Source organism: Henckelia pumila, chromosome 3 (genome assembly GCF_033568475.1).
Source record: "Henckelia pumila isolate YLH828 chromosome 3, ASM3356847v2, whole genome shotgun sequence".
Taxonomy (NCBI): domain Eukaryota; kingdom Viridiplantae; phylum Streptophyta; class Magnoliopsida; order Lamiales; family Gesneriaceae; genus Henckelia; species Henckelia pumila.
The window spans coordinates 196,508,603-196,615,431 of NC_133122.1; the positions used below are offsets into that span (position 1 = coordinate 196,508,603).

The following is a 106,829-nucleotide window of genomic DNA, read 5'->3' on the forward strand; positions in this document are numbered from 1 at the left end:
TTAAGTACTGTGGGGGAGAAATGGGGGTTCACGGGATTTAGACACCTTTGTCTTTCGTGGTGGAAAAAGAAGAGGTTGGTTTTTGCACCCACAGTCTGGGGCCTGGAATGGAAGCCGCTGAGAACCTTGGAGATGAAGGAGAGCACGACACTTGGCAGTACCAAATGCTGGCATCCAGTCTGGAGTGAATATTTGGGGTTTGCTATGGAAGATGAATTAACACAATACATGGCAGTAAATATCTATGAAGATGATGGAATTCGGTTCTCTCCACTTCAGACAAGCGAAGGGGAGGGGGAACTTAACAAGGCTTTTATCCTTTCTGGGAATTCTAAACCAGAGGCTAAAGAGTATCCTATGAATGTTCTATATTTTGGTCATTATATACAGTGACCTTGGTTTCGAGATAATTGTTTTTGATGTTGGGTGGAAGGACGAAGATCAAGTTTCAAGTCTTAGCCTTGAGGACAAGATTAATTTTCAAGAGGGTGGTATTGTTACGGGACAAATACTTATAGGCTCAAGTACTGATGAGAGAAGCCCAACAATACAATTACGTGACTCTAGCATTGCTAGGGCAAGAGGGATCCTCCCTGCTTGAGTGGAGTAGCAGGAGAGTCATTTCTATTATGTTCCTTTCATATTCTGCAAGTTTACTGGATTTAATATCATTGTATTTTAGTTATTGGCGAGATTCATTTGTTATCGTCATTATACTGTATGTTTTTGAGATAGAACTCTTGGAGTTCTATCATATTCTCGTGTCTCAATTACCTTCGGGTTAAATAAAATCGACGGATAGAGCAAATGTTGTAATAAAATCCGTTCTATGTTTATGGAAAAGAACTTAAATGGAACAATTGCGATAAAAAAACTAAGACAAAGTCCCCAATGTACAGACATCGAAACTTAAACTTTTCTAACCTTTTTGCGCAGCTCGATGCGCTTTCGGCGTGCTGCCTCTTCCTGCTTAAGGATAGCTTCTTTTCTTCTCTTCTTCTTCCTCTTATGGAAGCCAGTGACAAAATTTCTGCAGACACCACACAACATGAGTTAAGATACCTAACACATCACAAATTCAGGTCATACTAGTTATAGAAAAAATTGGGGAGGGGGAGGGGAAAAAACGCACTTGAGATCCTTTTCATTGAAAGATACTGAGAGAGATTTGTTTTTGAGGGCTCTCTTTTTGATGTGGCGGGATCTCACAAGCGGAGGGCCGGAAACCCCATCTTCAGCCTCCGCCTCATTCGTGGCCATCGGCATCAGCGTCCTACAAATTAGGGTTTTAGGAACACGGAGAATATTTATACGGAGAAAGGGTAAATTGTCAGAGCGATTGAAAGGATCTGTGTCCTGATTAATATTTAGTGATTTAACAACCAGGATTAATCAGTGTAAACAGCGAAAACGAGTTAAAAATTTTCGCTTTGGTCCTACAAAAATTTCGACATGACCTATTCATAAGTAGGACATCCCAAAAACCTGTACAACACAACTAACATTATATACTCCAAAATAGAGTCACATTACCAATTTACAAATGTGGCTAATCTATAGCCACACTCTGGCCAGGACTAAACGCATGCAGAGCCGGCAAGGCTCGATCACACCAACATTAAATTCAAAACAATGTCATACTATAAATATAGATACACGGGACAGTTCCCCAGGAAATATAAAATTCAGTAATATAATATATACATATATCTGGGAACGCAACTCCACACTCGACTCATTGGGTGCCACTAGATGACACTCCACCAGACGCGTCAAATCTCTTGGATGACTTGCTATGGAATCACAAACAACCACAACATAAAAAAAAAAACAGGAGTTGGACCCCAGTACGACGAACTAGTAAAATCACGACTGATTTAACTGACATGAAATAAAATCAAGTAAGATGCAATGAAATGCAATGCAATGTGTGACAGGTATACCAAATGGAGTCCAAACGAAATGTATCACAATAATATCGAGGGCGACGGGAGTGACCCGACCCCTCATGCTGTCATCAAGAGCCCGAGGGCGGCGGGAGCGACACAGCCTGCCTCGTGCCCACATATGAAATGTGCTAAATCCTATATCACTCGCTCAAGAGATGACTCAATATATCTCAAGAGATCAACATAAATAACAATCCAAGGAGTCAAGACTCAACGTGCTATGAAAAACGTGTTTATTTGACGAATATCCCTTAACATTTTTTAATAAAAATGTGTTTGAAATAAACTGAGAATTTATTTTATTTTATAAAAAGAAAATAGGGATTATTCTCAATTATGCACATTAACAATCGTAATTGGTTGGGCCAAACTATATTTTCCGAGCCCAATGACGAAGGCTTTTCGAGAGGGATGATTGCAAAGTTAAGGAGAGAAAGCTTAGACCCCGAAAGCGTTGACTGGTAAATGTCAATGTAAAGTCGTGAACATAATCATATAATTCACATAAACACATAAAGCATATTACCATTCATTACAAGATACTTAACGTCATCACATGACATTATAGGCGTCGTAAAACAGTTCATACGTACCTCAACCAACACTTAATTTACCACAGAAAATATCTCATCTATTTCTCGGATAATCCAATACTGTGAAAAACCATTTATTTCATATTAATTTCTATCCCCTTCAACAAAATCTGAGAATAATCGAAACTAAGTCTAAAATTTAAACTAACATTTCCAAAAATTCATATTTCATATTACAACATCCTAACAATATCCAATTATCGAATATTCAACTCTAAAAGTCGAAATACCCAACTTTTAAGAATCTGAAATTTCCGAAAATTGCTAAGAAATCCTGAAATTCATATATAACAATTCTAACACATTTAAACATCCAAATAATGATTCAAATAACTCTAAAATTCGAAAATCCCAAATTTAATAAATCTGAAATTTCGAAATAATTTCCAGAAAATTCAGAAATTCGACCGGTACCACCGATTGACTCAAATATAACACCTACAACCAACAATAAATCAAATATCGATAGTTAGAAGTCAATTGAATCGAAATCCCCAAAATTCGAAACCCTAGCTAGGTTCGAAATTATACCTTCAAACTTCAAAACAAAAACAAATTCCAAACGACCTAAACAACCTTGTCCTATACTAGTAGGCGGTCGGCGACGGCGAATGGCGGCGACTTGGCGGCGGATGCCGAAAATCAGTCCGAGAGGATGCGCGTAAAAATTAGGAAGTGAATATCAATAGATAGCTCTCGTCGATAGAAGTTACTACCATTTCAAGCGACGGGAAAAACTTGAAAAAGAAAGAAAAGAAAACGCAGAATGAGAGTGGCGGTGGAAGATGGTGATGTGTTGGGGGCGAGGGAAGATTATATGTATTATTATATTATATAATCTATTTTGTATATCTTATTCTATAGAATTAGAATATGGTTTATTGAAAGTCTTATGTTTATTCAATCGTTGTTAAAACTTGATTCGGTTTGAGTTATTTAAAATTTTCAAATTATATGTGTTGTAAAAATCAAATATATTTTAATATTGGGTACAAACCGATATTTACTCACACATACTTTTATAACATAATAAATTATTAACAATTAGCATTAGATCTTGTCAAATTAATTAAGAGATTAATATCAGGTCCTTACAGCGATTGTACGTAGAACTGCTCGTGTTGTATTTCTTATTTCAATTATTTTATCATTGTTCCATTTTTATAATTACATGATCAAATTTTTCAATAGTCACCAGAACCGATCGGATCCAACGGTCTAACCTATTTAAAAGTGATAACTATCTAATCTAAACATAAAAACAAAAATATATCATCAAAACAAAAAAACAAAAATATTGAAATGTCATTTTGATAAATAAGATAAAATATAATGACTAAAAAAAAGAAGACCATATAAAATAAGTAATTTTTTAACAATTTTGGTTTTGTTTGAAATTAAATTAAAATATAATCTTAATTTCATCCTAAGCTTAGTAATTAATTGAATCTAGTTAATTAAAAGATATCTACTATAATAATATATTAAGATTATTAAAATTGTTTTACATTTCGCAATTTTTGTTTGTATGTTTAAACTTTAAAAAATCTGTTTAAAAAATTTAAATCTATATAAATTATGGCAGATTGGACCCGCCGAATTCTCGGGACGGGTTTCGAGTTTGGTCAAACCTGCCCCAGATCCGCTCCGTTGTCATCCTCACGCACCGCTTGACCTTATATAGTTGCTTTAAATAATGTTATTATCGACATCTTAATATATTATATATGTTTTATTTCTAACTTGCACCCCCACTTTCTCTCGCAACATTCTTACAATATTTTTTCTTCTTTATTTCGTAGCACAACAAATATTATTCAAAGTTATTTTATAATCATGACTAAAAATGAAACTTAAAGCATCATATTTATCTATTTTAACTTTATTTTGATGTTTTATTTTTTTATGTTATCTATTTTATCTAATTATGTTTTGTATTATTTGTGATTATATTATCTTTACGTACACTATTTATTATTTTTTTTATGATTGTTTTAAATAATTTGAGAATTTTTTTACATTTTATTTATTATTAAAAAAATCGTAAACCGACCACAATCGTTTAAAACCGTTCAAAATCGCGAAACCAATTTTATATGTAAAACAACAAGTAAAAAATTAAAATATAACCGAAGCGCAGAGAGCAATTCGATTTGAATTTTTTTATAAACCCGTAAAATCGCATCGCATCGCATCGTGTTGACCTTAAGTGGAAGTAGTCACTGCTTGGACAGCCTCCATTGTGTCAGAGAAGATCCCTAAATTGGGAATGGCACATCGTTTGCTGAATTTTAAACCATATAAAAGGATAGTAATCTCGCCCATGAAAGCCGATTCTGGGTTACGATAGACTTCCTCGTTTTCATGAGAATTTTGGCCGGTGATTGTGAGAACGAAGGAGTAATTGTCGTGGATGACGATTATTTATCTGAGTTATGAGGGGAAAGAAGAGGAACAACACATCACTTTTGAATTGTGGAGCACAACGAGGGTCAAGTTTCCCTTATCCCCGTTTGAAAAGTGTTGTGTGAGTCTTGTTAGTTCTTGCTAGAAATATATAATATCACTAATGATAACAGTCTATTTGAAGGGATCCAATTTTTTAGAGTTGTGAGGACATTGATGGATGCAAGTCATTTTATTGCAAAACTCGATAATATTCCAAAATTATTTTTTTGGGTGGTTGATGCTGTGATGTTTTAGGTTTGGAACAAAAAAGAACACTCGTGTGGTGCACTGTGATCATGGTCATAGCCAAAAAAATTTATCTGTCAGGGCAATATTTTGTTTTTTGAGCAGGACAAAATTTTATTTTTATCGAATATAATAATTCGTAATAATATGATACTGATCATATTAACTTATTCAGGGATGTAAATAAATCGAGCCGAACAATATTAGGCTCGGGCCCAGCTCAATAAATATATGTCGAGGATCGGGCTCTGTCCAAGTTTTTGTTTTGAATTCGGAATCGGCTCGTTAGTGAATTACTAAGCTCGCGAGAAGCTCGAGCTCGAGCTCGGCTCGTGAATAGCTCATTTATCTTATTTGACGAGCTTGCCTTGAATTCGGCTCGCTTACAAGCTCGTTTTGGGCTCGTTAAGTGAGCTCATTTTCTGGCTCATTAAGTGGGTTTGTTTTAAAGCTCATCAAGTGTAAATGCAATAAAATATATCTCTATAATTAATTATAAACTAAAATTAATGACAAAAATAATATCCCAAATTACTATATCAAACTTTCATATACCATAAAATATCATCAACAAAAAATCAATTATTCAAAATCTCACTAGTTGCAACACGATGAAAATAAAACCATAAAATAGATCATCAAATATCCATCATATGCCAACAGTCCAATATGAAGATACCTAATAAATCACATCACGACAATAATTTCACTCTCGAAATCAATCCTATTACTTCAACTTCATATTAGAAACCTCTTTAGATATGGACTCCACCATATTTGTCTCAGAACCTTTGTTGACTTATTCAATGTGAAGTCTAACAACAAGTTCCTCCACATTCATTTCCTTTCGTTTGTGTAATAATTTTTAAAAAAATTTCAACCTGGAGGCAGTTTTTCAATAATAGCTGCAACTTGGAAAGATCACTTAGCAACATACCTTCGGCATGAATCTCGTGCAAGATGACTTGGAGCTCTTGAACTTGACTAATCACAGTCTTTTGGGTCTACCATATTATAATCTAAGAACCGGCCAACAATAAATTTCTTGGCTCTGACATCCTCAGATTTATATTTTCGGTCCAAAGACTCTCATACTCCTTAGCTATCTTTTTATCAATATAGATATTATACAGCGAGTCAGCCAAGCCATTCATTAGTAATTTCTACACAAGAAATCAGAATGGTTTCATGCATCAACTGCACTAACGGTCTACGTATCTTCCTTACCCTCAGCTGATTTGGGAGCATCCTCAGTCAAAAACCTTGACAAACTCAAGGTGGTAAGATTAAAAAAAAAAAAAAACATCTTTTGTTGTCACCTCTTAAAATTCGATCCATTTTTTCCGGTTTATCAGCATGGTTAACCGGAACTGTAGCAGTATGAACATTAACTTGTGGTGCTGATACCATGGTAACATGGGAGTCGCCTTTGGTAATGAAACAATTGAATCGGTGTCCATGCCTGAATACACAACACAAATGATCAAATTTTTGGGAAAAAATCTGTTTTAAGATTGTTATTCAAATATGAAAGGAGGAACAAATTTATTAGAAATAATATATTTAATTTAAACAATTAAATGTAAATATATGTTTAACTACATAAATATAACATAATCAGAAGAGCAAAAAAAAAATTGTTAGGTTCCAGTGAAATGAACAAGTAGGTGACCGAGACCTGTGAAGAATACAGTTTCCCTAAAACGGATTCGTCACCTCACCGATGGTGTTTCGAAGTTCGTATATTGTCTGTCTCCCAGGATACAACGGCAGTACCAGTAGCAAATAAACACAAACTTGTTACTTCGACAAACAGAAATTATACCTGATCGTAATCACCCATAAAATAAACAAGAAGAACCCAAAACACGAGACCAAAAGCTTTTAGATGATATCTTGAATAGTTTTTTAGTTGAGATAATTAGATGAATATAAATAGACTCGAGACCATTCAAGTTTACTACGTTTCATCTAAGTCACGATTTCAATGCAACTAAATAAATTTGGTTTAACTCGTGAAGTATGTGTTACATGAATTAACACCATTAATTCACTTACAATTAAGCAAGCATCAATTTCAATTCAAAAGTGTAAATATATTCTAACAAGACCTACAATATTAAACCCATAATATATAAATAACGGTGCAAGATGATCGACGAAATCGAATCTAAATTTAAAGATTAAAATATCACTTCCAGACAACCTGCTCAAATCAAGAACTAAGCCAAAAAAACGAGTTGTTCCAGATTCAATACTCGAACCTAAGATGATAAACGAGTTGTTCCAGATTCATTACTTTGTTCGTGAGAAGATCGCCACCAAAAATTTAGCCCACGGTTGTTCCATATCCTTAAAAAATGAAAGAATTTTAAAATAAGACATGACATAGGACGAGATTGCCTGAAGAACCGCTTCCATACTTTCTTCCCTAATGCTGAGAACAATTTTGAGACCAACCAGAAATACGAGAGCATATGTGGTTCCTAAGAGAGGTAAATTGGATTATCTTACTTCAAAGTGAAAAAGTAGGGAGGCCTAGATAGAATTAATGTCCCTTCACGGCCGGAATGCCTAGAGAATTCTTAATATTATTGATGTCAATTACTGATGGATTGGGACAAACAAGTGAAATTTTCTGAGTTACCATGAGGGGCCTTCAATGAAAATTACTTTCAATTTAATTTTATGATTCAACTACTTTTTAATCCAAATAAATTCATATTGACGTTTCCTTCAAGAAAAAAAATTAAGACGAAAATATAATAAACAACAACAAAAACAACAATAACAACATTAATAATAATAATAATAATAAAAGTTAATAAATTCATATTAATGTTTCCTTCAAGAAAAAAAAAATTAAGACGAAAATATACGTTTTCTTCACCCAATAAACAACAACAACAACGAAAATTATTTTAATTTGAATCATACACAAATTATATATATAAAAAAGCCCCCCACCCCCATCACATCGACATCACCTGTAACGATATATAGTTATTGTGACATGAGGGGAACCAAAGAGAATCCGCCCCAGGCTCAAGTGGGAAAAATTAGCATTTTAGTTATGTATGTTGGCTTTATTTTGGTTTTGGTCCTGTATGTTGGCTTATTTTGGAAAAGATCCTGTAACTTTGTTTTTATTTTGGATTTAGTCCTACATGTTAATTGTTTTGGTTTTGGTCCTATAAGTTGACTTACTTTTTGATTTTGGTCCCATACAAAGTTATGTTTTGAAAAAAAGTACAGGAATTTGGATTTTTTTTGGATTTGGTCCTATTAGTTGACTTGTTTTTTTTATTTTGGTCATGAAAAAGATACGGTTTTGACCAAATTAAGCTCGGTTAAGTTAGAATAAGCGCCTATGTTTTTTATTTTAAAATAATAAATTAAATTTAGAATTTAGAAGTTGACTTTCCAACTTCACCGCTTAAGCTTTTATAATAAATATTTTTTATGATTTTATAATTAAATAAATTAGGTTTAAAATTTAGATGTTGACCTTCTAATTATTTTTTAAAATAATAATTATGTTCTAAAAGGTACAATAACTTGGTTTTTTTTGTATTTTTTCTCCGTCGCCGAAACTGGAGGGAGCAGCAAAATTTTGCTTATTTGCAGTGTTCTAAAAATCACGCTTAAGCGACGATTAAGGGTGATAAAAGTGAAATATACCTAAAAAGCTCTGCTTTCGAGAAAAGCGGAGCAAAAAAAGTCAACCATAGTTGAGAACAATAAAAAAATATATTAGAGTGTTACTTTTTAAAAGAACGAAAGTATGTTTTAAATATATTTTTAGTTTTTTAGCTAATTTTGTTAATTTAGGTTGAAACTTATTTATATGATCATTAATAGGTGCTAAGTGGGCGAACACTTAGTGCCAAATAAATAAAAAAATCGAAGTTACTGTAACGACCCACTGTATCAAGACGAGTCTTTTCAGCGTGCTTATGTCCTCACTCACACGCACCCTGGAAAACTTCCCAGGGGGTCACCCATCCTATAATTTCCCCAAGTCAAGCACGCTTAACTTTGGAGTTCTTATGTGATGAGCTCCCGAAAAGAAGATGCACCTTCTTGATATGAGCAGTACATATGAAATCTTTTAAACCCTTCTCAACTATGTAGTCTCATACCTACACAGTCTCAGAATCCCCTCTCATTCCGGCACGGGATCGGTTCATTCATGTCTCCCTCCGCCTAGAAGCCTACCAGGAGCCGCTCATTGTCCGTGCAACCTCTTGGCACCGGCGATCACTCCCTGCCTCCTCAGCCCCGGGCGTCACATGCCCACCAGCTTCCGCTTGGTTCGTCCCCGAACCATACCGTACTAAGAGAGGTCGGCTTTGATACCATTTGTAACGACCCACTGTATCAAGACGAGTCTTTTCAGCGTGCTTATGTCCTCACTCACACGCACCCTGGAAAACTTCCCAGGGGGTCACCCATCCTATAATTTCCCCAAGTCAAGCACGCTTAACTTTGGAGTTCTTATGTGATGAGCTCCCGAAAAGAAGATGCACCTTCTTGATATGAGCAGTACATATGAAATCTTTTAAACCCTTCTCAACTATGTAGTCCCATACCTACACAGTCTCAGAATCCCCTCTCATTCCGGCACGGGATCGGTTCATTCATGTCTCCCTCCGCCTAGAAGCCTACCAGGAGCCGCTCATTGTCCGTGCAACCTCTTGGCACCGGCGATCACTCCCTGCCTCCTCAGCCCCGGGCGTCACAGTTACAGTTGAGAACGATATAAATGAATGTTTGTTTATTACTTTTTAAAAGAACAAAAGTATGTTACATTTAATACATTAAATTAACATATTTTAGATTTTATTAAAGTATTTAGATTAAAAAAAGTTTAAGCGTAAAAAAATATTTTTTTATTAGTTAGTTGTAATTTTTTCAAACCAATAAGCAGATAGAACATGAAAGAATAAAAAATATTTATTACAAAAATAATTAAAGATCAACTTCTAAATTCAAAAAATGATAACATATAGGACGAAATCAAAAAACAAACCAACTTACATGACCAAAACCAAAATAAGCCAACATATAGGACTAAATCCAAAAAAAAAATCGAGTTACATGATCTTTTCCAAAACAAGCCAACATACATGACCAAAACAAAAAAAAAAATCAACATAAAGGACCAAAATGTTAATTTTCCCGGCCCAAGTGGTTAGAACGACCAACAACAATAATAATAATAATAAAATTTAATTATCATATATTTTAATTTGATCATACACAAATTATATATATAAAACCCCACCCCCATCACATCCACATCACCTCTAACGATATATATAGTTATTGTGACATGTTAGAAGGCCCAAGTGGTTAGAAGGACCCAAACAAAAAAATCAATATTACTTGTAGACCAAAAAAATTGATTTGGATGTTTTATTTAACTCAGGATAACATAATTATGTAAAAGCTTATAAAAAGACAAAAAGAATTTGGTCAAATTTTATTTAAACAATCATGAGTGTATTTGTTTGGACTAAATCGAAGTCAGTGAAGAATACGGCACTATCCAAGTCCAGCATTATTTTCAGCACTGCTAGCTGGTAATAATTGACTTCGATATAATTATGATGTTGTTATCATTTATCAAGTCAAATATATCACTTACATGGAATATTCATCATTTAATTCGTTAACAAAAAGAGTTCACGATAATTATTCAACCAAACCATGCCTACTATTATAAATTGTTATATCATATTCACTTATTTATTTATTTAATTTATTTTTAAAAATATATTTATGAACGTCACATGTTTAATTTTTGAAAATGTGGGTTTTGTTGCTTTGCTCTATTGGATCCCGGTCACATGTTCAATTCAGAAAAACCGGCAAGATGCTGAGGGAAATTCAATCCTACATATGGGGACAGATGCTGAGGGAAATTCGAAGCTAAGGATTGGTCAATTTCTTATGGAGCCTACATGAAATGCATGTGTGGCCAAATGATGGCCACACAACTACAGTGGGAGCTGACCGCTTTTAATTCATGTTTATAAAAATATTATGATAACAGATTTGAATGCGTCCACTCTTATTTATCTAGATTTCGAATTTGAATTTGAATTTGAATTCGAATATTATATTATAATTTTATGAAATATATATCACGTTGATCATAAAAAGTAAATATAAAAATTTTATAAGACCGTTATACGAAGCAATTTTTTTTAAAAGAATCTTCAATATAATTCGATTCATAAGAAATATTAATTTTTATATTAAAAATATTATTTTTCACAAAAGACTTATTCGATTTCACGAAAATTCTTGTGAGACCGTCTCATTGGTTAATTACATGAAACGGATCTTTGAACCGATCATACTCATGAAAAAATATTGTTCTTTATATCATAAATATTAATTTTCATTACAAATATAGATTGAATCAACACCTCTCATGAGATTGTCTCACAAGAGATATCTGATTTTTTGGATAATTTCTTTTAAAACCATATCTTTATTTGTTTTACAAATTTAAACTATTCTTAATAACCATATTAGAATAAGGTCAAATATAATAATAAAAACTAAATATTTGTGTGTCCATATCAATTACTAGGTTTTGTTGTAAAACTAAAAATTTTATGGTAAAAAAAATCTCAAAATCTTAAAAATATATCAAACTCCACACTTTATAAAATTTTCTTCACTCAATTGTGTTTTTATACATAAATGGAGAGGCCTATTTATAGACCCTCATTTGAGAAGAGTCCACAATACAAATTTAAAAATTTTACTATTTGCACATCATCACATACTTATTTTCAACATTTTCAACTCTTATTTTCAACATTCCCCCTTGTGATGATGATTGTGATACAATGATTGTCTTCATTAAGTATTTTTATACTGTCTCATAAAAAACTTTACTAGGAAAAACTCATTGGAATAAAAATCATAGTAAGAAAAAAAGAGTGCAGCCATGCAAACTCCCCCTCGTGTTAACACGTGCGATTCTTCACACATTTCGTAGATTGCGCATCCCATGCTTTCTGAATATTGTCGTAAGAAGTGTCTTTGTGAAGAGATCTGATGAGTTTTCACTTTATTGAATGTAATGAATATCAATATTCTTATTCTTCTCAAAATCTTGGGTGAATGCGAAGAACTTCGGGGCAATATGTTTAGTTCTGTCGCTTTTGATGTATCCTTCTTTCATTTGAATAACACATGTAGTATTATCTTCGTATAGTGTCACAGGCTTCTTCTCTAATGATAATCCGCAAGAAGTTTGGATATGTTGGATCATTGATTTTAGCCACACACATTCACGGCTTGTTTCATGTAGTGCAGTAATCTCGACGTGATTTGATGAAGTTGTTACGATTGTTTGTTTCTGTGAACCCAAGAAATTGCAGTGCCTCCTCGAGTATATACATATCTGATTTGGAAACGTGTCTTATGTAGATCAGATAAGTATCCAGCATCAGCATAACCAATTATACTTTGATCGAGTATATACATATCTGATTTGAAAACGTGCCTTATGTAGATCAGATAAGTATCCAGCATCAGCATAACCAATTATACTTTGATTGGTATCTTTTGAATACAAAATTCCCAAATATTTTGTTTCTCGTAGATAACGGAATATATGTTTAATTTCGTTCTAGTGTTTCTTTGTTGGATATAAGCTAAATCTTGCCAATAAATTTACAGCAAAAGATATATTAGATATTGTACAATTGTGAGATACACAAGGGCACCAATAGCACTTAGATACGGTACTTCTGGACCTAGAATAACTTTATCATCTTCACATGGTCGAAATGGATCATTTCTATGTTCAATGAACTAACAACCATTGGAGTACTTAAAGGATTTGATTTATCCATATTAAAACATTGAAGGACCTTTTCTGTATAATAATTTGACTGGTGAACAAATATTCCACATTCTTTTTGTTCAATTTGCAAAACCATACGATACTTGGTTTTTTCAAGGTTTTTCATTTCAAATTCTTCCTATATATATATTACTATCTAGTGATCCGTATAAGTAAGTTGTATCCATAAAACGCATTTCTAAATTTCAGACACCGCCAAACTAATCAAACACCGAAATGTAATTGCATCCATAACAGGAGAGTATGATTCTTCATAATCGATTCCAGGCTTTTGAAAAAAACCTTGTACAACAAGTCGAGTTTTATAACTTACTATTTCATTTTTATCATTTATATTCAAATAAAAACTCATTTGCATCCAACAGGTTTTACACCTTCAGGTGTAAGGACTATAGGTCCAAAAATATTACGTTTATTTAGCGAATCCAACTTGATGTGCTATATTACTTGTAATTCAATCTTATAATCCTTTATCATTATTTAGTAAATGGGTATAAACGAAATAAATGACACAAGACACAAGAATTTTTACGTAGTTCGGTCAAAAGACCTATGTCTACGGGGCCACGCCCAGATATCAAGTGAAATCACTAAACAATAAGAATGTTACAATCGATAAGGACTTATTCAAATACAGAAGAAACTCTCTCTTTGCCGACGCCCTAGATAACAAACTTATAGAGTAGGAATCACTTGGCGAGCACCACTCGTATTCAAATCTTCTATTAATAAAACTCCCTTCGACACGCAGATTGTTCTCTCTCGGGAACTCCACTTCCCTCTCCCGAGGGATGTATTTATCAAAAACTTAAAGTAAGCAGTCACACACTGTGGATCAATACTTAGAATAATAACAATGGCGTTTAACACCTCTTGTCTCAACCAATGTCAGAACATCAACTAGGCAGTAAGTATTTTCTCGCTAAATATTCTGCACCACACCGTATGATCTTCTCATATCTTATAAGCACAAAGTTCCCTGAAAAATCTCAAATTTGAATTTCCAAATCTAGAAACATCACATCTCAATTATCTCTACTCCACACAGAACATATCAAGAAAAATGATATTATGAAATTTGAAACTAATCATATATCTCATATCCAGTCATATTTAAGTTTCAAAGATTTCCATATCAATAAAACCAAGTATCCAATTTGCCACATGATTTAATTAAGAGTAAAAATTCAAAACAAGCCAAAATTACAAAATCAGAAAATAACGTTCAACACAACTATACCTGGATGTCATCTTTCCATTTTATCCAGTCCTGTCGATTTTTAAATTCACCAAAATATTTATGCATGATATTCATTTTCATTTATGATGTCAACCAACACATTGTATGAAAATATCTCATCAATTTTTTTTTACATCTTTTCGGTTCCATATTTTTTCAGTATTAATATAATTGATAGAGATTTCATGATTCTCGTTAGTTTGTAGTTCTAACAGAGCATTTTCATCATATATCATGTGTTTCTATTGAAACATCATTCTCTATTTTGTGATCAATGTGTTTCTGTATGCATTTTCTTTTCCGATGATTTTAATCCTTGGAACCGATTGGTCTTCCATGCTTCATGTGTTTTGTGACATCATGAGTTTCTTTGTTTTAAATTGTTTCTTTGGAATTTCAATTTGATCAGGAGCATTTGCAGCTAGGGGTGGGATTGGTTCGAGACCCGTCCCATAACCCCCTCACCCGATTCCCGTCCCAAAACGTTTCGGGACCCGAATGTTCGGGATTCCGTCGGGTCGGTATAGGGTAATCCTGAACAATATTTTTTTAAAAAAAATCCTATGAAAAAATATTTTTTTAAAAAAAATTATGAAGAAACTTAAACAATTTTTTAGTATATTACAAATAAATTAAAATTTCTTTGTATATAACCATTAAAAAACTAAAACATCCCCTTAGTACATTATAAATAAACTAAAACAACTACTTGATTAATAAAATAAAAACATATAATTATTCATAGTAATAAAAAATATAAAAATTTATAACTCAATGTTAATATTTAAAAATATAAATATAAAAAAATAATTATATGGTAGATAATTATAAAACAAAAAATTATTTAAAAAAATAATTTTTAATTAAAAATATTATTTATAAATTTGGGTCGGGTCGGGTCGGGTCGGGTCGAAAATCCAGTCGGGTAGAGTTGCCTATCCCGATCCCGATCCCGAAATTGATCGGGTCGAGAAAAATCCCGACCACTCGGGTCGAAAAAAGTTTGGGACGGAAAAAATTTGGGACGAGAACGGGTTGGGAATCGAGAAGGGTCGTGATTTTTTTGAAATTTGCCAGCCCTATGTACATCATATATATATGATTTAGTTGCCCTTTTTGTGTCTGTAAATGATCTGACATTTGATTTGCTATTCTTTGCAAGTGCACAATTTGTTTTTCATCTTTTCACATTGTTTACTTCTTGGATCCAGATGTAACAACGTTGGTACATACCATGTAAATTTTTTTTCGATATGCTTCTTTTCTCCCCCAAACATTAGAAAAATTTCCTCATTAAAATGAAAATTAGCAAAACGTGCTATAAACATGTCGACTGTCTGAGGCTCAAGATATCGAATAATTGATGTGCTATCATAACCGATATAATTTTCGATCTTTCTTTAAGGACTCATTTTTGTTTGTTGAGGCAGTGCAATAGACGCTTATACCATACATCCAAAAAAATTTAGATGAGAAATGCCTGGTTCTATACCAAATGCAAGCTGCAATGAGGAGTATTTATGATTTGCACTTGGTTTTATGTTAATTAATGCAGCAACATGTAAAATTGCATGTCCCCATATAGAAATAGGGAGTTTTGTTTTCATAATCATTGGTCTAGTAATCAATTGTAGACGTTTAATCAATGATTCAGCTAATCTATTTTGTGTATGTACATGAGCAACATGATGCTCAACTGTGATTTCTATTGACATACAATAATCATTGAAAGTCTAGGAAGTAAATTCACAGACATTATCGAGTCTAATTTTCTTGATTGTATAGTCGAGAAATTGATTTCGCAATTTTATTATTTGAGCAAATAATCTTGCAAATGCCACATTTCGAGTTTATAATAAACATACATGTGACAATCTGCTGGAGGCATCGATCAATACAATAAAATATCAAAATAGTCCACATGGTGGATGAATTGGCCCACAAATATCAACATGAATACGTTCATGAAACATGAGTGATTCAGTTTTGATTGTAGCTGGTGATGGTCTTATAATAAGTTTTTCAAGAGAACATGCAGCATGCTTTACATTTAACTTATTATTCTGAAAGATCTTCTGGTCTTTCAGCGGATGACCATGTGTATTTTCTATAATTCTTCACATCATTATTGAAACATGGTGTCCCAATCGATCATATCAATTAGTTAATATTGAAGAATTTTCAACTACCATGTTTGATTCAATTGGACTTATATGCGTATAATGCAACCCAATAAGGATCATTGATAGTTTTTCAACTACATATTTCTTTCTCGATTTATATGTGGTAAGTCACACATATTTCTTATTTCCTTCATTTATTGTCTGAGTATCATACTCATTGGAATATATATCATTAAAACTCAACAAATTCATTTTCTATTGTGGTAAATACAAAGCATAATTTATCAGAATTTTGTACCGTTAGATAACAAAAAATTTGTTTTACCACAACCTTCAATAAAGTCTATAGGACCTGATATTATATTCACCATTGTTTTTATTGGCTTTAATTCCAAGAAATATATTTATCTCGAAGAATAGTGTGCGTTGTACCACGGACTATCGGGTATGCAAACTTCTATGAGATTAGTTCCTTGTTTAGATTTGCTCATAGCATCTTCCATATTGAACTTCATAAAAAATATGCAATGAAGAAAAATTACTGACAATACATATGCAAATTATTGAAAAATATAACACATACCATAATTATACAACAAAACATTACCATATGAGTACATAAAAAATATTTATTTGACATTTCTATTCCATCAGTATATTGATCATTTTCAGAGAAATAATTCAGAAAATATGCAGCATCAAAATGAGTTGAATCACTCAAACGGTAACTGTGTTCAGTGAATTTGGTCTCCTTTTCTTTTTCTTTTATTGATTCCTTATAGAGATTACAAAGGTGCTCAGGGACTCGGCAAATACGAGACAAATATCTTTCAGTGCCGCATCTAAACAAAAACTTTCAAATCGTTTTGATTGATTTTCATTAATACTCATGTTCTCATTATGCTTCTTTAGTAGGTGGTTCGTGACATCTTTTTGAGATGAGTTGTGGAAGTAACTACCTCGATTGTTTTCAAAACCACGACCACAACCACGCCCACTTCTACGTCAACAACCACGTCCACGTCCGCGTACATGACCTCGACCTCGGCCACGACCAAAATCTTGTCTAAAACTTTGATTTTGGTTTCCAAGTTTAAATTCATTTTTAATTACGACATTTACTTCTGGAAATGCCGTTGATCCAGTGGGTCGGGATTGATGATTTCTCATTAGCAGCTCGTTGTTCTTTTCCGCCACAAGAAGATATGCGATAAGTTCAAAATATCTCGCAAATCCACGCACTCTATATTGTTATTGTATAGTTATATTTGATGCGTGAAAAGTGGAAAATGTTTTCTCAAGAATTTCTGATTTCGTAACCTCATGTCCACAAAATTTCAATTGCGATATTATTCGATACATTGCTGAGTTATAATCACTGACTTTCTTAAAAAATTTTAATCTTAACGTATTTCATTCTTCACGGGCGGTCGGAAGTATAACTTCTTATATATGTTCAAATCTTTCCTTTAATCCTTTCCATAAAATCTCGAGATCTTTTTCAATAAGATATTCACATTTTAACCATTCATCAAGATGTCGATGTAAAAATATCATAGTTTTTGCTTTATCTTGTGATGAATATGAGATATTATTTTCTTTAATGATCTCATTTAGATCCAATGATTCAAGATGCATTTCTATATCGAGAGTCCATGACATATAATATTTCCTCATAATGTCAAGTGCAACAAATTCGAGCTTTGCCAAATTTGACATGGTGGTACTAGAAAAAATAACAATGCATTTTATTAGTTAAGTTCAAAATCTATTACTATGACAATATAAAATAACAGATAAACAATAAGTACAAGTATACTTAAAACTAAAGAAAAAACGTGAGGAGAATATTATCCGATAAATACAAGACTAGTAGTGAGTATAATAACCAAAATAATTATAAAAAATAACCTTGAATGAATCATCATATTCTTTTTCTTTATTTTTAAGTAGAGAGAGAAAAATTGATGAAGAATAATTTTTAGGATGAAGAATAATTTTATGGAAGGAAGAGTAAGTTTGGAGTGATTGAATGTGTTTGAGAAATCATATGTATAGGAAAAAACTAGCTGTTTATGACCTTTTATAATAGATACAAATACAAAAATTTATTATAGTTAAAAATTTAATTTGTTTATATTAAGTAAAAAATTACGATAAATGTGGATTTCCAACGCTTTTTGCAACGGTTTTATAAAGCGTCACACAATGGTTCATCGGAAACAAATTGGTTTTTAAAAAAGCATTGCATTTTGTACGTATCGGAGGTTTTACCGTTGCAAAGTTTGCTATAGTTTTAATAAAAGAGTAGAAAATATTTGCTACGCTTTATAAAACACCGTAGAAATTTTTTGCTACGCTTTTATCAAAACAAAACCGTAGCAAATGATCAATTATTTTGTTTAGAATTTATATTTGTGATTTTTATTTATTTTAATTTTTTATATAAAAATCAAATTTTTAATTAACAAAAAATACTAATACACACAAATATGCATGCACACACACTAATACACACAAATATGCATGCACACATACTAATACACACAAATATGCACGCACACACACTGAAATACACACCTACGCACGCACTAATACACACAAATATGTATGCACACACACTAAATATGCACGCACACATACACTGAAATACACAGAAATATGCACGCATGCACACACACTGTAACACACAAATATGCATGCACACACATTGAAATACACAGAAATACGCACGCAAACACACTAAATACACATGCATACAAATAAAGTACATACAAATACACACGCGCACACACCTATGACTCACGCACGTAAACAAAATCCCAAATTTCTAAACCCTAGAATGCGAAATATACCTCAAGGATTCGAATTAAAACTCCAAACAATCTAAACGACCTTCCTTCTAGTTCAGGCGGCAGTCAGCGAGGTGAAAGGGTGGCAAACGACGGCGGCGTGGAAAATAGATTCGAAATTGCGAGCTCAAAAATTAAGAAAATAGGTACTGAAAGAAAGCCCTCGACGAGAGGATTCCAAATCTACAAACGTTTTCAAAAATGGTTGCCCAATGGCGGAGCTAGACGCGGCGGTGAGGTGAAGGGCGACTGTAGTAACCCGTATCCAAAAGTAATGATTAATAGGTAATTAATCAAGTGATCATGTTTAAATTTAATAAAACATTATTAAAAAAATTCCAAATGGATTAACGGAGCCCGAAAATAGATCCAGGATACTAAAAAATGTGGGCATGGCTCGGGAAGTTCGGACGCTCCGAACTGGAGTTCGGAGGATCCGAAGAGGATCGGAGGCTCCGTCGGTGGGATCGGAGGATCCGAACAGGGTTAGGTCTTACGTCATCAACTACGTCAGCAAGGTGACGTCATGGATGACATCACTGATGGGACTTCGGAAGACCCGAAGTAAGGATCGGACGGTCTGATCGTGTTCGGACGATCCGAAGTCATGATCGGAGGATCCGAACCTGTTCGGAGGGCCCGAAGCCGAGTTCGAACGGCCCGAACGTTGTCTATAAATAGATGAGCCGAGGTTCATTTGTGACTCGCTCATCTCCTCTCTTCTCTCTCAATTCCTAAGCCTTCTAACTCAGATCTAGGGAGATCTAGGCGTCCTACGGGAAATCCGGAAGTGGCTTAGTGATCTAGACGTCGTCGCGGAGCTATGGCCTAGTTTTGAGGCTATCTACAGCAAAGGGCTAACGACGGACGCAGGTATAGTTTTGACATCCTAAAAATATTTAGGAGTATTCATTAGCTTAGTTAAGGCTTTTAGAGCTTTATTGTTAATGCATGAATATTTGCATTCTAGTAGCAAGTAGACTGGACTAGTAGGCTTGAAGTCTAGACCAGCGGAGCTAGGTTTGACCAGCAGTGTTAGAGGTACATAAGTACTGACCGAGATAGACGGCATGATATATTTGCATGTATGTTGCATGAGTATGTGTTATATGTTTTATCATGTTTTAGCATGTTTTACTGTCTTAGCACATATATGATTTTACGTGTGACTGCATCCGGAGAGATGTAAGTCATTGACAGTCTCCATAGGAAACTATGATCTCATTTTGGACTCGAGTCAGGTATGACAGTTTCCATATGGGGCTTGTATCCTGTTTTGGATTCGGGTCAGGATGGGGTTGGCTCAGCCCTGATATGGAGTATACGAGTACCCCGCAGAGTCGCTCTCTAGTCGGTACTGTATATTCTCGGCGCCATGAGCAAGTGTTTTTACTTGAGTTTTAAATCATCTGTGTGCGCATATTTGTATTTATATCATTGCTTCGTATTGAGCGTTCTAGCTCACGCCTCTGTGTTTGGGTATTCGTTGTGTACCTTGCGGCGGGGCAAGTTTGAGGCTGGACGGTCCAGGTGGCTCTCAGCAGGATTGAGCTTTGGAGAGTGCGAGGTTGTAGAGGGTAGGGATTTGTTTACCCTAAACCTTCGATTTGGTTGTATAACAGTACTTATACACTTGTGATATCGTCGATTGTATTCTGTCGATTGGATTTGTTGTATTTTAATTATCCGCTCTTTACGCTTTAAGTTTTAATTGCATGCATTTTTATCGTAACTCTGATTAGTTAGTGGATCCGGGTTGGGTCACTACAGCGACGAAGGGGAGGAAAGAAGGAATATGAGAAAAGAATAGAAAAGGAAGAAAAGGATGTGGGAAAGAAAAGCCACTTTTTGCAACGGTTTTATGAAGCCATCGTAAATTACGACGGTTTCTTAAAAACTATTGCAAAATTGGATCCCACAGCCTACTGAGAGGCATATAATTATTGGGATGCGAGTATTCTTTTTTGGCGACGGTTTTTAAAAAATCATCGCGAAAAACTGTAGCAAATGTTTGCAACGGTTTTATAAAAGAACATCGCATTTGCAACGATTTTCAAAAATCGTTGCAAATTGCGACGTTTAATTGTAAATCGTGGCATATTTTTGCCACGGTTTTTAATGGCATATTTTTGCTACGATTTTCAACTTAATTTCTTTTACAACCCAATTGGACTCAAGTATAATACCTAAAAGCAATTCGTATATATATGGACAAAATATAATAGAAGAACTTCACATTCAAGGACAAAATATGATAAAAGAAGGAACATCATATTTGGTGTCTCTTGTCCAAAGTACAAATTTAGTATATGTATTCCATTCATACCTAATATCGAAACTTTGGAAAAAAAATAAACTATGAAGATTTACGGGAAAATAAAATAAAATCCTAAATCTAAGATCTTAATATGGGATGTAAATAATCGAAATTAATATTCTTCGAACTAATTAATCAATTAACCAAAATTAGATATTAATAATAATAATATACTAAAATTCATAGCCCACGCTGCAACCTAATTGAACTCATGTATAACTAGGGGTGGGAAAAAATACCGAATTTTTGATATATTGAGGTTATCGTGTCGAAAAAATATCGAATTCTCGGTATACCGATTTTTTTGGTACGGTATCGCAACTATACCAACTTTTTCGGTACGATAACGGTATGAAATTTGAAAAATTTTGTATATACCAATATACCGAAATATTATATAAAAATTTAAAAATATATAATATTTTTAAACAATAAATTATAAATTATAAAAAATATAAGGTTTTTTTCGGTATAAAACGGTATATACCGATACCGTACCAAAATCTCGGTATACCGTAAAATTTCGGTATAATCGGTATGCTAGTTATATATACCGTAATTTTCGGTACGATATACGATATGTATTTTTCGATATGGTACAGTACGGTATGCCACCCTATGTATAATAACACCTAAAATTATTTCGTATAGGGACAAAATATAATAGAAGAACTTCACGTTCATGGACAAAATATGATAAAAGAGCATTATATTTGGTGTCGCTTGCCCAAAGTACAAATTTAGTATATGCATTCCATTCATACCTAATATTGAAGCTTTAAAAAGAATAACAATTGAACTATGAAGATTTACGGGAAAATAAAATAAAATCCTAAATCTAAGATCTTAATATGGGATGTAAATAATCGAAATTAATATTTTCTTCGAACTAATAAATCAATAAACCAAATATATATAATAATAATATAATAATAATAATTTACTAAAAATTCATCGCCCACGCTGCATCATTTCTTTGTACTGGTTCAATGATTCTTGCCTCTGCATCCTCATGTCTTCATTGAATTTCTTGATGAAAGCTTCTACTCGGCGATTCAACTCGTCCTGGCCCAGAGACGCTTCTTTGCGGATCCTCGCCGCCGCCGGTTCCTGGAAGTTCTCAGCTGGTGCGGCCGCCACGTGGTCGTCGGATTTCTTGGCGTGCCGCGTGAGAGGCACGTGACGGCCCTCCGTTATCATCTTCCAAGTGCTCTCCAGTGTTTCCTGCCTCTTCGGTTTAGCCACCTTCAAAGCTCGGATTCCTCCTGCAGATTTAATTTTCCCCATTCATCATTTTCAGTTTCGAAATTCAAAATATATATATAATTAATTACCAAGTTTAGAAATTAAATTAATTAATTACCTTCATGAGGAGTGTTGGTTCTGATGGGTTTTCTATGGCCGAATCTGGAAGACACCAGAGGTTTCTCCCTCACCGGCAACAGAAATTCCAGCTGCGGCGGAGGATCGTACGTCACAATCGAATCAACCACCACATCCTCAGCTTCTAATTCGGCTTCGTAACCGTTAACCACCACAGGTTTCACTTCAACCGCCCCCGCCCTATCTTCACCATCGTAAACCACCGCCGCCATGGATTCCTGAACTACATACGCGATCTCCGGCTGAGCCGACGGTGAGTCATAATACGCCGGCGGAGGAGTCTTGACTGAAATCAAGTGCTCGGATCGAACCGACGAAGGGTCAGATGGAGTACCCCAGTGGAAGCGCGACGAAACGATGATGACGACGATGATAGCGTTGATGATGACGTACAAATACGGCGGCTTCAGCCAAGACATGACGACGGAGCATATCACCGGAATCTCGTGGACGGTGAACGGAACATAGAACTTGAATCCCACCGCCAAAGAAACAACCCCAGCTGAGATCAAGAACAATCTCGATGATAAAATCGACATGCTAATCGAACAAACTTGAATACTCGGCCACAGTTCTTGACTGTATTTTCGTTTCTTTTCCCGATTTCTTTTGTGGTGCGGAATTTACCCGAAGAAAGGAAATGAAGTTTTGAGCATGCAAATGCAAATGGAATGTATATAGTTCGAAGGCCGCGGTTTGTGGGCCAGTGTCAAATCTCGGCCGTTGGATCGGAGGATGGGAAATATTGCCCCACTGTTCTTCTCTGTAGAAATATATATGGGTAGCAAGTACAAGTTGTGGTGTATATATATCGGTGGACTTCAACTCTATATTCACATTTTTTTTAATTATATAAAAATTAAGGTTTTATTTTAAAATTTATATATTGATTTCATACTCAAGCTACTTCCACTGTTTAAGATGAAGCCAAGTCTCTTGGTACGTGCACCTAGCTAAGCATACACAAGTAATAATCCATAATGTTTCGTTATTGAGACCCACGTGGAGTACTAATCATTTTATCTGAGAAAACGTTTGAGCATAATTCACATTAAGTCAATACAATATCATATGTGTCCCTTAAATAAATTAAGAGCGATCATCATTCCTTGATGACATTATTGCGTACCAATTAATGATATTGTATAATTAAAGTTTAGCAGGAATATATCGTGGTTATCACTTGGTTCCCGTGGACGAGACGATAAAATATTATGAGAATGATAAATTAATATAATTGGATAGGATAATGGATTATACTTAACTCAACTCCAAAAACTAACTTAAGGGGAGAAGAGGATTGTATTTGTTTATATATTACACTTTCAGGATTTTTACTTTAACGATATGAGACTCACTAACACACCTACAATTTGTAGAATTTGAAATTGATCCAAACAGGTATACTAATCAATAAATATTTTATATATCTTAAATACCAAATAACCAAATAATGCCTATATATACCAATGATATATCAACACATGTTGCGTGTGTTGTGTAATTTTTGGTTATTTAAAAAGAGCTTTTCGACGCATTTTCAAACTATACAATTTTCTTGCTAGTCTAGTGGGAGAAGAATTTTTTTTTCTCTTCTTTATGGTTTTTATTTTTCTCATATTTTTGTTGATATTCGTATTATTTTAATTAAAATAAAATGTTTACAAATATAAATTTAGTTTGATGTCATATTGAAAGACTAGGTACCGTTTGGTAGGTATGATAGGATAAACAATACATAGATAAATAATATAATGTAATACAATATAAATAAAAAATGATAGTGAATATAGTATTTGATTTGATCGATGGATTATATTTTATTTGATTTGATTGACTAAATTTTATATAAAAATGATAAATTATCATTTTATCTTTTTTAAAAATAAATAAAATATGAATAATATTATTTATAAGGGGTAATATGGTAATTTAAATTCAATGATTTGATTGATTTAAGATAAATATTTAATAATTTGATTGATGTAAAATAAATAATTAATAAATGGATAAATAATATGACGAGAAGAATGTGAGATTGGATAAGATGAGTTATAAATATATTAATAATATAGGCTACCAAACGGAGCTTTAAGTTGATTAGTATTCGTGACTCAAATTTAATTAATACTAGCCATCATGGCACACGCGTTGCGTATGTAAAACATGAAAATAATGAAAATTAAATATTTAAAAGTATCTATGTTTATGATTATGTATGTATGTGATAAAATATAATTAAGTGAATAACAGATGTATTGCTACTTAAAAAAATGAATGTATCAAGAGGTTGAAACTTATAGCTACACAAAACAGAAATAAAAATAAATTCAGAAAAATATAGAGTAAAAAAATATATGGAGTGTCCTAAGTAGTGGAGATGAAGTTTGGAGAGAGATGGAGATTGTTGGAAGACGTAAAAAGTGGGGATGAAGTTTGGAGAGAGATAGTGTATGTAAGGGTATAAAAAAAAATAAATAGTTAAAAATTCACCATGACACCACAAACGGTTTGTATAAAGTGCTTAAACATAATAATATAGTAAAAGATAAATGAATTATGCACACACCTTCATTGTGTATGTAAAATAATTATCAGCACAATAATTTATTTATCTTTACTATATTATAATAAATATAATATACTTCTCTACTTTTTAAAAATTGTTTTGATATGCAAATGATGACAACATTTTAATATTACATTTATACCCTAAAAATGTCTTTGTTTTTCATTGTTCTTGGGTAAAATGGACAAAAACGATTCAACCTCACTATCTTCATCTCCCACCATCTTCTCTCATCTTCTTTGCTTTTTCAAAACAAACGATTCAACCCCACTATATTCATCTCTCAACATCTTCTCCCACTATCTTTGTTTTTTCAAATCAAATATTTAGAATAAAATAAATACATAAGATTTATATATTGTATCACACACACAAAGCGTATGTTTGGATGCTAGTATATATAAGTTATCGGGTGTAATAATTATTCCTGTTTTGTAGAACAAATATTGAAACATATGTGACGCTCAAGCTGCTGTGTAATTCAAAACATTTGAGGTGCATTGTTCCCAGAACCTTCAATTTAAGTTGGATCTGTCGGGTCATAAGCCCGCCCCACCACACAATTTAAGTTTTTTGGGATAAAAAAGGCGGGCAAGCTAGGGTTGGATGGCGGGTTTGGAAAAATATTTTTTTTAGCTTTATGTTATATATATATATATATGTAATTTTTTAATGGAGGGCCGGCTCGCCCACCAAACAAAGGGTTTTTGGTGGGCCGGTCAGTCCCATCGTGAGTTGACCTGGCTGAAAACTCTAATTATTATCATCAGCTATAATTTTTGATAAAACTACAAGTCCTACATAATATACTATCATTTTTCTTATTTCATTAAATGCTTATTTTAAATATCTACTCTCCAATTATGAATTCACGTAAGGAGGATAGAGAATTCCTATATATATATATATAAAGGGATAATCTAATCTAATCTAATCTAATCTAACTAAGAAAATATACGAGTTAATACAAAGATAAAAAAAAAATTGGTGTGATTTTGACACAAAACTATTATTATGAAGTCTATGCGACTATCATATATATGGTATTTCGATGTTGCGATACTATGCTTCCAAACTAACAAGACTCTCTCTATAATTTTTTTTTCAATTAAAAAAGGGGAAAAAGAAGGAGAGCATTACTGCATTAGATGGAGCATTAAGTATATAGTATATACATCCCGGCCCTACGGGTGCGGGGGAACATCGAGCCCCATGCAGCAGTGGCGCCCCCTCCACTCCACCGACCAATCCATATCCTCTTCTTTTATAACCCAACCAGTTAAAAAAAGGCGTCACTTTTTTTCTACAAAAGTATTTCTTTATTGGGGCAATTAGATATTTTTTAAAATAATAATCATAAATGGTGGCAGATTTAAGGATCCAGGAAAAGGTTGGTCCTTTTTGTTTAAATAATATATCAACTCCACATGACTGCGTACTATTATTCTTGTTTCCTTTATTTTTTTCCCTTTTTTTTTTGGCCTTGGTTTACGCTCCAAATAAGTAACCTTGTAAACATTGGCGGAACTACATATTGGCACAAAATTTTTTTTTGAAATTTTTTATATATTAATTTTGAATAATTTTGGATTAATTTAATATTAGCTCGGGTAGGTCAATTTAAAAAATTAAAGCATTTGAGGACTTAAAATTCTAACTTTGGTAGATAGATATTTCTGGTTCCGTCATTGCTTAATTATTGTAAGACAATGTCACATGTTTATATCTGTAAAATGGGGGAATTTGATCTATAATTGCAGTAAAAAGTAAATTTTTATTATAAAAAATAATACTTTTTTTTTATAATTAGTCGAGTTAAAAATCCATCTTAAAAATTTCTACTAGAATATATATTCTCAAATTTTTTTTTGACAATTACTGACATTATGTCAATCTTGTATCGAATATATACAGGCTACTTGGGATTCAGTCCCTAAGTTTAATAATAACTTAAGATTCAGTTCCTATGTCATAAATTTTTGTTTTGACTCCCTGGTCCCACATTTCTTTTCATATATAAAAATTGGTAAATATATGGTACTAATATATGATGTTTGGGTACTATCACTTTTAGATCTGATACAAAAATTAAGATTTTGAGTATAACATACAAACAAATTTATTAACATCAAAAGCATATTGTACATACATGTTTATGTACAAAATATTTATATTAAAGCACTTGTTCATTATTATTCATTACATACATTAGTATTTCAAGAATCACGAAAATCAACAATTTTATGTGTACTAATTTAAAATATTTGAGTACAAACATATTTAATTTGAGTATGGATCTATATATTTATGACATCAACTGCCTCAAATTGAGTATCAAATCATGATTTATATTTTCGATTTTAGAGAGATGAAACATAACACAAAAAACTTTATACCAAGAACACTTGTTTTTTTACCAGATTTGAAATACTTGTTACTTAAATTTCATATATTTGTACCTGATTTTTAAATTTTTATACCTATTTTTTACTTCGAAAATGCTTTGTGGGCCCAGAGAGTTAGGACAAACTTTTTGCTGAATTAGGGAGTGCGGAAAAATAAAATTTCTGACAGGGATTGAACGGTAATGAAACATATGAAATGGGTACTGAATCCTAATTAACTCAATATATATATATATATAGTATGGCTCACAAGAAATTATTATATGGGAAAAATATATAACTGACTTTAATTTGTTGTAAGCCATATAGTTTTCTTGTTATTGGGTGAAAATTATGTTTTCTCCTTTATCATTGTTGAGTTATAATTAAACCAGACATGCATATGATTTATAAAATAAAACAATAAGCCAAGTTATTCTTATAATGAGTACCACGTAAAATAAATTTTACCCAAAATTGTCCATGCCTAGTAAAGTAGTAATTATATATTATATTATATATAATATTATATTATATTATATGTATGGAGAAATGGATATATAACAAATTAATAGTGACCAGAAACTTGATAGAAGCCACATGACAACGAAAACAAAGTGTGACGTTCAAAATTTGACGGGAGATTGGCAGCTTCCGAAGCTTATCACAATATTCTTCTGTTCATAAGTGACCGCATGCATGTGCCTCCAAAAGGACCGACGGAATGGAGCGTAGACGAGACAAATAATATTTTCTTATATGATTTATTTTATTTTATTTTTTGAAAAAAATAAATAATAAATATTATACACTATATAATCTATAAATACTCTGTCGATGAGGTAAATGGACGGTTTGAAAGTCAACAAATTGGTCGAAACAACGTTTGCGTGTTTGACGACTTCATTGGAAGATAATTAAGTTGATAATAATAAATTACTAATATTGTACGGGTTCCTCGTCTATAAATCGTACACGTTTTTCCGTCGCGTGTTTGTACAGTTTTTTTTATGTATATATATTTATAAATTTTTTTGTTTATTTTGTTATATTTTAATTATCATTTAGATTAATTAATCATGCAATTATATTAAAATTTTAATTTTTTTCCGACAATGGAAAATCAGACGTCTAATGCATAATGTGATAATGAAAAATAAGAGAAGGTAAATTTGTCACACAAAATATATATAGATGTAAATATTTGTTTTGAAAAGGAGAAGGCAGTTGATGCTACGGAAACATCAAACATGGCGGTGGAAGACGTGCAATTGCGCTAGCTAGCTAGCTTGGGAGCAAAACGTGCCTAATTAATTAATTAGTCGACCCCAACACCATATGATTATCCACAACGAATTCAAGTTCTATACAAATTGGTAAGGGAAATTGCTATTCCGTTGAATAACTTAAATTTTTAAAAAATGCTTTATAATAAGTGAAAAAATTAAAACATATATTTGGGTAAGATTTTTGTAACACGTACGTTTTTTAAAAATATTATTAAAAAAGTGTTTTTTTAAGAATAAAAAGGGGGTTTACGTGAGAATTAAAAGATTTTTTTTTATAAAACAACTATTCAAAACCATTCTTAATTATTTTTAACTATAAAATTATTTTCTTCAAATAGTTGATCAAACTAGGACTAACAAAAAATACTGAAATGCTGTCATACCGCATTTACTGTACCGAAAAAAACTGAATATATCGAAAATTTCGGTATACAATTTTCGGTACGATATCATTTCGGTATCGGTATCGGTATAAGATTTTCGGTATTTCGGTATATCGAAAAAAAATCGGTATACACGGTATCGGTATGATACCGTGTATACCGATATTTTTTTTAAAAAAACAGTATAAAAAAATCGGTATACACGGTATCATATCGATACCGTACCGAATTTCGGTATTCGGTACGATATCGGTATGAATTTATACCATACCGAAATTTTGGTAAACCGACATGTCGGTATACCGAAATTTTCGATACGGTATCAGTATCGAATCGAAATTTTCGGTACGGTATGCGGTATTCGATATGATATGCGGTATACCGTACCGAACCACCACAAGATCAAACACCTTTTCAACTTTAAAAATCTTTTTATAAAATAATTATCCAAATACATGTTTATTCTTTAAAAAATATTTTATTTTTTCAAATAAGAAAACACTTTTATAAAAGCAACTACTTATTAGGTTTTGTTGTCATTTAACTTAGTTTTTTTTAATGCTAGCGTGACATTACACACATAAAAAATTTGTAGCATCGAATCATCATTTCTTGGTGTCATATCACCAATAGTACTTTAAAATTGAAAAAAAAGTTCATATTTTAGTGATTAATACCGTTGATAAGATCAAAAATAAAACTTTGCAAAAATGTAATTTTCCCAAAATTTTATCTTCATGACTTCATCTAACTATTTATAGCAACTCGATTGAAATTTATTGTAATTTGTATCATTTATCCCCTTAAACCAGGTTTAATTACATGCATATATGTAATGTCTTACCTTAAACCGCAAATTTGATGGGAGAATATTGTCCAAAGCTATCCACACTAGGGCTGACAAAAAATACCGAAATGCCGTCATATCGCCTTTACCGTACCGAAAAAAACCGAAAATATCGAAAATTTCGGTATACCTTAAATTTCGGTAAGGTATGATACCGTACCGAAATTTTCGATATCGGTAATGGTATAAGATTTTCGAATTTTCGGTATTTCGGTATACCGAAAAAAAATCGGTATACACGGTATCGGTATGATACCGTGTATACCGATATTTTTTTTAAAAAAATAGTATAAAAAATCGGTATACACGGTATCATATCGATACCGTACCGAATTTCGATATGCGGTACGGATCGGTATGGATTTATGTCATACCGAAATTTCGGTATACCGACATGTCAGTATACTATCGAAAATTTCGGTATCGAAATTTTTGGTACGGTATGCGGTATTCGGTACGGTATGCGGTATACCGTACCGAACCACCCCTAATCCACACACGCCTCATCCATTAATTTCATGTAGATCTCATATATAGGGTTTTGATCATATGTGCAACTACTATGGGTAACTACGTGAGCAATGTACAACTGACGTGACAAACACTCATTGGATGTACAAGGTGTCATGTCAGCTATTGCTCACATACGTAGTTGTCTTTTCCATGGTGGTTGTTCATGTTATCAAAATTTCATATATATATATACACGTTGAGAATTGAGAATTGAGAATTTTCTAGGACAAAAATGGATGATGCGTGAATCGTGATTGGATAGAATTAGATGAAATCAAGCATCGATCGAGGGACCCATATCAAATTTAAGCATTGTGAAATAGTTTGTTTTCTTGAAGTGTGTAAATGAAAGAACTTGTAGATAAACAATTATCTCGGAAAAAAAAAACACGAGGATTCGCTTCGAACGGACTCGGGATCGCATATATAGATTTATATATGAAGTTGGAAGGTTTGTTCTATAGGTTTTAGTTATGTGTTGGTAGGTTCATTTAGAAGAATATATCATATCATTTAAAGTTCGTTGAACAATTTTCATCTACTTTTCATTTTAAGACGAGTCTTTAGTGAAATTATAATTTATGACCAAATGATCAAGATCACTAGCCACCATAAATTTCGACTTGCCTCGACTCGTGAAGTTTTCTTTCTGTGAGTTTTTAGCTATTTCGTCACCAATAAAATTTTGATTTAGCCTTTTAGGACATTGACGCCATAATTTGTGAACAAACTATGAATAGCATGTAATGGTGATGACATTTTTAGAGATCTCAAACTACCATGAAGATACTCCATCAACCCCAAAATATGTGTGTGTTTGTATAAATTGTATTAAAAAAATCAAAATATGTGTGTGTTTGTATAAATTGTATTAAATATTTTTTTACCTTTTGATCTCCAGTAAAATAGTCAATGGCATTACATTATTTTTTATTATATCAAATCCAATTTAAATTAAGAAAAATGTGATATTCAACAAACTAAAAATAAATTAATAAAAAGAACTATTGAAGGACATTCTGCAATGTTTAATTGGTTGATAAATCATGTAACCTACATGTATTAGTGTACACTACTGCGCAAAAAATGTCCCTGATACCAGTATTGAGCTTAAGTACTCCCCCGATATATTTCCACAAATATAAATATATCTCTAAAAAAAGAATTAAAACATTTGCCACGGAGATCCAAATTAGTCCCAGACAACCACAATTCATTTCTTAACCTCCAAATTCGTGTCAATTCCACAAGCTCACGAAAAAACTTCTACAATTTTTTTTTTTTCATAATCGACTAATATTTATTTAAACAACATATTAAGCACACTAATGTGCTTCTGTTATTCATGGATCCGTGTAAAAAATTGTACACGTGAATTATTAATAATAAAATACCGTTCAAACTCCTCTACCAAGAACCAACAATCCATGTTCGAAAAATAATGAGAAATTATTTTTCTTCCTCATTATTTTATTCATCTTTATTGCTTTTTATCGATATTTCAAGTAAAGTTTTCGTCAATTAATCAAATAAAAGATGGATATCTGAATGATAGTTTAATTTCTTAAATTAAAAAAGATTTATATTTTGTATCTTGCTGAATATTTATATTATTAATTATTTTTAGAAATTTTTTCAAGTTTTTAGGAACACTGTAAGTTAGATCAATAATTTTTATTTCTTTATTATATTTTTATATTTTTGATTAGGAACATGGTAAGTTAGATCAATAATTTTTATTTCATTATTATATTTTAATTTTTTTTGATTGATTTCATGTGTATATATATTCTTTGACTTTTGCCCCTTCTCGATAAAATTCATTTGTCCCACCTGTTATTAGTAATTAGTATACATTATGGGCGAGAGCGACAAATATTGGGGACCAAGTGGAGTGATAATAATTAGCGTTTCGGAGCACGCGTTTCGTTCTCGTATAATCATAATTTTATTTTTGTTTTATAAATATTTGTAATTAAATAATAAAATAAAAAAATTGTAAAAAAAGGTAAATAAAAATTTAGAAAACAAAAAAAAACTAATTAAGGGTATTATTGGTATATTAAAAAATGCCTCACCAAAAATTAGTTACATTTATCTCTCTCCCTTAATTAATGCATAGTTTGGTACACTTGATAAGTGAGTGATTAATAAATTATCCTCTCTCATCACATATATTTTTTAAAAGCTCATGATAAGTCAATAAGCCCGTGATAAATTTTTCTACAAGTGGGACTATGTATCCCTTTAATTTGGTGTGATAATACAAGCAAAGAAAATACTAAAAAAAATCCAAATTTAATTATTACATTTACGCATGTCGGCATGTTCAAGATCTTGAATAACAATGAAAAATTAAATTTATTATGGTAAGGTTAATTTCGTCATTACAATCTAGATACCGTTTGGTATCATGGATGTGATGTACGATAGATGAATAAAAACATGATGAGATGTGGATAAGCAAGACATAGATATAAATAATATGTTATTTTGTATGTTTATTATTTTGTAGGATTATTGTGTTTGTTCTCTTAATTACCATTGTCAATTTCACACAATTTCACTTAGGTACCGTTTGGTACATTTGATGAGAGTAGGATGATCCATAAATTTTTAATCATCCCATGTTTCTCTCATTTTTTTGTTATCCTAATTATATGTCATGGTCCGGTATGATATTTGATGAGGGATTGATGAAAAATACCTTCTAACCCATGGTATTAATGATGGATGATTATCCTATTGGTGAAATTTTACCAATTTACCCCTCTTCCCATGCCAAAACCCAAGCAACGCGAGAAAACCCTACACACGCTGCAGCCGCTGATGGAAGATTGAGGTATCGATTCAAAATTTCATTGTGCCCTTTCCTTGATATTTTTTCGCGATTTCTTTCTCATCAACTTCAGATTTGAATCGTAGCAGGTAAATGACTCAGGATTTCGAAGATTAATTCACGTTGTAGGTATGATCCATTTTTTTTTTTTACATTCGACATTATTCTCTTCTCTCTTCTTCGTCGTTCTCGGTGGAATTGAGATCTGATGTTATTAGCTAGAAGATTATGGTTGGTTTGATGAATGTGAATTATTTTGTGAAAATAAAATTGTGCTTGAACTTGCTCTGATTATCATGAACACATAAAATCAATCGAAATTCCCATTGAATATTGTGGTAAATATGTATGTGCTTGAAATTGATCTAATTATTGTGACTATTGTGAAGCATTGCTTTACAAAATGCCTGTAAGAATACATGGTGGTGAATTTCTGTTCATATCCAGCTATTTTGAGTGGGTGTATTTGAGTTTTTTTTAAAAGAAAATCTTTATTATTTTGATTCTGAAATGTTTATTATTTGGGAAAAGCTTGCTGCAAATGTGAACATACTGCTATGGTTAGTATTTAATAAATTTATGTACAACTTGGCCGCCATGTTGCAGAATGACTTCTGTAATAGGAAAAGAAGATGAAGCCATCCATATTTTTCTAATACTACGTCAACTATTCGCCTCTTGGTTCGTGTTTTTGACATTGATAACACGTTTTTATGTCAAGTTTTTATCCCAAAAAAAACATAGACACCATAGGAGACACGCCTTGTATGTTTTTACAGAAAGGTTACAAGCCCAAATCAACAATTTACATAGGATAATTGAAGTAAGAGATGTGCAGTGTATTGTTAACTTGAGGATGAGTAGAAACGCATTTGCATGACTATGTTACCTACTAATCAATGTTGGAGGCCTTCAAGAATCTAGATATCTTCGGGTCGAAGAGAAGGTTGCGATATTTTTGTCTATTTTAGCGCATCATAAGAAAAATAGAATCATTGGGCACGACTATCAACGCAGTGGGCATACTGTAAGCACTCATTTCCATGAGGTCCTCACATCTGTTTTGAAGTTGCACACTATACTTCTTGTGAAGCCCGCACCATTTGATGAGAATTGCACAAATGAAACCTGGAAATGGTTTAAGGTATGCCAATCAATTCACCTAATTCATCAACTTTTGACGATTCAATTAACTGTTTCAATTCTTATGGTTCAATCAAGCATGTCTTTTTGTTATCTCAACACTGCCAACACTGTATTTAACATGTTCACAGGGCTGTCTTGCTGCACTTGACGGTACATATATCAACGTCCATGTATCAAACAAGGACAAGCCAAGATATAGGACAAGGAAAGGGACAACAACCATTAATGTTTTGGGGGTTTGTAATAGTGAAATGAAGTTCATATACGCTCTATCAGGTTGGGAAGGGTCAGTTGCAGATGCAAGGATTCTTCGAGATACCGTTACTAGAAAAGATGGGTTAAGAACCCCTATAGGTGAGAATTGAATTTACTGGTGCCACTAAACTTTCCAGAGACTTATTTAATTAAGATTTGTATTTAACATGTAACAAGGCTGCCTTGATTTGAATTATTTCAGGTTGCTATTATCTATGCGATAACGGGTATGCAAATGTGGAAGGGTTTTTAACACCATTCAGGAAAACACGTTATCATATGGATGATTGGGCGCATGGTTCCATTGGTCCTCAAAATTACAAGGAGCACTTCAACTCCAAGCATTGTCGTGCACGTAATGTTATTGAAAGGACATTTGGTCTGCTGAAAAGACGTTGGGCTATACTTCGGAGTCCATCATTCTACCCCCTAAAAGTTCATAATCGTATTATTATGGCTTGTATTCTTCTGCATAATTTCATCCATTCTGAAATGCCAAATGATCCGCTAGAGGAAGTTGTCAATGCTACAACCAGCACCACCAATGAAGATGTTGACTGTGACTTCATTGACAACATCGGGTCTTCTCCGGCTTGGGATATGTGGAGAGAAAACTTGGCTTTATCGATGTATCACAATAGATGAAATATATTAGATACATATATTGTTTAAAACATATTATATATTTTGGAGAGGGCTGTCTTGGGTGTTAATCTTTGAGACAAATGAACAATTATATATGTTCTTGAGTCTCCCAGTTGAGGAAAGGCTAGCTTTGGTTAAGAAGCTATTGAAATCAAGCTACTGAAATCAATTAGGATGTGCTATTGAAATCAGGTTAATAAGCTACTGAAATCAGATAAACTAGATTTGGATGTTTTATATGCTTTTGGTACATTGTATTTAGTTTCTATCTTTTGATTGCTTCTGACAATCATGGTAACAATCTGTTTTGTCGATGCTAACAACTAGCACAATTTCTTGATTTCTAATAAGCATCGAACTTCATATCCTTCGCTTTTATGCTTTACTTGTATATGTTTCTTTTTACACGGGTAAAGAACACCTCAAAAAGTGAGGAAATCTAAAAAAAGGTTCACAAAATGATTTTGTGAAAATTATGCATGTTTTTATATCAGGTTGTAAAGAAATATTTTGTTTTTTTATATTCATATATTGATTGTTATCCTTCATTTTTTATTTTTTATGTTTCAACTCATGCAAAAGAGCACTTTAAAAATTAAGAAAATCTGAAAACAAACAGATGGTTTTGTGAAAATTATGCATGTTTTATTATAAAAATGTGCCTCTAAATTTATATATAAATTCATTTTTATTTATTTAATATAATAATAAAAATAAATCGTGACTTTATTTGTGTAGGAAAAATTACCTCCCACAAAAATAATTTCATATAGATCAAAAAATTTTACTCATTCTCCAAAAAAATTTATCATTCACAAGAAATGACATTTTTATATAATTAAGCATGTAATTGCGTGAAATTAATTAGGGCAATTAAGAGAATAAACATAATAATCCTACAAAACTAAAAACATACAAAACAACATATTATTCATATCTATGTATTACTTATACACATCTTATTATGTTTTTATCATAATTTCACTCATCTCTCATACATCTCATCCATGATACCAAACGGTATCTTATATGACAATCATCCTCCACTAATACCATGGGTTAAGAGGTATTTGTCATCAAACCAACATCTAATGTTATATCGAGCCATGAGATATCATTGGGTTAATAAAAAAATGAGAAAAACATGGGATGAGTAAAAATTTGTGTCTCATCTCACTTTCATCTCATGTACCAAAAGGTGCCCTAATATATAAATTTAATCACTCTTATTAAAATCATACCAAACATTTAATATAGTATTCTATCATTTTACTTATCCTTAATTTATCCTCATATTGCATATCCTTTACTTATCATATTCTATGTACCAAACTATGTCTAATAGTATAGATAATACAATATAATAATTTTTCATTTAAAATAATAATAATAATTTTTTGCAAGCCTGGCCCAAAATGAACCGTGAGAATGATTGGGCCAAGACCAAGGCCTTTTTACGGAGTCAAAATTTGACCCTCCCAGAGTAATTTTGACCCAGTTCATACCAAGACCAAACTACGGTCATCGTCTGGAAGCTGCTGAGCTGAGGAGCTAATAATTTTATTCAATACAAATATTTTTTCTCTGTTTTATAATATTGTTATAGTTGTGCCATTGGTTTCCGAAATTTCTTGCGATTTTGATCACGACAGCGGAGGTAAGAAAGGGTAAGATTACGTTGCAGCTTGTGGATTAAGGTTTTGGGTCGGAAAATTTCTTGCTTGCTAGATTGTTATTGATTTAGGAAAATTATCTTTTTTGCGAACTTCTTCTTCTTCATCATCATCAATATTTTGATTTTTGAATGCTCCTTGGCTTAAATTGCCGTAATAGTCTAATAGATATGCCAGAATCAGCATCGGGAACGGATTTATTTTACGCAAGTGGAGTGTGGATTTAGAAAGAATTTTCTTGATATGATTTTAAATCACCTTCATGTCTGAAAGAGGCCTGCTTAATTGCCGGGCGAAGGGATGAATTTATTTCAATTTAGAGAAGCGCTGAGTAGGTGTGAAGGCGAGCTCACTAGATGTCAAACCAGCTTGATTTGAGCTGAATGAAATTTCAGACTTTTCGAGCATGATCTTGTGCTCGTGGGCTCGAGCTCGATCAAAGTTGAATATTGAATATTTTTATGTTTTAAGTATGTAATAGAAGTTCATATTTTGGGTATTGTATTTAACAATATATGAACATATTATCGAGCTTGAGAGCCAAGTTGATGGTCTAAGGCTGTGAACATTTTCATTAAAGAAGTTTGTGAGTCCAAACTAAGCTCATGAGGGAGCTACCGAGCTAAGCTTATTAACCCATGCTCAAGCTTTTATTATTTGAGCTCGAATGGCTCTATTTTAATTTTCTTTAGTTGAATTTGAGCTTGTAAATTTCATAAGCTCAACTCAAACTTTATTCATTTACACCTATAGAGCCAAGTACTGCACTGCTTTAGCCACAACTCAATGTATTATTGTTTCTAAACTTACATTTTCATAGAAAGGAATGATTTGGCTATCCATCCTCTTGAATTGCTATAACCTAACACCAATCTTTTGGTTCTGCTTGGCAGCTTGAGCCTCGTGCTTTTGAAGCTATATTAATTAACCTTTGAAAGATTGGAAAGTGGCAACATGATTAAACTCTTTGATTCTCATTGTCACCTTCAAGATTCTAGAATTTTGAACTTGTCCTCTAAATTAATTAAAGAGGCCCTTGATACTGGTGTTGCTCATTTTGCTGTAAATGGAGTCTCTGAGAAAGATTGGCATTTGGTTAAGGAGATGAATGACAGCTATCCTTGTGTCATCCCAAACTTTGGCCTCCATCCCTGGTTTATTCGTGAGAGAACTCCTGCGTGGCTTGCTACGCTGAAGGAGTATCTTGCTTCTACTCCCGCAGCTGCAGTTGGAGAGATCGGCTTAGACAAAGGTTCTGTAGGGAAGCAGATTGATTTTACTGATCAAGCTGAAGTTTTCCGCCAGCAGCTTCAACTCGCAAAAGAGTTAAAAAGACCAGCATCAGTCCATTGTGTGCGTGCTTTTGGCGATCTTCTTGATATATTGAAATCTACTGGGCCATTCCCTGCCGGCCTGGTGCTGCATTCTTATCTAGGTTCGGCAGAGATGGTCCCTGAACTCTCTGAACTGGGTGCTTACTTTTCCTTTTCTGGGTTTCTCATGTCGATGAAAGAAAGTAAGGCGAGGAAAATGGTGAAGTCTGTCCCTCGTGAGAGGATTTTGTTGGAGACAGATGCACCAGATGCTCGTCCAACATTAAGTAATCAAGATTCGCTGTTCTTGGTCGAAAGAGACATTTCTGAGAGGAAACAGCTTACTGACAAGAATGGTGATGATGGTTCTGATGAAAAAGGAAATACAACGTCACAACCGGAAAGAACCCTTAATCATCCCGCTAACATTCATCACGTACTCGCCTATGTTGCACACTTACTGGAGGTTGAGGAAAAAGAGCTTGCCGCAATAAGTTATCAAAACGCGGTACGCCTTTTCTCATATGAGGGCTCAAAGTTGATGCGTGATGGTGATGGTGATGGTGATGGTGATGGTAATGGAACCTAATCAACCTTGCCAGATATGATTTTTGCATTTCCGTTCATCTTGGGCTTAATAATCTTCTTATACTGTATTCAACTTTCCCTGATTTCGTTACATGCTCTTTAACAGGTTCAAGTGGCAAAAATGAGACGGAGAAGTGAGGTGCGAACATTGTCAAAGATCATAGGCTTAGTCGAAATTATGAAATAAATTGTAATAATGTTTGGTCGAATGTGAAATTTCAGGCTACACGCATCTCAGGGTGGTTATTTATTAATATATGTAAGATTCATTGAAAATGAATGAACATCGTGTATAATGAATATCAATAAATGTTCAGTCTTAGATAAACTCTCGAAATAATGTTCAGACGCAGCGTCTCATTTGCACTCTGATACACATATCGGCTAGTTGATGTAACAGCCTCGTCCTCGTCCCAAAATACAACACCAGCACTGGCCGAAAAAACCACATGATTTGTTTAATGCGCAGAGACTAATATTTATTTTCTTGCCCTTCACTTCGTCACCCTTCACATTTGTATTCACCAGCTTCTCCGCATCTGCCGCAGCGTGGTTGTTTCTGTTAAAGTAAAATAGATGCTATAGATGAACTCCCACTTCATTGTCGAAGAAGAGAGGAAAATGATTGTATTACAATAATTGTCAATGAACAGTACAAGAGCGTCTTTATATAGTAAAGGAAAATAAAGGAAAGAAACGTGTATTCCTTGATATAGAACTAAAAACGTCTTATCTATTCCAACACTCCCCCTCAAGGTTGGTGGAGATTCAAAACACCAAGCTTGGACAGTAAGTATGCATGTTGATCACGGCCCAATCCTTTGGTAAAAACATCAGCAAGTTGTTCGGTAGAAGAAATGTGTGCGGTTCGAATTACACCGTGTTTGATCTTCTCACGAATCAGATGACAATCAATCTCAATGTGTTTAGTACACTCGTGATATAAAGGATTCGCAGCTATGTGTAAAGCTGCCTCATTATCACAAAATAAAAGCGGAACAGAAGTAAGCTGGACACCCATATCTCGGAGTGGCCCAGTGATCCAAGTCACTTCACAAGTAGTGCTAGCCATAGCACGATATTCAGCTTCAGCGGAAGAACGAGAAACAGTGTTTTGCTTCTTAGATTTCCAGGAAACCAAGGAATCACCCAGTTTAATACAATAACCCGTGACAGAACGACGTGTCATCGGATAAGCAGCCCAATTAGAGTCGCAATAAGCAGTAAGAGACATATTATTAGAGGCAGAAAGTAAAATGCCCATCCCGGGAGAAGATTTCAAGTACCGTAGCACACGAGTAGCAGCGTCGAGATGAGATTGCTTCGGGTTATGCATAAACTGGCTGAGAAATTGAACAACATAACAGATGTCAGGCCTTGTAATGGTAAGATAAATGAGACGTCCAACCAATCTCCGAAAAGCATTAGGATCAGGCAACAAAACATCTTCTGGCACATCAGAAGAGGTCTGGTGTATAATATCATCAAGTTTTTACTCGTGAGCTTAAGATGCTGCATTATAGGAGTATCACATGGCTTAGAACCAATCAAACCAGAATCTGTCAACAAATCCAGTACATATTTGCGCTGAGTGAGATAAAGACCTGCACTAGAACGTGCCACTTCGATGCCAAGAAAATAATGCAAGGACCCAAGGTCTTTGATCTTAATGTGAGAATGTAGAAATGTCTTCAAATCAGCAATGTGTTGTTCACTGCTCCCTGTGACAATAATGTCATCGACATACACCAAAAGCATAGTAATAGGGCCTGAAACATGTTTAATAAAGAGAGAATGATCATGAGCAGATTGAGCAAAACCAGCTTGTTGCATGAAGGTGGCAAACTTAATATTCCATTGGCGAGATGCCTGTTTTAAGCCATATAAAGATTTCAGCAATCTGCAAACTCGAGACTCCCCCTGAGACAAATAACCCTGTGGTGCTGTCATATAAACTTCTTCATCAAGATCACCTTGAAGAAAAGCATTAGTGACATCCATTTGGTAAAGAGGCCATCGATATGCTGCTGCAACACTTAAGAAACAACGAAGTGTAACAATCTTAGCGGTAGGAGAGAAAGTATCATGGTAATCAATTCCCTCTTGTTGTGTGTAACCCTTGGCTACAAGACGTGCTTTAAAGTGATCGACAGTACCATCTGGATTTTTTTTAATTTTAAACACCCATCGGCAACCAATAGGCTTTTTACCAACTGGCAAATTAACTAAATCCCATGTATGGTTGGAGTCCAAAGTTGCCAATTCTAAATCCATAGTTGCCTTCCATCTAGGATCTAAGAGAGCCTCGTGATAAGTATTGGGCTCTCTATCAGAAGAAATGGAAGCTACAAAATATTGATACGATGAAGAAAAGGTAGAATATGAAAGGTATTGATCTAGAGGATAAAGACATGTAGCTAAATTGCTATGAGATAATGTGGGACATGAATAATCATGGGCCCAAACAGGTGCTTTAATGACTTGTTGTGAACGTTTCAATGGTTGAGAAATTGGTGACACGTGTGGGGAAACTGGAGACAAAGGATCGGGTATATCTGTAGAGACGCGAGGAGCTATAACCTCTGGAACAGAAGATGGACCAAGATCAATGACAGAATAAGGATGATGAGAAAATAGAGGTTGAGCAGGCTTAGAAGTAGCAAACGGAAATATATCTTCATGGAAAACAATATCTCGTGAAACAAAAAATCTTTTGGTGTCAAGATCCATTTCTTTGTACCCTTTTTGAGTATTAGAATAGCCTAGAAAAACACATGCTTTTGCACGAGCAGAGAATTTATCTTTAGGATTCAAAACGGTTGTGTAACAGAGGCAACCAAAAATCCGCAGATGAGCAAAAGAAGGAACTCTATTAAACAATATTTCATACGGAGTCTTATTGTTCAATAGAGGACTAGGTGTTCGATTAATAAGGTAACAAGAAGTCAAGACACATTCACCCCAATATTGGATAGAAAGACATGACTGAAAACGCAACGCTCTAGCTATCTCAAGGATGTGTCTATGCTTACGTTCAATAACTCCATTTTGTTGTGGAGTATATGGACAAGAACTCTGATGCACAATCCCCAAAGAATTGAAGAGCAATGCGCAAACATGATTAAAAAAATAACGAGCATTATCAGTTCTAATGACCTTTACGAAAGAAGAAAACTGAGTACGCACAAGATTGAAAAAGTTCTTAAGGATCTGTAAAACATCATCCTTGAAATGCATGAGATAGACCCATGTTGCTTTGGAGAAATCATCTACAATAGTCAAGAAATGTTTTTCTCCAGTATGTGTGGCTGTATGAAACGGACCCCATATGTCAAGATGAATCAACTCAAATAAAGCGAAGGATTTATTTGCTCTTGCTAAAGGAAATTGAAGTCTAGTTTGTTTTGATAATGGACAAATTACAATGTTGAAGATGTACATTGTTATGTATAAAAGGAAGTAATTGCATTCTTGAAAAAGACATATGACCTAGCCTTTTATGCCAAAGAGAAACATCAGCTGAACTACTATTTTTTTTATGAACAGAAGTATTACAGTAAGATTTAGATAATGAAGGTGAAGACATGAAGCTGGAACTGTGGCTGGAAAGGAACCTTGTATCTAGATGATATAGACCATTGAATTCTTTACCAATCCCCATTAGTTTCCCAGTCTTGAGGTCCTGAAATACACAAAAATGGGGATAAAGGGTGACAAAACAGTTGTGATCCTTGGTAAATTTGGACACGGAGAGGAGGTTAAAACGGAAATCTGGCATATGTAACACATTATCAAGTTTGATAGAATTTGAAAGAAAAACAGACCCTATTCTACTAACAGGAACCTTGCTTCCATTTGGCAATCTTACTGATCTAAAGGAAGTTTCTACAGATCTAGAATTTAGCAACATAGTAGCATCTCCAACCATATGCTCATTTGCCCCACTATCAATTATCCATTGAGTTGATGATGGAGTAATACCTGCCATATTGACCACTGGCTCAGCTGGGGATTGTACATTGTAAGATTTAAGCATCTTCATAATCTCTGCATACTGCCCCGGAGTGAAAAGTGAGGAGGCTACATCACTATTGTCTTCTTCCTGTTTTTTTAATGGTAAAGTCTTGATATGAGAATCATCATTCATGCATGTATTTGCAGATGTCTTCGGGCCTCGAAAATAATCTCTGCCTCCTCTTGTTGGTTGCCCTTTACCATTACTGTTTGCTTTATACAGTTTGTGACCAGGAGGATATCCCACTAGCTTGTAACAAAACTCTTTGGTATGACCAGTCCAGTTATAGTAGTCACACTTCAGAATTTCCTTCCTATCATTATTTTGTTTCTTTTGAACAGAGAAGAAAGCAGCCGAAGGCAATTCTACAGTTGTAAGTGATCTATGGGATTCCTCCTGTGATATAATTGAAAAAGCTTGGCCTACCGTAGGCAATGGAGTCATCATCAAAATTTGACTTCGAACTGGAGAATAACTATCATTCAACCCCATGAGGAATTGCAAAAGCTTCTGTTGCTGATCATGCTCAACATATTTCTTAGATGTAGCACACTCGCAACAAGGAAGAACAACAAATGATTAATATTCATCCCAAAGTTACTTCAATCTGCAATAGTAAGAAGACACAATGCTATTATTCTGTGTTAGCCGTCCAATCTCGCGATGGATCGAGAAAATTCTGGAACCACTAATTTTGTCAAATTGTTCCTTAAGATCGCTCCAAACAGCTGCAGCATCTGATGCGTAAATAATACCACCAAAAATCTCCTTAGAAACGGAATTCATGATCCACGATAACACCAATGCATTGCACCTTTCCCACTGATATGATAAAACTTCTTCGCGAGCTGGTTTCGTACACGATCCATCAATAAATCCAGTTTTGTTCTTAGCACATAAAGCAATTAGCATTGCTCTGCTCCAAATTGCATAATTTTCGGTGCCTACCAGCTGCTCATTAACGAGATTCATACCTGGTGTATCGGATGGATGAATGTATAATGGATCATTGAAACCAATAGTAGTTGTCATTACGAAATTCACCAATCGAGCTGATCTCAATCAAACTCGGTGTTGATAGATCTCGATCTAGATCTAGTTGCTAAATATCGCAATGATTTGTAGAAGAAAGAAGAAGGAAAAAAATCAGAGAAGGATCATAAATCCTTGCTCTGATACCATGTTAAAGTAAAATAGATGCTATAGATGAACTCCCACTTCATTGTCGAAGAAGAGAGAAAAATGATTGTATTACAATAATTGTCAATGAACAGTACAAGAGCGTCTTTATATAGTAAAGGAAAATAAAGGAAAGAAACGTGTATTCCTTGATATAGAACTAAAAACGTGTTATCTATTTCAACAGTTTCCACTGAAGTGGGAAAAGAAAAAGGAAAAAGCACATTTTATACAAGACAATACAGAAAATTAACGTCGAGCTAGTAAGCAAGAGAAATGGAAGAGACACACATTATAATAAGTGAAAAAAAAGGAAATAAAAAATGATGTTATTTGTACGTGAATGCTATAATACATACAAGGGGCTAGAGATATAATATAAAATTAAAACTCTATTTGTTGAAAACTCAAAGTTTATTTATCCCACGAAATTGTAAAGCAACCCCCTTTTAATCCAACTCTAGTTCTCCATTTGAACTCTCTTGAAATAGTGATAGAAAATTTTGGTCTTCATTCTTTAAAAAAAGAAAAAAGTATTATGACGTCGTCTTACATATTAATTTTATGAAAGAAATTTGTGAGCTAATCTAACTCATGAAAAATATTATTTTTTATATAAAAAATATCACTTTTCACTACAAATATGGATCGAATTGATCCATCTCATGAATCTAGATCCGTGAAGTCGTCTCCTACTCCTGTATTATTTTTTAGATCAATTTTGATGGAAGACACAAAAAATGGTAAATTATCGATCAACATTGTGTATGATAGAGTAGTGCGTGTATATATGGGCATGGAAAATTACATTCATTGGGGATGAAGAGGGTTGCAAAGATAAGAGAAAAGAGAATGAAATGGGCAAAATCGTAGGATGCCATAGATTAAAAATCAAGAAGCTTTTGGTGTTTTTTGCATGATGAGTTTGTGCTTGGATTTATAGCTCCACAAAGACACAAGATTTTAGGAATCTCTCCGATTATGGTAATCTCTAATTTGAGATTTTCTGAACTCTTTATTGTAAATTTGTAATTGAATACTTGCCAATTACTGGTTTTGGGTGCGTTCATATTTGGCAAGTAATATCATTGCCACGACTATTACTCCTTGTTTTTTTGGTACAAATAGGCGATGCCTCTCGAAAATTAGAGACGAAAAGGAAGTTGGTTAAGGGAAAAAAATGCATGATTAAAATGGCATAATACACCAATCTTTATCGTAATTTATATTTAGACCGTAGTCTAATAAATAATAGATTGACTAAAAAAAGTTTTAAAAAACATGAAAATTTTCGATTTGTTAGAATCCAATTATTTTATTCTTGCTCGAAAGTTTTAGACATTAAATACTGGTATTTCATTATTGTTTTTTTATGCTGTGAACATATTTCTTTCACATATAGTCTAACTCTAACTTCCTCTCACATAAATATAACTTCGATTGTGTAAGATATTATCTATTTCTACTCAACTATCATGTGCAAATCTTCTGCCTCTCATAATCATTCCAATACATATTTTGATAATCTGACTCATGTTATTTTTGGATAAATATTATATTAGCCCTGATAATCAAATTAAAAAAATTAAATAGCCCACATTTAGCCCATTAAAAAAATTAAGTAGACCATAAGCCTCAAAATTAATCTTTTTCGTCATTGTCTTCTTGATTAGAATTAATTCGATTTAATTTTCATCTCTATCAATCTCCGTCTTATAATAGTATTTTCACTCATTCTTCTTGTTTTTTTTAATTTTTTTCTACTTTGTGATATTGCTTATTTTAAAAATAACTGCATTGTAATGAAGATTTTTTTAGAATTGCAATTTTTGATTTCATAAGAAGTTTAATTGTGTGTTCCATTCAAGTTTTTATTTATATTAGATTATGCATCGCGCTGATCTCATGTTGCTGATATGATGTCATATTAAAAACAAATTTGGATGTGATATCAGACAAATATTTTTAAATCTTAGGCACGATTCCAAAAAAAATTATTGAAGATCTTATTAATTAATGAAAAGATTTTTAAGGCTACAATGACTAAATATTACTCGTCGTTTTAATTCTTATACATTATTCTTTGTTTCTCGTTAAAATTTCTAGCCCGGATGGATTTCGGATTCTAACTCCGCCATTGTTGTACAGTTCACTTCAGTATAAAATATATAAATTTTTTAGAAACGTCTCGTATGAAATCATGTTGTGATCATTGTTGTACACACGTAACGCATGTGCATCATTTATTAATATCGTGAAACGTATGTATCGTAATTTTATAGTGACTGAATCAACTTTTCGAGTAATAGATTAATCTATACCCAAAAATTGGTGAAACTAACTAGAAAAACGAGCATACAATAAAACCATGTGAAATCAAAGATGAGAGATATGGAAAAAAAAATTGACGATAAAACTTGCATTATATTCAAGACGAATTGATGTCTGTAATAACAAGATTTATCAACCAAAAAGAAAAACTAAGGTTATGTTTTAGATTGTTTTTATGAAAAAAAAAAAACTCAAAAACACTTCCTAAACGTGACGTCAACACTACACTACTAACTCAACGAACGGCCGCTATATGGGACTGATGTAACATAGGCAAATGAAATCTATATATAAAGTATTTAGCTAATATATAATGCGGTACATTATATTAAGTATAATCAGATTTTTTAATTAAAAAAAATAGTCCTAAATCAAAATAAATCATAGAGAAAAAAAAACGAACTTGAGATTCGGGCTGGTTAAAAAAGTAGGACTGATTTATATAATATTTTTTAAAAAAAGGGATCTTGACTATTTTTTTTAAAAAAAGAGAGTTGACTTAATTAATTTAAATTAAATAAACCTATTAAATTAATTAATTTTCCTCTTCTGTGTATTTTTGGTCGACATGATTGTTCCCAAAACACGAAAATGGGTCGATCAAAAAATATTTTTGAGTCGACCAAGAAAAAACTTGTGTCGACCAAAAAGAAACCCAATGATTTCTCTTGATCGACCAAGTAGACCATATAGATTTCCTGGTAAACCAAGATGCATGGTCGACCAAGAGAGATCTTGATCTACCATGGTCTATCAAGAAATCTCTATTGTCTATCATGGTCTACCATGAAAGAGTTCTTGGTCTACCAAGAAATCTCTATGGTCTACCATGGAGATTTTCTATGATCTACCATGGTCTGCCATGAAATCTCCATGGATAGACCATGGAAGACCATGAAGAGCACTTGTTATGTTTTGCTGATTAAATTATTTATTCTCATAATAAATGAGTTAAAATATGTATCATCATATAACATAATAAACATAATCGTGAAATCAATGTATTCTTATATCAAAACATATTTCATTATATAACATAATCGTTAAATTAGTGGATTAGTATGTTAAAATATGTATCATAATATAACATAATCGTGAAATTAGTTGATTCATATTTTAAAATATGTATAATCATATAACATAATCGTGAAATCAGTTGATTCATATAACATCAACAGTAGTCGGGGAACAATTTATGGGCAACATGTTAGTCACCCACTAAAACATCATGAACAACATCAAACCATCATTTAGTATCATATAACATAATCGTTAAATCAGTTGATGCATATCTTAAAATATGCATAATCATATAATATAGTCGTGAAATCAATGGATTTTCATGTTAAAACATGTATAATCATATAACATAATCCTTAAATTAGTGAATTCGTATATTAAAACATGTATAATCATATAACATAATCATTAAATTAGTGGATTTCTATGTTGTAATATGTATAATCGTATAACATAATCGTTAAAACATGTATCATTATATAACATACTTGTGAAATTAATGTATTTATATGTTAAAACATGTACGATTATCGCAGCATTGGTCAATATTGTGTAATTACGGTCAAAATTATGTAATTATGGGTCAAACTTATGAAATTAGCGGATTCATATGTTAAAACTTGTACGATTATAACATACTTATTAAATTAGTGGATTAATATGTTAACATGTACGATTATCGGTTGACATTTGTCAAAATTATGTAATTACGGGTCAAATAAATGCATTATAAAAATCACAAGAAGCCAATAGATCAACGTCATTGGGTCGACCCAAGTAGGGATTACATACCATATCGTACCGTATCGCATCGAAAAATACAAATCGTATACCGTACTGAAAATTACGGTATAAAAATCTTTTATACTGATACCAGACCGAACATTTCGATATATCAAAAATTTTAGTACGTATAACTAGCATACCGATTATACCGAAATTTTACGGTATATCGAGATTTCGGTACGATATCGGTATATACCGAAAAATACCGAAAAAATATCATATTTTTAATAATTTATAAATTTATTGTTTAAAAAGATTATATATTTTTAAATTTTTATATAATATTTCGGTATATTGGTATACCGATATATACCAAAATTTTCAAATTTCATACTGTTATCGTACCGAAAAAATCGGTATTATTATCGTACCGAAAAATTCAATAAACTCGGTATTTTTTCGATACAATAACTTCGGTACACCAAAAATTTGATATTCTTCCATCCTAAACCCAAGTTTGGAATTGTGGTCGACCTAGCTTGAGTCGACCTAAGCCTGGGTGGTCGACCCAAGGTAAACCAAGATTGGGCTTGGGTCAACCGAGAGCTTGGGTCGACCCAAGCTATATGTTGTGTTTACCAACTTTATGGTCTACCAAGAATTCTGTTTTGGATCGACCAAATAGAATTCTTCTTAGTCCACCCATAATTTCGGTCGAGCCAAAAGAAGTTTTTTAAGAAATTTTTTTTGAGTCTATCCAATCCTAGTTAACCCAAATTTGAATCTACCAAAGTCCAAAAATTCTACTATGATCGATCAAAGAAAATAATAAAAAATTAATTAACTTAATGATACTTTTTATATTTAAAAATAAAGATAAAAACAAATAAATAAATATACCCGTGAATCTTTTTTTTAAAATAAGTTATAAACCACTTCCCTTCTAACTAAATTTCCCCCGAGCTTCCTTCGCTTACTAAAGTACCGCCCGACTGCCAGGCGGAGTTCGGTTACTTCAAATCAATCGGTATTTAAACAAAGCTCCTTCTGTTAACTCAAATTCCCAAAAATGCAAACCCTAATTTACAGGAAATCCGTTTTTACTGTGCTTCCCCACCCAGTACCATCAAGTTTTTTCATTTCGCAGAACCTAAAAAAAAAGAATTTTCAGATAATTCACCCCAAAAATTTCCCTAATACCTCACTGACCCTGCTGTTATGCTCCGTCACATCTAATTCGCTTAGTTGTGGTGGTTGGGATGATTTGGAGCTCAAGGGTGACACCACTCATTCTGGTGATTCAAGTCATCTCAACAATTTTTTGAATTCTCTGGGAATTGGTGATAAAAAATTATTGTTTGTATATCTCTTTGGGTTTGTTTGTGCTTTGGCCATCTCTAGAGTTAAGGTTTCCTCCATTGTTGTTTTCCCAGCTTGTGCTATTGTGTTTGCTGTTGGATTCTCAATTGGATTGATTAAAAAGGGTGATGGAAAGGAGTTGAAGTCAAATGGGAATAGACGGAAGCTCCCGGAATTGATTGAGAATTTGAGGAATTTGAAGGATGGACTAAATGGGTATAATGTGAAAGTATCGAGCTTAAGAAATGACATTAGGAGAAGTATCAAGGGCAATAAAATTACTGTGGATGATCTAGAAGGCTATATTGATGTTATAGAATCCAATGATGTGGCTTTCCAGAATGCATTGAATGTTGTAGACTGTTGTTTACATTTTGTTCTACATAGTAACCAAGAAAATGATGGAGATTGGAAAGGAAAGAAATTGGGTGGGAACGGGTTTAATTTCTCTCATGTTTTTGGAGGTTTATTCAAAGAAAAGTATGGTCACTTAAAACCCGGTAAAGTGAAAGATTCCGGCAAGGTGGAATTGATGGATGCAGATGTTGATAATCAGAAGCTTCCTAATATTCTTGTTGATTCTGTCAAAGATATGAATCTGGATTCTGTATTGAATGGAAATTTGGGAAACCAAAAAGCTGGTATTTATTCTGACCATTTTGATAGCAATTCTAGAAACAAAAATGGATCTGAGAATCATGTGAATGGGACTGTGGCAAAAAATAAAGTTTTTAACCATTGGAAGAAAAATTTTGCTGACAAAAATGGATCCGTTGAATCTGTTTCTGAACGGCCAGCCTATAGCTATCACAGTAACAAGTCTAGATTTGTCACCAACCAACAACATAATTTCAAAGATTATCAAGATGAAACTGACGCAATGGCCTCTAGTAGTGATATGCGTGCGTCAGTCGATTTTAGCTTCACCATGAAGCATACAAAAAGCACATCTTCATTTGGTCACCAACAGATACGTGAAGTCCCGGATAGAAATTATTGGTATTCTGAAAGCATGGAAGATGACCATATAGAGTCTCATAGATATTCTGTGAAACAAAAGTCATCTGGTCCCGAAAAGCCAACTTCCTTTGTTAATCAAGAGCCTGCACATGCAAACATCTTCGGTTCTTCTCCACCTCCAATGCTTGATATTGACTTAGAATTCAATAGGTGCCTCGAAGAAGCTAATGATATTTTGAAAGAAGCTAAGAGATGTTTAACGAATCAAGTTGCTGATGGTTTCTCGGAGAATGCACTTCATGAGTCTGCAGCATTACTCTCAAAAGCAATTGAGATGAGGCCTATGAGTTTATTGGCTGTGGGGCAGTTGGGAAATACGTATCTTCTTCATGGAGAACTAAAACTGAAGATGAGCCGAGAGCTGAGATCCCTACTCGCAAGAACAGACTCCTTCTCAGTAGAGGTCGGTGGTGTGCTCAATAGTTTTGGCGACCAGCTTGCTGATAAAGAAAAAATTAAGTTGGTTCTTGCTGATGTTTGTGAAGAATGCGAAGAGCTACTAGTTAAGGCTGGAAGAAAGTATAGAGTGGCCTTGTCAATTGATGGGAATGATATGACAGCCTTGTATAACTGGGGCCTAGCCCTTTCTTTGCGTGCACAGTTGATTGCAGATATTGGACCAGTAAGTATTTTGAATTGGAATGGAATGTCTCCAAACTGAAACTTTTTATTAAAACCTTGTGTTTTTCCTTAGTTTATTAAACCTAACACTTGCTTGAAGATCCCTCTATGAAATTGCTTATTCTTTGAAGTTTTCATTTCACCGAATGTGTGGACTATTTCTCCACCTTACAGAGTACTGCCCGTGATGCCGACAAAATCTTCATGGCTGCCATAGATAAATTTGATGCCATAATGAGCAAAGGCAACGATTATGCCCCTGATGGTATGTGCCAACTCCACCCCTATCATGCCTGGATGCTTTATTCAAGGCTCTGATCTATTTCATTGAATGAACCAATCAAGATTAATTGGACAAATCTTCACAGGAAAAATGAAATATTCATGGAAAGTTTTATTCTACTAAAGAAGTTTACTATTTCCAACACCCTAATAGTCCCCAATCCCATCAGAAACTCAGAACTCGCTGGTCTAGTTTTAGTTCACTCAAGCTTCTGTTACAACCAAATTGTCCAACCCATGTTACCTTTCCTGTTCGATGTTTTACCATACATAATATTATGCCCAAAACAGTAGGACAAAGAATCTTGTTTTGATTTTTAACTTTCTATATTTATCGGTAAAAACCTATTTCCTGCAGCGCTTCTCAAATGGGGATCAGTATTGCAGCACAGGTCTCGGCTGAGGCCACGGAATAGTAGAGAGAAGGTGAGATTACTGCAGCAGGCTCAACGCTTATTTGAAGATGCACTTCACTTGGATTCAGGAAATCCCCAACTAGAAGAGGCCTTGTCTACCTGCTTATCTGAGATAGACCATTGGTATGGTTAGTGTGGTTGAATAAGATCAGGGCAATCTTAAGCCATTTTTCATCAGATAACAGTCGAAACATAGTGGATGTGACGGATGTTTCTGTCATAATAATGCCGAGAAATTAATCTTGGCAGTTCTCGTGTAAAAATCCAATAAATGAAACATGTCGTGAATTTATGTAGTAATTACGAACTGACGTTCTTGGCATTTTTGGTAGACGTCGTAATTTGAAGATTTTGCCATGTATGTATATTTACGCTTACTGCCTTCAAAAGGCTCTCCTCAGACAGAGCATGAGACGGCCCTGGAACTCATCAGTCATCTGTGGATATAATTGACCGAGTAAAGCTGTGTTTTTCAAACATTTTCAAACAATACATAAATAACTTTTTATTATTTTCTTTTGTTCGATATTGAAAAATGAGCGACGGAGCCTGACTGCCCCCTGCTCGCGCTCGGTAAAACTAGCAGTTTTCCGAGGATATTTTAACGGTTCAACGAGGGAAGTGATCGTAAATAGTTTTTCATTTTTTTAAAAAAAAATATTAATCTTCAACTAAAAATACATAATTTGACCCATTGTTTTACGTTAATTTTAGCACAGAAAATTTTTTTATACACAATTTTTTGATTACACATTCACTCAATTCTCACATCTTTTCCATTGGCACCAACCAGCGGTATTTATTGTACGACCATCATATATCATAGTGACTTTAATTTCGACTACTCACCAATAATTTTGCGATTCAGTTTTGAAAACAACTATATAAATCTAACATAATATCCTCATATACCATCCGAAATCCCAACTAATTGCGCAGAAAAAGGCCGACAAAGTGGATCTAAAGTTTAAACTCTAGGGAACCCATCTGTCGTATGGGACACACAGGTTCATTAAATTTATTCCATTTCTTCCATATTTTCGTATCACTCACAAATACTGGCTAATTGATGCATCAATTTTGATATTTTTGGTGCCCATAATCGGATTTCTTCAGGTGGTCGCTCGTTAAAAAGATCAAGAGTTGGCTAGTAACGGAGACTTTTGTACTTCTCCATTGATTCGAAAGCTCTCCCAGCAATCGGTTGATATGGCTATCCTGCTGTATGAAAATCAATAATGGTTGTCACACACCTGATTCGGATTAGGGCCGCTACCCTACAAAAGTAATGGGGGATGTGGATCACATCTCCCAGCTGCCTTCTCCAATCGGGTAAGAACGCGAAAATATCATTACAACATTAATATATATTAATATGTTCAGCAAACAATTACTGCACAAAAGGTATGAAACTTTCCTGGATACATATCAAAATGGCAAAAAATTCAGACAGCACGCACAAAGAAAGGGAAATTCGCGAATGTAAAGTCACAATATTTTAGAACATGACGGCAAAGAGTATATTATAAATTCTTCGAAGAAAATTAGCTATCAGGACTTTTTTTGGCTGGTGCAGCAGGTTCTGCTGTATGTGGAACACCATTTGAGACAGGTTCTTTTGTAGGTAAACCTGGCTCTTTCGCGTCTTTAGCATTTTTTCCATCTTTTCCATCCTTGGCAGGAGCAGGCGGGGGAGGTGGAGGCGGCAGCATATGAGGCGGCGGATTGTGTTTAAGCTTCACTAATATTCCTCGCATTCTTGAAAGCTCGGTTGGTTTTCCAGGCTTGGGCCCTTGAACAACCGTGATCGATGGTTTCTTGTCTTGATCCTTCTTTTTACCCCTCGTCTCGATATTGGGAACCTCATTAGGTATGAGCTCAGCTATGGCTTTCCAATACTGTTTGTCAGCCTCTTTGTGGAATTTTTCCTGACCGGCTAGGTATAACTGTTTAACATAGAATACCCAGGAAATTATTCATTTATTATCTACTATTTTTTAGGCAAATAAACAAAAAGAAAAAAAACCAACAGTAAATCAAGGTGATAATACTGAAAACTGGACCTTTTCTTTCTCCCTATTGATATTCTTGTTGGTCTCCACATTAAGCTTCCTTTTCTCATAGAATGATTTTTTATACTCCTCAGCTTCTTCTAAAATTTGGTCTCTCATTTCCTTCTCCTTCTTTTCCTTCTCCCCAAGTCGAATAGCATTTTGCCTGTATAAAGAATCAGCAAGAATATTGTAATTTGGAATGGCACATGATCTTTCTTTTCAGCAAGACTGCTGAAAAGATGTATAATGCACTACAAGAACGGTGGATATGGAATCCAAAGTGACCACATGAATCCCATATTTATATTCCACCCCATTGAGGTATACATATAGTCCATCTCCGATTCATATCAACCCTTCTAAAAACAAATGGTTTTAATTACTTCGATCCATCTTACTTTACCATAAAAATCATTTCCACATAATCTTCTGACTAGGCATACAAGCACTTTGCAATTAATATAGCCAAACCATCAGTAGCTACTGTTTGAGATTTTCCTCTCCAGCCATTGTCCTGACCGACAAATGAATATACCCATTCCAAATATATCCATGTCAATTGTCATGTTTAGTCTTTTTAGTCAAGTTCAACTTGGGATATTCAAACCATAATCTATCTTAATTCTATGCTACTCGTAATCACTAAACCTATAAATAATTACCAATCTAGAGTTTTGAAGGAAACTGATAATGACCGTGGTGGAAACAATATAATCGTAGTCCTTGAAAATAGATTAGATCTTCAAGAAACAGAGTTGACTATCCAAGTCAAAGGCTATTCCAACAGGCCGATTTATAACTTATATAGAAAACAGTTTAAATATTCCTGAGGGATCCTAGTTTGCTAAACTTCATAGAATACCCCTCAATCAGCCTTTCAAAAACCCATCTTGCAATAGGATTTAAACTACATGTTTGACAGTTTCCATCGAAATCCCGAAAAGTTCTAGACGATCAGAGATCGTAGATGAATTACGATCGAATGAAGAAATCAATCGACAAAACCTCGACTTACACGAATAAGAAAAGAACACAATGGAAATTGAAATTTTCCTCCACTGTGAAATGACGTTAATAAAGACCACTCAACACCTTGAATGGTATAATAAAAGGACAATACATGCCTAAGCACTGGTTTCCTTGAGGTTGTAAGTTTTACACGAATAAATCAGAAAATTCATCAATTGACAAGAAAACATTTTGCAAAAGTAATCAAAAGCAAAATTAGCACTAAATACCAAATCTTGCCTACATATTAAACAATTACAAAAATAAGAGGATCTTGAAAATTTATTTCTATGGTTTCTGGCACATCGGACTCCAAAAAAGGGACTTTTGATCTGCATCAATACATAGTAATACTAATCTAAAGATATGTAATCAAAGGCTCAAAGCTAAAACAAAACTTCTCCTTCCAAAACTTAGGCAGGGACAACCTGAGCACAAATTAAGATTTCCACGCCCCAAAAAAAACACACCACACGCACAGCAAAAATATGGAATCATGATCAAGACTCAAATTTTATCCACAACCAACTTCTGATAAATGTATAAATACCAATTGAAAGAAAGAGAAAGAAAAACCTCACCTCATCACAGGCTTTACCGTATAAATCATCAGACTTATTGGAACAATAAATAAATTATCCTTTTCTGATTTAGCATCGATTATACCCTAATCAAGTTAAAAGAAAAAAAAAACCAGATCCAACCCAAGTAGACAGAAACAAAGTAAAAAATTATGACCTCCGCCACTCCCGAAGAGCTAGTCCTTCTTCTTGCATCTGATTAGGAGGTGGAAGCACAGGACCATCCGAGCTGAATATTCCCTCCGAGTCTTGCCCCAAGTCATAAGGCGATTTCCCGTTGCCATTAGAGATCGGAACTGGACCGGACTGCACAAACGGCTCGGGATTCGAAACGAACGGATCGGGGCTGTTGACGTGATCCACCGTGACCTCCTCGGCGTCGCCGTAACTGGGTGTGTAAGGGGCAGCTGAGTATGGTGGAGTGTCGGCTGAGAAGGCAGTGTAGGAATCGCCATACGCTGTGTAATCTTCTCCGCCGTCGTCGAAAGGACGCGCCGCCGCGTCTCCGTCCATGCTGAACGCGTCGAACGATGCCATTTCTCTCTCTAGAAATTTCTTTGTTTCTTGTGAGGAGAAGTGATGGGCAGATGCTTTCATATAATTATCCGTATTTATTTATATTTATACATACATATGTTAATGCTAACTGACGCTTCGCCTCTTTTCTATTTATGACGATAATTATTACCTTTTTTATGTTAATCACGAATTTTTTATAGTAAAAATAATAATTACTTATTGTTTAACCAATCGAATCGGGAACAATAATTGACGTGTCTATAACTCTATATTAACGTCCAAACCAAGTAACATATAAATTATTTCGAATATGGTTATGAGATCTTTATAAATATAATGACAAATAATATTTGATGGATTTGGATCATATTAGAAATATATCTTATATAATTTATGAAAGGATCTTACAAAATTTTTGTGTTGGTAAAGATAGTTGCAACCTACATAATTTAATTTCAATTTGTTGGTTATTGGATCTAACCTTTAAATTTAAGTTAATTGTACTATACTCATGGTCGTTGGTTCATTCGATAAGTACTTACAATTTCTTTATATTAAAAATTCTTATAATATGACTATATGACTAAAATAATTTAGAATCAATAAAGTTACAAGTTTTTGAATTCAATTGGAATGAGATGCATATCTCCTCTTCTTTTCTTTTCTTTTTTTTTTTTTTTTGGGTTTTATTAATGCATTTATAAATAAATTTTGACATGTATAATTGGGTTGGTTTAAAAAATAGGTCAATTGCGTACTAGGCTGGTCCATGAACAGAGTATCCAAGTTAACATAGGCTCTTAACACAAAATAGGCTGAGGCCCAAATGTTTGAGTCTTGGTTGGGCAATGTGAATGTCCTTAACATTAGCCTTGATATTAGTTGTAAATTTTGAATGTTTTGAGAAATGCTACATATACAATTAAATTTATACAATAATTTTTACATAATAAAAAAGTCAATACAAAATTTTAATTTATCAAATTTCACGATACATTGAATGTAAAATCTCACGATATCATATCAAAATCTCACGAGATAATAACAAAATATCACAACATAATTGTTGTAAATATCGTTGTACGATATATTGGTTGTACCTCTAACATTATTCATTTTGAACAGCCCAAAAGCCTCTAGAGACTGACACGTGTCTGATATGATTTGGATATCTATGGCAATAAATTAATAATGACATGTGTGCCAATATAGGTGTCATATGAGTCATATGACTCAAATGGGTAGTGTTATTTATGCTTCAAAAAAATGTTAATCACACTTCAAATTTTATTTTTATTGTATTAATTGACAAAATTATCCTTATTTATGACTTTCTAAATACATATAAAATCTTGTTTGACCTTTCAAACATATATTTTGCATTCATTATAAAAACTATGATTTTTAAATCATTCATATTTTATTCTAGATATAATCAAACAATAAAATTTTAACACACGTGTAAAAATATTTATATATTTTATGTTTTATCTTGAATTTTACAAAATATTATAAAATTTTGGTTAAATCAAATTAAATATTAACTATTATCTAAATTATATAATTTGATTCGGTTATATCATGATTATCTCCATTATTAATTTTAAGATTATATATTATCTTATTTCAATTCATTAAATATTTGAAAATTTGACCAGAAAATAGATTGAAGTTCCGGAAATATATTTTTTATTTTATTTTTTTCAAAAAAAAAAGAATTCAATTGCCTTTAGTTATTGAAATATTTACTTTATTTTATTACATAGAAATAAATTATTCTAATTATTATAATTTTAATTATATTATTTTATTGGTTTCCAAATCAATTGATTACACAATATTATATAATTTATACTGAAAATAACATTACAAATTCACGACATATTTATAAAAAATAAGAATAAATATTATATTCTACCTTTTGAATATACTATATTTTTATAAAAAAATTATACTATTACTTTTATAAGTAAATTATCGAGTCATATATATAAACAAATGTATAAAAAAATTTATAACTATATAAATATTTAATAATTCATTCAATTATTAATATTATTGCTATAGTGTAAAAAATTAAAAAATTCTATAAATTCAGTTAATACGATGATAAATTATATTTGTAACTCGTTTACTATATAATTTTTTTTCTACTTTGAAGATTAGTTTTAAGATTTTCTCTAAAATTAATTGATTTCTTATTTATTTTTTTATTAATTATATAAGGAAGTTAGTTTATATTAGGTATGTGCTTAAATTTTAGAATGATTTGAAAATTTACTAAACAATAAAAAAGGATAATATTGTCAATATATAATAAAAAAAATTAAAATGGAGTGTGATTAATATTTTTTGGAGTGTAAATAACACTCTCCGACTCAAATTTTTAATTCAATTATTGATATGATCGGTTGAGGGTGGGTAAAATTCTTTGATGTCACTTGACAAGTGATCGGTTTGGTAAATTGATTGTCATTGTAGCAGTTGACCCCTTAATATTCAAGATTAAGTTTAATTGAGGTTGGTCAATGAACTATTTTCTTCTCGCGCGTCGATGTTAATTGAAAAATAAATAGTATGTGCGGAATGATGGCAACTAACATATTAAAATTGTGATCAAATTGTTGTGTCGGAGTAGTGACTGTGAGTGGGTGAGACTTGAGAGTGATCGAATGAAAGTAAGGTGCACAAGTGTTTGTTTCTAGATGTTCGAAGATTTCACTACTCCTACGTCAACTCATTCTTCTTCTTCAGAAGGGTTCACTCTATAAGACTTCGACTATTACAACAAGTTTGTAACATCTCACTCTAAGACTAAGACTTACACACAATTGTCTATCTCTGAATTTATAGACTCAAGAACTCAACTCTTGACTGCTTCTTGTTACAATGAGGTTTGTAGTACCTCAACTGATAAATACAACTATCATGCTTGTATTACAACTCAACACTTAAGCATAATTTTATCCTACTGGTCTGATATGTTGATATGCTCGCTTGTGTTCTTTGGCTCTTGATTTCTTCTTTGAATTGAACTTTGAGTTCCTCATTCTTGAACGTCTTTGGTAAACTGAAGATGTTCAATTTTATCTCTGATAATTTGAATATATGCGCGAGTATTTTTCTAAGGAGTCGGATGTATTTTCAAGAACCACTTGATATGTATTTATATTTGGCGGTGTGCTCTAGCTTCTGCGCTGTCGGCTATGTACGGAATAGTCTATCCAAAAGATTTAGGTTGATTCAGTCTTGATCATTCAGTTTCTTGGATGATTTAGTCTAGCAATCGTTGAGCTTTGATTTGGCATTGAGACAGTTTGACTCCGAGAAACTGATTCAGTTTAGATCCCTAAACTGAATGCAGTTTACCTCATTTCTTCGGTCGAACTTAAGTCAAGTCAACTTAGTTAACATATTCAATTTAGCTCCGAGACTCGTCCATTTTTCTCCTTTGGATCTGCTCGTTGCGTGCGTGTAATTTAATTCTGATTTTGATTATTCAATTTCGTAAATATAAAAACTATGTATGTCCCAACAATTATTATACTTTTAATGAATTAAGTCATGTATATAATTAATAAGTACTCTTTCATGAATAAGATGCCAAACAAAACTTACATTTATAATTCTCATACTTTAATTAATCCAGTCCAATGTAAACAAAAATATGGGAACAACTAACAATCTAGAGGAAAAAAAAGGCAATGCTACATGTACACGGAGTATTACACGTTGGATTATACATTATACTTAAAATTAAATGATTATCCTTACACTTTATTTGAAAAAAATCTTTCAAAAATTCATGTAAGATAATCACGTGATTTTAAGTGTAATGTGTAATTCAACGCGTAACATTCCATGTATATGCAGCATTACCCAAAAATAAAACATCTTTTCCCGCTAATCTGGCCAGAAACCGATTGTATTTAAAAAAAATATTTTTTTTTTCCAAAAAACAAAAAACTACATGTTCGGATCACGTGTTTCGATCCTTAAAATTAAATTAAGCAAATATATAATCATAGTAACTGAATGGTTTATTTAGTGTGATCAACATGGGTGTTCATTGATACGTTCGATTGGATTTTTGATTTTTTTTTAAATTAAACAATATATCATCATAATTTGTCTAAGACATTGTCAAGATCAGAGCCTTGCAACTTGTTTTATGCTTCTAAAAATTTTCTTGAACTACTTTGACATGCTATTTGTTCGATGTGAAAGCTTTGTACGTTCTCTATTTTACAATCAATAGATTTTTCGACGAAGCTACATGATAACAATAACTTATTAGCGCAAAGGGAAATCTAATAATTTTGGGTCCGTAGGCCGGTTTCTTATACAATATATAACTAAATAACACCTGATCCAATAAAACTTAAATTTTTTTATTTTTTGTATTCCTGCATTTTCATTACAAATAAAAATCATCGTCGAATACGGAAGTGCAAAACAAATTAATAAAAATTATGGAAAACAAAGCGTCGTCGTCGATTCACAGCAAATCTACTTTAAATACGTATAAACAACGATTATTTTCAAGTTTATCAGAGAGACGAACCACAAACTTTTTTTCATGATTAGTTAATATGAAATCCGAAATCGCACATACATATATTATATATAAACAAGCAACAAAGAAGAATGATATGAAAGAATTGAATGAACGTTGTCATAACTCATAAAACAGTAAAACACTTACATTGTTCAGCACAGACAAACACACATTATTCACTAAAAATTTTCAAATATTAAACCATTTTAAAGTAGTGTTTGCAACTTCTAAAAATAAATGATTATATAATTTTTTTTAATAAATTTGTGAAAAAAAACATAATGACTTATTTTAAAGATTGCAAACATTACCTAAGTTATTTTATTTTTACTCAAATAAATATTGCAAGATTTTTAGAAATATTCCACGGCCAAGGCTCAACCCAAGTCCAAAGATGAGTACCTATATCACGGTTGAGCTATTACACACTCAGATTTTTAGAGTGTGTTTGATTTAAAAAATCAGAAGAAAAAAAAAATCTAAAATGCTTTAATTGTTTCAAATGTGTTTGTATAAATTTGAAGTGTTTTGAAAAATAGTTAATTATACCAAAATAAATTCTTTTTTAAAATATCATAGTTATAAATTTTTAAATAATATTTTTATTACTCACTTTTAAAAAATATTTTCTATTTATTTATCTAAACATAAACTTCAACTTAAAAAAAATTGCCTTTATTATTATTATTATTATTATTATTATTATTATTATTATTATTATTATTATTATTATTATTATTATTATTATTATTATTATTATTATTATTATTATTATTGTTGTTGTTGAAAAAAAGAACTTGTTTTTTTAAAAAACTTTTGAAAGCACACGCGCCTCAGCTTCTTCTATTTCACTATGTATTAAGGGTTCGCGGGGAGATTTGTGCCGTTGCTCGCTAAGTTTTTCTCATTTCTAAAGACATTGTAAGCTCCTTTCCCTGATTCATAGCATCGTATAAATTGATGTTTAATTTTGTTGGACCCTGAAGATCGAATGTTTTTGGGTCCGTGAAGGAAGCATTTGCTGTGATCCTAGGGCTTGCACACATTGATGTTGATTTACACTGATATGATGTGATTCAACTGTTGGTTTACCCTTATGATATTTTTAACTGCTTTTTTTTCTTTTAATAATTGATCGCAAAGTAGTTTTGAGACTCGGGTCGACTGAAATTCATTTTTCTATAATTCGCCGAGAAGAGTTCAATTGCATTCTTCCTCTTTTTTCTTTCAGGTGAAATTTGAATCTTTATCTGGGTGTTTCTGTAGCCTAAGTTTTACTCGTTGAAACAAATCATTAACCTTTATGACGAGGCTAAAGTGAATTGTTTTGGTAAATTGGACTATAAAGTAGGAGAATTGCTGTAGTTTACAGATGACTTATGGGAGATGGGAATAAAGATTAGGATAATTGCGACTGAGCTTTCTTTTGTTAGTGCTCTTCACTACAATGAAGTTTGTATGTCTGGAAAGCAATCCAATTGAATTCACAATTGAGTGTGTGAAATTGTGAATTGCAACGGAAAATTATTAGATCTTTGCTATAGTTTTTAATTTGCGACGTCTGTCTAAATTTGACACTTTTTTCTGGCTACTGCTGCCTAGTAGTTGCATTGTTGGCTGACATGTGTTACAGTTGTGCGTTGCGGCTTTGATTTAACTTGAAAAACCGTTACCGTGTTATCCATAACAGGCGCTGTGAAAGAGCATTACAACTTCTAGCTTTAGGTTGATAGATTTGGTGGGTTTTTTTTTTTTCCTTTTGCATGGAGTGTGTCTGGGAACACTTTTTTAAATGGAATGCTTTCAAATTTTCGATTAACTTGCAATCGGTCTGTGGGATATTATCTTTTATGCGCATAGTTGAAATGGAAGGGAAATTAAATCAGGGGACCATTTGATTACCTTTTCTGCCGCAGGAAATGGATATTAGCAATTTTATTTCTCTTTATTTTTTGTAAAACAATATTTTTCCTTATAAATGACAAGGATATCATGAGTATGCGTTATTTGTTAAATAATACTCCAACTTTTGATATCTGGTTGATTAGATAAATGATTCGAACGATCTGGATGCTCTGCAGATGCACTTAAAAACCATATTTCTTATTTAAATGTTTTCTGTATGATTTAGGTGATTGTGTTGCACATTATCTTGAGTGCGATTTGATACAGAAGCTTTTGGGTAAACGCGTTTTCTTTCTTTTTTAAAACAAATCCGCATTTGCTGAGACATAATGCTTGGATGGGCCATTTTTAGGGGGAAAAGCTCTAACAAAGCTAGCAGCTATAAAATTTGTTTTGGCTTATGCTTCAACTTCTATTTCCTTTAACTGCTTCATCCAAACACATAACAATCAACCATTTCTTTAGAATCGTAGATTTAAAAAAAGCACTTACATTTGTTCTACTTTTTATAGTACCCTTAAATGTTAACTAAAGCCAAGTGCTTCTGTATCTAAATCGATCCATGGATCTTCGCATGATACATAATTGATGCAACTGATTATGCATTGCTATTATTAATGCAGCTTTCTGTTCAGAATTTGGGGGAAGTGTCAATGGCGGACTTAGAGAAATTGCTTCTTGAAGCAGCTGGAAGGACAACCAAGAGGAGCCACCATTCATCTCCCAGGTCTAGAAGAAGGGGGAAGGGTTCATATTCGGATGATGGTAGTGCTTCGAAGAATGATGATTCAGATGATGATCGCCCTTACTCAAATAGAAAACCTTCTGGTTCACAGGTGCCTCTAAAGAAGAGGTTGGATCCCACAGAAAGGGATGATCGTGGCAGTCAAGAAGAAGGTGACGAAGACGATGATTCTGATATTGAGCATGACAGCGACAATGATTCTGTTGGGAGCGATCTGTACAAGGACGAAGATGATAGAGAAAAGCTCTCAAAGCTCACAGAGCTCGAGCGAGAGATGATATTAGAAGCTCGTGCAACAAAGAGAAGTGATCGAGATTTGACTGAAAAATTCAAGAAAAGGAAAAGCCAAGATAGAAAAGGAATCCCTTCTAATGCACATACTCGTGGAATGCGCTCCAAAGCTGAAAGGGCCGGTGCACTTGATGAATTAGTACAGCGAAGACGAGATGCTGCCAAGGGGAGCTCTGGAAGGAGATATTCACCCGTCAGGAGGAGAACTTTTACTGCGGCAACCCTTAGTAGCCCTAGCAGGAGTGGAAGTGAGTCTCAGAGTGATGAGGAAGAATCAACTGGAGACGGCGGTATGGCTGATAGCGATGACGACAAGATGTCCGCTGAGTCCAAGTTGCCAACATATGAAGACATCAAAGACATTACAATTCGTAGGTCAAAATTGGCAAAATGGTTCATGGAACCGTTTTTTGATGAATTGATCGTTGGCTGTTTTGTACGAGTGGGGATTGGGAAGTCACGTACTGGTCCTATTTATAGGCTTTGTATGGTACGTAATGTTGATGCAACAGACCCTGATCGACAGTATAAGCTCGACAACAAAACCACTCATAAATTCTTGAATGTCGTTTGGGGCAACGAAAGCTCTGCTGCTAGGTGGCAGATGGCGATGGTTTCTGATTCTCCACCTGCCAAGACAGAATTCGATCAATGGCTTAGGGAGGTAGAGCGTAGTGGTGGGCACATGCCTTCAAAACAAGAGGTCATGGAAAAGAAACAGGCCATAAATAGAACAAACTCATTTGTTTACTCTGCTGCCACTGTGAAACAGATGTTGCAGGAGAAAAAATCAGCCACATGGAGGCCACTAAATGTTGCAGCAGAGAAAGATCGTCTGAGGAGGGATTTGGAAATGGCCAAAGAGAAGGATGATGGGGCAGAGGTGGAGAAGATCAATGCAAGACTGCGAGAATTAGATGCATCTCGGCAAGCCCAAGATAAAGATACAAAGGCATTTAAGCTGGCAGAAATGAACAGGAAGAACAGGGTTGAGAATTTCAAAAATGCATCCGAGCTGAAGCCAGTGAACACAGGCTTAAAAGCTGGCGAGGCTGGATATGATCCTTTTTCTAGGAGGTGGACTCGATCAAGAAATTATTATGTGGCAAATTCCAGTGGAGGAGAAGCTGCAGATGGAATGAAGGTTGATGAAAGTGCTGCTTTAGCTGATAGCAAGGCTGGAATGGTAGCTACTGCAGCGGCCCTTGAAGCTGCAGCTGGTGCAGGGAAGTTGGTGGATACAAGTGCTCCAGTAGATCAAGGTACTGAATCAAACATGCTACATAATTTTAACCTGGAGATATCATTGGCTGTGCTTCAGAAGTTTGGTGGGCCTCAAGGAGCCCAAGGTGGATTTATGGCGAGGAAACAGTGGATTGAAGCCACTGTTGGTTGTAAAGTTCCAGAGAATGATGGGAGGAGGCATGCATTAACATTGACTGTCAGTGACTACAAAAGGCGAAGGGGGTTGCTATGAGGTCTGATTGTGGTGTCTGTTGTATGTACGCACTTGGTAGTTTGAAACTTTCTGAACTACATCTTTTTTCTTTAATACAATAGGGTGGGAAATTTACCTAAACCTAAGTACATACTCTTGTTGATGCTTCTTGTGGTTATTAAACCTATGAACTAAGTTGATCTGTTTATCTACTTCATCATTTTTTAAATTATTTTGCTGGGTTTGTTATGTTTACTTGTCTAATGAACTACTGAAGATCGGCTTATTGAATTTTACCTTGGGCCAGTAGTTCTTGTGTTTTAGTTTGATCCAGCAACATTGGTAATTGAGATTTTGGATAGATCTCTATTTCTTGAAATTTGGTTTTGATCTAAAATGGGGAAGTGCAATTGTAATTTAATCACAATATGTGCCATATACTACGCAGATGCTATTGAAATATCACGTGATTATTTTCTGGGACAGTTTTTAAAATAGCCGTATTTTGAGTTTTTCTGGGACAATTTTTAAAATTATTGAATGTGTTTCGGGGCAAAATTATCCAACGAGATTTATGTTACTAAGCTCTCAATCACAGAGATGGCGACATTTTTGCGGTACATATTATATAAGCTAAAGCACGTGCATTAGTGCACTCTTTTTTAATATAATATTCTATGTCTCATGTACCAGCAAATAATTATATTTTGTAACCTTTCTTTTCTGTTTTTTCCTGCCTTTCTTTAATTTTTTTTGAAAGGCAGCAAATATATTAGATCACAATGCCTTTCTTTAATTGAAATGGTCCAATCTTTCTCTTTTACTTTTCCTTTCTTTTCCCCACGCTTTCTTTACAAAATGTTGCTATAGTTCAATAATTTTCTACTTAACTTTGGGCAGCTTGTGAAAATGAGTGAGACTAGTCTAAAAAACTGTCCAGTCTCGTTTAATACTAACGTTTCATACCATGTTCATTTCTGAAATAAAATCGTAATTATTTGTACAACAACTTAATCATTTTCTACTTTTCATAAATACTTCTCATAATACATTATTATCGTAAACTTCTAAATAATATTAACCAAATATTGTTAAAAGAATGGTGAATGGATCTTCTATTTTTTTTCCTAAATACTTCATAATCCCGTCGACTTCTTGTTTTGTTTTTGGATTTCGGTTAAGAATTTTGGCTGAAACTGCATTTTAGGCTAGATAAAAATTCGAGATGAAAATCTTTTTGAGATTTTAATAAAATTTTAGAAATATATATTTTGTTGCGTTGTGGGTTTTTCAATGTGTACATATTTTTAAATTCATCCCAAGCTATCAAGACAATCAAGAAACCTGAAGATGATCGTGGACCTCATGGAGTTTTAGCTCCGAAAATACAAGCAATGATTGAGTATGAATCATTCATCTCATTACAATTTACAACACGAGAAGAGAAGGTCCGCAAATAGAATGACTCATAGTTAGCCCGAAAAGTTATGTTATTGTCTTCAAATTTGAGTGGATAGATGGAGCTACCGCACTTTGGTTTCAAGATATTGTATAAATTGATATTTGATTATGATAATATAATATCTTACTTAAAAAAAAGTAGAAAAAAATATAAAAATAAGTTGAATACTATGCATTTTGTCTTTTTAGACAAGTAGCAAACAAATCAGGCGAGTACTACTGTAGTTCTAGTTAAAGCATTTGAGAGTTGAGGGAGGCAAGTGCCACTTCCCGACAGCTCATACTTCCACACTTATTGCTCGTAGCCATCACAAAAAAAGTACAAACAAGACATTCAATTCCATCGTTGAAATTTATCTTCTTTCAAGAAAACCCAGAACCATTTCAATTTTTGTGCTCTTGTTTACCGCCTTCCCTTCGAAAAAAGCTGTGAAAAATGTACTTCAACCTCAACTTCTCTCCCCTTTGCCGCCTGGTTTCTTGCAATTTCTTCATCTTCGCCTGTGTCGGAGTAGGAAATTTCAATCTTGAGCTATGAAAACTACAGATAATACTGTATCTTCCGGAGATATTTATGGGAAATATCAATGTTATGCTGTCTTTTTACCTTTTCCATTGGCAAAGAGCCAAGAAGTCTTTCTGTGCTTTGGCTTCTCTTCTTTTTCTTTGCCTTTTAGCTTATAATGGTGCCTCTATATTCTACACCCACGTCCCATTTCCGGCGAAAATTCCGCCTGAGCCGGGGATTTTCTCACCGGGACCAGTTACCATAATATCAGGAAAGTTATTCTCTGAGTCGCTTTCACCAAAACCTTCATCTTCTGTGAAATATTCAGTGAAAGAGCAAAATACTGGAAAAAGATTTATAACCCGTTTGCCTCTTCTGCATAAAAATCAAAACTTGGTGGGGTTTATGAACGGAACCACAGTGTATCATCCTCATAGGAGGAATAGGATGGGGCGTTCAGTGAAGATTATCGGTTCTTCTGAAGTTGGAGCAAAACACTTCGAACAAAGGGTAACTGAGTTTTTTAATGTCAGCTCTTCTAATTCCTCTTGTAAGTTTCGATTTTTCATGACTTGGATTTCTTCACTGGAGTCATTTGGGGGCAGAGAGTTGTTTGCTATGGAGAGTTTATTTAAAGCACATCCAAATGGCTGCTTAATTATTGTGTCTGATTCCTTGGATTCAAGAAATGGGGAGCAAATCTTAGCACCCTTTTCAGGTCAAGGGTTTAAAGTGACTGCAATTTCCCCTGATTTCAATTATTTGTTCAATGACACTCCTGCTCAAGGCTGGTACAACCAGTTGATGCAAGGAAATGTAAATCCTGGAGAGGTTTCTCTGGGCCAGAACCTCTCCAATTTGCTTAGGTTGGGATTATTGTACAGATTTGGTGGAATTTATTTAGACACGGATATTGTAGTTTTGAAAAGTTTCGGGGATTTGAGAAACATGATTGGGGCTCAGACTATTGATCTCGAAACTGGGAAATGGAGCAGGTTGAATAATGCGGTGTTGATATTCGACGAGGGTCATCCATTGCTGTTCAAGTTCATCCAAGAATTCGCACTCACGTTTGATGGGAATAAATGGGGACACAACGGCCCTTATTTGGTTTCAAGGGTTGTTTCGAGGGTGAATGGGAGGCAGGGATACAATTTCACCGTGATGCCGCCGATTGCGTTTTATCCGGTGGATTGGAGTAAAATTGGGAGCTTGTTTCAGGGGCCTAATGGTTTGAGTCACTCGAAATGGTTGCTTGCTAAGCTGAGGCAAATTCGCAGCCAGAGTTTCACGGTTCATCTGTGGAATAAGCAGAGCAGAGGCTTCAAGATTGAAAAGGGAAGCATTATCCAACATATAATGATCAGTTCTTGTGTATTCTGCAATTCTTCTACGACCACATCAGTTTGAGTTCGGTAAATGGAACCGCATCCGTGTTTTGATAGTGTGTAATTGTATCTTGGACCAACTCAGTCCATTCAGTAGGATAGTCATGTGATATTCGAGGGGGAAAGATAGTTTCCTCACACGCATGTGATGTGATGAAACTACACTCGTCGTTCTTGTTTTCCACTCAAAATGATTTGTGAATCCAAATAGCTTGCATACAAGTCTTGGGATATGTATAAACTCTAGTTCTCTTTGAATCCAAAGTCAAATAGAAACAGAGTTCGATAGTACGTTTCATCTGAAAACTATTTGATATTTCATACACAATTTCTTGAAGAACTCACACTACACCCCGATTTAGATACTGGGATCCAACCAGCCACCATTGGATCTACATACTATGATCACATCATGTTTCACTTCGAGATATGTAAGAAATATTTTTCTCGTGCGGGCTAAAGTTTTGCTATGACTGGGTCTCGGTCCGTTCTGTAAATTCTCTTCTTTATGAATGGGATAGTAGCAAGGCAACAACTGGTGATCTGTTCTGAGAATACCTCTGACACTTGATAATGTGTCTGAAAAACTAGGATTTCATTTTTTTTGCACTCTATGGACTGATTGTTTTAAGCAAACGTTCGAGCAACGAATAGGGCCGCAAAGACGGTTTGTTCCATGCCGCCCCCTGCAGGCAGTGCCGAATGCAAAAAATGAAGATCCTTGGAATTTGGATAAGCACTGCTCGGGAGAGGTAATTCAAAAAGTAGTATATATCATTTTAGAATGAGAATCAAATAAAACCTTTCATTTAATAGAAGCAACTACCACGACTAATACTCAAGCTCAGCCTTCAAGATAATTGATATGTCCCTTTCCCTAATTTTGTGGTCTCTCTATTTTTTTTTATTTTTTATTTTTCGTTTCTTTCATGCATGTGATCTCTTTTAACAACTTTCCCGTTCATGTTTTGTAATATCAAACTTCTCAAATTCACTACACCAAAATTTTAAACTAAGCGTCCGAGACTTGAAAAAAAACGTGTGACTCGTATAACAAACTACATATTTTAATTGATATTCCAAAACTAAGCCTCCTCCCATGACTTAAGAATCCTCATAATTTATATCTCACTTATCCGAAAAAATTCGATCCTACACCATGAGTAATCATTAACCATTATTGTTCAATGGTCTGTGCCTATAAAAGGGCATCCGTGGAATAACGCATTGTGTTGAGAAAGCTGTCACAGTAGCAGTAAGTTTAATTAGATATGGTACAAATAATACAAATTAAAGATGTATTATTCGGTGTTTTATGTACTTTGTGATTTTATTTATTTCATGGGAGATTATATATTACAATCTTAGATTTCTTGAGCAGGCAATCTTATCTTACGTTGGAAGTATAATTCATTTTGCTCCAGGAGAAGACGTCGTCGTAGCCGATTAATTGTTTGTATCGTAAGGTTTATTTTAAAATGTTTATTGTAATGTTCTATCTTATTTTATGATTCTATGTAATTATTTACGTAATTGGAGAATAAATATTCTGTTTCATATAATTATTAGTATCATTGTATTTGTCTACGCTTTGCTTTTAATCTTTTGCATTAATTCCGTTAAAGTTTATTAAAAATAGATATATGAAAATTCCATGACTCGAGATATTTTCTCCCCGATAATGTTATTTTTGAAGAAGAACCTGGTAATAGTCAATGATCCAATGAACACGAGATGATTTTTTCTTCATATTTTTAAATGATCCAATCAAACTTAAAGAATAGTTTTTAATATGCAAACTTCATTTACAGAAAAATTAATAAATAAAGTTTAAATATTGGCTTGCAGTAAAATGGATAGGGAATACAAATTTCATTTAATTTTAGTTCCAATGATGTCCAAATCCATGAGTTTGAGTCCGTGAGATCGCCTTGGAAGGTCTCGTTGTTTGTTCCTTTTATTTTGTTTGATTTGGCTTTGATTTCTACGATTGTTTAAGTTTTATACTTCATAATTTTTACATGGTTTAGGTATTTTTCCTAGATTCATTTTCTTTTCTATGGTTTTAATTATTGTTGGGTTGAATTTGTAATTTTTTGACGGTTTTAAGTTGCCTATTATAAAAACAAATGGGTAATTTGGGGGAACGATGTCTGGTTCTTGTGGGGTTTTTAGACTTTGTAAAAAAAAATTGACAATTAGGTGAAGATTGTAAAAAAGAAAAATTCATCAATTTTATATAACAAGAAAACTACGTATTTTTATATCTAATAATTTTGTTAAATGAAAATATCTTACATGCGAATCAATAATAATTTAAAATATTTAATAATAACTCAATCCAAATTTTATGAATATAAAAGTAAACATAATATAATTTATCATAGGTAGAAGGTAAAACTGTAATTCGTTTCTCAATCATTATTTTAATCCCAAAATAAATAACTCATAGTAAACATGTTATTGTTTATCTATCGTTATTTTCACATCCTTCAAAATTATTTTAATAATCTTAGTATGATTTATCACATGTAATCACATCTCATTATGTAAACGCAACCTACACAACAAAATGTGTGACATAATATTTACACTAAAAACTAAAAATATGGATAAAAATATAACTGAATATATAAAAATATTTAAAATTGACTTTCCAGTGATCAAATAAAAAAATTTTAAAACGATGATTGTTTTGCCTAAGGTTGAGCTTTTAATATACCATATAAAAAATATTGATATGAAAAAAAAATCATACCAATATCGATGTCGAAATTTTGAAATTTTTATATAAAAAAAATCAATATTAATACAGTATAGATACTTGAAAAAAAAAATTTATATACCGAAAAAATATCTCTACATGAAAATTTTTTTGGTATGATATCCTAATAGTTCGATATTTTAAATTCGGTATACCAACCTTAGTTTTTCCTATATATATGCATAAATACATACATGGCAGATATTAAAATATGATATTTTGAATATTTTATTTTAGATCTAACATGACATTGTCAAATTATGGGCTAAATCCAAAACAAAATCAGACCAAAAGTTCAGTTTATAAATTAAACATGGATCATAATGAAACTACTAACACAAGAAGAAGAATTAATATGCTTACTTCTTTCTAATGGTATCTATGAAATTGGATGATCATGCTATTTAAGAATGACTCCAGGGCCGACGGGAATCGAACATCTACAAGCGAAAAACTGTCGAATTGAAATATGTGATGATTCTTCACCAGGGTCACGACAAGTTCTCCATATTCATTCTTGTTAAAAAAATGCTTCAGGACTGAAACATGTCCACGTTTGTTTTTTTTATTGATTGTGTCAAAGTTTGTTCCTGTTTAGAAAGTAGTTATTGTGTTGGTTATTCATGTTCTGTAATCATGGAGCAAATTTAGGATGATGTTGTTAGTGGTTAGTTATTTTTATAAGCTTTAAATATTGTAATGTTTCTGATATTGAAGTATTCTGTTCTTGCTTCATACTTTGCTTAAGTAACTTTTATTTTATTTTACGTTAAAAATCAACAATTGGTATCAGAGCCCTTTTCTTAAGGGACCTGTTTGTTACTTTGACACACCATGGAAGCTGAAGCAAGTTTTACCTCAATTTCTCCACTGGTGTTTGATGGAAAAAACTACCAGATGTGGGAAGTCCGCATGGAGACGCATTTGGAGGCTTTGGATCTTTGGAAAGCAATGGAAGAGGACTACGAAGTTCCTGCACTTCCAGCAAATCCCACTTTGGCACATATCAAAGCACATAAGGAGAAGAAGACAAAGAAATCTAAGGCAAAAGCCTGCTTGTTTGCTGCAGTTTCAGCCACCATTTTCACCCGAATTATGTCTCTAGAGTTAACAAAGGAGATATGGGATTATCTCAAGTCTGAGTATGAAGGAGATGAGAGAATTCGTGGGATGCAGGTGCTAAATTTAGTTCGTGATTTTGAGCTGAAAAGATGAAGGAAACTGAGACAATCAAGGAGTATCCTGAAAGAATTCTCAGCATAGCAAACCGAGTCAGATTGCTGGGATCTTCTCTGACAAACTCGAGGATTGTGGAGAAAATCCTTGTAACATTGCCTGAAAAATTTGAGGCTACTGTTACCACCTTGGAGAATACCAAGGACTTGTCCAATATCCCTCTGGCAGAGCTCTTGAGTGCCTTGCAAGCACAAGAGCAGAGGCGTGCAATGAGACAAGAAGGAGCCCTAGCAGCCAAGCATCACGATAATGGCAAGAATAGGAAGCAAAAGTTCAAGAAGCCCCAGACAGAAGGAGAAAGCTCTGCAACAAAGAGCGAAACCAGGGCAGGAAGTAGAAAACCAGGTGTGAAGGAGTATCCTCCGTGCCATTACTGCAACAAAAAGGGTCATCCTCTTTTCAAATATTGGAGGAGACCTGATGCGAGATGCAACAAAAAGGGTCATCCTCTTTGTCCCTGAAATTCAGCAAAACTTGTTAAGTGTTGGCCAACTGATTGAAAGAGGCTTTAAGGTTGTTTTCGAAGACAAATATTGCCTGATTAAAGATGCAGCGAATCAGGATATTTTCAAAGTGAAAATGAAAGGGAAAAGTTTTGCCTTAAATCCATTGGAGGAGGAGCAAACTGCTTTCCCAATTAAAGAAAATATTACAGAAGTATGACACAAAAGGCTAGGGCACTACCATCATCAAGGGCTACTGCAAATGAAGTTCAAAATGATGGCAAATGATCTTCCAGAACTTGATTATCAGATTTCAAGTTGTCAAGCGCGTCAGTTTGGAAAACAGAACAAGAAACCTTTCTCATAGGTGACAGGCAGAGCAATGAGGAAGCTTCAATTGATTCACACGGATGTTTCAGGTCCTCAAAGAACACCTTCCCATAAAGGTAGTCTTTATTACATTGCCTTTATTGATGACTTCACCAGAATGTGCTGGATTTTTTTTCCTAAAGTTTAAATTAGAAGTAGCTCAAGTTTTTTGGAAGTTCAAAGCAAGAGTTGAGAATGAAAGTGGCTGCAAAATTCAAATTTTAAGGTCTGATAACGGGAAGGAGTATACTTAGGAAAAATTCAACAAGTTTTGTGAAGAAGCAGACATTGAGCATCAACTAACAGCTCCTTACACTCCTCAACAAAATGGAGTCAGTGAGAGGAGAAATAGGTTCATCATGGAGATGTCAAGATGTATGTTGCATGAGAAGAATTTGCCAAAAATTTTTTGGACAGAGGCAGCAAGTACAGCCGTATTTCTTCAAAACAGGCTTCCCACAAAGGCAGTAAAGGATAAAACACCATTTGAGGCATGGTATGGTTATAAACCTTCACTCAAGTTTCTTAGAGTGTTCGGTTGCCTGTGTTTTTCTCACATTCTGCAGGTCAAACGTGATAAACTTGACAAAAAGACTGAACCGGGCATCTTCGTGGGCTACAGTTCTTCCTCTAAGGCCTACAAAATTTATCAGCCTCAACTTGGGAAGCTAATTGTTAGTAGAGATGTGCTCTTCATAGAAGACGAAGAGTGGAGCTGGAATGATTCAGAAAAAAGAAATCAGACCAAGGCAGAGCTGAGGTTCAAACTTCCTGTTTCAAACACGGAAGAAAATAGAGATGAAGACTGGCAGAATGAAGATGTAGATGATGCTCCTGTAAGAGGCACTAGACCATTATCTGAGATTTATCAAAGATGCAACATAGCTGTTTGTGAACCTGCAGATTTTGAAGCAGCAAAGAAGAATCAGCATTGGAAGTTCGCAATGGAGGAGGAGTTGTCAATGATAGTGAAAAACAACACTTTGGAGTTGGTTGATCGACCCCAAAACAGGAAGGTGATTGGAGTTAAGTGGGTGTACAGAACCAAGCTTAATGCTGATGGCTCAATCAACAAGCATAAAGCTAGGCTCGTGGTTAAAGGGTATGCTCAAGTGTTTGGTGTGGATTATTGTGATACGTTCGCACCATTAGCAAGACTTGACACAATCAGACTTTTGCTTGCTGTTGCAGCACAAAAGAATTGGAAAGTGTATCAGTTAGATGTCAAGTTAGCGTTTCTGAATGGTTTTCTGTAGGAGGAGATTTATGTAGAACAACCAGAAGGCTTTGTGAAAAAGGGGAAGAAGATAAAGTTTTTCTTCTCAAGAAGGCTCTTTATGGATTGAAGCAAGCTCCAAGAGCTTGGTATAGCAAAATTGATGATCACCTGCTGAATTTGGGGTTTGCAAAAAGCTTATCCGAATCAACTTTGTATGTCAAGCATAATGGTACTGACCTTCTCATTGTTTCACTGTATGTGGATGATCTGCTTATAACATGGAATAACACAAGTCTTGTGGAGAAATTTAAGCAAGAGATGAAGGAGGTATTTGAGATGACAGATCTTTGCTTGATGACTGATAAGTGCATTTTGTGTGCATTATTTTATGTCTATTTTGGATGCATTCATATGGTTTCATATTTTTTATGTGTTTTTTTATTTTATTTATTGCTTATATATGCATTTCACTCTCCGGGTTAATTTTGTAGGAAAATGGGTTTTTGAAGAATGAATTACGGAGTAGCCTTGGTAAAAAAATTCAAATTTAATTTCAGAAAGGTTCAAATCAAATCTCCACCATCCAAATTAAAGTCCAAGATGTTTTAAAGCTCCTGTCAAAATTTCAGCCCGATCCGTCGGTTATAACTTAAGTTATGAATTTTTCAAAAATGTCGCGCGCTGGACAAAACAGGGCCGCGCCCGAGCCGTCATTTTCTGCAGCTCGGGCGCACCTGTTTCGAAGAATTATCCCAGAACAGAAGTTACAGCGCCTGAGACGTCAATTTATACCGCTCGGGCGCTCTCGCGAAGTTGGAAATTTATATTTTGCGGGTGTTTGATGTTGCATGTTTTTCGCTCGCAAGCGCACAATGTCAAGTTATAATATAGGAATTAAGTCTAAGTCGATCCCACAGAGAATGAATAAATAATATTATATCAAATATTTGCAACTAATAAAATCTTAATCCTATGTAGAGCTACGAGAATGATTTGAGTTATATAAAACTAAAATTTGCAAGAAACAAAAATAAATAACCACGAGTTCACGAGATGAAAATTCAATAAGCGATGAATGCTAGATGTTCGACTTCACTTGACTGTACACCACAATTTATTTCTAATGATTGTTCAATTATAAAATCTTCTAGTTTATTAGCCAAGAATTTCTATTATTTTCTACTACCTCTCTCGAGTGTCAAGCAGAAATTCGTATTCAATAGCAAACTCAATATGTCTATCTAAGTTTAACTATTAAATCCGATAAATGGCACGAGAATTCTTCTATGGAGTTATATGCCTCTCGAACAGTATAAACACCAAAGATGTATTTTCCTATGTCGTATTCAAAATCTCCTCTCTTGAGTGATAGATTCTAAATCAATTATCATTCAATCTATGGCCAGTAAATTGAAAGTATTAAAATCAGGAAAACACAAATAAACTGTGCGAAGAATTCAAATATATAAATCAAAATATCTCAATCATGGTTTCCAGTCAAGATCCGTCTACCTCTAGACTAAGAAATTAGTTCATAACAAATTCAAAGATCAAACAAAACTTGTTCTTCAAATAATCCATCAAACTAGAAAATAGAGTTTAAAGAAAAACTAGAACGAAGTAAAATTAAGCTTTTCCGTAGCCGGATGCCGCCGTCTTCCGACTTCGTATCAAATTCTCGAGCTCTTGTGCACTTCAAAACTCTCAATAGCCGTCTCTATGCTCTGAAAACTCTCTAAACCCTCGTATCATCCAGAATAAGTCATAAAATCCCTTTTAAAACTTGATTAAAGACTTTCCATATTTTTGGAGACTGAGCAGCGCTGGAGCACTAATTATTCGGCACTGGGGCGCTCAAGTTTCGTATTTTATTTTTCAATGACGGACGTCTAGCGCTGGAGCGCTCAAAAGAAGGCGCTGGGGCACTTAAGACATGAAATTACGGGCGCTGGAGCGCTAGGAATATGGAGCTGGGGTGCTACTTGTTCTTTCATTTCACCATCTACGCAGCATGTTTTTAAAAATCATAACTCGAGTTCTAGCCGTCGGATCGAGCTGAAATTTTGACAGCAACTTTATAACATCCTAATATTCAATTGGAACTGGAGATCGGATTTGGAGGTCTGTAACATTCCCAGTAATTTTCTGAAGTTTGCTGTCCCGTAATTCAGCTTTCCTCTTCTTCTTGCTACTTTTCTTCAAATCCTTGCAACTCACAAAAACTACAACAAATACACATAATATTCACTCGATACATCATAAAATCCAAGTCAAATCACATATAAATTAAGTGCATAAAATGCACTTATCAAATCCCCCCAAACTTAGACTTTTGCTAGCCCCGAGCAAAACAATAATGAGCAATATAGTCGACCTCTGAATTTTTACATTTCAAGATTCAATACACATGTCGGCTAATTTTCTCAAGAGTTCTCGCGTGTATGTGATTTGCCAATCTCCTCTACCCACCTAACTTTCGGTAAAATCATGCAATCCGTAAGCTTTATAAAATCATTAACTCCGCCCTCAAGTTTCAAAATACTCTCAACCAAGTTCAACTTTTACTCACACAGATCAACATGAATTTTTCGGTTAACATTAGTCTCAAGTATAATCGGCAGGAGATAAACATCCATATGTATATCAATGTAAACAAGGACTCAGAATTCAAAGCAAAATGAATTGAATATTTTCAATTTATGCAGGATTATGAGTAGCTAAAATTTTTTATTTGCATTGCGAGACATTAGTCTTGGCTTTCTTCTACTCCATACATCTCCATTTTTATGCCTTGTATTTGGACTAGAATTACAATCCATTTTTTTTTCAAGGCCTCCCCTCACCTTACTTTCTCAGCCATTACTTTTCTTTGAACTTTTTAGCTACTCAATTTGTTTTGGATTTTTCATGAATATAGAATGGCTAAAAAAAAGCTCAATAGATTCGAAAGTAAAAAAAACGCCTAAATCACTTCTGTGTTCATAAAAATCTATCTCAGTTTCAAGCAAAAATCACAAGAGTTAAGAATCAATTCCTCTAATCCACATCACAAATCCACATAATTTTTCTCTAATTGCTAGGAGTATCTAAAATCATGGCATTCGTGCATAAATATGAGAACTCAAGATTAAATATAGCTAACATGAACTTTTCAGCGAAAAAAAATTTATTTTTATCATAGGCCAACACAATTACAACATCATGCCTTCAACTCCAACTAACTCATAAAATTTTTCAAATTTTCACAATTTTTAAACATCCCCCCAAACTTAAATTGTGAATTGTCCTCAATGTACAATATTCATTAAAAACACGGGACACATACCTTAGGCACCAAGCGTCAGTACTCGGCACCATCTTAATCACTCAAAACTCTTCATCAGGGGTGGCTCCTAAACTCTTTCAGCTCCATACTTTTTCACCTACACAATTCAAAATCATTATTAATGTCTAGTTTCCTCATGATAAAAATAAAAACAAAAACAACTAAAAGAAAATAAAAAATGCATAAAAACTAGCTTGGGTTGCCTTCCAAGAAGCGCTTAGTTTATAGTCCATAGCCCGACTGTATTCCAATTCTAGCCCGGTTCCGCTTTGTTGAGGGTCTTCCCTTTCGCTTTCACCCTCCAAATATATTCAACAACCTTTTTAAACTTTGATTTCTTCTTTGTTTTCTTCTTCTTCTTTGGCACCTTCGGATCATTCTTCTTTAAATCTACCTCATGAACAAGTTTGGGATGACCATCCAGCTTCACAACTCGCTCAATCATGCATAATTCATTGATGAGTGGATTACTTGATTTTTTGAATATGTTAAAAATAACTCTTTCGTCGTCCACACCCATCGACAACTCACCATTCTTCACCTCAATCTTGGCATCAACAGTGGCCAAGAAAGGTCTCCCCAATATCAGTGGCATATTTGCATCATCCTCCATATCTAGCACAACAAAATCCGCCGGAAAAATAAATTTATCTATTTTTACCAAAACATCTTCAATGATTCCAAGCGGATATGCGATAGATCTATCAGCTAGCTGCAATGCGATCATTGTGGGCTTCACCTCGCCAAGTCCTAAGTTCCTGAAAAAAGACAAATGCATCAGATTAATGCTAGCTCCAAGATCACAAAGTGCATTATTAAAATAAGAAGAACCAATAGTGCAAGGAATAGTAAAACTCCCTGGATCCTTCAGCTTTTGTGGCATCTTTTTTTGGAGCACAGCACTACATTCTTCAGTTAAGCTCACCACCTCATTCTCTTGCAGCCTCCTTTTCTTGGACATCACCTCTTTAATAAACTTCGCATAATTTGGCATTTATGCCAAAGCATCAGCAAAAGGGATGTTGATATGTATCTTCTTGAAAATCTCCAAAAATTTTGAGAACTGCTCGTCCACTGCCTTTTTCTTGAACCTTTGGGGGTATGGAAGAGGAGGTTTGTACATCGGTTTATGCTCAGGTTCGGACTCTTTCTCCTCGACCTTCTTCTCGTCAACTGCAACTTTTTCAGACGTCTTGATCTCAGATTTGCCCTCTTCATTATCCACCTGCTTCCCACTCCTCAACGTGTTAGCATTACAATGAAACAACTCGGTATAATAAATTGCCAGAATTTTTTTTTAACATTTAAAAATACTTAAAAATAAATAAATAATACAAAGAATACATATATGCCCATATATATATGTATAAATACTTAAAAATACATTTAATAAGAAACTTAACAATTAACATAACTGAGTATCAAATAAAATAAAAATCTTGTAACATACAATACTTCAAATAAAATCCCAAACCATTCAACTCGCCAAGCATACATAATAAAAATAATATTTTGAAACCACCATAAAAAGTGAATGCAGAAGTCTTATTTAAAAGGACTGATAAAATCTCATGACATAGAAACAATGATAGCATCGGTCACGGGTGCCGTCTGCGTGTGAACTCATAGGCCCTCACCGCCGGTCGGAGCTATCATGTCATCAACATACTCACCTGCACCATATAAGCGTAGTGAGCCTAGAGGCCCAACATGTTTTATCTCAAAATAAAAAGGTTTAAAATCATGCAAACACATAATCATACTAATACATATACGTACATGAACATGCATACATGATAAAAATATCATGGTTATCTAACTGAACATAATCATAACTGAACATATCGAGCTTACTGAGCATAGTTGAGCATATTATTTTCTAAACAGTCTATGGTTATATCCGTGAGTGTGACTAAATCTGTGCCGACTGATCAGTCTCTTGAACCAACGTACGTGGCGGTGAAAAATCACCTCTATGCCGGTAGTAAACTACCTCCTGAACTGTGCTGGTGGTAAACCACCTCTGAACTGTGCTGTCACACCACTTCAACTTCCATCATAAAAATATTTTATTGCTCAACTCTTAATCATGATCATAATATAACTGAACATTTCATGTATGCATGCACTGAAAAGATGTCCGTAATATATATTTAATTAATTTTCATAATAAAATATTTACACTTAAAAATAACTTTCATGCATAAAATCAATTAAATATATATTTCGGACTTAGTAAATTTTCATGGATTGGTCCAGGCTGCTGATCACTCATTCTAAGCTCATAAAATCTTAATGTTGCCCATTACTTAATTAAAAGTCTATAATATAATTTAATACTTAACTAAAAGCCCTTAATCACAATTGGACCTAAATAAAAAAAACATTTAAGCCCATCAACTTAAACTAAGCCTAAATATTATATTATAGCCCAAATAAATTACTTAAACTTAACTGGGCCTAAATAAAAATATTTAAGCCCATTAACTTAATTAAGCCCAATAAAATTCCTACACTGACCCAAAAATTCACGGACTGACCCATATTTCCCATGGGCTCTCAAGCCCATAAAAATTATCAGGCTAATTTAAATAAATTATTTTAGGCTCAAATAAAACTATTTGGAAGCCCAAATAATTTTTTAATTAATTTTTAAAAGCCCAAACACACTTAAACTGATAATTACTTAAAAATTTAAAATACCCGAGCCTAACTCACCTAACCCGGACCCATACCCAACTAACTTGACCCATGACCCAACGAACCCGACCCGACCCGACCCGACCCGGACCCTGACCCATCCCGTCCCCAAACCCAAACCCGTTCACCTCCCTTCCCTCAAGCTGCTGCCGTGAGCAGCAGCTACTTCCAGCGATCGGCCGGCCAACTCCGGCCACCACTGGCCGGAGTATCACCACACTAATCTAAAATAATCCTAGGAGGTTCTAACAAGACAAGAATCAGCCCAAACGGTGGTCCGAGGAAGGAGAACGAAGCCTTGCAACATGCTGTTCCCCCAGCTCACGTCCAGCCCTGAGCGGCTGCCGTAAATCCGATCATTCTCCCTACTCCGACCATATGTTTTTTGTGAAACCACTTCTCAATCCTGGCCAACATCTAGGGGGTTCTAACCCTTCAAACCTCACTCCAAACCATGTCCTGAGGAGGGAGAACGAAGCCTTCTTCCTCAGAACCACAAATCTGCGCGCCATGAACATCAGAAGATGACAGCTTCGTTTCCAGACTATATCAGCCTCAAACCCCGACCTAGCTTGACCCTAGGGACCCTGAAACACTCCTTTAACGTTGAGCCAGCAGCCTAGGTCCTCACCATGTCAGAAAACGTGAGATTTATGCAAAGAAACATGCAAACCGTGAGCATCGTAGGCATATATGCAAGAACTTCATAAAACTTTGTGATGTAACATGCTAGATCAAAAGTTTCTGATGCGTAAAAATTTATGTAGCTTATATGGTATTAAATAATAGAATTCGACATGCCTTTGATTTTTATTTGAAGCTATAACGCGTGTACGGACTCCGGGACGATGGATCTACGAAAAATAGCTAAAAATCTTGAAGTTTCGGCTAAGGGGCTGAGTTTTCTACTGATAACCGATGAAGAAGATGAAGAATGAGTTGGGGAAGATGGCGTGTCGGCTGATGGAGGGAGGCGTGGGGTATTGGGTAGGTTAAGGTGGGGTTTAGGATAATTATTAGTAAAAAATAATTATTAACTAATTAATATATATAATATATCATAAACAAATAAATTTTTTAACTTTTAAAATACATGATAAAATACTTTATAATCATAAAATCCCGAAATATAATTTTTGGGAATTTTTAAAAGTTGATAAAAGTCATTAAAATGACTTATTTTTGCTAAAAATGAGTTTTCTAAAATATATAAATAAAATATCATAAATTTTGGGGAATTAAAATCTTGAAATAATATTTTATGGCTACTAAAATCTCTTAAAATAATTTGGATGAAAAACCAATAGCTCGTCCGTCCACGGTCCCGTCTACGCGATCACATAAATGATTTACTCAAAAATCTACAAATTCTATAATTGGGGGTTAAATGCTAAAATAAACTTTAAATCATGCACATAAAATCACATAAAATTATTTAACCCAATTTCTAAATTTTAAATAATTAAATTCTCCAAATTATGTAGGCAAATTTACGTATTAAAAATTCCGGGTGTTACAATTCTCCCCCCCCCCCCCCCTTAAAATAAATTTCGTTCTTGAAATTAAAGTATTTACCTAAACAAATCCGGGTAACGAGTCCTCATATCAGCCTCGGTCTCCCAAGTAGCTTCTTTCTCAGAGTGATTCAGCCACTGGACTTTGACCATCGGTATGACCCGCGTCCTCAGTCTTCGCTCCTCCATAGCCAAGATCCGAACTGGCCTCTCCTCAAATGCTAACTCCGGTGTCAACTGTAGAGGCTCGTAATCCAACACATGTGATGGGTTTGAGATGTATCTCCGAAGCATGGATACATGAAATACGTTGTGCACTGCCGCAAGGCATGGTGGTAGCGCCAAACGGTAGGCGATCATATCAATCCTCTAAAAATATCAAAGGCTCAATATACCTCGTATTGATCCCTCCCTTCGTACAAAAATATCTCTTGCCTTTCATAGGCAAAACCTTTAAAACACAAGGTCACGAACTGACTTTTTCATATTTGCACCCTACAAGAGTTGACGCTCATAGGCTTTTGTTGCAAATCCTAATCCTTATCCATATATTTGTTACCTGAAAGCTAACTAACTCACCCAATCAATAAAAAAAAAAATTTAGATCTTAAATTCGCCAGAGGCATTAGCTTAAATACTCAATACAACATCTTAGAATTTAAAGAGAATTCACGTCAACCGTACAACACTTAACAACTCTGACTCTTATTATCTTACCAATTTCTCAAATCTGTATGCAAAACAGATGCAAACCCATATAATAAGTCATTCTCACATATATATCAACATTCAACCGACATTCTTTAAATTAATTTTCTTAAATCTTTATACGTAAACATATAATTGAGATGGAACTCATCTCCATTTCAACTAATTAATCATGTCAATTAATTCCAAAAATCTCATAAGTCCTCAACACTCCTCCGAATTTATTGTCGAACTTAAATCTGATCAAAACATATACTTCCAAGTCGGCTGCAAATCCGATTTAAGATCTAATTCGGATCAGCAAAATCCTCAATATCTTCGGACACATGATTCAAACGTCAAAAGTCAAAGAAGACGGTAGCCAAACGGCTAGTTGTCTCCTCATTTCGCCATATAAATATGACCATTCAAATCACTCTTCCTATCCTCAGTTATTTCCTCAAGATCTCGAAGAAGAAGATGTCATTTTCGATGTTTTGCATTATAACCATCTTGATAATCCTTCTCATGTACCTCCTATTTGCCGGTGAATATCCACCCCAACTTTTTTTCTCTATTCTTGGATTTTCTTGTACTCATTGTTCTTTCCTTATATTGGTTTGTCATAATGATAGAATTTTTCTAAGTTCATTCAAATTCTCAGTTCTTGTCATGTAGTATGTTATAGATCCTGGTATGAATTCAGTGTTTTCGATAGTTAACTCTGATTCTACCCATGTAACATCCTCATGTGGTTCGATTTGATGTTCGAGTATTCTGATAATACCAGCTAAGTTATGTTTATAATGTTCAAAATGCAAGCTTAACAACGTCTTTCTCCGTGACTTGCAACAGATGGCATCCAAATAACAAATCAACCTTGTCAATCCTTGAAACGCCTACAAATAATCACATAAACCATCGATTCTAGTCATTAAATACTTGTTATTTACTATGAATGGATTCTTCATATGGCATTAGAACTCGTACTTGACTTTGCCACTTAGTAAAAATTATAGTCCTCATATGATAAATAATCAAAATCCTGACTCCGACAGTACAACTAGATCAACTCTCATTGTCTGCTCTTGTATCTCTAACTACATTCCACTGCGCACACAGGTGGTAGAAATAACCTCTCCAGAAGGCACGGTAACATTATAACATGTATTAGAATCCTCAGGTATAATGCATACTCGCCTAATAAACATATGTGATATGAACGAATGCTTATCTCCAGATCATGCGTCGGATAATTCTGCTCATAAATCTTCAGCTGTCTCGACGCATAAGCAATTACTTTGTCACACTGTATAAGTACGGCGCCTAAGCCCACCTTAGACCCATCTGTGTACACCACTAACTTTCCGTGTGCTACTGGCATTGCCAACAATAGCGTAGAAGTGAATGCCTCATTAAGCTGATCAAAACTCCTCTGGCAATCAGAACTCTACACAAACTTCGCATTCTTCTTGGTCAAGGATATTAAGGGCACTGCAATAGATGAAAAACACTTAATGAACTTTCTGTAGTATCCTGCTAGACCCAAGAAACTGCGAATCTCTAACAGCTGCCTTAAATTAGGCGGATCCACTGCTATTCCGTCCCTAAAAATAATATGGCCAAGAAATGCCACCTGCTCGAGCCAAAATTCACACTTGCTGAACTTCGCATACAGTGGATACTCCATCAGGATGTGCAAAGCTGTCTGCAAGGGCTGTCTATGCTCCTCCATGCTCCTAGAGTAGATCAAGATCTCATCAATAAACACAATGATGAACTTGTCTAGATATGGCTGGAATACACGGTTCATGAGATTCATGAAGACCGTTGGAGCATTATTCAGTCCAAATGGCATCACCAAAAACTCATAATTCCCATTACATGTCCGGAAAGCAGTTTTGGACATGTCAGAATCTCTGATCCGCAACTTATGGTATCCAGATCGTAGATTGATCTTGGAGAATACCGAATCTCCCTGCAACTGATCAAATAAGCCCGCTATCCTCGGCAGTGGATACTTGTTCTTTACTTTAACCCGGTTAAGCTCCCGGTAAATACACAGTCTCATGTTGTCATCCTTCTTCTTCAAAAATAACACTGGCGCTCCCCAAGGAGAAAAGCTAGGGCGAATAAAGCCCTTCTCCAATAGCTCATAATTTGCTCCCTCGGCTCTTTCATCTCAGTAAGAGTAGGTCGCTACAGTGCCTTAGAGATAGGGACAGAATCTGGCATCAGCTTGATACTGAACTCCACCTCTATACCTGGTGGAATTCCTGCAACATCATTCGAAAAGACATCCGGGAAGTCACGAACAACCTCTAATTTTGCCATAGATCTGGTAGGTGGTTCTGACACTGCAACTACACTGGCAAAAAAACCCTGGCAACCCTTCTGTAATAATTTCCTCACACATACAAATGAGATGACATGTAAAACATTGCTGCCCTGAGGTGCAAAGAAAATAAATGGGTCTCTGCCCGAAGGCTTCACTGACAATGTCCTCGGCCGAAAATCAATCGAAGCTGAAGCTCCATTGACTGACAACCAGCCCATGCCCAATATGAGATCAAAGCCTGTCATAGGCAATACAACTAGATCGACCTTGATTGTATGCCCCTGCAATTCCTATTACAGGCCTCTGATGACACTGGTAGTAGTGAGAATCCCTCCATATGGCATGGTGATAACATAACATGTTGTAGCAACCTCGGGTGTGATACCTACCCGCCTGATAAACTCTTGTGAGATAAAAAAATGCGTAGTTCCAGAATCTATTAACGCAAACAAAAGTTACCTCTAACCAGAATCCTCCCTGCACGCAAAAGGTTTCCAAGCAAATGCACCCAAATCTAAAATTACCAAATTTCACACCTATGGACTACTCGTCTCCGAGGTAAATTGCATCACCACACATTCCTCACGTAAATCACAATGCATAACTAAATATTTAAAACTTTCATAACATAAAATCTTAAACTATGAACACATGCTCCTAATAAAACATATTAAAACATTTAAAACTTACAGACCGATAGTGTGGCTTCTGAGCTCCACGTAGCAAACTAATCACCCTCCAAGGACCGTGCTCTGATACCAAATGAAACAACTCGGTCTAATAAAATGCTAGATTTTTTTTTTAACATTTAAAAATACTTAAAAATAAATAATACTAAGAATACATATATGCCCATACATATATGTATAAATACTTAAAAATACATTTAATAAGAAACTTGAAAATTAACATAACTGAGTATCAAATAAAATAAAAAACTTGTAACATACAATACTTCAAATAAAATCCCAAACCATTATTCAACTCGCCAAGAATACATAATAAAAATAATATTTTGAAACCACCATAAAAAGTGAATGCGGAAGTCTTATTTAAAAGGACTGATAAAATCTCATGACATTGAAACAATGATAGCATTGGTCACGGGTGCCGTCTGCGTGTGAACTCATGGGCCCTCACCGCCGGTCGAAGCTATTGTGTCATCAATATACTCACCTGCACCATATAAGCGTAGTGAGCCTAGAGGCCCAACATGTTTTATCTCAAAATAACAAGGTTTAAAATCATGCAAACACATAATCATACTAATACATATACGTACATGAACATGCATGCATGATAAAAATATCATGGTTATCTGACTAAACATAATCATAACTGAACATACCGAGCTTACTGAACATAGTTGAGCATATTATTTTCTAAACAGTCTATGGTTATATCCGTGAGTGTGACTAAATCTGTGCCGACTGATCAGTCTCTTGATCCAACGTACGTGGCGGTGAAAAATCACCTCTATGCCGGTAGTAAACTACATCCTGAACTGTGCTGGTGGTAAACCACCTCTGAACTGTGCTGTCACACCACTTCAACTTCCATCATAAAAATATTTTATTGCTCAACTCTTAATCATGATCATAATATAACTGAACATTTCATGTATGCATGCACTGAAAAGATGTCCGTAATATATATTTAATTAATTTTCATAATAAAATACTTACACTTAAAAATAACTTTCATGCATAAAATCAATTAAATATATATTTCGGACTTAGTAAATTTTCATGGGTTGATCCAGACTGCTGATCACTCATTCTAAGCTCATAAAATCTTAATATTGCCCATTACTTAATTAAAAGTCCATAATATAATTTAATACTTAACTAAAAGCCCTTAATCACAATTGGACCTAAATAAAAAAAATATTTAAGCCCATCAACTTAAACTAAGCCTAAAATTTTATTATAGCCCAAATAAATTACTTAAACTTAACTGGACCTAAATAAAAATATTTAAGCACATTAACTTAATTAAGCCCAATAAATTCTTAGACTGACCAAAAAATTCACGGACTGGCCCAAAATTTCTCATGGGATCCCAAGCCCATAAAAATCATCAGGCTAATTTAAATAAATTATTTTAGGCTCAAATAAAATTATTTGGAAGCCCAAATAATTTTTTAATTAATTTTTAAAAGCCCAAACACACTTAAACTGATAATTACTTAAAAATTTAAAATACCCGAGCCTGACTCACCTAACCCAGACCCGTACCCAACTAACTTGACCCATGACCCAACGGACCCGAACCGGACCCTGACCCAGCCCGTCCCCAAATCCAAACCCGTTCACCTCCCTTCCCTCAAGCTGCTGCCGTGAGCAGCAGCTACTTCCGGCGATCGGCCAGCCAACTCCGGCCACCAATGGCCGGAGTATCACCACACAAATCTAACCTACTCCTAGGCGGTTCTAACAAGACAATAATCAGCCCAAACGGTGGTCCGAGGAAGGAGAACGAAGCCTTGCAACAGGCTGTTCCCCCAGCTCGCGTCCAGCCCTGAGCGGCTGCCGTAAATCCGATCATTCTCCCTACTCCGACCATATTTTTTTGTGAAACCACTTCTCAATCCTGGTAAAAATCTAGGGGTCCTAACCCTTCAAACCTCACTCCAAACCATGTTCTGAGGAGGGAGAACGAAGCCTTCTTCCTCAGAACCACAAATCTGCGCGCCATGAACATCAGAAGATGACAGCTTCATTTCCAGACTATATCAGCCTCAAACCCCAACCTAGCTTGACCCTCGGGACCCTGATACACTCTTTTAACGTTGAGCTAGCAGCCCAGGTCCTCACCATGTCAGAAAACGTGAGATTCATGCAAAGAAACATGCAAACCGTGAGCATCGTAGGCATATATGCAAGAACTTCATAAAACTTTGTGATGTAACATGCTAGATCAAAAGTTTCTGATGCGTAAAAATTTATTTAGCTTATATGGTGTTAAAGAAGAGAATTCGACATGCCTTTGATTTTTATTTGAAGCTATAACGCGTGTACGGACTCCAGGACGACGGATCTACGAAAAATAGCTAAAAATCTTGAAGTTTCGGCTAAGGGGCTGAGTTTTCTGCTGATAACCGATTAAGAAGATGAAGAATGAGTTGGGGGAGATGGGGTGTTGGCTGATGGAGGGAGGCGTGGGGTCTTGGGTAGGTTAAGGTGGGGTTTAGGATAATTATTAGTAAAATAATTATTAACTAATTAATATATATAATATATCATAAAAAATAAATTTTAAACTTTTAAAATACATGCTAAAATACTTTATAATCATAAAATCCCGAAATATAATTTTTGGGAATTTTTAAAAGTTGATAAAAGTCATTAAAATGACTTATTTTTGCTAAAAATGAGTTTTCTAAAATATATAAATAAAATATCATAAATTTTGGGGAATTAAAATCAAAAAAATAATATTTTATGGCTACTAAAATCCCTTAAAATAATTTGGATGAAAAACCAATAGCTCGTCAGTTCACGGTCCCGTCTACGCGATCACATAAATGATTTACTCAAAAATCTACAAATTCTATAATTGCAGGTTAAATGCTAAAATAAACTTTAAATCATGCACATAAAATCACATAAAATCATTTAACCCAATTTCTAAATTTTAAATAATTAAATTCTCCAAATTATGTAGGCGAATTTACGTATTAAAAATTTCGGGTGTTACAACTGCTCCTTGGGATTCACCTCAGTATTACTTGGGAATTGGCCTCTGTTATTATCTTAAAGTGCGTTCGCCAACTGCCCAATGCTAGTTTCCATGGATTGCAATACAGCACCCATGTTGACCACATGCGTCTCTAAGCTGTCAAGGCGAGTCTCAGTCCTCGCCATCCTCTTGCTCTATTCCTGCACAAAAACATTAACAACATCCTCCAAAGGAGGCTTACCCTCACCCTTATTTGTATTGTATCCCGGAGGAGGATTCAACACATTATTATTATTTTCATATGAAAAATTCTCATGATTACGCAAACTAAGATGATATTTATTGGGTACGGGATTACCTCGATAGTTGTTGTAATTTCTATTGTTCACATATTGAGCTTGCTCCACACTCTCAAATCCATCAGCAGAATTTACGGCAGTCACCAGAGATGCTGTCTTAATAGAAACTTGATTGCCTTTGGTCAGTGCAGCCAACCGTGTAGAAATAGTAGCCATATGAGCAGTCAAAGCAGTAAATGCATCAACCTCATGAATTCCATCAAGCTTTCTTATTACAGATCTCTCACTCGGCCACTGATAACTGTTAACAGTCATTTGCTCAAGAATCTCATAAGCATGTTCAGGAAATTTAGAAAATATTGAGCCTCCAGCTGCAGCATCCACAGAAATCCTCATTGGGTCATTCAAACCATTGTAGAATAACTCAATCTGTTCCCAATCCGAAAAATTATGGTTTGGACACTTCCTAAGCGACTCCTTGTACCGCTCCCAAGCTTCATAAAGTTGCTCAAAATCTTGCTGTTTGAAAGTAGTAATCTCAATTTTCAGCTAGGCAGACATGGCAGGCGAAAAATACTTAGCCAGAAATTTGGAAGTCATATCATCCCATGTACTGATACTCCCAAGAGGTAGTGACTACAACCAACTACGAGCATTGTCCCTAAGAGAGAATGAAAACAATCGTAGTTTGATGGTATCCTCAGTAACACCATGAATTTTCACTGTGTCGGTAATCTCCAGAAAAGTGCGCAGATTCAAGTTCGGATCTTCAGTAGCGGCACCCCTGAACTGATTTTGTTGAACCATATTAATCAAAGCTGGCTTCAACTCAAAATTATTTGCTGTGATATTCTGCCGAGCTATCCCAGAATAATGAGTATTGATCACTGGTCGAAAGTTATCTCTGATCGGCACCGGAGCATTATTGAAAGCTCTTTCCCTTTCTTCAATCATTTGTTGCAACTCTTCTCTTCTAGCTTTTCTCAAAGTTTTAGCAATTTTCTCGATTTCCGGATCAAAGAGCAGTGAGTCGTAACTTTGACTTTTTCGCATAAACTGCATAGACAGGAAAATTTTTTAAATTAGAATCAACAAAATAAAATAAAATGCTCTAAACCAAAATTAAGACTAATTAGCACAATTTAATATAAATCAAATAAAATTCAATCCCCGGCAACGGCGCCAAAAACTTGTTGCGTGTTTTTTGCTCGCAAGCTCATGATGTCAAGTTATAATATAGGAATTAAGTTCAAGTCGATCCCACGAAGAATGAATAAATGATATTATATCAAATATTTGCAACTAATAAAATATTAATCCTAAGTAGAGCTACGAGAATGATTTGAGTTATATAAAACTAAAATTTTCAAGAAACAAAAATAAATAACCACGAGTTCACGAGATGAAAATTCAATAAGCGATGAATGCCAGAGGTTCGACTTCACTTGACTGTACATCACAATTTATTTCTAATGATTGTTCAATTATAAAATTTTCTAGTTTATTAGCCAAGAATTCCTATTATTTTCTACTACCTCTCTCGAGTGTCAAGCAGAAATTCGTATTCAATAGAAAACTCAATATGTCTATCTAAGTTTAACTATTAAATCCGATAAATGACACGAGAATTATTCTAATGACTTCTATGGAGTTATATGCCTTTCGAACAGTATAAACACTAAAGATGTATTTTCTTATGTCGTATTCAAAATCTCCTCTCTCGAGTGATAGATTCTAAATCAATTATCATTCAATCTATGGCCAGTAAATTGAAAGCATTAAAATCAGAAAAACACAAATAAATTGTGCGAAAAATTCAAATATATAAATCAAAATATCTCAATCATGGTTTTCAGTCAAGATCCGTCTACCTCTAGACTAAGAAATTATTTCATAACAAATTCAAAGATCAAACAAAACTTGTTCTTCAAATAATCCATCAAACTAGAAAAATAGAGTGTTAGAACCTAATGGGGGGGGGGGGGATTTAGGTTCTATTGACAACTTTAGCAATTTAAAACGATTATGCTAGTACGCAAGCGGAAGACTTAAAGCAATTAATAATAAGTGCGGTAAATAAATGTGTAATGTAAATAAAAGGGATAAGAGATGTTTATGAAAGTTCGACGATAAATCGTCTACGTCTCCCCTTCTTGGTTAAGATCGATTAACCAAGGATCCACTAGCACTTCAACGTCTTGGCCTTGATGGCTCCAAGGATAGCCGTACAACTCAACACGATCACCGCGACGATACAACTCAAACTCTTGGCCTTAAGGGCTCCAAGGATAGCCTCAACACAACACACTTGGCTTCACACTCAAGTGCTTACAAAGATAGCACAACACACTTGACTTCACACTCAAGTGTTTACAACAATAGCACAACCAACTCACAAACTATTTTTACAAATACTCTCAAATACTTGAATATATCACACACATACTTTGATAGTGAGAAATTACTTGCAAAGGAGAGAAGAGATGAGTTGGGATGTCTCCAAATGACCTTGGATGGCCTCTATTTATAGTTGGAAAAGATTTGAATCTGATTTGAGTGCATGAGGCGTGTGTTGAGAAGTCAAGGAGTGACAAAAAGTGTTCGGTGCCGCTGCCTACTTTTTCCCATCACTGAGCAGATTTTGTGGAAAATTCATATCTCAAAATCTAACCGTTGAATTGATCTGAAATTTAAACCAAAGCTTTAAAACATCTGGATCTTCATTCTGAACGGTGAAGATTTGATTTGAACGAATAAATCATGCCCAGTATGTTTCGGAAGTCGCTTCATCATGTTTTCAAACTTGTTCTGTGCAACAAATTTGAAAAATTCATATCTCCCAATCTATTCGTTGGATTGACCTGAAATTTGGACATAAGCTTTATAACATCATAAGCTTGTATCTGATCTGTGGAGATTGAATTTAGATTTCTCAAACATTTCCAGTTATTTTCTGAAGTTGAATCTTCATGGTTTCGTTCCTTGCAGAAGTGGGTACTGTGCAGCATATATGAAAAAAATTCATATCTCTCATTCTAGCCGTTGGATTGCTCTCAAATTTGGACAGTACATGTAACATTATTTATCTAGATTATGACCGGTGGAGATTCGATTTGGAGTCATAGAAATTTTCCAGTAATTTTTGGAAGTTGCTGCTCCATACTTTGGCTTCTTCTTGTATTTTTCTAAATATCTCTTAACAATGTTCCATGACATCCACATAACATTGTGTCCATTATATGAACAAATTGAGACTTCATAAATACATTGATAGCTTCAAAATAACTTCCAATAATTTATTTGTCAATAAATCTAAGCTGCAAAATCTCACTTTAAATGGTTAGTAACAATTAACCGAGTTTTGTAATAATCAAAACATAATATTATGAGACTTGTTAATGCATTAAAAACATTAATCTCATCACACAATATTTGTATGCGTTTAAGGCGTAACAATCTTCCCCTTTTTGATGATCACAAAACTTGGTTAAAAAAAAAAAATAAATGTACAATATTAAATAAACAATTTAAATTTGCACAATATAATTGCATGAATAAAACTTCCCCTAAATTAAACAATTAGCTAAGAAGAGAATGTTTATCAAATAACCAATTTTATTCTCCATGCATTTAACCGAACTAACTCTCCTCCTTAGTTAAAATATTTAACCAAACTAATTCTCCCCCTTTTTGTGATAATCAAAAAGACTGGAAAAGTAAATGCAAAACAAGAGAATTGAAATATAATTTCTAAAAAGCAACACATAAATTTCACATAAAATGTGAGCTTTATAACTTTGAATAAATACAATTAATTTGTATTATCCAACATTAAATTGCTCGAATTTAATATTAAGCTCCTCCTTAATATGACATTAAATTTAAACTTATGTCTACAAGCGATTACAACTCAATCATGCCAAGTTCACCATGCAAACGAATAAAAGTATTTTCATCTAGTGGTTTTGTAAAAATATCAGCAATTTGATTAGTTGTGTCAACATATTGAAGTTCAACTTCATTTCGTTCGATGTGGTCACGAATAAAATGATGACGAATGTCAATATGTTTGGTGCGCGAATGTTGAATCGGATTCTTTGTAAGACATATGGCGCTTGTGTTGTCACAAAAAAATAGGAATTTTTGAAAAAGATACACCATAGTCGAGCAATTGATGCTTCATCCAAAGAATTTGCGCACAACAACTACCGGCAGCCATATATTCGGCTTCGGTTGTTGACAACGCAACACAATTTTGTTTCTTTGAAAACCAAGAAACTAAATAATTTCCTAAAAAGAAACAAGTTCCACTAGTGCTTTTACGGTCCACCTTATATCCATCAAAGTCGGCATCACAGTAAGCTTTTAAATCAAAGAAAGAATTTTTCGAATACCACAAGCCGAGATTTGGAGTATTTGAAAATGCGTTTTAAGGCAAACAAATGTGATTCCTTTGGACATGATTGAAATCGTGCATACAAGCAAACACTAAACATAATGTCCGGTCTACTAGCAGTAGCATAAAGTAAGGAGTCAATCATACTACGAAAGGAATATTGATCTACAGTTTTACCATTTTCATCCTTGTCGAGTCTGATTGCTGTGCTCATCGGTGTGGATGATGATTTTGTGTTCTCCATCCCAAACTTCTTTAGAATCTCCTTGATGTATTTGATTTGGTTCACAAAGAACCCATCCTTGCACTGTTTGATTTGTAATCCGAGGAAATAGTTAAGTTCCCCCATCATACTCATCTCGAAGTGTTCCTGCATCAACTTAGAGAATTTTTGACAAAGAGTTTCATTAGTAGAACCAAAAATTATATCATCAACATAGATTTGCACAATTAATAAATCATCTTTGACATTCTTGGTGAATAAAGTAATGTCGATCTTTCCTCTTGAAAAACCATTTGAAAGCAAGAAAGTAGACAATTTATCATACCAAGCTCTAGGAGCTTGTTTCAATCCATACAAGGCTTTGTTAATTCTAAACACATGATCAGGCAAAGCAGTATCAACAAAGCCATCAGGTTGTTCAATGTAAACCTCCTCTTTTAATTCACCATTAAGAAATGCACTCTTGACATCCATTTGAAATAAATTGAAATTTCTAGAGCAAGCAAAAGCAAGTAGCATGCGAATAGATTCTAGTCTAGCAACAGACGCATAAGTTTCATCATAATCTATGCCTTCTTCTTGACTATATCCTTTAGCTACAAGCCTAGCTTTATTTCTAGTGATAGTACCATGTTCGTCAAGTTTATTCCTAAACACCCATTTAGTACCAATGATAGATCTATCATGCGGCCTAGGAACAAGATTCCAAACATTATTACGTCTAAAATCATTCAACTCATCTTGCATAGCAATAATCCATGAATCATCTAATAAAGCATCATCAATGCACTTAGGTTCAACATGCGAAACAAAAGCAAGATGATTGCAAATATTATTAATTGAAGAGCGAGTGGTTACTCCCTTCGAAGGACTTTCAATGATAAGATCCATAGGATGATCTTTGTGAAGCGTCCAATCCTTCGAAAGTGGTGTTTCCTCAACAGAAACATCTATATCATTTAAGCTTGAGGAGGCCATCTCTTCTTTGAGTAATTCTACATCATCGTTAGTATTACGAGGAACTATAGACATAGATTCATCAAATATTACATGCATTGATTCTTCAACAAGTAAAGTGCATTTATTAAATACTCTAAAAGCCTTACTTGTAGTAGAATATCCAAGAAAAATACCTTTGTCGGATTTGACATCAAATTTGTCAAGGTTGTCCTTACCGTTATTATGAATATAGCATTTGGAACCGAAAGCTCGAAAGTATGAAATGTTAGGTTTTCTCCCTCTCCATAATTCATATGGAGTTTTCTTGAGAATTGGCCTTATTGATACACGATTGATAATGTAACAAGCAGTATTCATTGCTTCAGCCCAAAAATATTTTGGTAGAGAATGCTCACATATCATGGTCCTTGCAATCTCCACAAGTGTCCTATTTTTCCTCTCAACGACCCCATTTTGTTGAGGAGTCCTAGGACAAGAAAATTTGTGATCGATGCTTTTCTCTTCACAAAAGTTTGAAAAACTCTCATTTTGAAATTCAGTTCCGTGGTCACTACGGATCTGTTTTATAGAAAGATTTTTCTCATTCTCAACTCGTTTGACAAAAGTTTTAAAATAATCAAAGGCATCATTTTTGTGGGCTAAAAACAATGTCCACGTGTAACATGAAAAATCATCCACAATGACAAATGCATAAAGCTTCCTGTAACACCCGGAATTTTAATACGTAAATTCGCATGCATAATTAGGAGAAATTAATTTTTAAAATAAGGGTTAAATGAATTTATGTGTTATTATGTGATTTATATGCATGATTTAATTTATTTTTTTAAGCATTTAACCCATAATTAGTGATTTTTATGATTTTTAGTATTTTAAATATTTGATCGCGTAGACGGGACCGTGGACGGACGAGATGACAACTTTCCACCCAAATGATTTTATGAGCCTTTTTAGAGCCCTAAAATATTATTTTGAGTTTTATTATCTCAAAATTTTTAGTATTTGATTTTATATAATTTTAGGAGTCCTTTTTATCCAAAATTAGCCAAGATAATGACTTTTAATCACTTTTAAAAATTCCCTTAATTTTAATTTCGGGATTTATGCTTTTACATCAGATTATTATTATTATTAGGACTTTTAAATAAAGTTTTGTTGGTATATTATCTTTATGTTGATTTTTATTATTTATTTAAATCATTATCTATTCTATTTAAACCAAAACAAATCAATTTCTACCCTACACAAATCCTTATCAGCCGACAACTCCCTTAGCTGCCTCCAACCTTTCTCCATCATCATCTTCACGCCCCACAGCAGATTTCAGCCTCCATAGCCGATTTATTCAAGAAAAAATTCGAGTTCTTCGTAGGTCCGTCGTCCCGGAGTCGTTCACGTGGTCTAGCTTCGTTTTAAAAATCAAAGGCATGTCTATTCTTTCGTTTGAACACCATATAAGCTATTAATCATGAATGATTGTTTTATTTCGGATTTTAATCAGGAGCTTTTTGATTTATGCAAGAAGGTATGATTTTAATGCATGTTTGTTGATTGTTTCATGTCATGGTTCACGTTTCTGTTGCATGGTTCGGTCCAGAGGTTGTGGCTCGGTCAAGGGGGTGTCCTAGGGTGCCTAGGGTCGAGCTGGGTCCAGTGGTTCGAGCCATGCATGGCCAGGAGGGGAGCTGGTTCAGAACAGGTCCTAGGGTGCGCAGGTTGAGCGATGTTGGGAGATTGGGTCGTTCTCGGTCCATAAGGCGTGTTTTAGACTGATTCCAGTTGGGTTAGAACCACAAGACATAGGGGAAGGTAACCCAAGTTGTGCTCCGGCCAGTGGTGGCCGGAGCTGGGCGGCCGAACGGTCGGAAGTCCGGCGTCGCGCGCAGGACGCGAGCAGATTAAGGGATAGATGGTTTTGCTTCGTTCTCCTTCGTTAGGGATCGGTTTGGGCTGGTTTTTAGCTTGTTGGAAACGTCTTGAAGAGGGCTAGGGGTAGGTGGTGGTGCTCCGGCCATGGGACGGCCGGAGCACGGCGGCAGCAGCCCCGGAAAGCTGCTGCTCGCACGGTCGAAGGAAAGGAGAGGAGGGGGGAATCGGGTTTGGGGTTCTGGGTGGTTCCGGGTCGGGTCAGGGTAGTGGGTCGGGTCAGTAGGGTCTAGGGTCGGGTCAGGTAGGTTCGGGTCCGGGCTAGGTGGGCCGGGCTCGAGTATTTTAATTTTAAAATGTTTAATGTTTTAATGGGTTTTTGGGCCATTTAATTAGAAATAAAATTATTTGGGCTTCCAAATAATTTTATTTGGGCTTTCAAAAAATTGAAACACCCTAGTACTACTAAATGCGGAAAAACTTTTTTTTTTAAAAATAATACTATACATATACGCCCATACATATATGTATATAAAAATAACATATATTTCTTAAATAACCTGAAAAATATTAAATAAATAAATAAATCCTTAAAATGTTTCTTGCATCAATTTAAAATGATAAACAATGCTGCTGAAAAATCTCATATGCGGAACAATAATAAAATAAAACATGTTTCAGAATTTCATCATAATAGACTAAATAACTGCGACGGTCACGGGGCCACTGCCATGCTCGCTCATACGTCCTCGCCACCGGTAGGAGCTACATCATACTCACCTGCACCATATAAGCGTAGTGAGCCTAGAGGCTCAACATGTCTAATCCTTTATAACAAGGGTTAAAATAATGCATCACGTAAATACTAATACATATACATGTATATGAGCATGCATGGAAACATTTTTCATAACATAAATGCTGAATCATAAATCTTATACATAACATAACTTTCTTCATCATACATAACATAATTGAGCATGTCATAAACATAAAAACTGTGTATGGTCATATCCATGAATGTGACTAATAACTGTGCCGACTGATCAGTCTAAAGAACCATCGTACGTGGCGGTGGATAAATCCACCTCTATGCTGGTAGTAAACTACCTCTGTGCCAGTGGTAAAACCACTTCTATGCCGGTAGTAGAACTACCTCTGTGTCAGTGGTAAAACCACTTCTATGCTGTCACATCACTTCAATTTCCATAAAATATTTTTCATGCTCAAATCTTAATCATAAACACATCATAAAATATTTCATGTATGCATGCACTTAAAATGTGTCCGTAATATATATTTAATTAATTTTAATAATAAATATATTTTTACTTAAAATAGACTTCATGCATAAAAATAATTAAATATATATTCCGGACTTAGTTTATTTTTATGGGTTGGTCCAGACTGCTGGTCACTCACTCTAAGCCCATTAAACTTAAATAAAATCCAATAATCATATTTTAGCCCAAATAACTTAATTAAACTTAACTTGACCTAAATAAAATATTTAAGCCTAATTACTTAACTTAAGCACAATAAAACTCTAGACTGGCCCAAAATCCGATCATGTGACACCCGGAGCCAAAAAGTCCTAGGGCGGTACATGGTCCGCAATATGGGTGGTTAATACCTGAAAGATGGAAACCCCACCAAAGAATGGGCGACGGGTGACATGAATGAACTGATCCCACACCGGAATGAGAGGTACAAAAGATTTGATATGTACAACTCATATAAAGAAGGTGCATCTTCTTTTCAGAAGCTCATCACATAAGAACTCCAAAGTTAAGCGTGCTTGACTTGGGGCAATTATAGGATGGGTGACCCCCCTGGGAAGTTTTCCAGGGTGCGTGTGAGTGAGGACATAAGCACGCTGAAAAGACCCGTCTTGATACAGTGGGGCGTTACAAATGGTATCAGAGCCTGGCCTCTCCCAGTACGGTGTGGTTCGGGGACGAACCAAGCGGAAGCTGGTGGGCATGTGACACCCGGAGCCAAAAAGTCCTAGGGCGGTACATGGTCCGCAATATGGGTGGTTAATACCTGAAAGATGGAAACCCCACCAAAGAATGGGCGACGGGTGACATGAATGAACTGATCCCACACCGGAATGAGAGGTACAAAAGATTTGATATGTACAACTCATATAAAGAAGGTGCATCTTCTTTTCAGAAGCTCATCACATAAGAACTCCAAAGTTAAGCGTGCTTGACTTGGGGCAATTATAGGATGGGTGACCCCCCTGGGAAGTTTTCCAGGGTGCGTGTGAGTGAGGACATAAGCACGCTGAAAAGACCCGTCTTGATACAGTGGGGCGTTACAACCACAAGACATAGGGGAAGGTAACCCAAGTTGTGCTCCGGCCAGTGGTGGCCGGAGCTGGGCGGCCGAACGGTCGGAAGTCCGGCGTCGCGCGCAGGACGCGAGCAGATTAAGGGATAGATGGTTTTGCTTCGTTCTCCTTCGTTAGGGATCGGTTTGGGCTGGTTTTTAGCTTGTTGGAAACGTCTTGAAGAGGGCTAGGGGTAGGTGGTGGTGCTCCGGCCATGGGACGGCCGGAGCACGGCGGCAGCAGCCCCGGAAAGCTGCTGCTCGCACGGTCGAAGGAAAGGAGAGGAGGGGGGAATCGGGTTTGGGGTTCTGGGTGGTTCCGGGTCGGGTCAGGGTAGTGGGTCGGGTCAGTAGGGTCTAGGGTCGGGTCAGGTAGGTTCGGGTCCGGGCTAGGTGGGCCGGGCTCGAGTATTTTAATTTTAAAATGTTTAATGTTTTAATGGGTTTTTGGGCCATTTAATTAGAAATAAAATTATTTGGGCTTCCAAATAATTTTATTTGGGCTTTCAAAATTATTTTTAAGTTAGCCCAATGATTTTTATGGGCTCGTAGGCCCACAGGAATTTTTGGGCCAGTCAGTGGATTTTGGGCCAGTCTAGAGTTTTATTGTGCTTAAGTTAAGTAATTAGGCTTAAATATTTTATTTAGGTCAAGTTAAGTTTAATTAAGTTATTTGGGCTAAAATATGATTATTGGATTTTATTTAAGTTTAATGGGCTTAGAGTGAGTGACCAGCAGTCTGGACCAACCCATAAAAATAAACTAAGTCCGGAATATATATTTAATTATTTTTATGCATGAAGTCTATTTTAAGTAAAAATATATTTATTATTAAAATTAATTAAATATATATTACGGACACATTTTAAGTGCATGCATACATGAAATATTTTATGATGTGTTTATGATTAAGATTTGAGCATGAAAAATATTTTATGGAAATTGAAGTGATGTGACAGCATAGAAGTGGTTTTACCACTGACACAGAGGTAGTTCTACTACCGGCATAGAAGTGGTTTTACCACTGGCACAGAGGTAGTTTACTACCAGCATAGAGGTGGATTTATCCACCGCCACGTACGATGGTTCTTTAGACTGATCAGTCGGCACAGTTATTAGTCACATTCATGGATATGACCATACACAGTTTTTATGTTTATGACATGCTCAATTATGTTATGTATGATGAAGAAAGTTATGTTATGTATAAGATTTATGATTCAGCATTTATGTTATGAAAAATGTTTCCATGCATGCTCATATACATGTATATGTATTAGTATTTACGTGATGCATTATTTTAACCCTTGTTATAAAGGATTAGACATGTTGAGCCTCTAGGCTCACTACGCTTATATGGTGCAGGTGAGTATGATGTAGCTCCTACCGGTGGCGAGGACGTATGAGCGAGCATGGCAGTGGCCCCGTGACCGTCGCAGTTATTTAGTCTATTATGATGAAATTCTGAAACATGTTTTATTTTATTATTGTTCCGCATATGAGATTTTTCAGCAGCATTGTTTATCATTTTAAATTGATGCAAGAAACATTTTAAGGATTTATTTATTTATTTAATATTTTTCAGGTTATTTAAGAAATATATGTTATTTTTATATACATATATGTATGGGCGTATATGTATAGTATTATTTTTAAAAAAAAAAGTTTTTCCGCATTTAGTAGTACTAGGGTGTTTCAATTGGTATCAGAGCACGGTCCTCGGAGGGTGTCCATCTGCCACGTGAAGCTCAGAAATCCTGCTACTGGTCTGTAAGTTTTAAATGTTTTAATAAGATTTAGAAGGAGCATATGTATTAATTTTAAGTATTTCATGTTCAGTAAGACTTTTGAAACCCTTAGTTATGCATTGCGATTTACGTAAAGAAATATGTGGTGGTACAGAATGCCTCCCAGACAGATTCCGTCGAATTTCGAGGACGAAATTCAATTTAAGGGGGGGAGAATTGTAACACCCGGAATTTTAATACGTAAATTCGCATGCATAATTAGGAGAAATTAATTTTTAAAATAAGGGTTAAATGAATTTATGTGTTATTATGTGATTTATATGCATGATTTAATTTATTTTTTTAAGCATTTAACCCATAATTAGTGATTTTTATGATTTTTAGTATTTTAAATATTTGATCGCGTAGACGGGACCGTGGACGGACGAGATGACAACTTTCCACCCAAATGATTTTATGAGCCTTTTTAGAGCCCTAAAATATTATTTTGAGTTTTATTATCTCAAAATTTTTAGTATTTGATTTTATATAATTTTAGGAGTCCTTTTTATCCAAAATTAGCCAAGATAATGACTTTTAATCACTTTTAAAAATTCCCTTAATTTTAATTTCGGGATTTATGCTTTTACATCAGATTATTATTATTATTAGGACTTTTAAATAAAGTTTTGTTGGTATATTATCTTTATGTTGATTTTTATTATTTATTTAAATCATTATCTATTCTATTTAAACCAAAACAAATCAATTTCTACCCTACACAAATCCTTATCAGCCGACAACTCCCTTAGCTGCCTCCAACCTTTCTCCATCATCATCTTCACGCCCCACAGCAGATTTCAGCCTCCATAGCCGATTTATTCAAGAAAAAATTCGAGTTCTTCGTAGGTCCGTCGTCCCGGAGTCGTTCACGTGGTCTAGCTTCGTTTTAAAAATCAAAGGCATGTCTATTCTTTCGTTTGAACACCATATAAGCTATTAATCATGAATGATTGTTTTATTTCGGATTTTAATCAGGAGCTTTTTGATTTATGCAAGAAGGTATGATTTTAATGCATGTTTGTTGATTGTTTCATGTCATGGTTCACGTTTCTGTTGCATGGTTCGGTCCAGAGGTTGTGGCTCGGTCAAGGGGGTGTCCTAGGGTGCCTAGGGTCGAGCTGGGTCCAGTGGTTCGAGCCATGCATGGCCAGGAGGGGAGCTGGTTCAGAACAGGTCCTAGGGTGCGCAGGTTGAGCGATGTTGGGAGATTGGGTCGTTCTCGGTCCATAAGGCGTGTTTTAGACTGATTCCAGTTGGGTTAGAACCACAAGACATAGGGGAAGGTAACCCAAGTTGTGCTCCGGCCAGTGGTGGCCGGAGCTGGGCGGCCGAACGGTCGGAAGTCCGGCGTCGCGCGCAGGACGCGAGCAGATTAAGGGATAGATGGTTTTGCTTCGTTCTCCTTCGTTAGGGATCGGTTTGGGCTGGTTTTTAGCTTGTTGGAAACGTCTTGAAGAGGGCTAGGGGTAGGTGGTGGTGCTCCGGCCATGGGACGGCCGGAGCACGGCGGCAGCAGCCCCGGAAAGCTGCTGCTCGCACGGTCGAAGGAAAGGAGAGGAGGGGGGAATCGGGTTTGGGGTTCTGGGTGGTTCCGGGTCGGGTCAGGGTAGTGGGTCGGGTCAGTAGGGTCTAGGGTCGGGTCAGGTAGGTTCGGGTCCGGGCTAGGTGGGCCGGGCTCGAGTATTTTAATTTTAAAATGTTTAATGTTTTAATGGGTTTTTGGGCCATTTAATTAGAAATAAAATTATTTGGGCTTCCAAATAATTTTATTTGGGCTTTCAAAATTATTTTTAAGTTAGCCCAATGATTTTTATGGGCTCGTAGGCCCACAGGAATTTTTGGGCCAGTCAGTGGATTTTGGGCCAGTCTAGAGTTTTATTGTGCTTAAGTTAAGTAATTAGGCTTAAATATTTTATTTAGGTCAAGTTAAGTTTAATTAAGTTATTTGGGCTAAAATATGATTATTGGATTTTATTTAAGTTTAATGGGCTTAGAGTGAGTGACCAGCAGTCTGGACCAACCCATAAAAATAAACTAAGTCCGGAATATATATTTAATTATTTTTATGCATGAAGTCTATTTTAAGTAAAAATATATTTATTATTAAAATTAATTAAATATATATTACGGACACATTTTAAGTGCATGCATACATGAAATATTTTATGATGTGTTTATGATTAAGATTTGAGCATGAAAAATATTTTATGGAAATTGAAGTGATGTGACAGCATAGAAGTGGTTTTACCACTGACACAGAGGTAGTTCTACTACCGGCATAGAAGTGGTTTTACCACTGGCACAGAGGTAGTTTACTACCAGCATAGAGGTGGATTTATCCACCGCCACGTACGATGGTTCTTTAGACTGATCAGTCGGCACAGTTATTAGTCACATTCATGGATATGACCATACACAGTTTTTATGTTTATGACATGCTCAATTATGTTATGTATGATGAAGAAAGTTATGTTATGTATAAGATTTATGATTCAGCATTTATGTTATGAAAAATGTTTCCATGCATGCTCATATACATGTATATGTATTAGTATTTACGTGATGCATTATTTTAACCCTTGTTATAAAGGATTAGACATGTTGAGCCTCTAGGCTCACTACGCTTATATGGTGCAGGTGAGTATGATGTAGCTCCTACCGGTGGCGAGGACGTATGAGCGAGCATGGCAGTGGCCCCGTGACCGTCGCAGTTATTTAGTCTATTATGATGAAATTCTGAAACATGTTTTATTTTATTATTGTTCCGCATATGAGATTTTTCAGCAGCATTGTTTATCATTTTAAATTGATGCAAGAAACATTTTAAGGATTTATTTATTTATTTAATATTTTTCAGGTTATTTAAGAAATATATGTTATTTTTATATACATATATGTATGGGCGTATATGTATAGTATTATTTTTAAAAAAAAAAGTTTTTCCGCATTTAGTAGTACTAGGGTGTTTCACTTCCCTCCTAGGCTAGCGTTCCTCGAGGGACCACATAGATCTAGGTGGAGAAGTTCAAGGGGCATAGAAGTTGATACATAATTTTTGCTTTTAAAATATTCTCTTGTATGTTTGCCAAGTTGACATGCATCACAAACAGAATCTAATTTTAAATTGAATTTTGACATACCAACAACTAAATCAAGTTTAAAAAGTTTTTCTATGGTACTAGGACCAACATGACCTAGTCGTTTATGCCAAAGAATGTTGTCATCAACATTCAAGGATACAAGGATTTTAATATTTGATAAAGATAAATTATTTAAAGAAACCTTGTATACATTTTCACTTCTATATTCTTTGAAATTTATGGATTTGTCAGTCATGAGTGATATAGTGCAGTGTTGGGGAGTGAATTTGACTTCATAACCTCTATCGCACAATTGACTTATGCTTAGTAGATTATGTTTAACCCCTTTCACTAGGAGTACATCATCAATGGCAGGATTTAGAAATACCTATTGAGCCGATTCCTTCGATAACTCCTTTGCTGTTGTCTCCAAAGGTGACAGATCCCTTCTCCTTTGGTTTGATGGATTGGAGTAGCTCTTTATTTTCCGTCATATGTCTAGAACATCCACTATCTAGATACCATATGCTAGGGAGAACAGTTTTCCTATTTCCCTGCAAAAATTGGTTTTGGTACCCTTTAGTTCTTTTGGGTCCACAATGTTAGAAAATAGAGATACAAAATAGACTTCTAAGAGTTCAGTCTCTCATAGCAACATCATCGCCACTTTCTAAGATTGCTCCCAGTAGTAGGTAGGGCTATGGCCTCTTTAAAAATCTATTTTCTTGGATAGAGCAGCGTTCATCAAGAAGACCAGTCGCAAGTCAAGGCAGTTTAAACCGGTCTATGATGAACTCCCTTAGATCATGATCTCATAATGCCAACTGATGAGTTGTTAAGTACTCTTAGGCCTCCATTTCATATAACTCTTTTGATCATATTGAAATCTCAAGGATCTACATTTATATCTAGCATGACCAATTTTACAACAATAAGAGCATGTAGGGGGTGATCTCATTTTTGCTTTAGCAATTAGACTAGTAAAGTCTATTGATTTCTTACCGTACCCTATTCCACCCTTATCAAAACTACATTTCTGCATGCTAAGTAGATTATTCAATTTATTACTACTGACATTGAACTTATTAAAAGATTTTTCTAAGTGGGCTATGTCATCCTTTAATCTTACGTTTTCATGCCCCTTAGTTTCTAATTCATTTTTAAGGTTTCTATTTTCCTTTCTAAGTGACTTAGCCATATCAAACATTTGTTTATATGCATGTAGTAGTTCGTCATAGGAAGGTACCTCGTCATCGTCGTCGAAGACGATGTCATCACTTTTAGCCATGAGGCAAATGTTAGCTTCCTCCTCGTCATCGTCGCTATCGCTCCAAGTGGCTAGAAGTGCTTTCTTCTTTCCTTTGTCAGATTTCTTCTTGAGAGGGCACTCATTTGCATAATGCCCTTGTTGTTGACAGTTGTAGCAAGTAACTTCCTTGTCCGTCTTCTTTTTGAAGTTGTTTTCTCGCATTAATCTTTTGAATTTTCTTGCGAAGAGTTTCATATCATCATCATCTTCTTCTTCGAATTGGGTAGATAAGGCAATCCCCTTTTTCTTGGTCTTTTCATCCTCTCTCTTTGCCTCTTTCCTTGTAGATACTTCCAACTCATGGGTTTTTAGGGTCCCATGGAGTTGATCAAGATCATACAATGCGGTGTCACCTTTGTTGGACTCAATGATGGCAGTCCTCTTTGCATCCCACTTCTCCAAACTTGCTTGGATGGATACTTTTCTCCAAGTTGGGCTAACTTATTGATGATTTGAGTAAGCCTTCGAAACATTGTGTCAACATCCTCATTGGTTTCCATCTCAAATGTTTCGTATTTGAGTTGGAGTAGATCGATCTTCGTCTCTTTGACTTGATTAGTCCCTTCATGGCATATCTTCAACTTGTCCCATATCTCTTTAGCGGATGAGCACATCGAGATCCGATTGTATTCGTTCATATCTAAGGAACAATGAAGAATATTCATGGCTTTAGCATTTTGAGATATAAGTTTCATATCCTCCTTAGAAAAGTCGTCCATTCCCTTAAGAATTTTGACACCCTCAACCTCTTTAGTAGGTATGTAGGGACCTTTCACAGTAACCTTCCAAAGGTCATAGTCTATGGATTGGATATATAAGGACATTCGGTTTTTCCAATATCCGTAGTTTATGTCATTTAAAAGAGGAGGACGATTTGTTGATTGCCCTTGAGCATAGTCGCTCGCTAGATTTGCCATAAGAACCTTTTTGAAAATATTTTGAAAAAGGTGGCTCTGATACCACTTGTTAGATCCTAATGGGAGGGATTTAGGTTCTATTGGCAACTTTAGCAATTTAAAGCGATTATGCTAGTACGCAAGCGGAAGACTTAAAGCAATTAATAATAAGTGCGGTAAATAAATGCGTAATGTAAATAAAAGGGATAAGAGATGTTTATGGAAGTTCGACGATAAATCGTCTACGTCTTCCCTTCTTGGTTAAGATCGATTAACCAAGAATCTACTAGCACTTCAACGTCTTGGCCTTGATGGCTCCAAGGATAGCCGTACAACTCAACACGATCACCGCGCCGATACAACTCAAACTCTTGGCCTTAAGGGCTCCAAGGATAGCCTCAACACAACACACGTGGCTTCACACTCAAGTGCTTACAACGATAGCACAACACACTTGGATTTACACTCAAGTGTTTACAACAATAGCAC

At 34.6% G+C, this 106,829-nt stretch overlaps 8 protein-coding genes and 1 non-coding gene across 19 annotated transcripts in view; 5 read left to right on the plus strand and 4 right to left on the minus strand.

Moving 5' to 3' along the window:
• The window catches only part of LOC140887542 (uncharacterized), a 6,703-nt gene extending 3,343 nt beyond the window's left edge, over nucleotides 1-3,360 (minus strand). Inside the window, exons 1-4 of one of the 8 annotated variants that reach the window (XM_073294840.1) lie at nucleotides 3,119-3,360; nucleotides 2,543-2,602; nucleotides 1,133-1,273; nucleotides 925-1,030 (exon numbers count right to left, since the gene is read on the minus strand). In XM_073294840.1, the coding sequence (XP_073150941.1) occupies nucleotides 925-1,030; nucleotides 1,133-1,266 (240 nt within the window). In that variant the 5' untranslated portion in view covers nucleotides 1,267-1,273; nucleotides 2,543-2,602; nucleotides 3,119-3,360. Of the gene's footprint in view, nucleotides 1-924; nucleotides 1,031-1,132; nucleotides 2,940-3,073 lie in introns of those variants that run through there. The other 7 variants (XM_073294839.1, XM_073294835.1, XM_073294838.1 and 4 more) reach the window with 7 other exon arrangements.
• Nucleotides 3,361-22,353: 18,993 nt separating this feature from the next.
• Nucleotides 22,354-23,693, minus strand: LOC140892170 (uncharacterized). The gene is made up of 2 exons (XM_073300939.1): nucleotides 23,023-23,693; nucleotides 22,354-22,924 (listed from the first exon to the last, which is right to left on the minus strand). The coding sequence occupies exons 1-2, from the start codon at nucleotides 23,579-23,581 to the stop codon at nucleotides 22,611-22,613; spliced, it is 873 nt and encodes a 290-aa protein (XP_073157040.1). The 5' UTR covers nucleotides 23,582-23,693; the 3' UTR covers nucleotides 22,354-22,610.
• Nucleotides 23,694-37,428: 13,735 nt separating this feature from the next.
• Nucleotides 37,429-39,964, plus strand: LOC140889224 (uncharacterized). Of its 2 annotated transcripts, none has more exons than XM_073296935.1 (3): nucleotides 37,429-37,579; nucleotides 38,479-39,473; nucleotides 39,593-39,964. In XM_073296935.1, exons 2-3 carry the CDS (start codon nucleotides 38,540-38,542, stop codon nucleotides 39,622-39,624), a joined length of 966 nt encoding a protein of 321 aa, XP_073153036.1. In that variant the 5' UTR covers nucleotides 37,429-37,579; nucleotides 38,479-38,539; the 3' UTR covers nucleotides 39,625-39,964. The 2 variants fall into 2 exon arrangements, with proteins under 2 accessions (XP_073153036.1, XP_073153037.1); XM_073296936.1 differs by having other exon boundaries at nucleotides 37,429-37,569; nucleotides 39,593-39,963.
• A 9,748-nt stretch (nucleotides 39,965-49,712) lies between these two features.
• LOC140891525 (uncharacterized) lies at nucleotides 49,713-52,822 on the plus strand. The gene is made up of 3 exons (XM_073300050.1): nucleotides 49,713-51,758; nucleotides 51,932-52,022; nucleotides 52,398-52,822. Exons 1-3 carry the CDS (start codon nucleotides 49,827-49,829, stop codon nucleotides 52,586-52,588), a joined length of 2,214 nt encoding a protein of 737 aa, XP_073156151.1. The 5' UTR covers nucleotides 49,713-49,826; the 3' UTR covers nucleotides 52,589-52,822.
• A 980-nt stretch (nucleotides 52,823-53,802) lies between these two features.
• LOC140886830 (clathrin light chain 1-like) lies at nucleotides 53,803-56,697 on the minus strand. Its single transcript, XM_073293704.1, has 3 exons — nucleotides 56,256-56,697; nucleotides 54,519-54,672; nucleotides 53,803-54,401 (listed from the first exon to the last, which is right to left on the minus strand). The coding sequence occupies exons 1-3, from the start codon at nucleotides 56,693-56,695 to the stop codon at nucleotides 54,000-54,002; spliced, it is 996 nt and encodes a 331-aa protein (XP_073149805.1). The 5' UTR covers nucleotides 56,696-56,697; the 3' UTR covers nucleotides 53,803-53,999.
• Nucleotides 56,698-62,027: 5,330 nt separating this feature from the next.
• On the plus strand, nucleotides 62,028-65,788 carry LOC140891298 (protein RTF1 homolog). 3 transcript variants are annotated; one of them, XM_073299728.1, is made up of 2 exons: nucleotides 62,028-62,096; nucleotides 63,704-65,788. In XM_073299728.1, exon 2 carries the CDS (start codon nucleotides 63,734-63,736, stop codon nucleotides 65,591-65,593), a length of 1,860 nt encoding a protein of 619 aa, XP_073155829.1. In that variant the 5' UTR covers nucleotides 62,028-62,096; nucleotides 63,704-63,733; the 3' UTR covers nucleotides 65,594-65,788. The 3 variants fall into 3 exon arrangements, with proteins under 3 accessions (XP_073155829.1, XP_073155830.1, XP_073155831.1); XM_073299729.1 differs by lacking the exon at nucleotides 62,028-62,096 and adding an exon at nucleotides 62,123-62,406; XM_073299730.1 differs by lacking the exon at nucleotides 62,028-62,096 and adding an exon at nucleotides 63,199-63,357.
• Nucleotides 65,789-67,276: 1,488 nt separating this feature from the next.
• On the plus strand, nucleotides 67,277-70,473 carry LOC140891331 (uncharacterized protein At4g19900-like). Its single transcript, XM_073299778.1, has one exon. It carries the CDS (start codon nucleotides 67,590-67,592, stop codon nucleotides 68,931-68,933), a length of 1,344 nt encoding a protein of 447 aa, XP_073155879.1. The 5' UTR covers nucleotides 67,277-67,589; the 3' UTR covers nucleotides 68,934-70,473.
• Nucleotides 70,474-85,367: 14,894 nt separating this feature from the next.
• LOC140890304 (uncharacterized) lies at nucleotides 85,368-88,228 on the minus strand. The gene is made up of 3 exons (XM_073298065.1): nucleotides 88,133-88,228; nucleotides 85,966-86,020; nucleotides 85,368-85,744 (listed from the first exon to the last, which is right to left on the minus strand). Exons 1-3 carry the CDS (start codon nucleotides 88,226-88,228, stop codon nucleotides 85,368-85,370), a joined length of 528 nt encoding a protein of 175 aa, XP_073154166.1.
• Nucleotides 88,229-89,931: 1,703 nt separating this feature from the next.
• LOC140894022 (small nucleolar RNA R71) lies at nucleotides 89,932-90,037 on the plus strand. The gene has a single exon (XR_012153577.1). It is a non-coding gene; the product is annotated as a small nucleolar RNA R71 (small nucleolar RNA).
• The last annotated feature ends 16,792 nt before the right edge of the window (nucleotides 90,038-106,829 follow it).

What these genes read in the sequence shown, in the direction of transcription:
- LOC140892170 (XM_073300939.1), bottom strand. Translation starts at nt 23,581, where the DNA reads ATGTCGATTTTATCATCGAGATTGTTCTTGATCTCAGCTGGGGTTGTT. An exon ending in AACCAACACTCCTCATGAAG is followed by an intron (nt 22,925 to 23,022) that starts GTAATTAATTAA and finishes TTAAATCTGCAG; the next exon opens with GAGGAATCCGAGCTTTGAAG.
- LOC140889224 (XM_073296935.1), top strand. Translation starts at nt 38,540, where the DNA reads ATGATTAAACTCTTTGATTCTCATTGTCACCTTCAAGATTCTAGAATT. An exon ending in TGGTGATGGTGATGGTGATG is followed by an intron (nt 39,474 to 39,592) that starts GTAATGGAACCT and finishes GCTCTTTAACAG; the next exon opens with GTTCAAGTGGCAAAAATGAG.
- LOC140891525 (XM_073300050.1), top strand. Translation starts at nt 49,827, where the DNA reads ATGCAAACCCTAATTTACAGGAAATCCGTTTTTACTGTGCTTCCCCAC. An exon ending in TGATTGCAGATATTGGACCA is followed by an intron (nt 51,759 to 51,931) that starts GTAAGTATTTTG and finishes TCCACCTTACAG; the next exon opens with AGTACTGCCCGTGATGCCGA. An exon ending in CAACGATTATGCCCCTGATG is followed by an intron (nt 52,023 to 52,397) that starts GTATGTGCCAAC and finishes TATTTCCTGCAG; the next exon opens with CGCTTCTCAAATGGGGATCA.
- LOC140886830 (XM_073293704.1), bottom strand. Translation starts at nt 56,695, where the DNA reads ATGAAAGCATCTGCCCATCACTTCTCCTCACAAGAAACAAAGAAATTT. An exon ending in GCTCTTCGGGAGTGGCGGAG is followed by an intron (nt 54,673 to 56,255) that starts GTCATAATTTTT and finishes TTCTTTATACAG; the next exon opens with GCAAAATGCTATTCGACTTG. An exon ending in TCAATAGGGAGAAAGAAAAG is followed by an intron (nt 54,402 to 54,518) that starts GTCCAGTTTTCA and finishes TATGTTAAACAG; the next exon opens with TTATACCTAGCCGGTCAGGA.
- LOC140891298 (XM_073299728.1), top strand. Translation starts at nt 63,734, where the DNA reads ATGGCGGACTTAGAGAAATTGCTTCTTGAAGCAGCTGGAAGGACAACC.
- LOC140891331 (XM_073299778.1), top strand. Translation starts at nt 67,590, where the DNA reads ATGGGAAATATCAATGTTATGCTGTCTTTTTACCTTTTCCATTGGCAA.
- LOC140890304 (XM_073298065.1), bottom strand. Translation starts at nt 88,228, where the DNA reads ATGAAGCTGTCATCTTCTGATGTTCATGGCGCGCAGATTTGTGGTTCT. An exon ending in AGAACATGGTTTGGAGTGAG is followed by an intron (nt 86,021 to 88,132) that starts GTTTGAAGGGTT and finishes TGGTAATTTTAG; the next exon opens with ATTTGGGTGCATTTGCTTGG. An exon ending in AGGGAGGATTCTGGTTAGAG is followed by an intron (nt 85,745 to 85,965) that starts GTAACTTTTGTT and finishes TGCCTATGACAG; the next exon opens with GCTTTGATCTCATATTGGGC.